The 144179-nt window shown below is 39.2% G+C and overlaps 5 protein-coding genes across 48 annotated transcripts in view; 3 read left to right on the top strand and 2 right to left on the bottom strand.

Annotated features, from left to right (window-relative positions):
* Nucleotides 1-14544, top strand: part of LOC5573626 (Down syndrome cell adhesion molecule-like protein Dscam2) — a 302956-nt gene extending 288412 nt beyond the window's left edge. For all 44 annotated transcript variants that reach the window (XM_021849888.1, XM_021849886.1, XM_021849890.1 and 41 more), the window contains one exon: nt 12548-14544. In XM_021849888.1, coding sequence (XP_021705580.1) covers nt 12548-12632 — 85 coding nt within the window. In that variant the 3' untranslated portion in view covers nt 12633-14544. The remainder of the gene's footprint in view (nt 1-12547) is intronic.
* A 28992-nt stretch (nt 14545-43536) lies between these two features.
* Nucleotides 43537-77849, bottom strand: LOC5575220 (luc7-like protein 3). The gene is made up of 7 exons (XM_001655571.2): nt 77477-77849; nt 76948-77310; nt 76681-76886; nt 76484-76615; nt 58281-58405; nt 58010-58211; nt 43537-44503 (listed from the first exon to the last, which is right to left on the bottom strand). Exons 1-6 carry the CDS (start codon nt 77573-77575, stop codon nt 58177-58179), a joined length of 960 nt encoding a protein of 319 aa, XP_001655621.1. The 5' UTR covers nt 77576-77849; the 3' UTR covers nt 43537-44503; nt 58010-58176.
* Nucleotides 77850-82730: 4881 nt separating this feature from the next.
* Nucleotides 82731-84858, top strand: LOC5575222 (CXXC-type zinc finger protein 1). The gene is made up of 4 exons (XM_021855054.1): nt 82731-82883; nt 82950-83071; nt 83132-84187; nt 84516-84858. Exons 1-4 carry the CDS (start codon nt 82851-82853, stop codon nt 84739-84741), a joined length of 1437 nt encoding a protein of 478 aa, XP_021710746.1. The 5' UTR covers nt 82731-82850; the 3' UTR covers nt 84742-84858.
* On the bottom strand, nt 84767-122238 carry LOC5573621 (DNA-directed RNA polymerase III subunit RPC1). Its single transcript, XM_021855053.1, has 9 exons — nt 122068-122238; nt 121044-122004; nt 120668-120874; nt 120242-120607; nt 111929-112826; nt 99390-99825; nt 98804-99331; nt 85299-85806; nt 84767-85088 (listed from the first exon to the last, which is right to left on the bottom strand). The coding sequence occupies exons 1-9, from the start codon at nt 122109-122111 to the stop codon at nt 84900-84902; spliced, it is 4137 nt and encodes a 1378-aa protein (XP_021710745.1). The 5' UTR covers nt 122112-122238; the 3' UTR covers nt 84767-84899.
* An 11196-nt stretch (nt 122239-133434) lies between these two features.
* LOC5575218 (WD repeat-containing protein 74) lies at nt 133435-135922 on the top strand. Its single transcript, XM_001655574.2, has 4 exons — nt 133435-133641; nt 133722-133950; nt 134959-135738; nt 135801-135922. The coding sequence occupies exons 1-4, from the start codon at nt 133554-133556 to the stop codon at nt 135895-135897; spliced, it is 1194 nt and encodes a 397-aa protein (XP_001655624.2). The 5' UTR covers nt 133435-133553; the 3' UTR covers nt 135898-135922.
* The last annotated feature ends 8257 nt before the right edge of the window (nt 135923-144179 follow it).

Raw genomic sequence — 144179 nt, 5'->3', positions numbered from 1 at the left:
CAGCTCCTCTATAGTTTCATACCTCTATTAAAAAATTAGATTTGCAATGAGCCGCTACTTACGACCAGTAACCACCAAGACCTTTTTATGCATTAGCGGGCAAACAGAATGAGCCAACGTCCAAACATATTGATTTCCATCGACTATTCCATACTGTTTGTAAATATATGTTTTGGTGCAAGCGTCGCCCAAACGATCACTTTTCGGTCATAGAATGTCGTGTTATGGATATCGAGTAGATTTTCTGTTCCTCAATTGTGACATTTTTGATTATTTATGCCACGATATTTTCAAGGATATGAACGTTGAGTTAGCACAACTGTAATACTATTTATAATGTAAAGCTTCGCTATTTTGTCTCGTTATTTCAGTGTAAAATTATTCATAGTTAAAATGGTACTAAATTGACTGAATTGAATGCAACATAAAAGATGGCGCACCCTTGTACTAATCGCGGGACACAACATTGTTGCTAGCTTTTCAACTCGCGATTAATAAGTTATTTTAATGCGAACCCTAGAAAATCGCTACGCACGTAGTGATCGATCATTGCCATATTCTGTTCAAGTGGTGATAAACTGATGTTGCGGCATAAAATTGTTGCAACAAGAATAGGAGATGACAATGACTTTGTTGCTGCGTGTTGGGTGATTCACTGTACATAACAAGTCCTCAACATTAAAAAATGAAAAAAAAACCTTTATGATAGATACTGTTAAGACTATGAGTCATGTTCAGAATTTGAGACAAAATAGAATTTGCACAGGAAAAATGTGAAAGTTGAATTGTCCTGATTTTTAATCTCCAGGATATGGTCACCGTAGTCAACGCTGCGCGCTGGATAAGTGTGGAATGTTCCACTGCTGTGAAATAGCGTTGTCCTTCTCTGCACACACGCTTGAATTCAGTGGTAAACAGCGACGACGCGTCTGAGTTGAGCGCGAGCACTAGAGTTTGAATGATTTTTCCAATCACGAGTTTGAAAGTAATAACGATTTTACTATAGCTTGAGCTTGAGCTTGATTGGCCGCCCGTGGATGCACTCCAGTATCGCCAGATCAGCTGCACTTACACAAGGAACCAACCGAATGACTGCTTGGGACTAACAGGCATCCTCAGTGTATAAGTGCTGGTGATCTTCTATTTTTAGGCAACAATGGCACCTGCCACGTCAGAATGCAGACCAATGAGGGGAAGGGGGAGGAATTGATGATGCATTGAACTGACTCCCACGTAGACCGTATATTCCACTGCATCCACGTCAGTTCATGCGGGAGTGTATGGGTTGGGGGAAAGGCATGGCAGAGAGGTTTGCTTTTGTGGTTAGCAGACTGCCTATGTATCAGGCGTAAGAAAGGCGTGCGCGTAGAACGCTTCCTACCGTTAGGGAAACGGTTTCTTGTCCGTCTCTGGTTCTAGCGTTTGCTATAAACGAATAGTTTGAGTGTGATATATTTAGAATGGAAGATAGAAGCAAGTGAGAGATATACAACTACAAAGTACGAGGAAAGGGACGGGCCTGGGATTGAATCCATGACCTTCTGCATATGAAGCAGAAGCGGTAGCCATCAGACCACCAACCCCTTCGTAATAACGATTTTACTATAGCGTAATTTTAGTCGAAAAATTCAAAACTTCTATCTGAAAATCTAATAGCCCTACAGAAAAACTGATATCATTAAGCTATTTCTTCAATTTATACAGTTATGTCCATTATGAAAAATCTTCATATAAAAAAAAATCACTTTAGATAAACCATTATTACTCTTAAACTCGTGGTTAGAAAAACCACTCAAAAACACATGTTAAGATTCAAGTTATTTCTGAAGTACTGTAAACATTTCATTCAAATCGGATGAATCAGATCGAATCCTCTGAAATTGACCATTTTGTATGGAAAATCAAAAAAAAAGTTGCAAATATTTTGTCCAATACTGTAACACTTTTCTACGAAACATGCTTCTCACAATTTTTAGTTTGTAACTTCAAGTTTACCTTCTTTAAAATGGATGTGTCAGTTACGAATGTTTGACTGTTTGAGTTGATACACACGAATGATGTAACTACCAAGTACTGCGATGATGAATGAGTTTTGTACAAAACCATTCGTTCTGATTCCTATTGTTATATGATTGATATGTAGAAGGTTCTCATCAATTCCTGTAACTAAAATTATTTTTTATTTAATGTGCCATCCATAAAGTATGTATGAAATGTTGCGTATTTTACATGCATTTTGGTTCTCAATAGTTTTAAGATGGCGTGAGAATAGTTTATTTGTAGCAGATGAAGTATTCAATTACTTTGAACTGCTCATTCATGTAAAATATGACCAAACATTTTTGTTTTAAGATTATGTTGTGAGTTTACTGTTTATATGTATTGAAGTATTTATGTTTTATAGTTATTCACTTTTCTGAATCCTTAATTTAATTTTGTTTGTGTTGTCAAATATACAAACCAACACTTAAAACTAAAACAAAGGTCGTCAAATTAAGACCTTTTATCAATTATTTTCATAAAACAACAATTTTCAACTTTAAACTATCGAAAGTTTCTTTGACACATGACTATTCGATAGTTTCGTGATGCTCCCAACAACTTTGCACGGATTGTGCTACTTTTCCCCGAATACCCCATTTCCCCGAAAAATGTTTGGTACATTGATCGCAATGGCCCTTCTCGTAAAAAGTTCAATTCAACATTTATCGGTGAAATATTGTCAATGCATGTATGGTGATTCCCTTGCTCCTATTCATGAACTAATGAACAATAAGGTTTTTGCAGAAATTGAGTTGTGTTCATGCGTAAATTTTAAAAAATTTTGGAAACAATGATTTTCATGATTATTCATAACACGCTCAAAGATTCATGTCTCGCATGAGTTCTGAAAACGATATGAGCAGAAGAAATGCGGTTAGCACTAAAAATGACATCGCTTAAAATGATTTCGTTGTCAAAACTTTCATAAATTTATTCAGTTAAGCATAATTCACAAATTAGTATAAAGAATGCAGACATTCCTTAAGAAATTGCCTACATTTAGGTGTATTTCACAACTCAAGTTGTTTTTAATTTTGAAATAACTTGAAAACTAAATGACTTGTAAGAGTTTAGCATTCATATTCGGCTTCAGGGACCATCATTTTAGCAATCAATGATATTTTCAATATTACCGAACGTTGTTTTCATGGGAGATCAATGTTACCCCATATCAGCTACATAATAAAATCACTTAGAACATTTTTTCAAACATGCTTTAAACTTTCAGAAAACAAAATACATTATATAGACACGAGCATTGGGTGTCCGTACTTGTTTTAAAAATATAAAACTTGCTACATATGCAGTTGCAAATGAAATTTTTAAGAAATATCTAAAAAAAAAATGATCAATGTTACCCCGGCGGTTTGGTGATTGGCGGTTCATTGAAGTTGCACCAACTGCGTCATCTTTGACAATATGTGTTTAGTTGAGGCTGACCATATACCACCTTCTTTTGATTGATTGCCATTCTTTCGAGTACACCACTTTGTCACTGAAGACTATTTTTGCCCTCTTTTGAACTGCATCACTTTTCGGGGAAACGGGTCGTTCGGGGAAATGGTTTTCAGGGAACATGCGTACGGGAAAATGGCACTCGGGGAAAAGTAGCACAATCCTTTGCACGATATGTGAAAAATTCCAACAAGGTTTACATAGCAAATGTTTTGTACCTTGCGAATATTTGTTCGGAATTTTTTGATACATTTTCTTGATTATCCTGTTATTGTTGATGTTGCTCCAAAGAACGCTCATGGCTGGTTGCAGAGCATCTATTGGTTAACAGAAGTACTGAAAACACCAAATGGCTCGCCGGCTTTGCATACTACTTTCGTTTCTAAGGGCTGTGTTAAAAAAAATCAAATTCTCGAAAACTTATTCAAATAGTCTCAAGTCAGAAAAGCAAATAAACACGGTGAAAATATGTTAAAAAAGTGATTCATTTTAATACAGTTTTAGAAGACAAGTTGTGATCCTTCCTTATTAATTTTCTCAAAACCGTATGAAAGTTACTTACGTCGATTTGAAAAAGTAATCGCGAATTCTCGTATCTCATGCTTGAGATTATTTACACATGAGTGGTTGCGCATGCAACCAAACGCATCCCAACCCAACATCATAGATGAATTAAATTATCCATTTGACTCCTTGTCTAGTTTTATCGTACAGAGCAGAGATGAGCAAATAATTCTGTTGTGACTCAGATTTGAGTGTGAGTCTACCAAACCTGCCTAGAGATATCCATTTGACATTCCAGACATGCTTCCGGCTGCTTTCCTGGCAGATTTCGTCAGCTTTATGGTCAGATCCTCGAAAAATATCTGAGATGCTTCTTGTTGACAAGGTTGTTGGAGAATTCCTGACGAGTTTTTTACAATTATTCCAAAGGTTGTTAGATGACTCATAAGAAGCCAGTTAGCAAGTTTTAAAAAATATCCAAAGGGGCATGCAGTTATGATGCTTGGTGGATACCTTACATATCTATGGAAAATTTATCGACGAAAAATATGCGGATTCCGTTGGAACTCTTGAAAATACCTGAAGAAATTTTTCGAATCTTCTAAAAACAACTTTTGGGGAGATTCTCGAAAAAAAACTTCGTTGTGTGTAGTCCTAGAAATACATTCGAAAACTCACTGGCTTCATAACTAACAAATGTTGTGTTATATTTTGGCAAGATTTTTTTTTAAAGTTTCTCATCAAACTCTCACTAATATAACGCTACACAAAATCGGGCTTTTCTGGACCAACAATATGTGTTATTTGTGTAGATTTCTGCTTAATTTTCTTAAACTTTACGACGCACAGAGATGCTTAGTATTGCTTCTTTATGAATCATATACTTTGTAAAAAAAAAGAAGAAATCAGGAGCAGAGCATGTTTCAAAATTGCACCGAATGTGTTGGTCCAGAAAAGCTCAATTTTGTTCGAATTGTACTCAGTATTGTTTAATTTCGTTTGACCGTACTTTTAGAAAGATGTTTGGTAGACTCATGGCAGGATTCTTATGGCTAAATAGCCCGTCATTCGTTTTGGTAACCATACTGACATTGCATCTCACAATTTCAAAGCGATAAAACTCAGTCCTCATAGTTGATATTGATACGGAAAAGTATCACTATACACTACCCGTCATAAATACGAACTCACTAAAATAAGTATTGCAGCACCCAGTTGAATGTTGAATCACCTCCCAACAAGTTCAGCATCAGTTCAAAATAAGTAAATTTACATTGCTATACATTGTCTATATGATATAAGACTGGCCCTTAAACAAAAGAGTTGTAAAACTCAACGGGGCACCCCCTAGATATAAGCTTTAGGGTAAGAAAAACGCTCTCTCAAAATTTCAACTCAATTGATTGCTCCACCAGCTGGCGCATTCGATTTGAAGTTTGTATGGAATATTCGTCTCATATATATTGAAAATTGACCATATGTCACTGTTTCGTTCCGTTTACTAATTGATCGCGTTCAATTAAGCCCAGAATGACAAATACACTAGTTGATACCCTAATGAACATAATTGCAGAAGGTTGTATCTGGATTTAATCTCGTTTTCATTACTCTTTCAGTTGTTGAAAGTTAGGCTTAGATCAGCACTCCCGTACAGTCACTTATATGCATGCGACATGTGCCTCAGCTCGCCAAGCGTCATAGGTGGCTATGATGCGCTTAGTGGCTACCTCTAAGCTACAGTATTGGACAAAACATTTGCAACTTTTTCGATTTTCCATACAAAATGACCAACTTTGATAAACTATGTCTCAGTTATGAATGGTCCGATTTGAATGAAATTTTCACAGAATATCAGACATAACTTGAACTTTAATATATATTTTTGAGTGATTTTTCCAATCAAAAGTTGAAAAGCAGTAACGGTTATACTAAAGTGAATTTTTTGACGATTTTTCATAATTGACATAGCTTAACATATTGAAGGAATAGCTTCATCGTATGTTCAGCAAAGTTGTAGATTTTGACGAGATGAATAAGTTTGCTGAAGACAATTTTTGTGTAAGGCTATCAGATTTTGAGATAAAAAGTTTTGAATTTTTCGTCGAAAATTATACTTTAGTCAAATCGTTATTACTTATAAACTCGTTATTGGAAAAATTATTCAAAAATATATGTTAAAATTCAAGTTACATCTGATGTTCTGTAAAAGTTTCATTCGAATCGGTCCATAAATAACTGAGATATAACTTACCAAAGTTGGTTATTTTGTATGGAAAATCGAAAAAGTTGCAAATGTTTTGTCCAATACTGTATGTTGAAGAAATACAAGCAGTATTGCATGATATACTTCAGATGGTTAAAACACCAACTTTATTATTTTGATCATGGTACAATCTTCTACAATATTCTTCGCTATTACATCAAGTAGTGTTTTTGACATTCTGGGTCCAATTGAACGCGATCACCAATTTTCCTGTACCAAACAGTAGATGATGTGCTGTTGCTCATATGATTGAGCTGAAAATCCCATATTAAAATCAATTCAAATGCGCCAGCTAATGGAACGACCAAATGAGCTGAATTTTTCAGAAAGGCTTCCTCTAACCCCAAGGAATAATCCTGGGGGGTGCCCCGTGGAATCATACAACTTTATTTTTCTCCCATACTGAGCTGGGCCAGTCTAATATGATATGCCAAGAATCTACCTTCATCAAAGTTGTTCAGCGTATCAAGGACATCCAGGAGGCAAACAATTTGGTTTGCAATTTTGCCGATAGGTGGTGCTAGAGAGCATATAAAATTGAGCGTGCCAAACTAGTTCTCTCTTGTGATCCACAAGAGATAGAAAGCTCTAGTCTTCGCGAAAGTTGTCCAGAGTGTCATAAACATCCGGAAAGCATACCTTTTAATTAAAAAAAAAATGCAGTTAGTGCCACTAGTAAGCGAATAAATTAAAGCATTTCAAGCGAGTTATATCTTCTGATCCAGATAAGATTGAATATCCAATGATTTGAACCCGAATCACTAGGAAATAAGATGAATCAGGATTGAATCACTGGAATATGAAGTGAATCAGACCTGAAACTATTAAATATGATACTTGAATATCTTTCATATGAGGTGATCTAACATTATTTGTTTAAAATAAAGTAGACCAATCCAGGATCTCTTGAAAATGAATTGAAACTGTCTTAAATTATTTTAACATGAAGTGATTCAGACCTGAATCATTAGAAAATGAAGTGAATTAGTCCTAAACTGTTTGGAAGACATGAATCACTGGAAAATGCAGTTGAACAAAAATGAATAACATAAACTCGAAATGAATCAGACCTGAAATACTTCAATATGAAGTAATTCAGACCTGTGTTACGTGAATATGAAGTAATTTAGACCTATAAAATGAATCAGACCTGATGCACTTGAATACGCAATGAATTCGACACGAATCACTTAGATGTGGAGCGAATTTAAAATGTATTACTTGACTTGTCTATGAATCAGAATGACAGAATCAGTGACGTGCGGATTTATTTGGCTGTCTGAACAACTTTGTCGAAGACTCGAACTTGCTTTTTCATCACGATCGCAACACAGAACTAGCTTAAAATTCTTCATTCAACATGTTCACTACCGCCACCTAGCGACAAAATTACGAACTAATCTGTTTGCCTTTCGGATTACCTTGACTTGATTGTCAAAAGCTTGAACATTTTTCCTTATCAAAGTTATAAACTTGTATGAAGTTAAAAATATATAAATCAATCTGTATTCCGAATGCCCTTGACTTTCTGAACAACTTTGCCGAAGTCTCGTAATTTCAATTTCAAGTTGAGTACAACTTAACGGCAAAATTAAAACCCAAACGGTTTGCATTTCAGGTGTCCTTGACCTTCTGAACAACTTTTCCGAAGACTCGATCTTTTTATCTTATTTGGTTCAAAATATGGAACTAGTTAAGAATGGTCAATTTTACATGCTCACTAGCGCCACCTAGAAGCAAAACTTAGAACCAAACTGTTTACAGTTTGGATGTTCTTGAACTTATAATCAACTTTGTCGAAGACTCGAACTTTCTATCTTTTCTGGATGATGAGATAGATGCTCATTTTTATCTGCACACTAGCGCTTCCTAGCGGCTGAATTTTGAATCAAATTACCTGTTTTCCGGATGTCCTTGACATTCTGAATAACTTTGCCGAAGACTTGAACTTCCTATCTCATGTGGATTACAAGATAGAACATGCTTAAAATGATCAGTTTTACATGCTCACTAGTGGCACCTAGCGGCAAAATTGCAAACCAAACTATCATCTTTCTGAATGTCCTTGGTCTGCTAAACAACTTTGCTGAAGACCGCACCATTATAGATCATCAACATCTCGAGATATAGCATCATGAATGTTCCTGTTTTGAGTGATGCTAAACTTTTCAGGGTGATTCAATATTCAGTTGAGTGTTGCAATTCTTTTTCATGCGAGTCCGTATTTATGACGGATAGTAACATATGATATGTATTTATGACGGATAGTAACATATGATTCAGCAACAATCATTAACGACGTGTACAAATTTCAATGACGGCCTACTTCGCCTTATAAGGCTCGGTACACGCAAACAAATTTTGTTGTATAATCTACCGAATCCATGGTAGAATTAAGAACTGCACCAACGATTTTCAACCGACTACAAAAATCTGTTAAGTTTACTATAATCTGGTGAAAATCACTGAGCAGTGCAGTAAATTTGACTATGTCCATAGTAGCATCCACTACAAAGCATTGTATTTCAATCCGTGACACCCACCGTACAACACAGTGTGGTCAAAAGTATGATGCTAAACTTCTCAAATCAAGAATGTTTCTAGTCAAAAATACTACAACTCTGGTTAAATCAACAGAAGAAATTTTCTTGTGTAGTGATGTTGACTATGTTTTGGTAGAGTTAACAGATTAATATAGTCGGTTGAAAATCGTTGGTGCAGTTATTAATTTTACCATGGATTCAGTAGTTTCTACAATAAAATTCATTTCAGTGTAGTTCCAGATGGTCTTAGCCCAAGACAAGACGTGTCAGGTCAAAGTACAAAAATGAAACCAATTGCCTGTCAAAAAAGACCACTTCTCATTGGTCGTTTTGGCAAAGGCCTACTTTGACATCGTTGAGTTGGATTGCAACAGGGCACTTTGTTGTTAGCCTGGCCGTGTTGCTAGTTTATAAAAAAGAGTTTTTATTAAAAGTTAGGAAATTTTTCATGAAATATTTTTGTTTCAATTCCATTTGTATTCAATCTTAAGTTTCTCGCATGTGCTCTTACAATGCTAAAACAATTTAAAATAATGACTGAAAGCAATATAATGAAAATTTGTGTCAATTTTCTCTAAAAAATATCGCTCGTTTTGTATATAAACCTGATCTTTGATTAAGCAAACATCCTTTGTTGCATAATATGAATGAAGCGTGCAAGAACCGACAAAATTGTGAGTCTTGATATTTGAATTTGTTCCCAAGGTTTGTTTAAAATGATACTGGAAGCACTGGCTAGTGTATCGTCAAGGTTATCGACTGGAAAACAACGGGGCAGTCTTAGTTGCGCTGTCACTTCCTGTCCTAGGTCTTAGCAGATTCGAGCAGGCGAAAAAAGCTTACTAACAGCGAATTTTGATATGGACATATAAAAGTGATATGACCTTAACGTTCAACGCTCCGTCATCGTAATCATCGTCATCATCGAACTTTCAACAGCAGTTTTTCTGTTCAAAACTGAAATATTTTCGACGAAAATGTGTTCACTGTGTTGGAGAATAGAATACATTGAACACATTTTCACGTGAATATTCATGATTTTGAACGAAAAAACTGCTTTTGAAAAATCCCAAATTGATGACAGATCCTGCCCCCTTAATAGATAAGAGATAAAAGATCTGAAAACGATATCTAGAATTCACTCCTGGAATACCACTAGCATATCATATTTAGCTTTTATAAGATCAAACGAATATCAGCGAGCTATTTATTAGATCCGCAAACATCAAATTTTGCTAAGGCTCAAAATTTCTAGGAATAAAATATTGCCTTCAGATCTTCCGTCTCTTATCTCAATCAAAACAATGTCTCGATTTAACGGTCAGAACTTTGCTTCTGCTCGGGGAATGCTTGAATTATCTGTAATGAATTACAGATTTTGGAAGGCTTCCATATGCTACGTTCAGGCTAGAGCTGATATAACGTAATATAGGCTCTCTTGATATCAATATCATACATACTTACTTGATACTTGATGGGCTACAATCCACTACGTTGAATCTACGCCGAATGGATAATTCTTCTCCACTGGGCTCGGTCCTGAGCCAATCGCTTCCAGTCGCCCTGAACGTTAAGTGCCCTTAAGTCCTCTTCAACTGCAAAAAGCCAACGTGTGCGCGGCCTACCACGAAGCCGACGGCCTCGTCCGGGTTCTCTACTGAATATTATTTTTGCTTGTCGTTCTTCCGGCATTCGTGCCACGTGACCAGCCCAACGCAGCCTGCCGTGTTTTATGAGCTTGATAATATCCACTTCTTTATATACTTTGTACAACTCATGATTCATGCGACGCCGCCAGATGCCATTTTCTTGTTTACCGCCGAGTATTGTTCGCAGCACTTTACGCTCAAAAACTCCAAACGCTTTCCGGTCGACCTCTTTGACCGTCCAGGATTCATGGCCGTATAGAGCAACCGGAAGGATAAGTGTCCTATATAGCGCGAATTTTGTTTTCGTCTGCAGGCTACGGGACTCAAGCTGGTTACGGAGCCCGTAAAAAGCCCTATTCGCAGCTGCAAGATGCCTTTTCACCTCGCGGGTAACATCATTATCGCACGTCACTAAAGTACCAAGATACACAAATTCTTCCACTCCTTTAAATTTTTCACCACCCAGCACCATTTCACTACCAACGTCACGATTAGAACCACGCTGTCTGCCAGCGATCATGTACTTAGTTTTGCTGGTGTTGACGGTAAGTCCAATCCTTGCTGTCTCCCTTTGAAAAGACACCAATGCCTCTTCTACGGCTCGACGATCAATTCCGATTATATCGATATCGTCCGCAAAACCCAGGAGCATATGCGACCGGGAGACGATGGTACCGCTTCTTTGCACGCCCGCTCTCCTAATAGCTTCTTCGAGAGCAATGTTGAACAAAAGGTTCGAAAGCGCATCTCCTTGCTTCAATCCATCTAAGATTACGAAGGAGGTTGAAGTCTCATCCGCAACCCGCACACTTGATTTCGATCCATCCAACGTTGCACGAATCAGTCTAATCAGTTTCGCCGGAAAACCGTGTTCTACCATTATCTGCCATAACTCATTTCTCTTTACTGAATCGTACGCTGCCTCGAAATCAATGAACAGATGGTGAGACTGCAAGTTTTATTCCCGGAACTTATCAAGGATTTGTCGCAAGGTAAACATTTGATCCGTCGTTGATCGGCCCTCACGAAAACCAGCTTGGTATTCGCCGACGAAGGACTCCTCCAGCGGTCTCAATCTGTTGAACAGAACACGCGACATTATTTTGTACTCCGAATTGAGAAGCGTTATTCCTCGGTAATTAGCGCACTCCAATCTGTGGCCCTTCTTGTTCAGAGGGCAGATGAGGCCCTCCAGCCAGCTAGCAAGCAATTCATCTTCCTCCCATATACTTAACAGAGTACGGTGCAGTATTTCGTACAGCTGCTCACTACCGTGCTTGAAAAGTTCGACCGGAAGCTCGTCTTTTCCAGCAGCCTTACAGTTCTTCAACTCCTTAATCGCTCTTCTAACCTCATCTAGCGTCGGGGGCTCCACAGCTTATCCATCGTTGCTGATGATTAATCTGTTCTCAGACGGGTCGTCGCCTACGTTGTATATCATACATATCTTCATAGTTTTCACAGGACAAGTATGACATTTGATATCAAGTTAGCCTAAATTACGTAATATCAGTTCTAGTTTGCACGTAGCAATAAACATTAGTTTCGAGAACATTCAGGGGTCCAAGGGATGGTTGTAGAGTTTAGAAGGGGATCGAAGCTTCAAAAAGGTTGGGATGCACTGTACTAAATGCATCTTTCCTCGGAATCTTATTTGTGCAATTATCTATGTCGATTTAGACGGTCCAACTAACGTTGTCGCTCCTGTATTTCTTAGCGATAGACTGAAGAACCTGCATAAATCTGCAAACCTATGAACATACAACTCACCAAATGCCCTTGAAAAGCGTCTAGTTTTAAATGTGCCTACATTTTTGCATCTTCTACCTGCCCAGTAATCTTTGATACTGCAATTCCGCACAGCAAATGCAAAAATAACCTCGACAAATAACCCTCCTAACGATCACCAATCACATTCCTAGATCCTTCTGAATTACGCACCCTAAGAGCAACCTCTCGTACTAATCCTGAAAGGGAAAGCCTAACCCTCCGTAGATCCTTAGCTAGATAGATCACCTAATAACATGTTTCTTTTTTCCCACGTGCTCCCGCTTGGGCTTCCTATCTTTTTTCTGTGCGTTCCATTGTAGAAACGAAGTCAAACCCAAGTACGCCAAACAAACAGCAGCCCCCGCCAGTGCAGGACTCACAGCCTACGATACTATGGCAGTGTAATCTGTAAACGACTGACGAAGACGATGACGATGATGATGACCTCAACCTTAAGAGGTCCACTGTGGGAGCAATCTGAAGTCAGCAGAAATCCCACCCGTAGAATCCAACCAATTTTTGAACCATTTCTCAAACTAATCCCGGTAAGCAGCTAATGTGCTAAACTCCCAGTACCGATCCGAACATGCTCCAAAGCCATCAATCACTTGAAAGAAATCTAATCATAATCACAACATACCCCATCCATACCGTATACTCGCGTGACTTTGATGCAACAACATCTACCAACCAACAAAACAACGTGCTGCGGGGTACAGCCACATCAGCAGCAGCAGCAGTTCGGGCGCGGCTTATCGACGCAGCAAGCCATGCTCGTCCTACTCCTCATCGCTAGCGCTATGGCGCCAACGAACGAAGCCGAGCTACTTGTAAGCTGAATCCGCGAATCCGAATTTTATATTCCCTCTGAATGACCCGGTTACACTTAGGGTGGTGCCTAATTCGCGGAAATAAGCCCCACCCTAACAGACGTGCTCGTGTAACGGTTTTCTATGTTCAGTGTCTGTTTTATATTATAGTATGTGTATGTAATTGACAAGTGTACGTTGTAAGGATATTTCAGTCTTCGCTATCGATTGTGTATTGATATTAACTATTAAGTGCTGATTTGTGATCGATTTTTTAATTTGTAAATTATGTCGCTTTTAATCTAACGATTCGGGTCGTAAAAAGTCACGCCAAAGCACTATTGAACATTATTACTCCATTTCTCCACACAGACATCACACATTTTCATACTCCATTCTCCAATTAACAGTAGTAATATATCGGGACAAATGTTTTTCGACAACTAAGAATTAAACTAGACTTGAAACCTAACCCAGATTTGCTAACAAAAAAACTATCGACTAACCCTCTAACCTTTCGATAACATACACCGATACGATCCACTACTACTACTACTACTGAAAACGCCCTCGACAAGTAAAATTGGTGAGGAAAAATAAGAACAAAATCAATCAAACATTAAACGGAGAATTATTACGATGTAATGATGTACTAACTAGACGGAAGGAAGAAGTGGTGTAAGCATAAATTATATAAATTTAAGAAGAACGAGAGAAAAAAACACGCGTATGGGCCCATACGCGGAAACGTAAGCGAAGAAATCGTAGAAATGGCAGAAGCGACGAGTCAGATTTTCTGTTTTATTCAGCCGAAGCTTGGCGATCAGCGCGGGGAATTCGTCTCTCAAAGTAATACAATTATTATACAAGAACGAGAAACCATTGTAATTATATGATTGGCTATAGAGTAAATCGCAGTGAATGTTGTTTGCAACGTCCCTTGAAATCTGCGCGCAGACGAACTGGGCGGTTGACGCAGCAAATTGATGCGTCGCTTTGGGGGTCAAATCAACTCCAATGCACGGTTGGGCGATATTTTTTTGTAGGTTACGTTCGATCATACAGGGTTTAATTTGATTTAGATTTAAGTTCTGATCGTTTTTTTTTATTGTCTATAGTCTAACAAAAGAGCTTTAATTTTGCTTCCAAACGAGCATATCCCTTTGTAGCGTTTAAGTGTTTGTGTCCCCTTACTGTAGAATTATTTGATAAGCGCTAAATTTCGAACGAATAACTAACGGATATTTTTAGGGTAGTAATTAGTGAAGTTTGCGTGTATATTGCCACGACGATACCAAAAAAATCGAAACGATGAAAGAAAACGAAACGTCTGAGAAACTGATCGACAAATTGCTCAATTTTTTGACTGGTTGAAAGTTTTTTGTCCCTTCCTCGGGTTTTTGGGAGGAAGTGTTCGATGGAAAAATACGAGATAGACATTGAGGAACAAACGCCGTAGCAGAGCACCGATCGTAGATATGGATGATTTTCAAAGGTTAGGTTTTATAGCATGTCATTTGAAATTAATACAATGTCACGCGATTTACTCAGATACACAAATAGGCATTTCGGAGCACCCTTTACATTCCCACCTGTTTTTCAATGTATATACGATTTCTCGCAGAAGCATTGCCCTGTATACTACTTTTGGGATGACAATTATTTTGTTTTGTGATTGGGTAAATATGAAATCGATGATTATCCGGGTTGTATATGGATCAACGATATAATCCATTTGGTAATGATATTTCACCAAATTGCACGTTCCATGGTGCAATGTAGATTTCAGCCCACGTTTTTTCAAAGTCTATTAAGACCTGATCAGAGCAGAAAGGATTTGAAGCGAACACCTATTTTTCAAGGTTTTTGTTAGGTATACTTACAACATGCGCTGCCCAACGTATCCTTCCAACTATCGCCACCTTCTGGATTCGCCATAGGGTCAGGAGAGCTCATCGTTCATTGTCCGCCGCCATACACTGTTCTACTACACACTACAGCTTCTTATGGAGTCCATAGTTGGCTCTATTCCCACTGATGATGCGCCTTCGTATTACTCGACTCACTTGTTGTTAGGCATTAGCAATAATCCAAGGTGGATGAACTCATCCACCACTTTGAAAGTTTCCCCGTCTTTCCGTGACACTGCTTTTGAACCCGTATAGGCCTGAGTGAAAGCAAAAATTCTAAAACCCTCACCGCTCAGCGAATTCCTCATGGATTCAAATGATTTTTTGTCAGTATACTGGCACACATATCTAGTTTCTAGAAGTGGACAGAGGAACGCGGAAATATTCATGTGGTCGGAGTTATTCCGGTGGATCACTGGGTCAGGTCTAATGAGAAGGGTACTGTGCGTTTTTGCTCCTGGAGGTAGGCAAATTTCAAGTCACAGATAATTTCCGGAATCGGCTATAATGTGGCCACTACATGACGGAATTTTAAGAAAATTGCATCAGTGTAAACCTTTTGAGAAACGATTGAATTGGATAACTATGAGTTTTGCATTTGATTAACCCTACAAATGACCTTTTTCGGGTCCCAGGACGCCTCAAACTTACGATAAAGTGGCCAATTTGTATCTGAATATCTGTGCCAAGCTTATGGGAACGCATTCTAGTGCACAATTATGTTTCATTTCTACTTTTCGATAATTGAAGCTGTTTAGTATCCAACAAATCTATAGCCGGTTCTTCCGGGTATTACGTCCGAATGGCCACATCCGGTATATTTTAAATGGTGCCAAACTATTCATTTATAATGTTAAATATCAGATCTTAATGGTTTATGCAAATTAAAATGATTGTCATTGCAAATAAATAAAGGTAACTTGGCATGTCCCAAAAAATAGCCGTTTTTTACCCGACTTGACCCAGTGACTCACCAGAATAACTCCGGCCACAGGAATATTTCCGAGTTCCTCTGGCCACTTCTAGAAACAAGATGTGTGGGCCAGTAAACTGACAAAAAATCATTTGAATCTGTTTAGAATTCTCTGAGCGGTGAGGGTTTCAGTATTTTTGCTTTCACTCAGGCCTATACGGGTTAAGCGGGACCTGTAGCGCTCAGTTCCACCTACCAGTATGTACTTTGCTTGAGACAGTATTCACCGTCAATCCGATTTTTGCCGCTTTACGCTTCAGACAAGTCTTCCACCGTTCCAAATGTTCGGTCAACAATGTCCATATCATCCGCAAAGCAGACAAATTGGCTGGATCTTGTGAAATGCGTGCCTCTGTTATTGAACCGTTGTTGCTCTCTGCATGACACCTTCTAGCGTGATGTAGATCAGGAGGCAATAAAGTCCATCAGTCCTCAGCGGAATTCGAACGAACTGGAACGAACGTCTTTTTGAAATCGTTGAACAGGTTGGGACCTGATATTCAAGGCAATTCAGGAGGATGTGCCGATAATTTAGTCAGTCACTAAGTTTCTGTTGATGAAACCAGCTTGATAACTTCGCACAAACTAATTTGCCATTGGTGATAGACGACGGAAGATACTCTGGCTATCATTTTGTAGGCGACTTTGTGTAATATGGTGATCGCACGATAGTTTTCACATTCATGTTTGTCGCCTTTTTTGTAAATGGGGCATATAACTAGAGTAAAGTGGGGCAAAAGAGGAAACTCTCTTCCGGCAGCTGTTTTGTCTCACAGCTTTTGACTTGCGGAGAGATGACTAACATCTCCAGGCCTCAATACGGGTTGGTTTCAATCAACTGCCATGCTAACGTAGTCATTTCCTTCACTGTCATGATCAACTGTCCCTTCGTCATCCATGCCATTTAGGTGTTCTTCGTAGTGCTTCCGCCATCTTTCGATACTTATAGATTATGCGTTCCTGTTTAGGCACAGAACACTTGATTTTTAAGCTGCGCATCATGTTAGCGTTGCATTCTTCGTCTAGACTGAAGGCAGATTGCTCGAAGATTTGCAATTGATTCGCACCACCAGTAACCGGCGGTCTGTTCTCTCTAGGAGGGGCTTTTCTCGGCATGGAAGCATCAAACGCTCGTGATATCACAGCAGCTAGCTCTTCACCGTTTGGGTCCAGAGTGTTCCGTTCGCGCCTCAGGGCTTCAGTGAATACTTCGCCGTCGAAGCGCGCTGTTTTCCATCCTCTGACTTGGGTCGAGTTACATCGCGCTGCCTTCCGCCCGCCTGGTATTATCCTATATCGAATCGATTAATGATCGCTATGAGTATAACCGTCATCAACGCGCCAGTTCATGGTACCTAAAAGGTTAGGACTACAAAACGTCACGTCGACAATCGATTCTGCACCATTTCTGCGGAAGGTACTCATTGTACCCACATTTGTCAGCTCTACATTTAATGCGGAAAGGGTTTCCAACAATAGCTGGCCATTTTGGTTGGTGCAGCGGCTACCCCACTCCACTGCCCATGCATTAAAGTCGCCAGCTATCACTACTGGCTGCCGATTAGCTAGTTCGGCTTCATCCTGTCGACCATGTGGAGAAATTCCCCAATCGACCACCTTGGGCGCGTAACAACTGCAATAGAACACGCCGTTGATTTTTGCTATCGCAAAACCGTCATTTGAGATAGAGGCTACTTCTTGGATTGGATATCGTCCTGTCGTCTCTATGGCTGCTAGCTGTTGAGACCTATCCGCTACCCAGTTCCCGTTGTTGGCTGGTATGCGGTATGGGTCCCATAGTAACACCACGTCAGTCTTGATTTCCGACACTGATACTCCGCTTGTGCCCGGACATTTGGGTCCGCTCGTTAAGTGTCCGTTGTCTGCTCTGTCGACACATGTTAGGCACTTAGCAATTTGCTTACAATCGCTTGCGCTATGGCCATCGGTGCCGCATTTTCTGCACATCTTACTTCTGTCGAGACCATTGCAATTCCACGACGTATGGCCCTTCCCGAAACACTTGAAGCAAACTTCAGGAGGCTGTTGTATGCTCAGCCGGCAAACCGACCAGCCCAAGTTTTTCGCTTTGTTGGCCTCTGCGACCGGCAGCCTGATCGTCGCTACCTGGGTGCCCTGCGAGCCCTTTCTAAGGTGGATGGCTTTACTGGTTACGTCGATGTCACACTGCTCTTTGAGGGCAGCCGAGACCTCCGCTGCGTCGGTGACCTCATCCAGATTTTTACACTGGAGAGTCGCTTCAGCATCTTACATCAACCTCGTCGCCAAATACTTCTTGTGCCAGTTGCTTATAGACTGCACCCTTTTCTTTGGCGTCCTTCTTTAAGACTAGGATTATTTCACCAATCCTAGTTCGCCTTATGCTCCGCACGTCTGCGCCCAATGGCGATAGCTTCTCCGTGCTTCGCATCGCCTTCAGAACCTCGGCGTATTTCGCTTCCTCTGTTTTGATAACGAGGGCTTCGCCTAAAATCCTACGTTTCGCTGTTTTCGGTTTAGCGCTCTCCTTGGGCTCCGTTTTCAGTTTCCTCTGTTTTTTCTTATTTCCAACTCGTATCCACGGGTTGCTGTTGCCTTACGCCCGTGGTTCCTGTGGATGCACTACCTGGTTCGCGTTATCCCGTGGCTCCTTTTTCTTGGTCTTCTTGACCTTGGGCTTGGTGTTGGCCTCCTCTTTTGTTGCCATGTCCTCTTGATCGCGAGGCTTGGCTCGTGCCAGCTTTTCCGCTCTGGAGGACGGTCGCGTAGGTCACTTTTCCCTTAGCAACCATACGTCTTTTCGCGTATCGAATAATATCATCAGATATATTCGCGTTGCCTGGGTGTACCATGGCCCAGGTGCGGTTTCTTGCCTATCCATGCTTCCTCATGGGTAATAGGAAAATAAGCATCCTCAATGTGTAAGAACTAGTGCTTTCATTATTATAACAAACATTAACGGCACCGGCTGCGTCCGAATGCAGAACAATTTGAGAATACCATCAAATCATCCTCGTTTGAGATCTGCGACCATTATGTTCATAAGCTGTTGAAATGCTTTCAGTATCATATGGGCGTGATCAGCGCACAATGATCTTCAAGGTAATATCACTACGATGAAAAACGGTAAAGGTTTCCTACTGAACAGCTATTTTTTTTCTATAATTTCCGGTCGTACCTTCACGTATCTTTGAAAGGTTAGTGTCGCAGTCTCCTTATTGGTATAAGGGCTTCCTACTAGACTGGCTTTTCGGGAATAATTTCAACAATCTCTATGATTCCCAAATTCGTGTCTTGGAGTCAAGAAAAACCTTAGTGCTTCTTCCATAAATAGTTCTCACAATAGCTACTTCAAGAGCAATATTGAACATCTGATTCAACTGCAGTAGAGTGTGACTTCGTAGCTTCATATTCCCAAGTCAGATCTTCGTTAGCTACCTGTTCGTAACGTCTTTCAGCATCTCTATGAGAATGGGATGCATGACAGCTGCTTTTACGGAGCCATCTGGAAATTTACGCATTGTGCAAAGCTCTTGTTCCTGATCTTCGATTCGCGATTCGAGTTTGCATTATTCCATTCGAGTAGTGTTCGAATATTCACGTCCTTTGAAGAACTAAGTCCCCAAATTAAGATCAAAGTCTTAAGCTGGTCTGCGTTCATCACAGAATTTGTTGACAGTCCTCGGTTAAGTAACAACATCGTCCATATCGTTGTTCTTCGTGTTAAAGTGTTAGTTTTACACTACAATCACTACTTATGCTGAAAAAAAAAACTCTGGATGTTGAACCGTTCTGTTGACTAGCTTCTGTCATGATTGATAACCATGATTGAGAATTACTCACTTAGGTACTTGATACTTGATGATGAATTCCTTGCTGTTGCGTTGAATCTACGCCGAATGAAGAAGCCTTCTCCATTGGACCAGGTCCTGGGCTAATCGCTTCCAGTCGCCCTGAACGTTAAGTGACCTTAAATCCTCCTCAACTGCAAAAAGCCATCTGGTGCGCAGTCTGCCACGGAGGCGAAGGCCTCTCCCTGGTTCTCTGCTAAATATTAGTTCAGCTTGACATTCCTCCGACATGTGGCCATTGTCCAATTTACCGTCGAGTATTGTTGAGCTCTTTCAACGCCCAAAATGTGTGATCGTAAAGAGCATCTGGAAGAATTAGAGTCCTGTACAACGCGAGTTTGCTCTTCGTGTGTAATTGCAATTCGCGTTGTCTCTCTTGGCGATCAATCCCGATTATGTCGATATCGTCCACAAAACCAAAGAGCATATACGAACTATGATGATAGTGCCGTTCAAATGCAGGCAAGCTCTCCTAATTGCGCCTTTCAACGCTATGTTGAACAATAGGTTTGAAAGTACATCACCCTGCTCATCCGCAACTCGTATACTTGATTTCGATCCTTCCAACGTTGCATGAATCAGTCTAATCAGCTTCGCCGGAAAACCATATTCCATCTTTTTTTTTTTCACTGAATCGTATGCCGCCTTGAAATCAATGAACAGCTGATGAGTTTGCAAGTTGTACTCCCGGAATTCATCCAAGATCTGTCGCAGGACAAACATTTGATCCGACGTCGATCGGCGGTCACCAAAATCAGATTGGTATTCGCTGACGAAGGCCGGTAATTGCCCTTTTTTTGAAGAGAGGGCAAATGAGGGCATCCATCCAGTTAGCAGGCAATTCTTCTTCCTCCCATATCCTTAGTAGTATATGGTGAATTGTTCCATACAGTAGCTCATTAACGTGCTTGAGAAGTTCGTTGATAGTTCGACTGTAGTTCCGATGTTGATGATAGATTGGCTTTTCAGTATTGACAAAATAACAGTCTTAAATGTTGTCAAGACTGAAAAGCCAATCTATCATCAACTTGAGAAGTTCGGCCGGGAGCTCATCCTTCTGGCCAGCCTTATTGTTTTTCAGCTCCTTAATCGCCTTAATTTTTAACCTCATCTAGTGATGGAGGCTCAACAACTTGACCATCGTTGTCGATGTTTGTTCTGTTCTCCGATGCCCTTTCGTTTCCACCATTCAGTAACGTTTCGAAGTGCTCTCTCCACCTGGCAGCAACCATAGTTTTATATGTCAGCAAATTACCTTCACGGTCGTTGCATATAACGGAAAATTTTCTCCACACGCCATATACATATCGTTCCGTTCCATATAGATTGAGACTTACCGACTGTCATATTTATAATGTTCAGCGGCAAATATTTGAGACTACGAAGATCCTTTCAGCCAGCTTCTTCTCCGATATGAGCATCCGTCACGAATTGGACACCTTTCATAGATGTTTATATTTCATAAGTCATGCTAAAGAACCTTACCTGAAAATCATAAACGTTAGCTTAAGTAGAACACGCACGCGACTTTTAGAAGATAGGACGAATCGAAAAAAAAAGTGTAGAAATCGTGTCTTTATGTACATTGGCCACATGCTTGAAGTTTGATTTGCCCCTGAAACGACCACCATCCGTCAACCGCCATCGTCTAGAGAAAGCAGAGAAAAGAACGCAGAACAAAAAAGCATTTATATATTATTGAATAATGGTATCCTTTTTGCTAGGTATTATATATAATGAATGAAGAAGGAAAGAAAAAAAACTAATAACTAATACACTGTAAACGATTATAAATACTTCCTACTCAAAGTAATCACTAATTAAACAAGAAGAAGAAAACGCGCATACACACAAACAAAACGATAGCAAAGAGAGCAAAAGAAAGCGAAGAGCAGAAGAAATAGTAAACAGACTCGGACTCAGTTTATTACGAAAATATTAAGGCAAACCCAAACGCGATATGTAATCACTTTTGTAATTTATTGAATATAGCCATGTAAGTGAATAGGAACAAATTTTTGATACTGTGTGATGAAACTTTTCGGTCCTACGACAACCTAACTCGATTCGACGATTTTCTTTTTCGATAGAAGCACTGAGTTTGATTCCTTGAATGATATTTAATTGAAGTTATGAACGGACTAAATCTTTTCGGTCAAATTTTGATTCAAAAGAAATGTGAAGAATGATATCGGAACGTGATCGAGGGAAACTTTATTCGATGAATACAAAAAAAAATAATGAAAATGAAAACTAAAGACTATCGCAATTAAGGAACAAAATTAAACTTTAAAACACAACTCTAGTACTCACTCAATATAAGCATACGAGAAGGAGGATCAAGTGAAATTTAATGAACAAATTAATCCAGTGTTTTGCCACCTATAGCCAAGTTACAGACATTAAGAACAAATTAAAAAAAATAAAAAACCAGAAAGGCAACAATGTTGAATAAGACTAAAGCAAAATTATAAAGAAAGTTATTAAAAACATACAATGTTCGAACAAACAAATGAATGCAAAAATCAAATGTTGGAAATTTTTTCGGTATCAAATTAAGAATTAGAACGAGAAACAAACAGACAGAGCTTATTATTTACACGTACAAAATAGGTACACATTTTTCTTATCGCTCTTTTGTCCCGAACTTTCCTGTACACTTTTTCTAACGTTCAAAAGTTGGCAATCATCGAAGCGTTGTTGTTCTAGTCAAAATTGCACCTCCCTCCCCTTTGCCAACCAGTCAGCTTTTGTGTCCTCCCTTGTCCAAAGTGCCATATTTATAATACTTCTTCTCTCACTATTTGTTCAGTTCAATTGGAAGCAAAGCAATCAGATACACATCACATTACATTACACAGATCAGGACAAAGGCTCATATATTCTACAGAGCTCTAACAAACATTGAATCGCTTCGATTGAAATAAAAACGAATCAAAAAAACACATTGCAATTGTGTACAAAGTCAACTGTGTAGCTATTTCCTTCCCAAATATTAACCTACTTTCAAGCCGCACTACCGTTATGAACTGGAATGGTTCTCCATATAGTTCAATTTTTGAAAATGAGTAGAATTGTAGTATTTTACTGATACATTGTAATATTTTCGGTCTTTAATTTCGAACTATTACCATATCCTGTTCCGAACGGTTGGCGGTGGTTTGCCCGTTCCGAATCCAATCTCATCGCAGAGATTTCAGTTACTGATTAACGTCCGAATTGTATCGGGCAAAGCGATGCTCGGTTTTACTGTATCTCTCTTTGCAAGGAAGAAACTCAAAAAACAACAAAAACCGTTTAACAAAATCATCACTCGACTATTCTCTATAATGATAATGTGAAATTCTGTGACGATGAACGAGATGGAGCGAAACAAGTGAAAACGATAATGTAAGAAAACCCACAAAATAATAATCCATCAATTGAATGTAGTTGTATTTGCTCGCTTTTACTAATGAAAATCAACCAAAATAATGAAACAAAAGCATGAAGAAAATAACACAAAACAAATTTCTCTCTGGACAGCCAACTGCAGTAACTAAAAAATATAGTAAAACCCATTACCAAAACGTATGAATATTATCCTCCAGCAACAGCAACCACAACAACTGAAGAAAAAAAAATCCAAAATATGCGTATTCAAACAAGCATACACAAGCGAAACTGAACCATTATAATATAAACTCAAAAATTATCAATAAAAAAATAGTAAAATTAACATCATGCGAAAAATCTTTGAAAGAAATCCATGTGGAGTGTGGAACTTGGGATTTGTTACTTAAAGCAATGTCTGAAGCTGAAAGTATTAGATGATAAATTTTCGGATTCGATTTTCCTTTCAAAAGTGCATGATGTCTTAAATAAGAGGATGTAGTATGCGGATCCACTAAAATACTCACTTTCCGTCGATGGCGGAATCGACTGAATGTGAGCGTTTTAGTGGATCCGGATACTACAGAGAAGCACATAATAATTTTCTTTGAAATCAATGCATTACGTTCATCATTGATACAATGTACGATTTAGAAGAAAAATCGAATGGCACTAACAGATTTTCGTAGTTTTCAGCTTTGAATAAAATAGAATATGCTTCCCAAATTGTGGATTTGCGGCGCACTTGATGCTGGCTCACTTGTTTGTGGAAAAAACATTCAAGTGAGCTTGCAACAAGCAGAGGTGCCTTGAATCCGTATTTTGGGGAGCAAGGGTTCTTCTTCTTCTTGGCATTAACGTCCTCAATGGGACAGAGCCTGCTTCTAAGCTTAGTGTTCTTATGAGCACTTCCACAGTTATTAACTGAGAGCTTTCTTTGGCAAAGTTGCCATTTTCGCATTCGTATATCGTGTGGCAGGTACGATTATACTCTTTGCCCAGGGAAGTCAAGGAAATTTCCATTACGAAAAGATCCTGGACCGACCGGGAATCGAATCCAGACACCTTCAGCATGGCTTTGCTTTGTAGCCGCGGACTTTAACCACTCGGCTAAGGAAGGCCTTTTAACAAGCAAGGGAGCAAGGGTTGAACACCGCTGACGCTATGACGGATCCCTGTATAACTTGTCCGTATGAACATGAAACTATTGAGAACCAGAGCTACCGGTCCAAAGCCCGGATAAAGTGTGGATGGTTGTGATGGTTGTTATCCATGGCCATCATGTAAAGAAAATGGATACAGTGGGGGACCGAAATCCGTTTAGTCTCGAAATCGTAGACGTACGAATCTCGGCCCCCCACAATGAACCCCAACGCCAAGGTGTGATGCGACCCGTGCCGATGGAAGAATGGTTGAGGGGGTTTCATAAATGCTCAATCACACACGGAGCCTGAAGAGCACCAGGGCGAACTCTTCAGTATGCAGCTCTTGCTGCATTATGGCAGGGTAATGATGCAGTTGACCTTTATTTCCCTAGCGACTCGTGGGACCAACAAAATGAATACCAGTGTTAGCAAACCAATCAAAGGTGACGACTGCCTCACACAGTCGGAAAAGATGGAAGTGGAGAACTCACTAAGCCAGCTTGGGCTTACAGAAGACCAGCTACTGTGCAGTTCACAAGAGGAGATGGAATCTACTCCGTCCCAGAAACCCAACGCACCGGGCAAGTCCAGCGCGGGACATTCAGAAGATCCTGGTATCCCCTCGTCGATTGAATCGGTGAACACGGACGACGACAAGGATGATGGAATCAAGGTCGTTATCAACAAAAAAGGACCCAAAATGGACGATCCTATGGATGGTGAGGAAGCTGAAGGCAATGTAACTCCCAGAAAAAACCTATCGCGCTCACAAAGGAAGCAGCTCAAAGCTCTCCGGGAAAGCGGACTAAGCCGAAACGAGGCTTTATCCAAAATCCTGGCAAAAGAGGGTACGTGCTTGCTTCTTCTAAGCGAACGAGAAACGACCTTGATAAATCTGCTACGGTTGAAGAGGATTCAAAGCCGAAGAAGATGAAACACCAGTTAGATCCCCGAGAGCGCGCTGAAAAATGCTCAAGCTCAGTGCCACAAAAAGGTGGGTCCAAACGACATGCCACTGGTCAGAGCTACAGCGATATGACCAAGCGTGTGAATGTCGGGATAATACCCAAAGACTTTCCAACCGCCCAGCTCACGACGGCTCAACTAGACGTTCTACAGGATGCTCTGTTGCTTAAAGTGGAACAACAGCGTGATGAGCCACTGAAACCCAAATTCTGTAACCTTGTCTACAAATCTGGCTACATGGTTCTAATTTGCAAGGATCAAGAGACAGCTGAGTGGGTGAAAGAAATAACACCTTCAATAAATACCTGGGAAGGTGCTGAGTTGGTTGCACTGAACGAGGAAGACATTTCCCGCCAAGAGCTTCTTCGAGCATTCTTCCCTCAAAGCTCAACCTTCGCGGACGAACGCACTAAGGCTCTCATAGAGAGCCAGAACGGGTTGGATGGACATGCTGTCGAAATCCAAGTTCATCCTCAACTACCGATTTGGAGAAATCCAGTTGAGGAAAATTAAGAGGACACCCTCCGTTTCCAACCACAAGCCGAATAAGGAGCTGGCCCAAGAAAATTCTGAGGGAAGCCCCTGATTCAAACAGTGGGAAAAGGAACGCAATTTCTCGCCCAAAGACCACCATGAAGGCTAGCGTGTCCGCTCCTAAAGGAAAAGTTCCGAGCTCAGCTTCAATTCCCTGCTCAAGTGGTACCAACCCAAAGGTATCTAAAACTAGCAGTGGAAAAGAAATGAGTGAAGTCTTGACCACATGGGCGAAACTCGCAGGCCTGGATGTGATGGGTGGGAAAAACAAAGTGCTGAAACCTAACCCGAAACAAAACCGTGATGATCCGCAACATCCAAAGAAGGGCGATGCTCGCCTGGATAAAAGCGGAACTCCTAAATATGGCGCTTAAGGCAGTTCAAGTGAATCTCCATCACGCACAGAGTGCAACAGATGTACTCTGTCGGAGATTCACAAAAGAAAAATTGACGGTGGCGCTTATTCAGGAGCCGTGGGTCAATAAAACCAGGATACTAGGTATTCAACTAAACTCATGTAAGTTGGTATATGATGATAGCCAGCTATCTCCAAGAGCGGCTATCTTAATACGCAATAACACTAAATGTTTTCCTATTACAGAATTCATTAAAAAGGACATCGTGGCAGTCAGGATGGAGGTGCCCACCGCTAGGGGAAAATCTGAGATCCTCATGGTTTCAGCGTATTTTCCTGGCGATGCGGAGAATATTCCTCCACCAGAGATAGCTGCGATTGTCCATTACAGCCGTATCCACAACATCCCGTTCGTCATTGGTTGCGACGCGAACGCTCATCACACCGTATGGGGAAGTACAGATATCAACACCAGAGGTGAGTATCTTTTACAGTTTCTTTCCTCCAAAAACATCAATATATGCAATGTTGGCGACAAGCCTACATTTTCACACTCCATTCGACAGGAAGTGTTGGATTTAACTTATGTAGTCCATCTATTTCTGACAAAATAAAAAATTGGCATGTTTCTGATGAAACATCAATGTCAGACCATAAACACATAATATTCGACTGGGAAGGGGGTCTAACGATAGAAAGAACGTTTAAAGATCCTAAGAAAACTGATTGGGAAACCTATTCAGCAATTCTCCAATCTGAATCATACATAATTGAAAATAATATTAAATCCATAATGCAGTTGGAATCGGCGTCCGCCTGCATTAAAAAAAAATTCTTAATGCTTATCAAGAGAGTTGCCCGACTAGAACAACTAGTTCGAGTAGAGATGTTCCATGGTGGAACAAAACTCTAGATAAGCTCAGAAAAACAGCGCGTAGAGAATTTAACCGCGCTAAGCGTACTTCCGATTGGAGCCTATACAAAAAAGCTCTAACAGACTATAATAAGGAGCTAGGGCGCTCAAAACGGAAATCATGGGTTAGTATGTGCGAGAACATAGAGATGACCCCCGTGGTAGCCAGGCTTCAAAAAACACTCTCAAAAGAACACTCCAGTGGTCTGGGTAGTATCCGTAGAGTCGACGGTTCATTCACTGTAGAGCCAAGCGATACAGTGAGTGAAATGTTAAGAATTCACTTCCCTGACTCAATTCCTCAATCAAGAATAAGTGACGAAGGTACTGAGATTGCTGTTTCAGTTCCACAAGAGACCATATCTTTGGTTTCTGGGACAAAAAGAGACGCAATTAAGGTTGCCAAAGAAGCTTTTACTTGTGCCAGAGTTGAAAGGGCTGTGAGATCTTTTGAGCCATTCAAATCTGCTGGCATGGATGGGATTTTCCCAGCGTTAATCTAAAAAGCGGAGAAAACGCTAATCCCACACATGGTAGAGATTTTTAGGGCGAGCTTGATTTTAGGGCGTATTTCAGATGATTGGCGTCAAGTTCGAGTTGTCTTCATTCCTAAAACAGGTAAAAAAGACAAAACAAATCCCAAAGCATTTAGGCTGATCAGTTTGTCATCCGTGATGCTTAAAATTATGAAAAAGGTATTGTGCGAATACATAAATTCTAAATTTATGAAAGCAATGTCTCTTTCACAACACCAATTTGCGTATCAGAGTGGCAAATCCACGATCTCAGCACTACATTCGTTAGTCAATAAGATCGAAAAAACTCTACAAGCTAAAGAAATCGCTCTTGTAGCATTTCTTGACATTGAGGGTGCATTCGATAATGCTTCTTATTCGTCTATAGGATCGGCAATGTTGAGGAGGAATTTCGACCCATGCATTGCTACCTGGGTACATGCTATGCTAGCCAATCGACAGATCTCTGAGCTAAGTGGTTCGTGCGGCACTGTAAAGGCTACAAGGGGGTGCCCACAAGGTGGGGTACTTTCACCGTTGCTTTGGTCACTGGTGGTGGACGAGCTTCTAGATAGCTTAGAAAGGAGAGGCTTCGAAGTGGTAGGATATGCAGATGACGTGGTCATTATTGTACGAGGCAAATTTGAAGACGTTATATTCGAAAGGATGCAGCTAGCTCTTGATCATACCTTTTCCTGGTGTCAACGAGAGCAACTAGGAAGTAGGAAGGTACAATTGAGAACCCTTCTCCTAAACGAAACACAACTGACTTGCTCAAAGGAAGCCAAATATCTTGGTGTCATACTTGACTCCAAGCTAAATTGGAATTCACATCTTCAAACAGTGGTGCAAAAAGGCCTCAATTCACTCTGGGTATGCTCCAGAGCACTTGGTAAGAAATGGGGCCTGAAACCAAGCATGATTATGTGGATCTATAAAACCATTGTTCGTCCTAGAACAACTTATGCTTCTCTTATCTGGTGGCCTAAAACAAAAGAGACTACGGCAAGGGCAAAGTTAAACAAAATCCAACGTATTGCCTGTATAGCAATTACTGGTGCAGCACGCAGTACACCCACCTCTGCCTTAGACGCGATGCTTAATCTGCCCCGGCTGGATCAATTCATAAAGCTGGACGCTGAGAAAAGTGCGTTGAGGCTGAAACGAACAAAAACCCTACTATCAGGTGATCTTACGGGTCACCTCAGTGTATTAAATGAATTTTCTATAAATCCAATTGTAGAAAAGTGTAGTGACAGGATGGAAATGGTAGTCAACTATGACATACCCTATAAGGTGATCATGTCTTCTCGTCAAGAATGGGAAGAAGGTGGACCCAACATCCCTCCAGGGTCTATTAAATTCTACACAGATGGTTCCAAAATGAATAATCTGGCAGGTTCTGGAGTCTACGGACCCCGAACAAAAACCTCAATTCACTTAGGACTGTGGTCTACAGTATTTCAGGCAGAAATATATGCTATCCTAGAATGTGCGTTACTATGCCTGAAGAGGAAATACAGACACGCAAGTATATGTATTCTCTCCGACAGCCAAGCGGCTCTTCAGGCGCTTAACACTTACACGTGTAACTCAAAACTAGTGTGGGAATGCATTCTAGCTTTGAAAAAACTAGCTCTCTGCAATCGAGTTAACCTATATTGGATCCCAGGGCATGCGGGTCTAGAGGGAAACGAAATTGCTGATGAGCTGGCCAGAAACGGATCTGCTAATAGGTTCACTGGCCCCGAGCCATTCTTCGGAATATCAGACAGTTTCTTGAAAATGGAACTGAACAACTGGCTGGTTAGCCAGACCTCATCAAACTGGGATGCATCTCCTAATACGAGTCAGTCAAAAAGGCTTGTAAATATAAACCCAAAGAAAACCCAACAACTATTAGGTCTCAGCAAAAGGGATCTCAGTTTATACACTGGTCTAGTAACAGGACACTGCCCCAGCAGATACCATTTACAAAAGATCGGTGTTGTTCAAAAATCCAACTGTCGCTTCTGTGACGATGAGCGAGAAACATCAGAACACCTCATCTGCTATTGCAGTGCACAAATCCATCGTAGGTCCAGGGTATTTGGTAAGCCCTTCTTAGAGCCTGCCGATATAAGGATCGCAACCCCCAGCAATTGCACCAGACTGGGGGAATTCTCACACTGCAGCTTAGGACCATTATTTCTCAATAATAAGGTGTTCATGAGCTCAGAAGTACATAGATCATTTAGTGACATACATGTCACTGGATGATGTATGTACTATACATACAGTAAAAGGGGATATCACAATAGTTCAAGTTAATTGGACGCAGTGATTCAACACCCGACAAAGAAGGAGGATGGGTTCTACTAAGGTACAGTGGGGGAAGTGTATCAGTGGGGTAAGTGGATCATTTGTCAATATAAAGCATAAATACTTGAATATGTTGAATGTTTTCGCACCATTGCTTCGTTCTAGGTTATATTCTTACGCCCACACTGATACTATTGCAAAACTGGCACTACACGTACACTAACACAAACAAACTTGTTAGCTGCAAAAAGGATTAATTTGAAAATTGTTTTCCATCAATCAAAAATCCATTGTATCTCTGTCTAAAATCGAATTCTATTATTTTTTTCGACACATGGTGAGCATATCAGTTCTAATTGAATGAATCACAATGAAAAATATGTCATTTTTATAAATAAATACAAATATATTGGACATGGTACACTTACCCCTACTTTTTAATGGGGTGGGGTAAGTGGATCAAGCATAATTATCATTTATTGGCAGACTGCTTACGAGAATTTTAAAAAGCTTTAATATCCGCAAATGTTGTTTTTCTTTATTTTGTTCTATTCCCAGCTTGAATTTGTCAAATTGACCATAGAAAATTTGAATTAATCCACCTGAAAGTTTTTTTAACCTTTCGGGAATAAAAAAATATAAAAAAAATAATAATTTCAAAATTCACACGAAACTTTTCGTGGTTTATCTAAGCTGAGTTGTAAAAGAGCAAAATATACTAACTTTCCAATCGAACGCATAGTATCGTACCTTATTTGACCATATAAATTGCTCTAGACAGATGATAAACATATATTCATAAATAAAATAGAAGGATTTCAGTTTGTTATTAAAAAGTAAATGTAACTAATATTTTTAAATCAAAAGTGTTTTTCGAAAACATCGTTAGGAATAATCCTACAATACTTCTGTATTGCTTATGCCTATAAACGGATGTATTTTCTCCAAATTTTACTAGTTGCAATGTTTTTTTTTGTTCAAATTAGTATGAACTAATATATACATATTTTTTATTATATTTCGATTAAATAAAGATACTTTTTTAATTTTAAAGTATTAAAATGTAACATTACTAGCACTAATAACTTGAACGAGAGTAATACCATTCTTATTAAACATAATCACACTACATTTGTTTCGAGAACAGATTTTTTTTAATGGTGATCCACTTACCCCACCATGGTGGTGCAAGTGGATCATTTGGCGCAAATTTTTAAGTCTCTCATTCTCAATACATAACAATCAGAAAATTCGAAATAAATGACGATTTGAAATATAATAGTCCCTTATTTGTTATCCACAGAAAAAAGTTTGAGTTACATTATTCACGTTAGCTGTACATAACAATGAATTTAACTATTGATTTTGCTGTATCCACTTACCCCACGGTACCTTACCAAATTTCTTCTTTCAATCTCACAATATTCATATTCTGTCGCACATGGCTCTATTAAACCACTACATTCGTATTCAATAATTAAAGCAGTCGGTTTAAATAATAACTTTAGTATATTCCATTGGCTGGAATATGTGTGGTGCTTTCTTTGCTACAGGATTTCGTTTTTACTACCACTTTAAAAGAGTCATCTGCCACAGAAAAAAAAGACGTCACACTCTCTTCGTTGTACAAAAAGGTGGTCTTTTAACGATCGATTGGAATATATTGTAGCTGGTCAATCGACCACCTGCAGCGGTCGCATAATTTTTGTTCGTGTTTGACGTTTACACACTACCGCCACTTGTTGGCCCATAGTCCATTTTATAAAACGATAACACTGATGATATTGCTGTTACTTTCACACGATGCGACACCGCTTACTGTCAAAATTTCATTCATAAAATAAGCGATCAGCTGTTCAAAAACGGCTCGTAAAATGGACTATTGGCCAAACAAATTCAGTTTAGCATTGGGCGCACATGTTCTCGCGACAATGATTTTGATCGCGATTTGTTCTAAATGTTACATGTGTTTGTCTGTGCATCTACCATCAGAGCACCAGAATCCGCTCATTATATGTTCAAATGTTTAGTATGAAATAACTATTGAGTCTTCTTTAGCCGAGTGGTTAGAGTGGACATAGAATATCATCGTACTTGCCAAACGATATACGATTACGAATAATAGCAATTTTGCGCTCAGTTAATAACTGTGGAAGTGCTCAAAAGAACAGCTGAGAACCAGGCTCTGTCCCAGTGAGGACGTAATGCCAAAAAGAAGAAGAAGAAGAACTATTGAGTCGATCAATACTATTTTTATGTCACAATGTAGCTCGAAGTATAGCTAATAAATAAATAAAATGAAATACAAAAACTTAAATAAAAAAATATTTTCTTGCATTTGTTACTGCATCTAAGTGTTCCTATTTCCGCTCACGGTTTATAGATTTCATGGCGAACATACTAAAAATGTATTTGGAAGTTGTTGATGTTGCTAGACTTTAGGGAGCAGAGCTACTTGAGCACTTTCATGATTCACTTTGGCATGGAGGTTTTTTCTCGGCCGAATTGGATAAAATTTTGCAATAAGAAGCACTTCAATGTGACGCATAATGTGGTCAAACATATGCTCAGTAGCTTTAAAAAAACTGCCGAAGTGAATCAAAAGTGCCAATAATAGGATCCAGCTCCCTATTCATTCGAAAAGATTGCACTTTGACACGAAAAATCCGTTTATTATAATAGTAAGCTATTAGGGCAGGTCCGTCCCACTCGGGCTCAGATTGGGTACCACTTCTAGTGCTGCATTTGGTCCCTCGGTAGTGCAAAAGGTACCCAAGTTTGACAGATCGCAGTACACTTTTCACGGCATTCTAGATTACCTTATGAGCCATAAAATTTCGAGCAACTGCAAGGGACATGGAGGTCTATAATTTGTCTTTGGTTAGGGGCATGAGCGGCACTGGTGCACTCATGGTATTCCCTTTCAGCTTTAAATATCTCCTTATGACACATTCCAGCGTAACGCGACACCACGAGGAACCGACTTTCATTATCAAATTAGGCCTGTTCTCGGAAATATGCCTTGTGACCATGTGATTAAACAGGTTTTATATCTTGCATATTAAATGTACTTGATGTTGTGACATCCATTTTAAAACACAACACTGTATATATGGTAACTAAAAGCAGTTGCATAACGCGACACCATCGCTGAAATGCACTTTTTCAAACATCACTCCATAATCGCCTATATCTGCTCTACTATAATTTTTACAATCCGGGTTTGTTCCAGGCAATCCTTCTATGTATTGATAAGAATCAGAGTGTGACTTCAAACTGGAAGGAAATATTGAATAATTGCAGAAATCATTGATTTTATTTTATGAGCGCCGCGTTACGTTTATCTTCCAACAGGGTTCTGCAAATGGTGTCGCGTTACGCAAAAAGCATTTTTTATTTTTATCGATCAAATCAGTGATGTTGCTTTCAGGTTTCGGAAAAAATGTATAGCTAGTATTGTTATTTGTTTAATACATTCGACATTCTGCCTCACAGTGGAGTAATTTGATCCGAAAATGGTTAACATTAACTTAATGATAATAAATCTTCGAGCTGTTTAGTAGAATACCTATAAGTAGATGAAAAAACCAAATTTAGTACTATACCATTTAATTCCACTAGAGTTTGTATCCTTTGACAGATACGCGTATTTCGACCTCAACTGTAAGACCATCTTCAGTGTCGTGTACTACTAAAGTCGAGTCTAGTACACGACACTGAAGACGGCCTTACAGTTTAGGTCGAAATACACGTATCTGTCAAAGGATACAAACTCTAGTGGCGTAGATGGCGCCAAGCATGGGAAACATTCACTCGAATATTGCATTTCTCTCGCTCACATCCACAAGCAGTCAAGAGCGAGATTGCCGTTACTCCGACCAAGCTGAGTGTTTCAATTCGCCGAGCGACAAGTTAGACAAAAACGGCAACAGAATGATTCCCTACCGACTCCTTGTGCCGAAGGCATCCGATTGCTGTAGCGAATGATTCTTTACATTCCGATTCCGCACGAGTGGCATTCGTATTTGAGAGCTGAAGAGCGTTCACTGACTGGTAATACACAAGGCGAAATGTTTCAGTGAACGCAAAATCTGTACATTTCGCAGGAAGCTTTCAGTGATCGAATGGCGAACGCGTTCTTTCGTGTCTCCAATTTAAGAGAGGATAGGTGCTCTCTCCGCTCCGTATTTCTTTTCATTTTCGGTTTATCTCAATCGTTTACGATTCGTTGGGATTGCGCTCACCTTAATAGCGTTTGGCAGTCATTGAACATTCGGTGGCAGCAGATACTTTGCAGATATTTTATCGGTAGCGTTCGGGTGAGTGAGTGAATTTTCCCATGCTTGGATGGCGCACACTGGGGCAGAATCGAAAAAACGGGGAAACAACCTGCAATTCTTCGGAATGAAGAGATAGACGTTTGGTATCTTCAGCGAAAATGGTGCTGTCCATGAGACCGATTTTTTGAGATAAAGTCATATATTTTTGTACTATTCGCATAAATGGCTCATATGCCATTTCGGTCAAATGGAATTTTAGGTGTAAGGTTTCTTCGGCAAAGTTGTTCATTGTTTTATGCTGTAAATTATTGCTGAAGACGTCAAATTTCCAAGGCCTACTATTTTTAAAATATAGACATTTTTTCTGAAAATGGTGATAAAAACCGTAATATTTGAGTTTTGTTTGTATTTTTTCAATTAAAATGCCATATATTGCCTATGACTATGAAATGTATTGTCATATAGCAGGTCTTGTACAAATTTGATGGTAAAAATAAAATTTTGTTTGATTTTTCATAGAATATTTCCAAAAAAAACAGAGATATTGTGTATAGGCCATTCTTGCGATCGTGCAATTTCGGGCAGGTGTTTTCGTCGCCATCCACCTACGAAAGGTCAGAGCATTATTGTCTATTATTTTCTAGGATATGATATTCGATATATTTTTTCTAAGAGATCTGGAAATATGCTAAGCTTATAAAAAGTTTCAAAATTATTATAGCAGTTTTCCAATGAAAACAAAAGTTCATAAAAATAATTAACATCTTTGCGGTTTACTGGTGGTTACATTTACTTAAATATTTATTACACCCGATTCTGTTTTTGCACGGATTTTTTTTACACGGCCGTGCAAAAAAAAAAGTTTCCATACAAAATTTTCCGACAAAACCTTATTCTTGCATGAAACGTCGAGAAATAGTGTTGCTTTTTTTACAAGGTTTTTGAAATTTTGAACTGAAAACTTTTTTGCGCGGTACGCATCCCCCGTGCAAAAACAGAATCGGGTGTACATACATTGATTATGTATTTTCTGTTCGCAAAAATGCCATAAGCACCAGATTCATTATGTCAAACAATATCGTTCGATTCGATATATAGGTAGCTATATGATTTCTTCTGAAAAGTTGATCGTTATTTTATCCTGAAAATAATTGCTAAAGATGTCAAATTTCCGAAGCCTACTACTTTTGACAAACAGACAAAATTTTAAGAAATTTTGTACAAAATATTTATTGTTTTGCTTGTAATTTTTCAGTTTTAATACCAGTTTCAATACCTAGGCCTATGTCATTTCTTGGCATGAAATAGAGCTGTTTGTTTGTTTCATTATTTTACGAAAGTTTCAATAAAAAAACAGGGTCATTGTGTGTCGGGCCGGTGTTTTTATCGCTATCCACTTATCCATTTTTGCCAAGGGCATAATGTTTAATAAATTTTTTCAATGCTATCTGGAAGTTGACTAAGCTGTAAACATGCTTGAAGTAGAAGTTTTCCAATTAAAAAAGCTCCAAATACTGATGAATATTCTTGCGGTTAACTATGTCTAACCTTGCACAGCTTTCCTATGTTGGACAGTTATTCATACCGCGTGCATGAAGTACTCGTAGCATATTGGTTTTCTGCCAATGATTCCAAAACGAAAACTTATCGCAATGCACAAATGCACTCACTCTAATCAAAGATAAAACAAAGACGATCATTTCGCTTCCATTTGCCTAAAATTTGATGGCAGGTTAGGTAATATACAAACATATAAAATACTGAGAGTGTAACAAACAAAAGATTGCAAGTGTAACACAAGTTTGCCAAACATCGGTACTGAGCGTAGTACGGAGAAACAAAATACAGTACTCAAAACAATTTTATCAGTTTTTCAAAAATAGTGGGCTTTGGAAGTTTTACATCTTTAGCAATTAATGTCATAAAATAACGATCAAATTTGCCGAAGAAATCATATACATACCTAAATTGTCATTCGACCGAAATGGTTTGATATGAGTCTGGCGCTTACGTCATTTTTGCGAATAGAGCAATGTAAAGGCAATGTATATAACACATATTTGAGTAAATTTAGCTACCAGTAAACCGCAAGAATTTTAATTATTATTTTGAACTTTTGTTTTGATTGGAAAACTGCTTCATTGTGATATAGAATAATGTTTAACCTTTTTACAAGCTTAGCAAACTTTCAGATCGCATAGAAAAAATATATTAAATATCATATCCTAGAAATTAAAAGAAAATAATGCTCTGACCTTTCGTAAGTGGATGACGATAAAAACAGCTGCCCGAACTTGGCCTAAACGCAATATCCCTGTTTTTTTGGAAATATTCTTTGAAAAATCAAACAAAATTTTATTTTTAACATCCAATTTTTACGAGACCTGCTTTATGCCAATAAATGACATAGTCATAGGCGATATATGGCATTTTAATTGAAAAAATACCTGCAAAACTCAAATATTACATTTTTGAGCACCATTTTCTCAAAAATTGTCTATATTTTAAAAATAGTAGGCCTTGGAAATTTGCCGTCTTCAGCAATAATTTTCAGCATAAAACAATGAACAACTTTGCCGAAAAAACCATACACCTAAAATGTCATTTGGCCGAAATGGCATATGAGCCATTTATGCGAATAATACAAAAATAAATGACTTTATGTCGAAAAATCGGTCTCATTGAAAGGACCATTTTCGCTGAAGACACCAAACGTCTATCTCTTCATTCCGAAGAACTACAGGTTGTTTCCGCGTTTTTTCGATTCTGCCCCAGTGTGTGGCGCTTGTGATGGTGACTTGACTAAATTCTTTGCAATAATATTTAGATGTTTCTGTGATTTTTTAAAGAATGTTTCCGGTACAGTGCATTCGGATGGCGGCGCGAATAATCTTGAGTTTTGACACATGTAAGAATGATTGAATTTGATTGAAAAATAAAATTATGTTAATCTTTCAACGATGTACTTTCAAAAGTTTGTTTTCGGCAAAGTCGACAATCAGACGTTTATGGTTGTCGGAACTAGCCAAAATACAATAACACAGTGGAGTTAATGGATCTGATAAATGGGTAAAATTTTTAAAACAGATTCAATAAATTATTTTAAGAATATTGTTTCAGAAATTTGTAGAAGACCATAAAAGCTTCCTAATGATGGGACGAAAAATATGTAGAGCTGCTGTACAGTGGGGTAATAGCACTTTTTTTTTGACCGTCCCTTTGATCTTTCTTGAAGATGATGAAAATATCCGATATACATTCTATTTTTATAATCTGCTGGTTCAGACATAGCGTGTGCAGGTGTTTATGATTTACTAATGGTGGTCTGCAGGATACAGAATTTCGCGGCACAGAGGTGTAATTGAACGAGATATTGGGCCAATAATATTTCAACGTAGCCATGTAGTATTTTGAGATTCATGTTTTATCAAAATTGTTAAGGACGTTTATGGTCTCAAAATAGTGATCTGAATATCATGGAATTCTGCCGCACAGAAGAGATATTAAATCAGATTATTAGGCGAAACTGTAAATACATTTTAACTCATAAAATTCAACTCCTCAATTATTCAACCGATTATTTGAGCTTTCATTGAAAGGAAATAGTGGTACCAGATTTAAGCGTTGGTGCAATTCTTCTGAAACCTTCCACGTTTTTTGTGAGAGGTAAATATGTTTCTTTTTTTCTTTTTTGCTCAAAGCTAATCAAATAGCTCTGATTTTAGGTCTGATTTTAAGAAGCAACCTAAATCTTATCAGAAAGGTGCTAAATCCGCAATATTCATAAAAATTATCAATTTATAAAATCATCCTATCGGGATTGCCCATGGACCACTACAACTCTCTTTGGATTATCCGCAAAATTGATCGTAAAAATCATCTTAGACCACTGTGCGTTTTTTAACACGTAAAAAACCTTAATTATAGAATATATAAATTGTGTAATACACGTATAATTAGGGACCTTCCTTAGCCGAGTGGTTAGAGTCCGCGGGTACATAGCAAAGCCATGCTGAAAGTGTCTGGGTTCGATTCCCGGTCGGTCCAGGATCTTTCCGTAAAGGAAATTTCTTTGACTTCCCTGGGCATAGAGTATAATCGCGGCTGCCACACGATAAACGAATGTGAAAATGTCAACTTTGGCAACGAAAGCTCTCAGTTAAGGTGAAGATAAATCGAAGCCAAACCTCAAATTTTCAAGAGCACTAATCTGGAGAACCAAACACCCGTTTGAGCTGAAACCTCAATCGATTGTTCACCACCAGCTAGTGACCAATCGATTAAGTTTTCAGCGTGAACGGATGTTTGGTTCTCCAGATTTGTGCTCTTGAAAATTTGAAGTTTGGCTTCGATTCATTGTCACCTTAATAATTGTGGAAGTGCTCATAAGAACACTAAGCTGAAAAGCAGGCTCTGTCCCAGTCAGGACGTAACGCCAGTAAGAAGAAGAAGTATAACTAAAAACCACCTTGATCACCGAAGTTTCATGCAAAATTAATCAAATTCATTATTATACAACGTAAAGGATGAATGTCAACATAGACAAATGTCATTATAAGACATCCAAAAGAATTAAAAAAAAAAACACGTGATTTTTACGAGATAATGGTCATTTTACGGTTGCTCCAGATCCTCTTAAGAGCTTTATAGTGGCCACCTATATCCAAGAACAATCCCAATCATCCGTTATGTTTAGTAATTGATTTCTGATGTTTTGAAAAAAAGCGCAGTGATCTAGGATGATTTTCACGAATGACCATTTTTACGGATGTTCTGGATCTTCCAGAGGCCATTATTGTGACCACCTGGGTCCAATAAATCTATTGCGTTTTATAATAAGAAGTTCTGATGAGTTCGCAAGAAACACTGTCCTGCATTATTTTCATGAATTGACCATTTTTACGGATATTCCGGATTATCCGCTGGAGAACCACGTTGTTTACCATCAAAGTCAAGTATTCCACAACATGTAAGAAACTATTCCTGCACTAAGCGGCACCTGTCTGGTAAGATTTGGGTCACTAGCCAACGAGTTCATTAAAAACCAGAGCTACTTGATCAGATTTGAGTGAAAAACAAGAGAAAACGGATAGGGTGCCGGTACCAATGGTTGTAATGTACCAGTAGATTGGACTATGGAATAAATCGCACATTTTCCGATAAAAACGACATGTGCTATTTTTGGTGGATAGATCGCCTCTAGTTTAGTTGATTTGCCAAATTTCAGCTTTTTATTGTATCAATAAGTCATATAAATAATTGAGTTTACGCAAAAAATTGCTCCCTTGCACCAATAGTTGCCTACGTTGCTCCAGGATCAACGGATGGAAGCAGTTTTTAAAATGGATGTATAAAAATGAAGAAAAGTCTCAGAGATGCTCTTTATGCTTCATTCGAAAGACATTAGTTGCTGTTCCAAGGGAAAAATGTTAAACCTTTGTAAAATTTTACCATTTTGTTTAAAATGCCTTGTATCATTCCCGAACGTCTACTACTGGAGCACTAGCGCAACTACTGGAACAAGTGTACCAATGTGGCTCAAGCGATTTTATGTTAAAAAATAGTTTTATCACTCTTTTTATATTTTTCCCATATAATAGAGGTTGAAATCTTTCTGTTGACCCTAAAAGATCTCTGTTAAGACTTTTCGTTATATTGTTATGATTTTGTATAGCTTAGGTAGTCCACTAATGGCACCGGCACCCTATACCCACATTTTACAAAAACGGGGAGGCTTTTAGTGGGGTGGCGCCAACGCTGAAAGCTAGTATCAATATTTCCATCTACTAAAAATTAAAAATTTTGAAAATCGGTTGTAGCATTGCTTAGAACGAGCATTTTGAAATTTGTAGTTTCATCCTGAAAATTTACGGTTAAAATTAACGTAACGCGACACCAAAACTTTGCACCTAGTGTAACTTTTAGAAGAATGGTCCGATTTTAAATCTTTTTTTATGGAAAAACCTATCTTGACGAGTAGGAAGTATAAGAAGTATTTATTTTACAATGTCAAAAATAAGGCAATTTTCGTAACGCGACACCATAATAATGTGACTATTTGAAAAAATACGTTTTCAAAGAACCAATAATTCGTTTGAAAAAAATAAACCCACACATAACAATGTCATCTTATACTCATCTAGTTAACGGATAAAACAATCATATTACACTTGATAAACTATGATACAGGGCTTTTATAAAAAAATGTTGTTGAATGTCTCAATTTCTAACCAATAAATTATATAAACTTTGTATAACTTTTCAGGTATGTTTCTTACTGTATTTTCAATCAAATTTATGTTTTTTATACAATTCAACATATTGTCTTTCATGTTCTGCATAGCTTTTGAAATATTTCAGAGTTTGAATTTTTGATATCTTGGCGTAGATGTGCGTGGAATGTGTCCTATTACTGCAAGGATTGATTCAACAACTCCTGAGGAAATACCTTGTGAAATCCCTGAAAAAACTGCTGGTAAAAATTCTGAAGGTATCCTTGAAGTTGTTGTTGTACGAATCTCTGGAGAACTTCTTGAAAAAAATCTTAATGGAAATCGTAGGGCAGTTTTGGGTGGAATTGGAATGTTTGGAAAACTCCCTGACGGAATGTTGAATGAGAATTCATTAGAGAAGCCCTTGAAAAAACCTAAAAGATTTACTGTTAGAATCCTAAAAGAAATCCCTGAGTGCGATCTTGGGAATGTTGTGGAAAAATTTCTAGTATAATACCTACCTGATCATGTCCCTAGAAAATCCCCTCGAGTTGTAGGAAAATTTGGAAGAATAGCTTTAAAAATCCTGTAGAATTCCTGGAGGAATTAACGAAGAAAAATCTGGAGAACTACTCCTAAAAACGACTCAAGGAATGTTAGAAGTTTCTGAATAAATCTTTAAAATAACCGATTGACGAATCATGGAGGAATTCTTAGAAGAATATACGGAGTGTTTCCAGAAAGTATTGGGTATCAGTAGTTTTTAAAAGGAATTCATAGAAAATATCTTAAAGGAATTTGAGCCACAATATTCTTCTGGATTTTATTTAAAATTTAATGAACGTTCGCTGGACACGCCTCCATGAATTCTAGAAGTTTATCCAAAAGTTTCACTACAATTTTCACTGCATGCAAAAAGTTCGATCAGAAAATTCTGTTCGAATTCTTCTTTTTGTGATGGATTTTGAAAAGAAACTCAGATGTTTATTTATTATCAAAATTTGACAAAAATTTGTACTATGTTGAGTATAACGTTGGGCATTGCCGAGCTTAAAAATGTTGAAAGGTGAATATATAATATCAGCATTTTTTCTTTTAATAGTTCATAACTACAAATTAAGATTATATCTCAAACATAAGTAAAATGTTTCTGATACCGAAATTTAGAAGAGAATCCTTTACGGAATTGTTGAAGTGAATTCCTGAAATAATTTGCCCAAAATTCTAGGAACCCTTCAATAAATTGAGAAAAAGATAAAATAAAGAAATGTCTGTAGATATTCCTTTTGAGGTCTTTGGTGTATATTAGACAGCATTTTTAGTAAAATATTCGGCAGTGTTGTGGGAAGTCAAAAGACCGCCGTGGGGGTGAGATTGGGCCATCCGTATGTTATGATCGATTTTCACAATATTATCGACATGTTGTTCTGAATATGATTTGCAAATGCTGAACAAAAAATATTTTAAATTCGCTTGTTTACCATAAAATGGGAAACATATGAAAATTGATCCATTCTCACCCCTTCGAGGGGGTGATCTTGGGTCAAACACACTAGAATTGAGCCAAATCAAGAGAATCGTTTTTTGTCAGTTTTGACAGACATTGTTTAAAACCAAGTATTCTCATAAATCAATTATCACTAGAAATGTTTTTGGAAGATCCTTACAAAATTCCTAAATGAGTATCCCCAGAATTGCTTCAGAAATTTCTCTAGTTTTTTTGGTAGAATTCTGTCAAATATTCCCATACGTATTTCGTAATCGAGAATCTTGCGCAATGTCCAATGTTTCCTGTCATTTCATACGCTAGACGCTATTTTGTACGATTCCACCGGGCGACTGTGCTGGCTGAGGTTTCTATTATGTGGGCTTCCAATGGGTCGCGGCGTTCTCAAACGTGTGTTATTTCAATACATAAAAAATAATACGCTCTCGGGCTAGGCATTGGATATATATAGAAAGCGTTGTGTTTGCATGGGCATCCAATTCTTCCGAAAGAGGTGCACTTTGCAAAAAAGGACCTCGTGATTATTGAGCTGAAATCGAATTCAGGTTAACTTCTGCGTCCATGAGTCCTCTCGTGGCGTAGGGGTAACGCGCCCTAACTAGAGATCAGGGAGTCGTGAGTTCGATTCACACCGAGAAGACGTGTAACTTTTTCGCAAAACTTCACATCAATTTGTCCATTTGATTCAATTGCAAAGTATACAGTATCGGACATATAAAATGCACCAAAGTCGTTTTCCCATACAAAATGGTCAAGTTCAGATAGCTATATCTCCGCCATTTCTAAACCGATTCTTTTCATTTTTTCTGTGATGAACTACAAATTTTCTCAATTTTCAAAAACTAATGTAAAAATTGTGTGAAAACTCTTGATTTAAAAGTTACAGATAGGTTGAATTTTGACATAAAAAATGCACCAAGACGCAAAGTGATGTAGCAGAAAAACTGCGTGTCGTAGCATCTTGGTGTCTTCAGCGCATTTGTTCCTTGAGTGATAAGGATCAAATGAGCTGAAGACACCGAAAGGATACGACGCATCGTTTGTCTGATACCTCATTTTTCGTCCTGGTTCATTTTTTATGTCAAAATTCAACCTATCTGTAAATTTTAATCCAATAATTTTTACACAACTTTATCAATAGGTATCGAAAAATGAGGTAATTTGTAGTTCGTCACAGAAAAATGAGGAGAATCGGTTGAGAAACGGCGGAGATATAGCTCCCTGAAGTTGACCATTTTGTATGGGAAAACGGCTTTGGTGCATTTTATATGTCCGATACTGTATGTAATGTTTAGCTTTTCGGTAGTTGTCAAACTTCCACTCGGCTGGTTAGCCATAAACCATGATTAAAACAAGTAAAAATCGATGTTTTGACAACTTTTGAACCATGGAAAAATTGATCATCCTGTGAAGAAATCTGAGTGGTTTTCATTATTGCAAAAAGTCGAGTGTTTGGAATATGAGTCAAAACGGTAAATTGACGAAATATCGTCAGCGAAGTTTTATCAAGTCAATTGATATAATACCATGTAAATAAAAAATGGGTTGGATGAAGCACAAAACAGGCACGAAAGTTAATTCTTGAAACTTTATGTTGAAATCCCGGAGAAAGTGTCATCATGTTCCATACAAGGGAATTTCTCTATAGAACAATACACTATTCATCTTACTTTTAATTCCAATCGCAAATTGTACTTTATTGAAACAGAAGAACTTATGTCCATATGCACTGCGCAACATATTCGAGTAGCAGCCCAAGAAGTATTGCAGTTCACGTGCTGTGGTGTTTGATAAATTGTTAGTGAGATTGTGTCTGTATAGGCATGTATTTTGTAGAATTCTGATCTCTCAAGAAGGTTTGCACTCGTTTCGTATGTTTCGTAGCTGCAGTTAACCATTTATGCCATTTTATATTTGTGATTTTATAATTGATTCCTATCAAATCCAACTTGGTGAAACCTAAAACTAAACGTGCTACACACTGCTGCAAAGTTAAGCATATCGTAGGGGAGTTTAAGATTGAAACAGACAACAATTGAAAAGGGCGCGTCGACTGAATTAGGGAAATTTACACATACACTTATGAGTGAGAAAATCGTTTAAAAGAACACTGGAAAGAAAAGTTGGGCTGTTTCAGCTTAGTTGCGATAGAGATTAGGAGTGATCTTAACATTAAAAACTACGATTGCATTTGTTTTTTTTACAGACAGCAGTATTGTGCTTATTGGATACCAATAGAGCCTCACATTTCCATACACGATCTTAAAATGTTATTCACTTCTGGTTTACTTTTTTTTTTGCGATAATCTTAAATTAAAATAAGGAGGATGATAAAAACGCACGATACCTGCGGTTCTGTTCATAGTTGATGTCAGAGCTATGTCCTTGGGAACAGGTTGCAGCAGCTGCGGCGTTGAAATTCGTTGATACTTGATGGCGTGTCGTCTGAGTTTGCACTATTGTCACAATTATGATATATTTTTTCATTCAAATTGACTACGTAAGCATACGATACGTAGTTACTGTTGATTATAATGTTTTTTGGAGTACAACTAAACTAATGATATTGCTCAACTCTACGTGATTAAGTAAACGGTTTTGTTGGGACCACAATGGATGAAACTGGGACGTTCCTGGAAAAAAGCAGAAGCGAAAAGAAGAAAAGCTACGTGATAGAGGTGATGCAATTCGTACGTTGCTTGTATTCACAGAACTATTCTGCTGTTGCTGATGATACCTTTCATTTGATGGAGAAGTGAACTATATCGTCCATGAATGACCTTTCCATAGGTACACTCATCGAATGACATTCTCTCTTATCTATCCAATGACTTGCTTTCCTAGAAGGTATAATCTCTGCCGAAAATATTACACAAACTATGTTTTTACGTTTTATTAGTGCGCTTATAAATACCTTTTGTCAGGAGTGAATGTGTCTTGCAATGGTTTCATTCGAAATGTCGGTTTTGCGATGGTTTTTTGCCATGTTCTGTTCATGGGCGACGTTGTGAAATCTCGCGTTCTAATGTGTTTCAAATACCTTACATATTGATAACGTTTTTTTTTAATTATGCTATATACGTATGTCAAATACCTTTTGGCGTGGTTACAATCAACGGGAAGACATTGAGCGCCTTTGACGAGTGTGTACGCGAGAACGAATTCTGCTGAGACCCTGGATTTGTTCGTTAGATGCTGCTTAACAACAATGACGGGACTTGACGATTCAAAATAAGAAAAATATTTGGACACAACTTGCACAATTACCTCATAGTTCAATTTTTCAGTCAGAATCAGCATCAATTCTTGTACAAAGTAGAGCTCATTGGTAGCTTCTAAAGGCCATTCCATATCCTGGATGAAATGAACACAACATTGTTTGGTTTAAGGTATACGTATGGTTCGGACAATTACCTTCATAGTATTGCACAATTGCGGAAAACCGGTGTGTGCGGCGTTGGTTTGTCTTTTCAGGCAATAGCTTTCGTAGCCGGGCTGTTTTTACTTTGTAAAAGGCAGTAGGATAGCACAACGAATATACCAAAAACATCCCAAAACCATGACGCTACTTGGAGAAATAGAATGATGCTCAGGTCAAATTGATTGGAAAACGTTTTACTAGAGTTGCCATACTTATCACGTCTCTAAATTTAATTTTTAAAAGCTTATCGTTCTGTATTATATTATTTGTAACCGCATTCTGTAAATTTTATCTTTTTTCTGATGCAAACCAGACTGGTATCATGGATGCCGGTTTGGGTCATTCGTTATGTTACGACTCGAACGGATATCAGTAGAAGATTATCTTCAATGATGTATTTATGGGTATTCTGAAGCTGTATGACTTAATGCGGAGGCTTCGTAACTGCAGTTGCCACCTGAGTTGCCACTGCAGTTGCATCTACGATCTTATATGGCTTGCAGACTCACCATATGTTTAACGATTTAAAGGGAGCATACGGTTCAGTGGAATCGATCGCAAGGAAATGGAGACGATATGAGAGGGGGTTTTCGAACGCCGAGTGCGAAGGACGATTTTCGGCGGCGTGCAGGGGAACGGCGTGTGGCGGCGAAGGATGAACCACGGGGTAATTTTGATAGTTTTTTCGAAGAAAACTTGAATATTTATGCATCCTGTTTCAAAGAATTACAATTTATATTCTTAAAACAAGTACTGGCATCCTAGCTATTGATTGCAGTTGATAGATTGCCAAAAGATTTAGATTACAAAAATGGACCCAGTTTGTGAAAATTCTTTTCGCTAAGGGATTTTTTACCATATTGAAGTTTTATGATAACTAAGCTGTCGAAGATAAGTGACCAACTATTCAAAACTACATCAAATAGTGATCGTAGAACAGATTGGTTGTAAGCGTTTCGAAAATTCTTAATTCGTATCAATTTTTAATATTCGTATATAAAGCCCTAAATGTTCTCGATTCAAAGCAACAGCTCTTACATGACGTGTCATACTAATATTCTTTAGTTTTGTATTCGTTTTGCTTAACCAATTAACAGAAATGATGATATTTCGCTTAGTATGTGATGGGTAACGCACTATCAAAGTTACCCGCATTATCAAAGATACCCCGTTTTACGATACTTGATTGCAGGTTGAGATAGAGTGGCCTACGAGTGTTGTTGCTGAGGTAATGTTTGATGGGGAGGTGTTTTTAGCTGTTGGAAAATGAGTTTGTTTTGGAACTTCTGACGTGCGGCTACGTAATCAGCTTCTTCTTCTTCTTTCTGGCATTACGTCCCAACTGGGACAAAGCCTGCTTCTCAGATCAGTGTTCTTATGAGCACTTCCACAGTTATTAACTGAGAACTTTTTATGCCGATAGACCATTTTTGCATGTGTATATCGTGTGGCAGGTACGAAGATACTCTATGCCCTGGGAATCGAGAAAATTTCCTTTACGAAAAGATCCTCGACCAGCGGGATTCGAACCCACGACCCTCAGTATGGTCATGCTGAATAGCTGCGCGTTTACCGCTATGGCTATCTGGGCCCCGTAACCAGCTCTGCAGAGGATTAGCCCTGCCGATGCTGGTCCCCTGTAATACTATTTAAGAGGGCTAGGAAAAGCAGTTTGCCCGCTGTTTCTGCTACATGTGTTAAGCACCGGCCCCTTCACGGAAAAAATACCGTAAAGTGGTTTCGGGAGAAAATGGTCTGAGGCCTAGGATGATGTATATGCATTATGTACACCACTCACAGTGCATGGGTCGGTTTTAGTGGGTCATCGGCATCCCCACACTCCTTTCTTCACAGTTACTTTCTCAGGGGGCTGATTGAAGATTTCCCCTTATTCGCCCTTATTCCCCTTTTTTAATGTTTTTAATACACAGTTTTCCAAAAATGTTCGCCATCATACTAATGAAGCACACGTAATTTTAGGTCTCACAATAGCCATGATCCAGTAACTTTTTTGTACAAGCACAATTGACTCTGAACAGCTCCGAACACATTCACGAATAACTTTAGCTTCATTTACTCGCGAGCACGACATATGCGAGTAAATCAAGACTCTGATGCTCGTGAGCATTTTGTTTTGTTTTTGTTCCAGTTCAGCAGACATGTTCGTCACTTTCCATCACTTTTTTTACGAGTATTCACTACATTATGTGACGGCTTTTCAGAACTCGGCGGCTGACACGGAATTCGAACGAGGCGATATGCTGGGAACCCTAATCTATTCAGTATTTGTCGTCAATCAATAAATATACCATGCATAGTTCATTCTATGATTTGTTGGTCATTCGAGGCAACTGGAGAAATGTTGTCCAAGATCGACAAAGATTAGCTCACTGATACACCTGGTAATTTCGTGACGCTTCGATGTAGTCAACAAGGTATCAAGGTAGGTATTTCAAAGGTTAATTCTGGGCTCGGTATTATGAGGCTACCCCTTCCGACGGGTGTTAAGATTGTATAAGCTTAGCATAATCCTAGCGGTCTATGGCGAATCGATGGAAGAAATACAGTTGACCGCAGCGCACTCTTTCTCCATAATTGAGGAATAGATTTAGGTCTAGGAAAGACTGGGTTCGGGGTGGTCAACAACCTGAAGCTTCACCCAGCACGAAATTGGAATAGCTGGCTCAGGGCCAATGAAGTCATGCGATGCTCCACTGCGAGCTAGCTCATCAGCCAATGGATTACATGCTTGAGCTGATTCACTACTCACCACATAGAAACGCACTTGCGCTAGTGTCTATGCACGAAAAATCACTAAAATGTAACGCGAAAAATATTTGTATGCCGAAATGCATCTAACGAATTATTTCTCAAAAATGGGAACTATTTTCGAAAAAATATTTGGTGCCGGTTGTACGTAATGATAATGACTATCACTATCAAATATTGTTTCGATTAATCCTTTAATTTACGAGAAATTTGAAGTTTCCTTTCCCCATACAAAATTAAACGAGAAAACTTCTGCTGATCAACTGTGGACAAAAGCAAATCAGGTAATCCATTCATTTCCAGCGATGGAAGAATGGCCAGGTATCCATACAAGGTTTACAGAGTTGACTGAATACAGTTCCTCAATTTGAGTTTGACATGTGATAACAAGCTTCGACCTTAAGTTGGCCGAAGCAAGAACTTTTATAGCAGCCTGACTATCTGAACAGAAGTATATGACTTTACCTATTACGCGCTGTTGAAGTGCTGATTGCATTCCACACATAAAGAGCTTATATTTCCGCCTGAAAAACGGTGCAGTGTCTACCAAGTGAGTAAAACTGATTCAGCCTTAGCTCACAAGAGTCATCAATGTAACATACTATATTGTTTGATATACTTCTTTCCAAATTGCCAGACGTCCACTCTTCCCGTGAAGGGAATTGTGTGCTGAATGTCCTGTAAGGAAAGTGACAAGCAATTGTGAGATCACTTGGAGCAAGGGCAATTTTGTTCCAATTCACCAAAAGTGAGCGCTGCCGTGGGATTTGTAGAGAACGCACTAGACATCGCCATCAAGCACATCCTTTGGAAATTGCCCAATTTTGATTGGATTGTTCTCACTTCACCCTTTCGCCACCACACATCCATACGCCAATATTGGTCAAACAACATTTGTGTAAATTAATTTTTATACTTGGGGTTGAGGCTTCAATTTTTACCAAAGGTTCGCCGACATTGAACGAAGGCCATGTAAGCTAGTTTAACTCCGAATTTGACGCGAGGTGTCCAGGAAAGTTTGGAATCTAGAATGACTCCGACATACTTTACCTAATCAGTCACATTGAGCTCAGTGCCAAAAATACGTAAAGGTTGAATTCCACCGCGGGTTTGTCTTTCCGTAAACAGAACATTAGATGTTTTATTCGGGTTCCCCAAAAGGCCATATTGGTGACCAACTCTCGACTACCTGAAAAGCACTTGGCATCAGGTCGGACAGGGTGCTTATGCACATACCAACTATCAAAGCTAGATAGTCGTCGGCAAATCTATAAGTTGGAAAACCGCTAGTACTGAGTTGCCTCAATCTGCTACGAGCTTCAACAGAAGTGGTTATAAGACTTTCCCTTGAAGGCACACTCAAATATTCAATTTCCGAATCGCAGCTTGACGCAATGGCATCGAAAAACATGTTACCAAGAGCACCCTCAATATCCAAGAAGACATCCTAGCATGAATGCTTCTGAGCGAATGCTTCCTCGATATCGTATACAATTTTGTGTAAAAGAATTGCAGAATTGTCGTCTCTTGGCCAGAGCGTTGGCTGGCCAATGGCCATGCCGACTCATTTATCCCATGACAAATATTCAGCGTGCTAACTCATTTGTCTGTGATAGTTGTGATTCCGATTATGGAACTTCTTATCACCTGATACGTAACTGTCCAGTTTTCTCGCAACTTTTCAGGGTTGTTTGAATCCATTGTAATATGCAGCTACAATAGAAACCACGGAGAAGTGAACTTCCACTTCACGCAGTTCCTGTCCGGACATGGTTGCTGTAGTCAGCTCTTACGTAGCTCCTATATGTAAGATAACGAGCTACGAAAGAAAACAAGACAAACACACATTACCCACTGTTTGGTGCCGGTTACTGTGTGTCACCACTTCGCGAGGGATTCGCGATAAGGGCCTATCTGAAAAATCAATAACAATGAGAAAATAACCAATGAAGTTTTCATGTGCAATTTTTAATCCCAATCGGAGAAAATATACTTCAACCACAGACAAAAAGACGTAACACTTAGAACAAATGTCGATCAAAATCATAGTCACAAGGACATTTACGCCCAATGCTAAAATCGGTGTGTTTGGCCGATAGGCCAACAGATGGCGGTAGTGTGCAAACGTCAAACACGAACAAAAACGATGCGAGCGCTGCGGGTGGTGAATTGACCACCTACCATATTTTTAAACCGACCGTTAAAAAGGTGGTCGATAGCCAATGATGAGAGTGTGACGTCTGTTTGTCTGTGCTCCAACTTCAACTTTTTCACTTTAATACACATTTCATAAACCTAGTTCCAAAATCCCCATCAATACCACACACATCTCCTTCAATTTTCCTAGTTATTTCGTAATAAAAAATATTATAAAGTTTCGCCTTAAACGCACTCAAGAATGCTTATGTTATGAGCCTGTAATCGATATTATTTTCAGTGTCGCCTATTACTTTTGCGCCGTGTTTTCATTCTGGTTTCAATTAAGCCCGCCATGTACGCCTTGTTTATGTTTTGTTTGCAGTGTCGCCGTTTACTCTCGCCGTGTTTTGATTTCGATTTCAGATGCACCCATCACTTTGATAAACAAAAACACAGGCGTAATCAATACAGTGTGTGGTTTTGCATGAGGTGAAGTTTCGTCTTCTACAAATTTGCGTTTTTTGAATAGTTAAATTATCGAAAGGGGAAAAGTTCAAGTGCAGTGAATAGACAATCAAGCTACAATTTCACCGCTATAGTTTCCTAAATTGTGTACATTTTGTCAGTTTCGCCTAATTCGCGAATCTTTCTAGACTTGTATCTACCATTCTGGTCAAAAAACAGAGACAGAGGCGAACATTTTCATGTTTTGGTACTACAGTCGCCTTTCCACATCTCGATATCGAAGGGACCATCGAGGTAGGGAGAGATCGAGACAGAATATTTTTTAATGCATACTAGATTGAAAATCGTTCCGTTGCCAGGAAAATTGAAAACAAACAAACGTAATTTCGTCTTCGCAAATTGTTTTGAATCCCTAAAATTTAGTCTTCTTCTTCTTTTTGGCATTAACGTCCCCACTGGGACAGCGCCTGCTTCTCAGCTTAGTGTTCTTATGAGCACTTCCACAGTTATTAACTGAGAGCTTTCTTTGCCAAAGTTGCCATTTTCGCATTCGTATCAGAGTTGGGAATGGTAATACCTAGTAGTTCAAAATTGTGAATCTCATCAAGTAGCCTATGTTGGGTACATGAATTTTCTACAGTCTTCTCTCCACATCTCGATGTTCTACATCTCGATATCTCTCCCTATGTCGATGATTGCTTCGGTCCCTTCATTCTGCATACGATTCTCTCTCTATATCTCGATATCCTCCTTATCTCGATATCTCCATATCTCGATGTGTTCCTGTTGATTTTTTGTTCCCAATTTTCTCTCCATATGTCGATATGACCATTAGGCCGGAACAAATTTGAAATTTTACTTTTGTCACCCCCCCCCTCAAAAATTTTCAAAATGTCAGAGGGGGGAAAAAAATGAAATGTTTTATTTTCAATGTTGGTTTTCATTAATTTTCGTGTTGTTTGCTAGTTTTAAATCTGTTTGTTAATGCTAATAAGTTTGGGATTTTTCTTGGACGTTTTTCTTTTGAAATAATGGATTTCTCATCGTACTAAGCTGTTTTTCTGCACGACAATCTGTCATGTAATGGCCTACTTTCCTGCACTAAATTAGGCAGTACCATTATAGTCATTATGCATCTTGAAACAGTTGTGTAATAAATACTATGCAACGCATTTCGATTACGCAATTTTTTGAGTTGTGTAATGAATCAATACATAATCATTTTCAGACATTTTAAAATGATGGCAAATGCATTTCGATAAGGTTTTAATGTCCCCAAGTGGTTCTCTACGAAATTGCAAAAAAAAATGTTGTACGCAACACGATTTTTACAGCACTCATCGCATTTATGCAACTCGGCAAGCCACGTTGGATGAAGGTACGACTTGTGCTGTTAAAATGTAAATCATTCTGAAACTTGTTGCGTAAACTACTATTACGTCATTCTTACTGCAACAGTGTAGCCTTACAGAATAGGATATTTTAGTGATTTCCATGAATTATCATTTTCACAAACCTTCATAGAACATCATGTCAAATCAATGAATACATTTTTTTCCTAGTGGTTTCTTCTTCTTCTGGGTGTATAAATATTGGTAGCATAATCATCATTCACAAGCTGCGTATCAAATGTATTACTATACATTGTCTTTATTGTATTGTATAAACATTATGAATTTATATTTCGTTAAAGACTAAAACCATATTTATGGAGAAAATTGCGCCATAAATGTAAAAACTGAACGTTGAATAATATTGCCATCAAAGCTGCTTTTCAGAACACATTATCTCACATTCGCTAATGTTTGCAAAGAACATGGCACTAGTGGGCGTAGAAGGGCAATATATTTCTCAGAGCCAGTTTTCTTCAAATCTAATGAAATATTTTAGCAACCAGAAGGATACATATACGTTGTTGGCTCGAGAAATTCCCATCGAAATACAACCCTGATTTACGACCAGCAACCAGCAATCGCCACAATAGGTATTGTACAAGGCAGACGGTCCTAATGTTTACGTCTGGGTCATTGTTTGCTGGACTTTGGTGATCACCACTGGTAGCAAGAGAGACTTGATTAGCATTGAGAAGAGTATGAAATCACATGTCGGACTAATGACGTCATTGTTCTCTCAAATTATTAGATATTAAGGATTTCTCGAATAACGAGGGAGTTGTTAGTTGCGAACTGATCGTCGGGGATATAACACCGCTTTGGTAGAGCCATGTTGTTTATTTTCTGTTAAGTTATAAAAATACATGTAGTGTAGTCTAAGATGAAGTTTTACTCAAGTCCAGAATAAACGTCGTGTGTATAGTGCGATATTGTGTTTGCCATCAATCGTCCAGTTAGAATTTCTAAATATACTGCCGAAAGAAGCCTCAAGAAGCCACTGTGTCGATACGAATATGAAGAATTCCCATGATGCTGATCCAATGATGGTGCGGTGATTTAGCAGTTGTAGTTTATTATACGTTCGATGTTGGTGCGCTGTATGCTTAATCCATTGGAGTCGAAGGTGAACGGTTCAGACCCAACATATGTTATATAAAATTAAAACAATCTAAGTTTAATTTCAAGTTCTAAGTGCAACATTTTAGATGTCTTTAAAATTATAACAATTTGAAACACAAATTGAAAGTTGTTCTTGTTAGTACTTTCTCTCACCAAAACTCAAGATTATGGGTAAAATCCCTGGAGATTGCTGTTATGAAAATTTAATTATGAAAAATGCAATGTCATGAAAAATTGAAAAAAAATATGTGATTATAGTTCAAAACATTTTGATCGGCGGGTATACGCTGCTAAAACATGGTTTTGCAGCATATTAGAATAAAAAATGATTAATTTACCTGAATTTCCATTTTATTATTTATTGTCCCCCCCCTCGGCACATTTTGATGGAAAGTGACAAAAGAAGATTTTAAGATTTGTTCTGGCCTTATCTAAGGTTACTAGACCAGATTTAGGCGATTCAGAACAATTTGGAAACTCGAAATGAAGTTTGTTTGTTTATTATTTAATTTTCATAGTAACGGAGTGATTGTCAATCTAGTGTTCATTAAATTAACGTTGTTTGTCTCGATCTCTCCCTATCTCGATGATCGCTTCGATATCGAGATGTGGAGAGGCGACTGTACATCAGTAGTATCATTGAAGGCTGTAAATACGGGAAATGCAGCGGGAAATAGAACCTTTTTTTACAAAAGTTTAGGTTGCCCTTAGCAACGGGTGTTTTGCTATTTTCAAGGCATTTTGCCTACAGCAGCAATAAGCGTGAGTTTCACTGGCTTCGCTGACTGAGATTTGCTGCGCTTACCTACTGTAGTGTGAATTTCAGAACTTTTTCCAGCTCTGATTCGTATATCGTGTGGCAGGTACGATGATACTCTATGCCCAGGGAAGTCAAGGAAATTTCCATTACGAAAAGATCCTGGACCGACTGGGAATCGAACCCAGACACCTCCAGCATGGCTTTGCTTTGTAGCCGCGGACTCTAACCACTCGGCTAAGGAAGGCCTAGTCTAGTAACCTTTGATAATGGGCATATCGACATACGGAGAGAAAATCGTGAATGTAAATCACATCGAGATAGAGAGATATCGAGATATGGAGAGTGAAAATGTATGCAGATGTAAAACATCGAGAAGTAGAGAGTCGACTGTATGTTTTTAACCAAAGGGGCGTTGGATGATCTAATAGATTATAATTAAGTTGCTTAAGGTTGCATTACCAGAAAATAAGAAAGTAATTACCAATTGTATGCAAACCATACATCACCTGAATGGCTCGTTACCGTTGTAGTCTGTGATAGTTGCTGCTATTGACCGCTCCTTCGTCACGTACCAAACGAGAGCGTCAATATTAGCATTGATAGGGCTCTCCGATTACGATGTGCTACGAACTGTTATGATTCACGAATTGTTACATTGTCTGAATATGGTTCGATCGGCTTATTCGGATCAAAATCCAAACACTTGCCTCAACTATTCTGGGATGAATGAAACAGCGGAGCATGTCGTATTTGCCGCCTTTGAAAATCAAAATGCGTAAAAATGGAGCAGTAGCGAAAAAACCCAAAAGCTTAGCATTTTGAAAAGGCGTAGAACAGCGTCGTGAACCCAAAATGTAGGGTAATTTGCCCATTATTGTGGTATTCCCTATTATTGCGGTATAAGAATTAAACGCTTATTGTTAATCGAAAACTCTAATTACTAATGATGAAAGCTTATAATATTCCCAAGCTGTATCAGATAAATGCTTTGAAAATTAAACGATTTTGATCGCTGGAAGAACAGTTTAAAATGATGCATCAAGAAAAGCCTTTATTTTTAACCAGTCCCTCTATCTACGGACGGGTTTTCATAAGCGTGATTTTTTAAGTTTAGAACCAAACCAATTATATGCAGCGGGTATATCAGTTCAGTATGGATGTAGTTACATGATAGATATTGAATTTTGAATAAAAGTTCTATATTTTTGAGAAAAAGCATATACCGTTTTGATTCGTATTACGGACACTTAATGCCTCAGTGAAGTATAACCCAGCTTGGACCATACAAAATAAATCATTCTGTATGATTTTTCAGCGTTATCGAGCGTCGGAAGCCCTTAACTTTCGAATGGTGGGTAAAGAATACGCGTCCGCAACTTGAATAATTTTAAATAAATCAAAACGTGTGGCCTTTTCATGATTCTTATTCCGGACGCTCCCTCACTTTTGCCTCATATTCCGGACGTTTTGATTCGAATTACGGACAGCTCATGATAATCATTAATGGAACAGTCAAATCATCAATTGAAATCGTTCAACCACTTAAGAGACGTCTAAGGTAGTTGGGTATTATAAATTTGCAATGATATTTATGGAAAAAACCTAATAAAACGAGCCTCGAAAATGAGAACTTTTGGACGGTGAAAATTGAAACATTTCGTGTGAAATGTTTCCCATACAAACGAGAGTGCCCGGAATTTGAAGCTGTCCGTAATATGAATCAAAACGGTACCGCAATAATAGGACAATGAAAAAAGCTTTTTGCCTAGTGTTGCGGTATCTGTAAATCACATTAAAATTCGATATTTCTATCAATTTTTAATGTAATTTCTGGAAACATTAATTATAATATTAGAATACTATTTTGTGACATAATTTTGTGTCAATCATACATTTATTTAGTCAAACAAAATATTTATGTTTATCTTTACCCTGTAGTTGCTGTTATTTACAAATATATTTCAAATAAACACAATGTTTTACCGAAAAATCACGTAAACTGATTGAAAATCGGAACACATGCCTAAAATGCGTTGAAAAACTAAGTTACAAGATAATCGCAAGGAAGCAATCTGTTAAAGTTGCATTGGATTGATGAAAACTAGTCAAAAATATGTTTAAAAGCATCAAATTTGTGGTTATACTTAAGACAAAAAAATAATTTCTTATATAGCAACTAGTGGTCTCAGATGAAAGAACTTTTTCTATTTACAATAACATTGTCCAGCTACGATGGAAAAATAGACAAAACCGACAGAAAATTATTCGATTCTGTTGATTTGTTTTCGAATCGTGACATTAGCATGGAGGGAGCATATTTCCAATGCTAGAACATTGTGTAGCATTGAATGTATACTGAATGTAATAAAATCTATGATTTTTGGTTTACCGCAATAATAGGACAGTAGAAGAGCTTCAGGTTTATGTAAAAAAAATGTATGTTTGATTCTAAAATTTACTTTTTTACTTCACTATACTCCAGATAAAGGATAGTTTTTTGCTTAAGTCCTCCATAAAAGGACGGATAAATTCGAGCTGATTCCATCAATGACAATCAATGACGGTCCAGTTTTTAACCGTCCAGTAACGGTATGCAAAATTGTGTAACAATTTCGGGAGAACACTCTAGTTCCATCGAATCCCACCGAGGACTTTCAAAGATGTCTGGCAGTGAGCCGGATTCAACAACCAAGTCACGTTTTCGCAAGATCCAGTCGATTTGTTTGCTTCGTGGACTATGATGTGCAGGTCTAACATGTAAAGCGGCAATATAATGTTAATCGTGAAACAAAAACAACGTTAATCATGGACGAGAACAGCCATCCCACGAAGCTCAAAGGACTAAAAAGAGCAAATGTGGAAGGTGTGCAAAATTGTGTGAGAATTTCAGACGATCATTCCAGTCCAGTACAACAAGGTGATGAACTATCCTGCCTGTTGTTCAATACCGCACTTGAAGTTGTTATGCGGAGAGCCGGGCTTAACAGCCAGGATACGATTTTCAACAGATCTAGTCAATTTGTTTGCTTCGCGGATGATATTTGATGATTTGTAAAGCTTGCAGACTTGTACACCCGCAGCAAAAGCCGAACTGGTGGTGAATGCGTCAAAGGCAAAGTTGGTACATGCTAGGAAGCAATGTTACGATAAACGGGAATACGTGTTTGTTATAGTTATAGTTTGGACCCTTGCTGACGGCTAATAATAACTCTTCGTTGAACAAATAAAACTATGAAGTACACAGCAACATATAGTGTGAACGCATATCCATTTGACCTGAAATCATTCTATTGGTAGCATCTAAAACACCAGCAAGATTTAGACATATCACAAAAATAATAGCAAATACCTGATATCATGGATTGGTGCTGCTATTACCATCAAATGATTGATACATTCGATGACGACAGTAGGAAACGGTTCTGCTTCACGCCTACGGTACCGAAAAAATTCTTCACAGGCCATCCTGGGCATTATTTTAGAGAAAAATCATTTTGTTTCAACTTAATGTACCTCTCAATCCTCGTTATTCGCGTGCACGGGATCCCTGATCATCCGGAACCAAGAGAAAATTTTAAGCGGACCCGAACGTTCTAGGTAAAAGCTATAAGTTCAGTGGGAAATGTTTACTGTGAAACATGCTGTGAATTAGGAAGATACCTTTTCGCGACTTCTACGCTCTTTACGGAGGACTGTAACCCCGAAGGAAACATAACTGGAAGGATAATGGAATCGAAGTTAGGGTTTTTTGCTGATCGTGATTGTATACCTGTTTCGCGATTAAAATTTCCACAAGTTCGCCAACACGATTCACCTGCAAGGGATTTTCATTTTTTTTTTCTCTATCTGACAACACTAACCTGTTCAGAGAAATGTAACGACCCTCAACAAGACACACCTTAGCACGTTAAACATGCCGTCGAACCGAGTGTAACTGTTATAATATTTTCGTTTCGCTTCGTCTGATATCTTACTCTTTAGGAAAAAATATGACATAGAAAGTACACAATCGACGATGAAAGAAACGCAAAAAAGATCGATTAGAGTTTTGATATTGTACAAACCGACTTACCTGGTGGAAAGCTGATAGATTATTAATTGGCTATAATTTTATTTCTGTAGCTTGGGATACCTCTTAATCCGATTGTATGTCGGGTTGAACGCAGAACTGTTAAAAGTACTTCTAGTAAACATAAACACCATCGTTACGACACAAGGATTGTTATGCGGTCAGCTGATTTAGTGGCTGCGACTCCTGCTGCGGTGACGATCAGCTGGAATAGAAAACCCCGATTTGTATCGCATAATGAACTATTTCATTCTATATTAGGAGTAAAGCGTACTTCTCTTATACTGTCGTTCGTAATCGCGATCACGATCACGTCTCTCGTGACGCTCGTAGTCCCGTTCTCTATAATCCCGTCGATCTCGGCGCCTGTCGTCCCGCTTGAAGCGATCATCGCGATCTCTGTAATGGACGAGAATGCATTAATGCTCAGTGCGTATCGTACTCATGGGCTTTGAGAACACAAATTCTTTCTGCAGGGCTGGTAGCAGGTCAGTGTCTTGAAAAAGAGACATCTGGCCTGAAAAACAAACTAAACATGATCCAAAACAAGCCGAAACATTGATCCGGATAAAAACAAACCCAACAGAAACCTGATGATAAGAGTTTGATTCCTTGCTTCAGGAATCTGAGCAGACACTTCTCTATAAATATTACTATAACTTTTTTGGAACTCCCCGTGACATTACGACAAGTATTACTGCTAATCTGCTAATATCAATGCAATTGCGACACGTTTTACTGTACGTATTTTTTTAATGATTTTTCCAGGAATTTGATCAGCATTTGATTTTATTCAGCATTTGATTAACTGATTTGGTACGGACTTATTAAGTAATTCATCCGAGAATTTCACTTTAGATATCTTTAAGGTAAAACAGTTTGGAATCAACTTCTAAGATTGCACTGAATCTTCAAAGGCACAAACCTCGCGAAGAAAGCATCCCACAACAGTGCACCTTTTATTTTGGCTTTGTGCACTAGCAGAAAGTTTAAAATAAGAAGATCAGGAACATTTGCCAACTATTTCTCCAATTTTGTGCCATTGAAAATGTAAGTAGGAGGAGAAATCGACCATTGTGCCGGCCATCTTTGTATTTCGAGAAGATGATTTTTTATCAAAAAGATTCCTTCATTTTTTTTATCCTGTTTTTTCCCATAGCTCTATAACAATCCGTCGCAGAGATACAGCAGATAGGCAGAATTTTTGCGAGAAATTTTAAATTTTACCCAATAGAATCATATTTAATGTTTCGGTTTAAAATCAATGATTTAAACTTTCGATGATTTAAAGTAATTCGTAAAACTATAATTGTTACTTGGGAGGGAGTTTCTGGTGACATCATAAATATCCTAAATACAGACGAATCTCGTTAGTTGCACTATATTAAGGTGGACTTCGTTTTAATTGGGCTCCCATTAGATTGGCTGTAGCCCACTTAAAACGAAGACAAACGTCACTTTTAAACATATTCGCGTTTTATCTATGTTGGTAGCCCTGAATTTCTATTGTATTCGATATTTCAACAGCTGCAGGGCTGTTATAACAGTCGCGAATTCCGCAATTCTCGCGGACTTCGCAATTTTCGCGGATTTGGTACGCCAGACGCGAAAATCGCGAGTGCATAAAATACTGTCGCGAAAATCGCGGATTTACCAAATCATACAAAAACTAAATTGTTTAGATATCAACAATCGTGCAGTTCATCATTAGGCAATTTTCATTATAAAAGTAAAACTACGTCTTCTTATTGAAAACTTTTAAATTCGAAGAGATAGCCTCCTTATAGCCACCCCCTTGTCACTAATTTTTTATTTCTAGGTATCCTCTTTGGATGTTAAAGTGCTTACTTATCAATTTTCTCAGATACCTTTTGGTTTTGTACGAATAATTTGAAATATTTCGAGTATTAAACATGTTTATATTAAATATAAAAATTAGTGAGATTTTAACTGTAATTCGATAACGTAGCTAGTGGTGTTTAAGGCACTCACAGAATAATAATAGTGAAAGCCGGTTTTCATACAAAATGCTCAACTTTGTGGTGCTGTAACTTTGTTAGCAATCGCTCAAGAAAATATGCTCAACTTTATTACCATAAAATTTAAAAGTTTTCGAAGCACCAATTAAAAGGTAAAAACGCTCAAAATAATAGTAGTTTAATATTTCAAATATCTGCTATTTCTGAATTTTGAAAATTTTCTTTACTCGTCGTTTAAACAATCTCCTCCCTTTTTATACACCAGTTAATATTTTACAAAATTGTTGGTGAACAAACTGCTACTATTTTGAGCGATTTCACGTGGTGCTTAACTTTTCAACCAGTGTTTTGAAAAAAAATGTTGTGATAATGAATTTGAGCAGTAGGGGGGTCTGTAGCCTTGAGGTTACGCTTTCGCTTCATAAGCGGAAGGTCATGGTTCGATTCCCAGCCCCTCCACAAAAAACCCGTCCAGCCACCGGAAGACGCCTCACGGAGGACCGTGCTTTTGGGAGCACATCCATTCTCTTCTCTCCGAACTAACAAAGTTGAAAGACAGCAACCAGGGGTGTATCATCCCCATAAGTTCTTTTATACAAAATAGTCCAGCACTGTAAAATTGAACTGAGTCGTTTATGAACTAATTTCCATAAACTTGTGCTGCATTTCTGATTGAATCTAAGTTTTATGTATGATACATCAAAGATTGATCATACATAAAACTTAGAAAATAGTTTGATTAGAGTGGGATTTTAGACAGAATAATTTCGTCTCAAAATCCTTTGTTATTGAGAACAGTGAAACAATGTCAATAAAACACAGTATAAGTGTTATACGAAATAATAATAATATTTTTCGTATAATGAATTATTGTTTTTTCTCATCCTATGATGGTGTTTGCTAAGTATTTCTAAAACGAAAAGTATTTATTTCAAAAAAAAAAAAAATCAGCGTCATTGAAAAATAAGTTGCTTTTTCATATAAAAGGTACCTTCAGACGATTAAATATTAATAATGACTTTTCTTGCGTAAAATTAAATAAGAGAAAATTCCGAAATTTAAATTGATCTTTAAGGTTCTATACAAGGAGCCGGATCCTATTCGTGGCACTTTTGATTCACTTCGGCAGTGAGGTTTTTTGAAAGCTACAGAGCTTATATTTGGCCACAATGTGCGTCATACTGAAAAATGCTTCTTATTGCAAAGTTTCAGACAATTCAGCCGAGAAAAAAGCCCCCAAAGTGAATCATAGAAGTGCACAAGTGGTTCGCACTCTGTATTTTTGTTTTAATTTTTTTTTTTTTGCTAAAATTATTAATAATAACTTTGATATGTATGACCAACTAACACCGCTAGCGCATGACGGCTCACCATAGTAGCATGTCCGAAAGAACTTGAAACTATTGGGAACCAGAGCTACAGGTCCAAAGCCCTGATAAAGGTGGATGGTTGTGATGGTTATGACCCAGGTCATCATGTAAAGAACAAACGGACAATGCTGTATCGTGTCAACACCAAGAGGCAGCTCCTGTAGCACGATGTAGGTAGCGCAACCCTGGTTAGGTGGTCTATCGAAGACTCTTCACCAACCAAGAAAGGCAAAAGTAAAGCAAAAGGATTGATTTTACGGCAACAGATCCGGCAACGAATAAAGGACAACGATTGGAAAGTTGGATCTTGAAACGTGAGAACTTTGAATGAACCCGCGCGTGTTGGGCTCCTGGCTCGTGAACTGCGGAATGTCGGCGTGAACGTGGCAGCTATCCAGGAAATACGTTGGCCGAGAACCGGAGAACGTGCATTCCGAGCGGTGGACCCCATCGCCAACACTTCATTCAAGTACCACATCTACTACAGCGGTAGCGACAGAGCAGAACGTGGAGTTGGCTTCATAGTGATTGGGAAGCAGATGAAGCGAATTATTCGGTGGAAACCGGTAAGCGACCGAATCTGTGTGTTGAGAATGAAGGGCAAGATCTTCAACTACAGCCTGATCAGCATATATGCGCCAACGAATGATAAGCCCGATGATATGAAGGATGAGTTCTATGAGAGCCTGGACAAGGATAAGGAGAGTGCCCCAAACAAGATGTCAAGACAGTCATCGGCGACGTAAATGCGCAGATCGGGAAAGATTTCTTCCGACCCGTCATTGAAACGGAAGGCCTCCATTCCGTTAACAATGATAATGGCCTGCGGCTAGTAACCTTCGCTGCTGCTAGAGGGATGGCAATCAGCAGTACCTTCGCACGAAAGAATATCCGCAAACACACCTGGCACGAGTGGCGATGCCGGCTCTCAAATAGACCACGTGCTGGTTGATGGGCGACTTTTCTCAGATGTCATGGATATCAGGACTTTCCGAGGCTCTAATATCGACTCGGATCATTATCTCGTTGTAGCTGAAATTCGGGCGCGGTTTGTAGCGTCACGAGTTCCACAAAAAAAAAGAACGCTGCGCTTCAACATACAACGCTTGTCGACCGATGGAGTAGCTGCAGAGAACCGTCAGCAACTAGACGAGCAGTTGAAAAGAATCAACGTTGCTGGAGACGTCGACAGCCCGTGGGACCCTAACCACGAAGCTGTGACAACGGGGGAAGTGATTGGTACTGGTCAACGACAAAGACGAAACGACTGATTAGATGAAGAGTGCCAGAGAGTGACAGACATGAAGAATGTCGCCAGAAGCCGTATGCTTGTGGCCGGTACCCGACAGAACAGAGAGCGATACAGGGCAGCGAGAGCCGAAGAAAAGTGAAACCACCGCAGACAGAAAAGGCAGCACGAAGAAAGTGTGGGAGCTGACGTTCAAGAAAGCATGAACCGGAATGATATGTGGAGATTTTATGCAACGGTCAATGATACGCGGCACAATACCGTACCAGTGCCCGCCATGTGCAATGATCGAGTAAAGAATTTGCTAACCGATAAAACGGCAGTGGTTGCCAGGTGGAAGGAGCACTTTCAGCAATTGGAGAACGGTGAAAATGGAAATGTAGCGAGGAACAGGATAAACATAGATGATGACGATCAAGCTGTGGACCCACCTGTGGAGAGGTTAAAAAAGCTATTAGCGAGCTGAAGAACTGTAAGGCTTCTGGGAAGGACGAGATCCCGGTCGAACTTCTCAAGCACGGAACGGAAGTGAACAGCTTCATCAGTCGATCCACCGAGTACTTCTGAAGGTATGGGAGGACGAAGAATTGCCATCCGGCTTGTTGGATGGCCTCATACGCCCAATCTTCAAGAAAGGGCACAGACTGGAGTGTGCCAATTACAGAGGAATTACCCTGCTGAATTCGGCGTGCAAAATTCTGTCGCGCATCCTGTTTAACAGACTGAGACCGCTCGAGGAGTCCTTCGTCGGCGAATACCAAACTGGTTTCCGTGAGGGTTGTTCGACAACAGACCAGATGTTTAGCTTGCGAATAATCCTAGATGAATTCCGGGAGTATAACTTGCAGACTCACCATCTGTTTATTGATTTCAAGGCGGCGTACGACTCAGTAGAAATAAATGAGCTGTGGTAGATAATGTCTGAACATGGTTTTCCGGCGAAACTAATTAGGCCGATGTGTTCGGATCGCAGACGAGGTGTCAACCTCGTTCGTGACGTTAGACGGGTTGAAGCAGGAAGATGCACTTTCGAATTCACTGTTCAACATTGCACTTGAGGGTGCTATTAGGAGATCTGGCGTGCAGAGAAATAGCACTATTTTACAAGGTCGCACATGCTCCTTGGCTTTGCGGACGATATACCGTGCACCCCCGCTAATTTGAACGGTACCTCATGCAAACCATCGGGGTTCATTTTTAGTTTGAACATCTAGTCACCATAGAAACGTGTTTCTGGTTACCTCTCTCACTGTTTTGTTTTGATTCTGCGTTCCGTTCCACAGAGTTCCATCTCACTTCACTCCGTTCCATGAGTTAAATGACGTTTGAACCATTTTTAATCTGAACGATGTGCAAATTAGCGGGGTACAGATTAAAAATTGTTCAGATTAAATGTGGTCAAACCAACGGGGGTACCCGGTAGACCTAATTGGAATCGATCGCTGGTCAGTGGAAGAGGCCTTCGTGCCTCTGACGAGGGAAACAGCGAGGATAGGCCTGACCATTAATTCTACCGAAACTAGGTGCATGGTTGCAGGTAGAGATAGAGTCAGGCTTGGTGGTGTAGGTGCTAAGATAGTGTTTGATGGGGATGTGTTTGAAGTTGTTGAAGAATTTGTTTACCTTGGAACACTTGTAACATGTGACAACGTCGTTTCCCGCGAAGTGGAAAGACATGTTGCGGCTGCAAATAGGGCCTTTTACTGACTACGTAACCAGCTTAGGTCCCGCAGCTTGCCAACGGAAACAAAATTCGCCATGTATAAAACATTGATTCTTCCGGTTGCTCTCTACGGGCACGAAGCGTGGACGTTGAAAGAGGCAGACCGGAAAGCTTTCGGTGTTTTCGAGCGTAAAGTGCTGCGGACAATACTTGGTGGAAAACTCGAAAATGGTATGTGGCGCAGACGCATGAATCACGAGTTGTATCAAGTGTACAAAGATGCGAGTATTGTCAAGCGTGTAAAATATGGCAGACATCAGTGGGCTTGTCACTTAGTGCGAATGTCGGACGAAAGAATTGCGAAAATAATAATCAACAGGGAACCAGGTAGAGGTCAGCGCCTTCGGGGAAGATCACGAATATGCCGGCTGTACACAGTGGAAGAGGGCCTGAAGACCTTAAACGTTCGAGGCAACTGGAGAAGTTTCGTCCAAGACCGACAAAGATGGAGATATGTCTAAAGAAAAACTTAAAATAACCTCAGATGAAACTTTGTTACGTTCTAAAATTAGGCTTGGTAAACTCCTACAATGAACTCTGAAACAATTCTTAAGCTTTCTTAAGAAATTTGAATAGAAATGATTACCTGACAACTTACTCGAAAAAATGTTTGGAAGAACTGCAGGACTATCCAGGCAACTACTAACTAGCAAGCACGTAAAGTTTCATATTTCACCAAATCAGGCATGCAGTGCTAATATATAACTTTTGAACGACTTATAAGCCCAGCACTGGCACTATACCACCGATTTAGAGCGTTAAGTGCTTTAATTAATTAAATTCATATTTACTTTACTTATTTTGTTTTACATGGAAAATGGTTTACAATTTAAGAGGTTGACCAAAGTAGTCCTTCAGCTTTGATTCTGTCGTTTGTTTTGTTGCCTAGTTTCTAGTTTGGTTTTACCCTGGTAATAAATTTGGCCTTATAGGCTCTGGTAGTTAAAAAGAAAAATTTGATAACCTAACTACTATTTACAAGACTAAACGAAAAAAATTGATAACCTAGGGTGTGGGAAACAGGTCCCTAATGACCTGCTGGTCAGATGACTGGCAACGTGCCCTATACCTATCTTTGAACTCACTAAAGCGATCTTCGAGTGTGCTCATGTCGGCCAGACGATGGACCTCAGTGGTGCGCATCCGCGGGGGAGCATTCAGGATTAATTTGTTCTGAACTCCGTATTCAATGACAGAAAGGACAATTTGCTTGTAGACAGCAAGTTTGTTCTTCAGAGACAGGGTCGACTTTCGGTTGATCAAAGGATAAAGCGATTTTAGCAGGATGTTGCACTTGGTGACCGTCTTGTCGACCTGTGCTCTGAAGTTCGTTTTGTTGTCTAGGGTCAAGCCAAGATAATCAGCAGTGTCAGACCACTCCACCGCTGTACCGTCCATGATGATTTTACAAACCTCAGGCGGATCAAGTCTCGGGGATTTGGAATGGAATGGAATTGGTACAAATTTTCCAGCTGTGAAGGTACTCTGCTAGGACGTCTAGGCTTTTCTGCAGTTTAGAGGCGAGCGCTCGTATGACCCTACCTTTGTGGACGACTGCAGTATCATCGGCGAACAACGACAGAGCTCCGTTATCAGGGAGCGGGGCATTGGCGTAGGAACAGGGGGGGCCAGGGGGCCTGGCCCCCTCCAGAATCATCCAGGCCCCCCCCAGAAAAATATTTAGCATGCAACATTTTTTTCTGAATCAATGTACATAACTCTTGTTATTGACAAAAATCTCTTCAGTAGTTACGTTATTTTATGTTGTACAACTATAGCGAGAAAACCTCGATTGTCTTATGCAGTATCAGCGTGGCGGTTCTGGCTTCGGTGAATCGCGCGACAACCGAAAACTTAACCGTCCGGCTGTCGAACGACTGATTACTGTTAGAACTAGCTTCTTGTTGCATGCGATAAGCGAAATTTTTCGACATCTCTGTTGCAAAATATACCGTGGTACAAAAAACCATAAATATCCTGGAAGTTCGATTTCCTTAAATTCTTTTTTTCTAAATAATCCAAATGATGCTGTTTCAGCATAGAGCAGCATATTCACTGCATTCTGATTTCTCATGTTTTTCGAGGATACCCTGTTCGAGGTGTCCGATGATGATGATATCTCTTATGAGAATTCACTAAAGATATCCATACATTAATTTCAACTGTTATACTGGGAAAAAAATAATTGAAAAAATAGATAAAATTAATAAAGGAATTTTTCAGACAATACATAGCGGGAATTATTGTCAAAAAATAAGGCCTAATTTTCAAAAAAATCGGTATGGCCAAGTTTTCTTCAGATGAATGACAGAAATTTGACCTGGTGTGAAAAAGTGTAACAAAATCGACCATAGTGTATTATTCCAGCAATAAATTACCTCTTTGATTTTGATTTTTTAAAGTATTTTTGCATTAATAAATCTATTGCATAAATTTTATTTTTCCAACAGACTTTTAGCATTTTTTTTCAAAAAAACTTTTCAATACTCTTTATAGAATTTAAGTTTAATCAAATTCTTCAAGAAATACTTAAGGGTGGCTTCAGAACTTTTGCAAACCCTTTTGAAAATTTGTCAAATAATATTGTAGTACTTGTTCATACTTTCAAATGTTACTTAATCATTCAAAAGTTCAGTTTTCCCTCAAAATTCCTCCAAAATATCATCGATTCCGTCAAATCATAGATGTTTCGCTGAGAATTAGAAGTTCCTCTGTGATTTTTTAAAAATATTTTTTCGCGAACATTGTATCACGAATTCTTTCGCGAAGTTCATCAAAATTCCTTACGAAAAAAAAATCCAAAATACTTTACAAATTGCGTCAAAAATTCTTCCATGTTACTTGCCTTCGAATCTTCAGAGCAAATTTGTTGAAACCCCCAAGCTTTTGCTCACGAAATAAGCATAGCAGTAAGTGAATCTGTAGAGAAACATGTAGCAAAATAACTGGGAAGGGGGAAAAGATTTATTGAAATGCTCTTAAAGAAATTTTTATCGATCTTCCCTTAAACACTTCTTTAGAAATAGTTTTACCTATTATTGGCAAAACTTATATTCTTATGAATTTTTGTACGATATGAGGGTGGAATTTCTAAAGAATTTCGCAGAATTCTAGAAAATCAGAAAGTCCACCAGAAATTCCTCAACAAATTTTCAAAGTAATGCAAAATTTTCACCTTAAATTTAAATTCATTTAAATCTTTTATTAAAAATTTACGATAATGTTCTTAAAAAATACCAGCAATATTTTCGCGTTAAACTTTTCCTGCACCACAAAATAGTCGATAATAGATCCTACAAAAAAGTTTGATTGGAATTTCTAAATGTAGTAAAAAATGGGTTCACTTTAATGTGTTCAACATCTTCGGAGTTCATACATAATATAAGCTAAGATTTTAGTTACAAATACTTTTAGTAAGAATTCCATCTGTTATAACACCAATCATTTTGTATTACAAAAAATCAAGAAAAAAGAACAAGCATTTTTGTTGTACATAAATCCCACAAGGACCACTTAAGCTTTCCAGTGAGGTACATTGTCAACGAGTTTCAGAAATTGTATTCTTGAATTTTACGACAGGAATTTAGTATTTCTTTCAATTATTCAAAAATATGCCAACAAAGTTCTTTCAAACCTTTTTTATCCGTAAAACGGGTTATCTTTAATAATGTTGGCAACTTAGTAGTGAACCCTCCACATACTGAACAAAATGACACATTTTCTGTTAATCAGTAAAGCGAATTGAATGCAATGGAAAGGAGTATAAGTATGACTCTTCATGTTAGAGCTATTTTGATTGGAATCGATAACATTTAAAGCTTTATTTTCAAGTTTTGAAAATCGTTGAATTATATGCATTTTTGAAACCCTTAAAAACAATCTGTTCTACGATCATTATTGGATTTAGGTTTAAGACTTCGTCATTTATCCAAAATGAAATTAATCCCGTCTCATTGGGGCAATTTTTGTATCGAAATCAGAAATTTCCATATAATGTTATACGCCTATGCAACACTCGATTTGCTCTTAGTAATTAATTCGGTTTCGCTTGAAATATACTTCTTTATATTTCAAAAACATTTGATTTATGTTGAATTCAATGTCGAAAGGTGGATATCAAACGAAATCTTTTCAGAAATATTAATTTATTAAAATTCATACAGACTTATAATGGCGCTTGTCATGTATGTTTAAACTTGAAACACTTTTGTGTTTGTGAAGTTTTCTATTAATAATGATATTTTATGAACAAAATCTGATCTACGTTCTCAATTAACACTCTCCTATTAAGCTCCAACTGCAATGATGCCAAACAGTATTTTGGTTGTCGACATTATTAAAGTTACCTCAAAACCGAATACTGACTTTCAATAGTATGAAAAATTATTGGACAATTAAAAATCAATCGTTATGCAATATTTCAACTGAAATCGACAACTGAGATACCAGTACTTGTTTTAAAAATATAAAATAAAAACCTTTTGAATTGAATTGATCAATATTTTCCAATATTTTTTTCCAATAAACTATAAATGTTACCCCGTTTTACGGTACCATAATCCGGGGGCAAACTGATCACTATTATATAACTTTTTGTTGTGTTTTCCTATGGAATTCAAATATTGTCAAATAAATTTCGACAAAATCAGTACTTCATTGATCTTTATTAGTTTATGTAATCGACTTCTCATCAAATAATATTGAACATATCATAAAAATAGCTTCAATAACGAAAAAAAAACTCTCACTGGGGTATTGATAAACTAGAAATGAGATGTCTGTGGTGCCAACGAAACCTTCAGCTATATTGGAACAAAATGTTTTTAGGTACCGACCTGATCAAATTCGTCCCAGTGATTATTTTCCCCCGGATTACGGTATGTGTTTTTCTAGAAATCTGATATGGAGTGATTTGTAGATGAATTTGTAAAACAATCCCTAAAAAATATTGAATCCTGAGATTAACATTCGCAAAAAATAAATCAAGAATAAATTGCAATATCTTAGTAAATCCGGTGGAAAACTTCTTAGAAAAATCCCAAAAGAATCGTTAGTACGGTTCGAAGAAAAAAAAATCTGGAAAATTCTTCGATGAATCTCTAGTAAATTTTTGGTAAGAATCGTAAGGAAACAATAATACAATTTTCTAAGAAATCCCCGAACAAATTACTCGGGATTTTTTGAGTATTTTCGCGGAAGAGTTTTTGAAAGAACAGTTGAACCTATTGCGTTAGAAACTTTATAGGAATGTTGGATTTCTTTAAATATTTCTTAGTTAGGCATTTTTTGAAAAAAATCGAAAGAGTTTTGAAGGAATGCGAGATGTTGCTCCTAGATTTTAGACAGATCTAAAGAAACTAAATTATTTACATAAATATTCTGGTGAGATCAAAAAGTCTGGGAATGATTTTCCGTGCGAATTCCAGGACGAACTCAGTGAAAATTGGTAAAGAGAATGCACTGAAAAGTAGAGGAGGAGGAATCTCTTCAAAGCACATGGTTGAATACCTGAAAATTTCTAGTGAAAGAATCACAAAGGACATTCCTTGTGAATTTGTTTGCTAGAATTCTTGAAAGATTTCTGACTAGATCACAAATAGAATGAAAAACTAGAAGGGTACATCCCTATGGGGTTGTACGAACTGGTGACGTAGGACCACGTAACAATGTAAAATATATTACATCCCAACGGCACAGCAGCAGCGTCCTCGGAAACGGATTTGGTCGATTTTCTTCAGCCATCTCGAACAAATTAGGGAATATTACACAATCAACTCTTTAAAACACATTTGTTGGCTCTGAAAAGGGCCGATTGAATTGTTGAATTTGCGTAACACGGACACATTTTGACGGCGCACTGGTTGCAATCCTCCTCGCCCGATGAGATTTGCGGTGCTGACAAGCGGTGCGCTTCAACAAGCGGCTTTGGCCGATTTTCTTCAGCAATCTCGAACAAATTTGGGAATATTACAAAATCAACTCTTTAAAACACATTTGTTGGCTCTGAAAAGGGCCGATTGAATTGTTGAATTTGCGTAACACGGACACACTATGACGGCGCACTGGTTGCAATCCTACTAGCCCGATGAGATTTGCGGTGCGGATGACGATGTGTGCTTCAACAAGCGGCTTTGGTCGATTTTCTTCAGCCATCTCGTACAAACAGCTTGCCTCTGGTAGCGAGGAGCTGAGCAGGTTTGGAAGAGCTCTTACCAGCTCGAAAGCGAAAACAGAATGAAACCGAATTCAACGAAGGAGGGATGCTTTATACCCTTAGAATAGCAGGTGATGCTCCTCCTTTCAAATTCTTCGTTTTCTTATCTGGGAAATAGGCTATATGAAACTGATGTCTGGGTAAGGGATGTACAAGATTAGCATTATGTTGTTATTGCATCCCGACGGCACTGCAGCAGCGTCCTCGGAAATATCCTCAAATTGCCGTATTGTCAATTATTCGTAATAAATCAATTATTGTATGATGCTATGAGATGAATTAAGAGATTACAGCAAGTATGTGGTAAACACATTAGGGAATATTACACAAACAACTCTTTAATTTCTTTTCTAAAGCATTCTAAACATGTCGCAATTTTGTTACATGTGATCATTTTCGTAATCGAAGTGTTCTCATAAAATATGGCAAATCAAAGACACAGTCGGAAATTCCACTCTAGTTTACAATCGTTGTGAAATGTTGAGCACTCACCCCGACGGCACTGCAGCAGCGTCCACGAATAGTCAATTATTCATAACAAATTAAATTTTGTATGAAGCTGCGAGATTGATTGAGAAATATAAGATCTAATAAGATCGGAAATATTATTCCTTCAACTCTTTTCCACAAATTTGATCAGGGTGGCCACCAAATTTCGATTTTGAAATTCCCGCTTTTTTCCCGGTTTTCCCGGTATACTTTACATAATTTTCCCGGTTTTTAATCTATTCTTTCCAACGACTTCAAAGGACTTTTTCTATATCAAAAATCGTTTTTTTATGAAAAGCACTGCAACATTTGTTTGTTGAAATCGGTTTAGAGGTTTTTAGATGTTTTTCTATAGTAAATTGAATGTTTATCAATAGTTTTACTGTTGAAACAATAAGTTGACTATTAGATTGTTCTAATCTATACAAAATCTTATTCTGAAAACAATGTCATAGTATATCGATTTGTCTCGCGTTCGTCAATGGAGGATTGAAGCTATCTATCATGGGACAGAGTTGGTTAATTGTGCAAATAAAACCCATTCTATACTTCACACGACAGGGGTTTAATTTGAATGCTATTTGAACCATATTTACCAACAATATGCCCTTTAAGCCAAAGTTCAAATTTTAAGATCTAGAGAACCTGACAACCATTCGCGTTGAAAGTTTGATTGGTTGCATTCTGGTGATGATAAAACTATCAAAATTTTAGCTTGGTTCTCTGTTTGCTTCTCTATACTCGTGCTCTTGAAATTTCGAGGTTTGGCTTTGATTTATCTTAAGTGTATCCCAATGCTGAATTCCAGATAATTTGACCGACAAAAGCCCCAGGTGGCTAAGCAAATCATCAAGATACCCCAGCAGTTCTTTACTGTAATTGAAATTATTTAAATTCTTAATCCTTTGAATTTTCTTCTCTAAAGCTTGTTTGCTCAAGGTACGGATGAAATAAGGCTGTACATGTAGAAGCACTTATTTAGAGCTCACTCACAATTTTAATAACACAGAAAATTATCATTTTTGACATTCACCCACCCTCTCGTTATGCTTTTTGTATGGATATCCTATACATTTTATGTGAGCTGAAACAGCGTCATTAAAATCGTAAAAATCTTCTATAAATAAAGCCTTGTTTTCAAGATTAGTTGTGGTATTCAGCAATTACAGATAGCACTCTTCTGCAATTACAGATAGCAATCTGCAATAAGTAGTTAAAATTTGATTCAAAACGTCGAGTAAAACAGTTAGAGAAAAGTTCAAAAATGTTAACCCTGACAGAGCGAGAACAAAAATTCAAAATAATATTTCGAAACATTGCTAAGAAAAAAGTGAAACATTTTTAAGAAATATGGTGTAGCATAGTAGAAATTAAATCATTAATGTTTGAAAGATATTTGTTCAAAATTGCGGATACCTCATGGCAATACATTAAACATAACTACTTTCTATAACTTATTTTGGAGGTAGGTTTGTAGATTACAACGATTTTCCCGGTAATCTTCTCGAATTCCCGCTTTTTCCCGTCTTTTTCCCGGTGGATTCAAATTCCCGTCTTTTTCCCGCTTTTCCCGTTTTTCCCGGTTCGGTGGCCACCCTGTTGATGGTCCTGACAAGGTCCGATGGCAGATAAATAGCACTGCGGGAAGTTATCACTTGATTGAAATGGTCAAACGGGAAATTCTCAACGCAAACAGCAACAGCAACGGGTAGTGGATCCAACTCTGGGGACTTCTGGTAATTGGCTCCTAACGGGCTTGCTTCTTAACCGCCGATGCTGATTTTATCACGGGTCGAAATCTGGGAGCGCGGATAAATTTGCGGCGGCGACGACGATGGCTTGGACGCTTCTCCGAGCAGCAGTAGTTTGCCGCTCGGAGAAGCGCCCAAGCCATCGTCATCGCCGCCGCAAATCAACCTTGCATCTTCCTCTTCCTACGACACAAATTGGACTGTGACGCGGGTGCAAAAGCAAAGCGAGAATGACTCGCACGACCGTGTTCACAGTCCGACCGCAAAAAGAAGACTGAGGGAAGAAGCAGGGACCCGTTTGCTTTTATAGTGGGAAGCGACACCGTCGAAAAGGGCTCCAACGTGATTGGTTGGATAAGAAAGGGGTCAACTTTTATCAAATTTTCAATAGTTTAACAACAAAATTCACTTATCGGATATATTACTAACGATGCGTAGATACATTTCTGATCGAATGATACTAAAATCGTAATAATTGGTTCATAAACAACTGAGTTACTAACGTTCAAAATCTCCCCTAATTTCGTTACATGACTCATTTTCCGTACTTTTAAAGTGCACCCCAATATAGAAAACAAAGACGTAGTCCTACGTCAAAATAAATGAAATTTGCAAATATCACTGATTTTCCACGATATGAGACAATACAACAAATAAATAAAAACGAAACATGTCTGTTGAAACAACGAAATTTATAAAAATCGTGATTATTGCGACCAACATTACTTCTGTAAAACAAGTATTCGCTAGGCCCCCCCTGGGACCCCTCCAGAAAAAAATCCTAGCTTCGCCAATGGAGCGGGGGCATGTCCGAGGTGAAGATGTTGAACAGAAGTGGACCTAATATACTTCCCTGGGAAACGCCAGCGGAGATCCTTTGCGTCTCAAGCCGTACCGCACCGTTCAGATACACGCTAAACGCCCTTGACGAGAGATAATCTTTGATGATCTTCACGAGGTAGCTGGGAAAATTAAATCGGTGTAGCTTGTACACCAGGCCATCGTGCCAGACATTGTCAAAGGCTTTTTCAATGTCTAGCAGTGCCATGGCAGATGTTTTGGAGACAGACTTGTTCCGCTTGAGGATGTTGGTAACTCGAGTCAGTTGGTTCACGGTGGACCGACCGCGTCGGAATGCAAACTGTTCCTCGAGCAAGATATTGTTTTGGTCGGTAAAAGATATGAGTCGACTGTGAATCGTTTTCTCAAACAACTTTGATAACTTCAGGGTCCATATTTGTCCATGAAGCTTTGGACCGTGTCACACACGGCGCTGATTTGTTCGCGCTTGGAACGGCACGAAAGAAGCCGACCGATGAGGCTGACGGCGAAGTCCGACTTTATCTTCGTCGGGAAGAGGGTCACGCCGTCCAGCGGGTCGGTGGGTGGAGGGCGGCGCTCGTAGTTGGCCCACCCTGGGGCAACCTGCGGGGCTGCGGCGGTGGTCGCAAATCGGTTTTGGACCGAAGGGCGTTGTCCAGTGGAAGCTGGCTGGCGCGGTGGTTGTCGGCGCGGTTGGAGCGGCGGGAGGTTCGGCACCTGGTACCACAGCGGTGGGAATTGCTCTTCGTTGTTCTGTGGTAGCTGGGAGGGACGCTGTTTACGTCCGCGCTGGTTCTTGGAGGACGCCTTCCTGCGGATCTCTATGAATTCCGCACGCTTGGGGCAGCTTCGATTGTTGGCCTCGTGATTGGCGCCGCAGTTGCCACACTTTGGCTCTGCCTCCTCCATGGGCTGGCACATCGACGTCAGATGGGGACCGGTGCACTTCCCGCAGCGTGGGGCCATGTGGCAAGTTCTTGCCCCGTGGCCGAACATCAAGCAGCTTGCGCACTGCGTGACGTCCTTCTTTTTGGGCCGATAGCGTTCCCACTCCACTATCGTCTGGAACAGGGCCCTTTTCTTCTGAAGGTTAGCCATGGTGATGGAGCCTTTCTCCAGGTGTACCAGGTAGAGGAGGTCCCGGTACTGTTTTCCCTCCGCACGATTGATGGGAAACACCTGGACCTGCTTCAGGTTCGCCGCCTTGAGCTCCTCCATTATTTCAGCGGGGGTGTACTTGGAGAGGCCATAAATGATGACCTTCAACGGTTTCGTTCCGGGGACGTTGTGCGTGTAGAAGGGGAGGTTCTTCAAACCCAGGTTCTGTTTGACCCCGTTGTAGTCGGCGAACGAGGAGCAGATGATTTTCGTGCCCGTCAAGCAATGCTTGAATAGCGGGTGGATCTTATCGCCGGCCAGGTCCTTCTTCATGCTGTCGACCATCTTCGATGTCGTGAACAGCGGCGGAGCTCTCTCCTTGGTGGGGATCGGCGGCTGTTTTGCTTGTTGCTGGGGGAGGTTGCGGTGATTGCCTTGACGCTGGGAGGCAGGGCGGATTTGTTGTTGCTGGGCAGCCGGAGGGTGGCCATCGTTCGCACTCAGCGTGACGATAGGTTGGTCGTCAGCAGGTGATTGTTGAAGCCGGATGGGGTGGCTTCTTTATGCCGCAGGCGTTTAACGCCTTTGGTGTCGTCGTTCGTCGCGTCCTGAGACACTGACTTCTTCTTTTTGTTGCCCATCTCTTCAGCAATGGGCAACGATGCACTCGCGGCGAGCTTAGTCAACTTTGACTTTACTCTTGCCACCTGGAGGAGGTGGGAGAGCGAGGGGGAAAGTACGCGGCGCGTACTCGGAATCTCGAGCGAAAACTGTCGATTGTACTTGCAGGATCAGAAGAAGTAGTGTTCAATAGAATTGTTTGTAAAACGCTTCTTCTGGATTACAAGACAGAGCATCGTGTCCGCACAGCTCTAATATAGAAGCAAGAATCGCGTTAAGTGCTTGGTGGTTACTTGGGTGATCCTTGGATTAAATGCTGGAGGAATTATTAGAAATCTTAAAGGAATTCAATGAGAAATGCCATTTGAATTTATTGAAGAATTTCTGAAAGAATCTTTACAGAAAGATTTCCTCCAAAAATCAGTGGAGAAATTTTTGTAGCAGTTCCTGAAAGTAGCCGTTGGAGAATTTTGGAATACATATTTATTTGTGTACATCAAATCAACATATGAAAATGTGAGGAAGAATAATTGGAAAAATTGACGTCAAAATTTTATGTAGGGTCTATCGCAATAATGCCCAAACTAATTTCTTTATAAACTCTGGAATAAACCTTTGTGGATTTTCTTAGAGAAACTTCTGTAAAAAAATCACAAGATTGCCTAAAATATGTAACAACTGTAAAAATAATGAAAAATATGTGGATAAAAACATGAAAACTCTTATATGTTTTGTGGAAATTACTGAAGTAGTATCGCTGAAGTGCTGAATGATTTCCTGTAACAAATTCAGAAGGAAATCCACTAAACATCCCGTAAAAATCACTGGAAGATTTGCTGGGGAAACTGTCGGAGGAATGCTTAAGTATTTTTCCCCTAAAGGATTTGTTTAAAATTTTCTGGAGAAACCTCCAGAATTCCTAAAACTTTTCCTCGACGATTTTGAGTAAAGAATCTGTTAAATATTTAGAGACATAGCAAGCAAAATAAAAAAATGGAAAAAACGTGACTTTCGCGATCATTTTGGTTGAAATAGAGACACTAGAGACTTTCCATCAAAAATAGGGAATTTCAGAGACTTGCATTAAAATAGTGATCATCTGTAAAAAGACACCTGCTACCAGCCATACATGTATATTGATATATGTACAAAGATTCTTACCTTGATCGGCGATCATCCCGACGGCGATCGCGTCTGCGATCATCGCCGTCTCGTCGACGCTCTTCAACTCGCGGAGCCGGCTTCTTTCTAGCTTCCATCATCTCCTCAACAGCTGTCCTCAATTTTGAATAACTAAAATTATCGTCAAAATAACTAAGCTTCATATTCATATTCAACCATTAAATCTGCTTTCGTACCCTAAATGTTGCTTTCCCGTAAGATGATCGTCGATACGCTGCTGGGCATCGCCCACTATGAGAAAAGCACCGCAAACCTGACAAACTTCCATTTGCTTCTCCTGTGCCGCTGCGTATTCCGCAGTGACCGCCCATCCGTTCGACTCATGCTGTTTGATCAGCTCATCTTTTTCCTCCTTGAGCTGGTCGCTCATTTGCATCAAGCTCTGCAATGTTCAACCTCCAATAAATACCCATTCACAAAGCAACCGTTTTCTTCAGCCTTACCTGTGCCTGATCCACATCACCTCGGATCCCCGCTTCCTCGGCCTCCCGCAGCAGCTTCTCAATCTTCTCGTTCATGGTGTTGATCTGCTCCTGCTGCTTGGAAACCGGACGGCCCTCCAGTTTGCTGTTCATCAAAAGTAGTCTTTGCTTACCTTTCACAATCTTCCGGTCGACCTCGTTGATCATGTTGGTGCAGAAGCGCAGGAAATCCTCCTCGTACTGGATCTTCTTGCGGCACGGTTTGGCCGCGTCGAACAACTTCTTCGCCTCTTCGTCGTGCAGTTTGCCGCACTGTCCCAGATCTGCTCGCGTATTGACGAATAAATCGTGCGGACAAAATTTGACCATGAAGTATGTGCAGAACTGGAAAAAAAAAATCATTTTGTATTCATGTAACGATTCTATGATGTTCCCCAGAATCTCATTTCCCCGAAAACCGTTCCCAAAATTCAGTTACCAGTGGTAATTTACCACAATATTTTCTTTGATTCTGGTCCTCTAGGTTCCCCAATTTTTACCTCACACATACCTCTTCATCTTCCCAGTTGAGTTCTTTGGTTTTGACGGAAGGATCCAAATTCCGATTCCGGCCCATCAGCTCGTCCAGCAGTTGCCTTGCGACGTCCATGGCTATCGCTTTGTTTATAGATTTATCTAATTTTTCTTCTTCTTTCTCCGCCCCCGATAGTGCCAAATGAAATCGAACTTTTTGCTCTGTTTTCAGCCAATTTCCGAACGAAAATATGCACAAAATGCGATTGGCCGCACAAAGCACAAACTAACAGTATATTAAAGCAAGATTAGGCACGATTTCTTACGAAAAATTGAAATTTCCAATGGCAAGAAACTCCCGTCCAACAACGCGATGAAAATTTTTCTTGCTTTTTTTCGTTTTCAGAACTGTCATTTGCGGATTGTAGAGACGATTGTGCTGGAAAGACTGGCAAATTTCAATACCACAGTAGATATTTCTGAGCACTTTTTTCAAATGGGCGGAACCTGAAACGAGACTCGTGAAGACGGCCTTCTTTTTCTGTGAATGCCGAGTTTTTTCTTATTCCTCTCACATGAACATCTTAGCAAAAATATATTGCGTTTGAATCACATCGAAGTAAGAATATTTAGTAGACATTGCACCCAAATGAGAAAATCAACGAAGAGAAATCGATCACTGCAGATACGCCTGTATTATACACTGAAATCAAAACTCCAATAGGTTCTATGTGCAGAAACCACATAGACGCATTTTTTCATTCAGCCTCCAACTTTAGTGTATGTGCCGCAATTAAATTTTATTTGAGAACAATACAATTAAATGTCGATGCATATATATGTGTATATTGTCTATCCAGGTTAAATTTAGAAAATCAAGTTCGGCCAACTAGACGTTCATTAATATTTTTTTTAACCGAAATCAACTGTGATTTATTTTTTGGGTTTAATCTGGTTTAAGCACCGTTGATTGATATCTATCGATTTTATTGATGTTTTTCGGTGAACAAATAAGGGCTTGTTCATTTATTTTATAACGCTAAAACTGGCCAATTTGGACACCCACCCACCCCCTCGTGACGCTTTTTGTATTGATACTCTACAATTTGTGTATGAGCCGTAACAACGTTCGGACACCCACCCACCCCCTAAAGCGTTATGAAATTTGTGAATGGGCCCTAAAACATTGTATGGGGCTCTTTTGATTTTGCATGGGATTTTCACGTTTACTGGCCTTGTTGTTTACAAATTTTGTGAAGGGGTGAAAGAGAAAGATTTTTGTGCAGAGCCCCATTATCGTTTGCGTGACGTTTCGGCCTACTGTACTGTTTCGACCATCTTCAGACGCCTACATTTTTTTATTACAAAAAACACAAATTAGCATAACTGCGTGGTCTTAGCGGACTACACACTTAAACAGACTCTATGAGTTCGGTAATTGAAATTACCGAATAAGATCGGTGATCAAAAAAGTTACAGACTTGTCGGTATATTGCGGCTGGATTACTGAAATCTGCGAAAAAAATCACTGTACTTCGGTGATTTGATTCTAGATTAACGGTATCGGTGAAAATATTTACCGATAAATCGTTAAACAAGCTCAAGTGCTGACTTCGGTGAAATATTCAGCTGAACTGTCGGTAATGAGTACCGTAGTCGGTAACTTGGAACAAGAAACGTCAAATCCGCCATAATGCTCATTTCAATCGACTCTTGTAAGTAAACCGCGAACCGTTCTACTTCGTTAGATTTTGAGAAAAGAAGTGATCGGATACGTTACAGGTTTGTAATTTTTGTTTTGGTTATCATCTGAGCAAGATCTGTAGTAGGTATATTTACTTTTTTATTATAGGATGTAAAGGAGCAAACAAGACAAAATTGGACCCTCCACAACAGCATGAACAGCATTTCGCGATGGTGCAGAACCAGGACGTATTAGTGATTTTTAAGACAATTCTGCATCTCCAGCTCGAATTTGGTTATCGAACTAACCACCCGGCTGGTTAGATTCCTCAATCTGAGGTGATTATTTATGGCATGTGAATAAATTTTGTTTAAAAAATATGAGTACGCATTAACTTTTTGCCTTGCAACAAAATCCGCAATTTCGCTTCCTCCATCAAAATAACCGATGATTCGGTAAATACCATTACAGAATAGACGCGGAAACTCGGTAAGCACTACCGATCTACCGGTAGTTTTGACAGCTCATCCGTCGGGTTCAAATTACAGTCCTTTCGGTAAATTTTTCGTTTACCGAATGGATTACCGACCGTTCAGCTGTTGAGATTTCGGTAAACGAACTACCGACGTCGGTGATTTTTTCTAACTGTGTAGCACTTCAACAGAACACCGTCCGAAAGCAATCTTCGCAGCAAGAAGTATGTTGAAATGTAACAACTACCCCGTTCTGAAACAAAGGGTACACAAGCATTACAACGGGTTACAGAGCATTGACGAACCGGAGGAAACTAAATATGTTTTTATACCATATGTACCATGCTTGAGTGAAAAATTACAAAAAATCCCCAATGGAAATTGTATTATTGCTGTTTGCATTTGACATGCAAATCCAGTCTAAAGGCCCAAACGCAATGATAGCGGAACGGCAACGGAAAGCGGAACCGGTTCGCCAGCATGAATTACACCATCTCGACTGAGCTGTCAACGAACTAAAGTGAATCAACACTGAGTCGACATACATGTCATAGTTCGTGCTGGCGAACCGGTTCCGCTTTCCGTTGCCGTTCCGCTATCATTGCGTTTGGGCCTTAACTGAGCTTCAATTGCGGTAACACAAAGTAACCAAAGGATACGTAGCAACCATGATGCATATCACCGCCAACCTAGCATAGAAAATCAAATTTTGACATCGCCTTCCTTGTAGAAAATCTTACCGCATTTGGTGTTCCCGCATTTGATATTTGCATTTCAAACGCACACAGCAATACTTTGGCGGTAAAACCCAAATGTAAGCTGAAAAATGTTTTTTTTTACCAAGCTGAAGGATCCCATTCCAATGGATCATTGAAGGTAGTTTTTGCAAGTGCTCACCGCATCAAAACAAAGGCGCCACTGTATATGGTATTTAACATTGTGACAGCATTGCTGTTCTGTCAAACACACAAGGCTACGGTGACGCTATCTATGCTTTCGATAGCGGCCGTTTTGGTTATTTTAATGATCCATAGGACAACAGAAGAATGTTGTGTACTCTGTACCGTGTGGCACTGGAGACGGAAAGATGTATCTATATAGGACAGACTGGATGAAAACTTGACACGAGAATAAGAGAATATAAGAATGACGTTAAACCAGGTCCGTCACACTCGGGCTCAGATTGGGTACCACTTCTAGTACTGCATTTGGTCCCTCGGTAGTGCAAAAGGTACCCAAGTTTGACAGATCGCAGTAAACTTTTCACGGCATTCTAGAGTACCTTATGAGCCATAAAATATTGTGCAACTGCAAGGGACATGGAGGTCTTTAATTTGTCTTTGGTTAAACGAAAAGACAACAGGACAGGACTAACACACCACACATTATTTGACGGACATGTATTTCATTTTGACGAGACAAAAATTGTTGAACGCATCGCTGACTAGGAAAGCAGGATCGTAGCGGAGACTTTCCATATCAAATTGGCAGGAGAAAGCAATACAGTCAACCTACAGCGTGAGTGTGGATCGTTCAACACTAACTACAATGCGTTAGTGGTTAAACTACGACAAGTGACGAACAACTAAAGGCTGAGCTACAATGATGTTAGCGGCAACGCGGCGCGGCAGGTTTTGACAGAAAATGTATGGGATAACTGTCAAATCCTGCCGCGCCGCGTTGCCGCTCACATCATTGTAGCTCAGCCTTAAAGAAGACGAAGCGAGAATGATAGAGGACGTACACCACTACAGCAAAGTACCTCTCTGAACAGTTGTACGTGATCTCCCCGCTGGATTGGAAGGAGGTAGTTTCAGCTGCGGCAGGGCTGCCACATATACAGAATTATCTGTATTGTGCTCTGCAAGATAAATCCACGTAATGCGATTATCTGAAAATGTCTATATACCGTCGCAGTGATACAGCGGGGATTCGCTGGTTGGAACACGACTGCCTTCCATCTAGCGAATCGGACCCGTTAGTTGGAACGACTGACAGCTGGTGAAAATGCTCCACACTAATGCATCTGGAGAGCAAATCGTCACGAAACGCACATATACATACGCATGTGTTCTATATATGGAGACTTCAATGCGACGGTACTCAGACGTCAAAGTCCGTTTGACATTTTCTGGTGACATTTGAGTGCTTTTTAGTTGGAATATTTTCCAACCAGCGAACATCCAACAATCGAGTCATTCCATGTAGCGGACCCCCAACGAGCGAATCCCCACTGTAATGAAAATCATCAAATGTTTTAGATTTAGCCAATTTGAAACATTTGCGTCCTTGAAGAACGAAAAAAACCAAGCCTACTTGAATTTTGACGTTGCGTTTGAATTGCGCGCATATCTTCTGCGCGTTACCGCCGCCGCTGGATGTGGATTTAATATAAGCGCCGCAATATTACACAGATTTATTTATTCTGACACAGATTCAATTTGTATGGAACACAGATTTTCTTTCAACAATTTTTGTATTGACACAGATTTTTTTGTATGGGACACAGATTTTCTAACCTGGTGGATACAGATTTTCTATAAAATCATCTGGCAGCTCTGAGCTGTGGTGATTGATATGTGAGTTGTGGTGGAAAAAAAAAATGAATGTTAAATGTTATGCTAATTTGTGTTTTTTGTAATAAAAAATTTTAGGCGTCTGAAGATGGTCGAAATAGTAGTAGGCCGAACCGTCACGCAAACGATAATGGACCGATGCACGAGTTCATTATCTGACGTTTGAGCGGTGCCGTGTTATTTACGTGACCATGGCAACGAGTGAATTCGGCACCGCTCAAACGTCAAATAATGAACCCGTGGATTGGTCCATGGACCGATGCACGAGTTCACATGACGTTCCAAAACAGCTAATCGGGAAGCTCTTTGACAGTTCTTCTATGAAAATGACAGCGTCGTGTATGCACCGGTCTTCCACCGATGTAAACGAATGCATAGACAGATCTGTCACATGAAAAGGCCCATACAATGTTTTTATTTGTTCACCGAAAAACATCAATAAAACCGATAGATATGAAAATCAACTGTGATATTGTGAAAGTATCGGTGCGTAAAGTGAGCCCTTGTCCTAGAACTCTCTCTCTCTCTCCTCGCGGAGAGAGAGGAAAAGCGATCCGCGAGAAAAACGTCACTTTTCGGCTTTCGGTCGCGGATCCGCATTATTTCTGACGTCGTGAATTGTAAACAATCAACACGGAAAATTTCTGAAAGTTTTTCACGATTTTCGCACGGTTCGCGATGTCGGAACCGAAGAAAAAGAGCAAAAAATCGGTAAGCTGCTGGTGACGATTGGGCACCCGCTGAATTTTTCTCAATTTTCCCATTTTCGTTTTGCAGAAAGAGGAAATTGCCAAGGAGTTCGATCTTCCGGAGCGCAAGAGCAAGATCGCCACAATCCTCAAGCAAGATGGCCAGGCGTATTGCATTTGTAGATCATCGGACTCCTCTCGGTTTATGATGTAAGGGTTACGCTTGATGTCGTTTATAGAATACCATTACTAATAAACATTTTTCAACAGCGGATGCGATGCCTGCGAGGAATGGTACCACGGAGATTGCATCAACGTGACGGAGAAGGAAGCCAAGCACATCAAGCAGTATTACTGCCAGCGGTGCAAAGAGGAAGATCCCTCGCTGCAAACGGTGTTCCGATTAGTACCGGTGCAAGCTCCCGGGCTCAACGCGGAGGAAAAGAAGAAGAAAACTAAAGAGAAGGGCGCTGGTAAATCGGACAAACGATGCGGCCAATGCGAAGGCTGCAAAGCACCTAACTGTGGAAGCTGTGATGCTTGTCTGGGGTACCAGGATGGTGGCCGGAAGCAAAGATGCGAGATGAGAATCTGTACCAACACGGTCAGTAGGAAGAAGGATCGAGAGCTGAAAGCCGCTTCGAGGCCCAAGAAAAGGAAGCGATCGCTCACACCGGAAGTGCTGGTTAATCCCGCTCTGGAAGGTGATAGGCAATGCTACGGACCCGGATGCATTATGACGGCGCGGCCACAGTCCAAATACTGTTCGGACACCTGTGGAATGAAGTTGGCAACCACCCGAATCTACCAAGTGCTTCCTCAGAGAATTCGAGAATGGTCACTAAGCCCGGCAATATGCGAGGAGCAGAACAAAAAAGCGTTGGAAGCAATCCGCACCAAACAGACCATCGTGAGAGCTACCCTGGCCGAGCTGGACAAAAGGCACGCCGAATTGGACCTGCTGGTTGATCGCGCCAAAAGATGTACCCTGGATCCGAACGCCCTCGATAGCAACGACGTGGAAGACGAAATGTCCATGTACTGTATCACCTGCGGGCACGAAATCCACTCCAAAACGGCCATCCGCCACATGGAGAAGTGCTTCAACAAGTACGAGAGTCAGGCGAGCTTTGGAAGCATTTTCAAAACGAGGATCGAGGGCAATTCGATGTTTTGCGATTTCTACAACCCCGCCAGTAAGACTTACTGCAAACGGCTTAGAGTGTTGTGTCCGGAGCACTGTAAAGATCCGAAGGTGAACGACACGGACGTGTGCGGTTGTCCTCTGGTGAAGGACGTTTTCCAACTGACTGGAGAGTTTTGTCGGTAAGTAGAACGACACCTTTTCCAATTATCAGGGCTGGCAACAACAGGTTGAATATTAACTTTGCTCATTGAAGAATGCATGCTTGAAAATAGAGGCCGGAAAGGACCCGAACTGAGACTGATAGAAACCAAGAAAACAAAAATAATCTAAACAGCAAAGCTGATAGGTATCAGGTATTTTTTAGAGACTTGATCTTTTTTTTAATTCAAGTCTTTAAAAAGTCGCTTTTTGTTTAATTTCTTCATTTTTATTTAAATTATATGGTAGAATATGACCCAGAATTATAATACGAATTCATTCTCACATAGCATTTCACTCTCTTCACAGAGCTCCGAAGAAATCCTGCTTCAAGCACTACGTCTGGGAGAAGATTCGGCGGGCGGAAATAGACCTGGAACGCGTACGCCAGTGGCTGAAAATGGACGAACTGGTCGAGCAGGAACGGCAGGTGCGCCAAGCCATGGCCTCACGAGCCGGCGTTTTGAGTTTGATGCTTCACTCCACCTACAACCACGAGATCATGGAGAAACTCTACAGCGGAAAGCTTCAATGATTCGATATAGCATACTTTCATCTCATTTAATAACTATACATATATTTCCAATATTTTTTTTCATAGTGCTCGTTCATTTCTACATTGTAGGAATAGGAATATCAATATTACAATAAATACCTTCTTTACTCTAAAAACTAAAACAATGAAGGCCAATGTCACGTAGCGTTGAAAATCGGTTCCACTACTTCCTCCAGCTTGGTGTCCGTGTGGTTGTGGATCAGCTTGAACAGCCCCGTCCCAATGGCGGCCGGCATTCCGAGAATGATCCGTTCCGAAACTCCGTCAATCGAATCCGTTTGACCGTAGTAAGCCGCGTCGAAAAGGTGGTCTGCCGTTTTCTCGAACTGAAAAGCAATTCAAAGTTAGTTCTCTACCTAATCGGAAAAATCCCAATCCGAACGATTCTGGATCATATGGCATAGTTGTTATTTTGTATAACATTTTATTTTCCCGTTGACCATCTGGAATTCCAGGGTTTTATGTATTTTTCCTGGTTCGGTGGCCATCCTGCAAATAGCTTTATGCCAAACGACCCACTCCCAGCCCCAACTTACCGAAGCCAAATTGAACACTGATTCCCGCATCTTGGCCAAACCATGACGGGTGATGCCCAGCACCTCACCGCGCGAAGTCATCTGACTGGCCAGCAGCATAATGTGCCGATGGTCCACACTCATGCCGTGACCTTCCATAACATCTGTTATTTCGTTCATGATCGTCGTCCGGGCGGCTTCGATTCCGAGCGTTACGTACACCTCCAGGATGTTGTTACTCTTGGTCCGGGCGCCCACGACCCCATAGGTTGCCATCACGTCACGGAGGCCGTATCCTTCGACGCACAGTTTGTACGTTGGAGGGCCTCGTGAGTCGTCAACGGCTATGACGGCACGGGACACTTGCGGAAGCCCAGCAACCACCACGTTCGGGATCGCTGTCAGCAATCGTTGCAGCTCGGCATTCAGGGCGTGACTGTGCTTCGAGGGATCCGGCCGGATGATGATCAGCGATGGACCGTACACTTCGACGTTCTCCTGTTTGAGCTTCAGCTTGGATGTGCAAATTCTGGAAAGGGAGTTATTGATCAATCACTTATATAGCGGAATAACACAAAAATTGATTTCTGGCCGGAAGTCAGATCTCATAGAGCTAGTTGATTATGAATTTATTCTAGGTATTTTTTTAATTTACAAAGAGCTTTGAACATTTGATTTTAAAGTTTTGAATATATCTAATCTAAATATGAAGACACGATCATTACAATCTACAGAATTGCCATTATAGAATATAACAAGTCCCATTGAGGTAAGAATACGTCACGGTGTCTTTGTGGAGCAACTTTATTAGGGGGAGATCCCCCAGTACCGGACACTTAAGCCACTAAATTCATAATTCGAGAAATATTATTTTTTTTTAAGGCACTCCGTGCTCGTGGCAACTACTGTGCCGGAATCAGTTTATCTGTACACTCAAAAAAATCCAAACGTCATTGCTACGTGAAAAATCACGTAGATAATTCCAAACTCATTTTGCCTCCACTTTACCTGACTAAGATAAAGATCACTAAGCCATTCATAACCATCAAATAGTGAATCGGTAATTGTTACTGAGGTTACCTATCGCACTTACGTGAAATTCACGTAGGTGCCTATGTTCATTTTGACATCTGCATGTTGTACGTACATTCGATGTTGAGCGCAAATCCTAAGATGGCGCCCACTTGATTTTTGAGGAACTTCAGAAGCTGCTGAACTTTAAACCCTGTGTTAGATTGATTTCAAGGTAAATATGCTTTGAATACCGAAAAATCCCTGCATTACACCATATTTTATACCTGATTTATAATCTCTATCAATTATAGCACGCGAAGGCGAAGGCTACAACAAGACAACTCACAACATTTGGGAAACAGTATTCACAATGCTCTGATTGAATATAAAAATATCACAATCTTTTAGGTCTGTTTACATTTTCCGATTGGAAATTAGTTTTCTTCCAAAGCCTATTAGAGATAAGGTTGGTCTTTATTCCAGTTAAATTTAATGCAAAACCATCTAGGTCCTATTGAAGCGCTTCGTAAAGGCTACCGGAAATTCCACGTAGCTCTTACGTGTAGCGCCGGTGGAATGGACGAAGTTCAAAAGTTCATGCGTTCATTCTGGGCTACCTATGATTAACGTAAGAGCTACGTGAAAAGTGCGATGGAAAAAAACCACGTATGTTTTCACGTAACAATGACGTTTGGATTATTTTGAGTGTATCTTCCTTACCGATACAGTTCTATTTTTAACTAATCTATATTTACATCTGCTTTCACTCTCTTCTGCTCTTTTGCTCTCACACCGAGCAGGTAGGAGAGTGCTCTGCTGTTAGTCCAATCGATTTCCATAAGCCATAGTCCATTGCTCTTGCGGTGGTTCGTTTTGCCGTGTTCCTGAGTCGTTTGAGGCTAGCTGCCTGCGAAGTGGGTCAGTTTGTCTCAGTCACCATCTGATACTGCCGGAGGATGGATGTGTTCCCCTAATCACGGTCCCTCCGTGCGGCGTCTTCTGGTGGCTGGACGGGTTATTTTTTTGGAGGGGCTGGGAATTGAATCCATGACCTTCCGCTTATGAAGCGAAAGCGTAACCTCAAGGCTACGGACCCCCCTAAATATTGATTTTATGGGCTCGTGTTACCCATTTATGATAAATATTATCGTTTTTATAGTGTACAAAAATAAATTTGAAAATATAAATATGAATTTTGACAATGCATTTTGATGATATATTTTAGTACCAAATTGATCGATCTTGAAAGGTGGCACCCAATACCGGACACGATCTGGAAATGCCTAAAATTCTGTAAATTTGAACATCATTGAATGTGTACACTATAGGAATAGTTTATAATTACCAATTCAATGCATTTGCAACATTTACAAGAATAATTTGAGTTTTTCTTAGTTTGCAAGATGCCTATCAAAGCCTCTTTCATATATGATGAAAAGTAGCACATTTTACGATGTTGTTCTGAATGTTCATTCTTGTTAATCCATAGGAGAAGGTATCGACCGTGATTGTTTTATTTTATTGTTTTATGGCTATAGCGGTCATGCGACTCAAAGCTAAAGGGAGTCTATAGAAGCAAATGATGGAAACGAATAGATGCATAGGCGTCGCAAGGGAGCGACAAGATTGGAAATTTATAATTAGGTGGTGAAAATTGAGCAAGCCATTTTAAAGTCAGTAAGCATCGAAGCGTCCTGTATTTTGCCTAGCTTCTCTACTGGAAAAGGGTTGGCTCAAAGCTTTGAGCTTTGCTACCAACACAGGCAAAATACAGGAGGCTTCAATGTGCTCATATACTGACGGCAATCAACCGAACGGTTCTATCGATCGATGACTGATATTGGGAATTAACACGCAGTCAGAGATGGTTTGTCTCTATCATGTGTGCTCTTCCCGCCAGTCACCACATGATCTTGTTAGAACTGCATTTCTTATTAGCCAAATTTTTCATACATAGGAGAAGGTATCGACCGTGATTGTTTTATTTTATTGTTTTATGGCTATAGCGGTCATGCGACTCAAAGCTAAAGGGAGTCTATAGAAGCAAATGATGGAAACGAATAGATGCATAGGCGTCGCAAGGGAGCGACAAGATTGGAAATTTATAATTAGGTGGTGAAAATTGAGCAAGCCATTTTAAAGTCAGTAAGCATCGAAGCGTCCTGTATTTTGCCTAGCTTCTCTACTGGAAAAGGGTTGGCTCAAAGCTTTGAGCTTTGCTACCAACACAGGCAAAATACAGGAGGCTTCAATGTGCTCATATACTGACGGCAATCAACCGAACGGTTCTATCGATCGATGACTGATATTGGGAATTAACACGCAGTCAGAGATGGTTTGTCTCTATCATGTGTGCTCTTCCCGCCAGTCACCACATGATCTTGTTAGAACTGCATTTCTTATTAGCCAAATTTTTCATACATAGGAGAAGGTATCGACCGTGATTGTTTTATTTTATTGTTTTATGGCTATAGCGGTCATGCGACTCAAAGCTAAAGGGAGTCTATAGAAGCAAATGATGGAAACGAATAGAAGCCTCCATTGAAGCCTCCTGTATTTTGCCTGTGTTGGTAGCAAAGCTCAAAGCTTTGAGCCAACCCTTTTCCAGTAGAGAAGCTAGGCAAAATACAGGACGCTTCGATGCTTACTGACTTTAAAATGGCTTGCTCAATTTTCACCACCTAATTATAAATTTCCAATCTTGTCGCTCCCTTGCGACGCCTATGCATCTATTCGTTTCCATCATTTGCTTCTATAGACTCCCTTTAGCTTTGAGTCGCATGACCGCTATAGCCATAAAACAATAAAATAAAACAATCACGGTCGATACCTTCTCCTATGTATGAAAAATTTGGCTAATAAGAAATGCAGTTCTAACAAGATCATGTGGTGACTGGCGGGAAGAGCACACATGATAGAGACAAACCATCTCTGACTGCGTGTTAATTCCCAATATCAGTCATCGATCGATAGAACCGTTCGGTTGATTGCCGTCAGTATATGAGCACATTGAAGCCTCCTGTATTTTGCCTGTGTTGGTAGCAAAGCTCAAAGCTTTGAGCCAACCCTTTTCCAGTAGAGAAGCTAGGCAAAATACAGGACGCTTCGATGCTTACTGACTTTAAAATGGCTTGCTCAATTTTCACCACCTAATTATAAATTTCCAATCTTGTCGCTCCCTTGCGACGCCTATGCATCTATTCGTTTCCATCATTTGCTTCTATAGACTCCCTTTAGCTTTGAGTCGCATGACCGCTATAGCCATAAAACAATAAAATAAAACAATCACGGTCGATACCTTCTCCTATGTATGAAAAATTTGGCTAATAAGAAATGCAGTTCTAACAAGATCATGTGGTGACTGGCGGGAAGAGCACACATGATAGAGACAAACCATCTCTGACTGCGTGTTAATTCCCAATATCAGTCATCGATCGATAGAACCGTTCGGTTGATTGCCGTCAGTATATGAGCACATTGAAGCCTCCTGTATTTTGCCTGTGTTGGTAGCAAAGCTCAAAGCTTTGAGCCAACCCTTTTCCAGTAGAGAAGCTAGGCAAAATACAGGACGCTTCGATGCTTACTGACTTTAAAATGGCTTGCTCAATTTTCACCACCTAATTATAAATTTCCAATCTTGTCGCTCCCTTGCGACGCCTATGCATCTATTCGTTTCCATCATTTGCTTCTATAGACTCCCTTTAGCTTTGAGTCGCATGACCGCTATAGCCATAAAACAATAAAATAAAACAATCACGGTCGATACCTTCTCCTATGTATGAAAAATTTGGCTAATAAGAAATGCAGTTCTAACAAGATCATGTGGTGACTGGCGGGAAGAGCACACATGATAGAGACAAACCATCTCTGACTGCGTGTTAATTCCCAATATCAGTCATCGATCGATAGAACCGTTCGGTTGATTGCCGTCAGTATATGAGCACATTGAAGCCTCCTGTATTTTGCCTGTGTTGGTAGCAAAGCTCAAAGCTTTGAGCCAACCCTTTTCCAGTAGAGAAGCTAGGCAAAATACAGGACGCTTCGATGCTTACTGACTTTAAAATGGCTTGCTCAATTTTCACCACCTAATTATAAATTTCCAATCTTGTCGCTCCCTTGCGACGCCTATGCATCTATTCGTTTCCATCATTTGCTTCTATAGACTCCCTTTAGCTTTGAGTCGCATGACCGCTATAGCCATAAAACAATAAAATAAAACAATCACGGTCGATACCTTCTCCTATGTATGAAAAATTTGGCTAATAAGAAATGCAGTTCTAACAAGATCATGTGGTGACTGGCGGGAAGAGCACACATGATAGAGACAAACCATCTCTGACTGCGTGTTAATTCCCAATATCAGTCATCGATCGATAGAACCGTTCGGTTGATTGCCGTCAGTATATGAGCACATTGAAGCCTCCTGTATTTTGCCTGTGTTGGTAGCAAAGCTCAAAGCTTTGAGCCAACCCTTTTCCAGTAGAGAAGCTAGGCAAAATACAGGACGCTTCGATGCTTACTGACTTTAAAATGGCTTGCTCAATTTTCACCACCTAATTATAAATTTCCAATCTTGTCGCTCCCTTGCGACGCCTATGCATCTATTCGTTTCCATCATTTGCTTCTATAGACTCCCTTTAGCTTTGAGTCGCATGACCGCTATAGCCATAAAACAATAAAATTCTTGTTAATTTTATTGCATGTTTGATACCATGATCGACGAAACCCATGAAAAATGAAAGTATTTTGAGACACTGGTGCAATTACAATGATATCATGTAACAAATCAAGCTGTCCGAAACTGAGGGACAGGAGGTGCTTAACCAAAATTGTAATTTGTCAATATTTAGTTCAATTATGGTACAAAATACATTCATACTATCAAATAAGGATTATGTTCGATCATGCTTGCGGGATCCAAAGTATTTTTTCATATTCAAAATAATTACTAAATAGGCTCAAAATTAAGAGCATACGTCAATTTTTTAAAGATTTTCAAACTTTTCTACTTTTTTTTAAAAGGCATGCATATTTCAAGGATGTGTTATTCTACGCAAACATTAGTCTACATAATAGCTTTCTTTTCTACTAATACACCATCTTGATTGGACCATGATTTCTCAATGTTTCGACTTTGTCCGGTATTGGGTGCTGTCCGGCACTGGGGGATCTCCCCCTACAAAAAATAGGTAAGTCTGAAATTTCAAACTAAAAACAATTAGACTCTTTCATTTGCGACCAAAATAAAAAAAAAACGGTCGGGGGGTCCAGAATATTTTTTTTTTATTTTGTGTAAAGTATTTATGGATATGTGTTGTTATACCGACGCACATTGCGTTGAACGTATGGATATACGGGACAAACTGCAAGATCAAACCATTTGAATACCTTGGCATAGAAATTAAAGTTGTTCTTGGTCAAAAGAGCTGTAATAAGCATAAATGACATATGATATACGCATAATCGCAAAACTGTCTCAAGCGTCATTTTAATTATTTTCCACGAAAACACATGAAAATCGTACTTAAATTGGTCATAATGATGTAAGAAGTTATTAACGGGTGTCCACTAAAAAATGAAAATAATTTCAATACTTTTCTATCAGAACAAAAACGGCCGCATAGAAATGTCACTTTAGATGAATGAATCGTTGCACTCTCCAGAAAATTTTCATACACTGTATTGACTGTTTAACGATAAACTTGCGACGATCGACGCGCCACCATATTTCATATAACGGAGGTTATTAGAACTAACTTGGAGGTGATGTTTTGGAGGTTATTTGGCAATTTGGAGGTTAAAATCACCTCCAAACACTAGCGATTTTACGGTGGGATGTTGACGTTTGATCACGAATTTCACTCTAACATGTTCAGTCGTGTTCAGCACGCCGTCGAAACAGGAAGAACTGCGCACGCGTTGTACAATTCTTTCAAGCGAACGAAGATCGTGGAAAAAAATACACAGTGGACCATTTTTGTCGTGAAAATGTTCCGGTATCCACCGTATACCGTATCCTGGCATGCATGAGAGTAACCCGGAAGAAAGGTTGCGGCCGTCCAGCGAAAATAATGAATGAGAAGACGCTCCACTCGCTGCGCAACATGTTCAACAACAAGGATTCGGTAAGTCAACGGGAAGAAGCCCGAAAGTTCCATTGTTCGAAGTCACTCGTCTGCAAGACGCTAAAGAAAGAAGGAATAGTGTGTAGAAAGAAAACCAGATCCCCAGAGTACACAGATGAGCAGATTCAAACCGTGAAATCCCAATGCCGCTGGATGACTCGGAATTACGGCGGAAAATCTTTCGTTCTGGACGACGAAAGCTACTTTCCTCTTTCGAAGTCCCAGATACCGGGAAACGACCGATTCTACACTAAGGACAAATCTACTACTCCTCCAAAAGTAATGTATAAGTTCAAGCACAAATTTGAATCGAAGGTTATGTTATACATCGTAATATCCGATAAGGGAATTTCGAAGCCGTGGTTCAAACCAAGCGGTTTGGCCAACAACCAGGAGGTGTACCAAAGAGAGTGTTTGCAGAAAAAACTCATCCCATTTCTTAAACAACATCACTCGGATGGCAAATACGTGTTTTGGCCGGACAAGGCATCATCGCACTACGCAAAAGAGGAGAACCAAAATATACCGTATGTCCCAAAAGACCGGAATCCGACCAATTTGCCACAGTGCCGTCCTATCGAGGATTTCTTCGGTCTTTTGAGGTCCATGGTATACAAGGATAATTGGAAGGCCAAGAACACCAAGCAACTTACCAACAGGATCCAAGGGACCATCGAGTTAGCCATGAAAACCAACTTTTACTACAGTCGACTCTCCACATCTCGATGTTCTACATCTCGATATCTCTCCCTATGTCGATGATTTCATAAGTCCCTTCAGTCTGCATACATTATCTCTCTCCATATCTCGATATCCTCCTTATCTCGATATCTCCATATCTCGATGTGTTTCTGGTGTTTGTTTGTTCTCAATTTTCTCTCCGTATGTCGATATGACCAATAACGAAGGTTACTAGACCAAAGTTTTGGGACTCAAAACAAATTAGGAGCGCAAAATGACGTCTGTTTTTGTTTTACTTTCTTGGAAACGGAGTGTTTTTCAATCTAGTATTCTTCAAAAATGTGTTCCTTGTCTCGATCTCTCCCTATCTCGATGGTCCCTTCGATTCGAGATGTGGAGAGGCGACTGTATAATGGTTCTCTCACGGTAAAAAGAAGCAAGGTACTATAGTGGTTATCACGCCCAATGGTATGGGTGCCCTAGTGTAGAAGTAGTTGTGAACCTTAGAGGAAAACAATATGCACTCTTTCTCGAAAAACACCCAGAATCCAAGTATAAATTTTTCAAATTGGGTAATATTTCCATATGCATTTTAATGAGTCTGGAAAGGGTGTGCAAGTTTCTTTGAGGAAAACAAAAACAAACTGTGTATGACGAGCGTATGCTAGTCTACGTGTATTCAAATGTCACTAAGCTCTATACTCTGAAAAATGACATTTGGCAGTGACGTCATTCCTATCACAAACTCGAACGAGTGCAAAAGAAAGCAAGGCTTGCTCTCTTTTACTATCCTGTAAGCCTCATGCTTGACGATAGGAATGACGACACGTGTTTTGATTGAAAACCGTTGTTTACACGTGGAAATAGTCTACCTTGTTGTGTCTACCGTGGGTTCTCTAACTTGATATCGAGATACGGAATATCGAGTAAGGAGAGTTAACTGTAAATATTGTTCAAATCTTAAATCAGTAGTGAACTTGATCTATCCGATGATCTTGGAGCTTTCTCAATCTTGTGTTAATGATCAGCGTGAAACATTCACTTTCAATTTGCTGTATAGGATTCCAAAAATTTTAAAATTGCTCTGGATTTCCGTTGACATAGAGATTTTGTCCTACCCATGGTTTTGAATGTGGACGCGCCTCTGTAGAAGAGCTTCCCAGCTCTGAAGTAATTTCTATATTTGTAAGCATATTAGCAATCCAATTGATAATATTAAGAATAAAAATCGTTGTCAAAACTCATTCAATGTCCACGAATGTGCAAAGTTCAGTTTTACAAGCGAAATTAACTGGACAGTTCTGCATGTATGTTGAATTGATAAAATCATAAAACACTTTTTCCATAGTCTTCAACAAAATTGAAGAAAGACTGATGGGCCTATATAATTTGGGATACATATTATTTCGCTTTCCAATTTTTGAAATGAAGTTAAAATGGTCCTATGATAGTAGAGAGAATCAATAAAGTAGATTTGAGTATTGTATCTTTTAATTCCTCCCTGATTGCTTATGTTTTGACAGATACGCGTATTTCGACTTGCACTTGCACTTTGTTACTCGAATCCACTCTAAGTTTCTGAGTGGATGCGAGTAACAGACACTGAAGAAGACTGCACTGCCCATAAATGCATAAAAGTCCCAAAAGTCTGATTGCTCTGTTCGATCAGTAGAAGCATTAACCTAAGAATGCTAATGTCGCTACTGTTCGTGTTACCAACATCTACAGGGCTGGTAGCGAAAAATGGTACCGAAAAAAGTTATTTAAGTGACCAGATTTTAGAAATAATTAGTCACTTAGTGACTTCCGATTCTTGAAAAAGTGACTAAAAGTGGCTTGGAAACCAAAACGTAATTACCCGGGTAGAGGAGAATAGCAAAAGAATAACAAAATTTACCATTAAAATAGAATGTTTGAATAGCAAAATTTGTTCTTCGTTTGTTTGAAATAAGAGATAAAATAACAAAAATAATAACTAAGTTTGTATGGCATAATAACTAAATAATAGCATATTTTGCCATTGTAATAACAAAATAATAGCAAAAATGTAAGCAACCGTAAATAACAAAATATGTTATTATTTTGATATTGATAACAAAATAATAACTAAATAAGCTATTCACGAGTAGATCAAAATAACGATACTTTTAGTTATTTGACTTTAATATCTAAATTTAGCATGATTAAAAAATAAACTTTTAGCTCTTTTGCTAAAAAACTTTTGCTTTTTGAATCTTTAATGAATATCATATAAACAGTAAAACGAGCTATTATGGCAAAATTTGATATTGGTTTGTTCTCATAAATTATTTAAATAAAGTTTTCAAATATCAAAATAATGACATATTTTACTATGATGGCGATTTTTGTTATTCTTTAGATATTTAATGTTTTTTAGTATTTTTGTACAAATAACAAATTTTACCACGATAGTATATTTTGTTATTGATTAGTTATTGCATGAATTTCAAGTATAACATATCAATAACAAATTTTGCTATGATAGTATGTTTTGCTATTGATGAGATATTTAATGTCATATATTAATAACATAATAATGGTTAAACTAGATATGATAGCAAAATTTGTTCTTATTTTACCATTATTTTGTTATTCACCTCTACCCGGGTAGTTTTATTTCAGTTCTAATACACGATTTTTGTTTAATTTAATTTTAAATATTATTAAATTTAGGTTTTAAATTTTAATATGAAATTTTGTTAAATATAATTTAGTTTTACAATGAAGAAGGAAATATCCAATATGATCTAATGCAGGTAGTATGTCTAGTTGAGTACCAAATTTGGAATTTTTTATTGTACTTCCAAAATTTCATGATAATGCCAATAAACAGAAAAGTTAGCATTTACGCAAATAATCATTTTTTTAGCAAATTTTCAACCTTTTCAAAATTTTAGAAAGATTCTTTGAAGAAGATCAGAATTTGGCATATTTGTGAATTCATTTTTTTTTTCATTTCACATTTCCATTCAAACTCCCAAAAAATGGCATCTTAATAACCCGAGTAGAGGTGAATAACAAAATAATGGTAAAACAAGAACAAATTTTGCAATCATATCTAGTTTAACCATTATTATGTTATTAATATATGACATAAAATATCTCATCAATAGAAAAACATACTATCATAGCAAAATTTGTCATTGATATGTTATACTTAAAATTAATGTAATAGCTAACCAATAACAAAATATACTATCATGGTAAAACATGTTATTTGTACAAAAATACTAAAAAACGTTAAATATCTAAAGAAAAACAAACATCGCCATCATAGTAAAATATGTCATTATTTTGATATTTGAAAAAAATAGTCAAATAATTCATGAGAACAAACCAATATCAAATTTTGCCATAATAGCTCATTTTACTATTTCTATGATATTTATGAAAGATTCAAAAAGCAAAAGGTTTGTTAGCAGGAAAGCTAAAAGTTTATATTTTATTCATGCTAAATTTCGATATTAAAGTTAAAGAACTAAAATTACCGTTATTTTGATCTACTCGTGAATAGCTTATTTAGTTATTATTTTGTTATCAATATCCAAATAATAATATATTTTGTTATTTACCGTTGCCTATATTTTTGCTATTATTTTGTTATTACAATAGCAAAATATCTTATAATTTATTTTTTATGCCGTACAAACTCAGTTATTATTTTTGTTATTTTATCTCTTTTTTCAGACAAACAACGAACAAGTTTTGCTATTCAAACATTCTATTTTAATAGTAAATTTTGTTATTCTTTTGCTATTCTCCTCTACCCGGGAACCGCTAAAATTGAATTCACTGTAAACTGTATATATCTCAAAAAATTTTCATTACTTCAAGTCGATAAGAATTTAACATTTATTCTAGAAAAAAAACAATTAGCGTATTATATTAAGTTGGATCAAATGTAATATTCACAGCAGGATACTTTCTATTGGCTTTATTTTGTGTAACTAGATTACAAAAATGTAATATTTGGTCATCAATCAATATTTAAAATTAAAAATGAAGGTAGAAGATCGAATATGATTCTCAAGATCAATGTATCACAGACGCGTCCTTCGAATGCCGACTAAGGGAGAACAAATAGTTGAATCAAGCCTGATTGAAATTGAAATTTTCCATTAGCAAGTTAAACAGGAGGTACGTTTGGCCGAATGGAAATTTAGCATAAAGACAATATGCTTAATATAGGCCTATAGGCCGTTTATCATAGTTATGCTTTTAAAATAGTTCTTCTTCTTTGGGGCGTTACGTCCCAACTGGGACAAAGCCTACTTCTCAGATTAGTGTTCTTATGAACACTTCCACAGTTATTAACTGAGAGCTTTCTTTGCCGATTGACCATTTTTGCATGTGTATATCGTGTGGCAGGTACGAAGATACTCTATGCCCTGGGAATCGAGAAAATTTCTTTTACGAAAAGATCCTCGACCAGCGGGATTCGAACCCACGACCCTCAGCATGGTCATGCTGAATAGCTGCGCGTTTACCGCTACGGCTATCTGGGCCCGTAGTTATTAGTACTAATTAGCACAGCTTCTAATATTCTAATCGAAATTACTAGGATCCTTCATGATTCACTTGGTATTGGGGGTTCTAGTCGGTCGAACTGTCATAAACTAGGGAGCCGGGTCCTATTCTGGGCACTTTTGATTCTCTTCGGCAGTGGGGTTTTTAAAAAGCTACTGAGCTACTATTTGGCCACAATATGCGTCGCATTGAAGCACTTCTCATTGCAAAGTTTCAGATGATTCGGTCGAGAAAAACCCCCCATGCCAAAGTGATTCATGGAAGTGCCCAAGCAGCTCTGCACCCTATGTAATTAAAAATACTTCAATATCGCGCATATTTTTGTCAAATATAAACTCCGTGGATTTCTAAAAACCTCCTGCCGAAGTGAATCAAAAGTGCCAATAAGAGGATCCGACTCCCCACATTTCTTTGAAGTTAAATTAAAGAAACTGAAAGAAGGCCGATTCGTAATTTTCTCTTGAAAATTTAGCTGAAAATAATTGAAAAAAGTGACTTTTTGACGAAAAAAGTGACATTAGTTGAAATGGCTTCAAAAAAGAGACTTTAAAGTGACTGGCTTAAAAAAGTGACCAAGTCACTAAAAAGTGACTCGCTACTAGCCTTGCATCTAGTTTGCTACGCGTTGACAGCTTGAGTACCGGTCCTCAAAGTGTCAAATAAATTTTAAAATCATCCACTACAACATGGCATCGAAAAAACAATAAAAAGATACTGTTAAAGGTAGTAATAAACTAATTCAGTTTTGTGAGAACAGCGCCATTAGCGTTCTACTACTAATATTTCTATTGTTCTATCAGGGAGTAGCAATTCTTCTTTTTCTTCTTTCTGGCGTTACATCCCCACTGGGTCAGAGCCTGCTTCTCAGCTTATTAACTGAGAGAGCTTACTATGCCAATGACCATTTTTGCATGTGTACATCGTGTGGCAGGTACGAAGATACTCTATGCCCTGGGAAGTCGAGAAAATTTCCAACCCGAAAAGATCTTCGACCGGTGGGATTCGAACCCACGACCCTCAGCTTGGTCATGCTGAATAGCTGCGCGTTTACCGCTACGGCTATCGGGGCCTCTTGAGGGAGCAGCATTTACGAATTGGTTATCTACCATTTCAGGCGTTTCCGTGAAATTAACGTAAATCTAATTGTAAGTTACTTACGAGTATCGAATGGTCTCCGCGTTGACCTCCAGCCCGAGCACCCGAATTCGGTCCAAATCAAGCTTGATCAGCAAGAAACAGTCATCGGATTTGTACGCCTCCTCAATATATGACGATATCTCCCCTAGCGTGGTCTTCTCGATGCGAGCCTTCACCTTCCGAGCGAACTCCATACTGGTGTTGTCTTCGATCTCCGCCGTTATGATCGGGGTGGAAATCGCTTTGGTGGCGTTGATAATTTCCACAATACGCGGCACACCCTGGGTGATGTTCATCGATGCGACACCGGCAAAATGGAACGTCTTGAGCGTCATCTGCGTACCGGGTTCACCGATACTCTGAGCGGCCAGCGCTCCGACGGCCGTTCCCGGCTCGGTGATGGCTTTGTTGTACTTGTTCCGCACCTGGGTGAGGAACGCTTCCAACTGACCACGTGTGGTACGCTCCACTTCAAGCGACACCTTTGAACAGTGGCGGTAGCGCTTCTGGATCTGGTCCAGCCGTTGGCCGAACTTGGAGAGGAATTCGCTGAAATTAAAATGAGTGTTGGAAAGAGGATTTTGTTGAAGATAAGGCTTGCACTTACAGACACTCCTTCCGGAAATCCGCTCGACTGCCATCGAAATCGGACTTCTTGAGGATCTCTTCGGCCACCGGCACTATTTCGTTGCCATTCAACGGAGCTTCGTTCCGACATGGATACACGCTGCGAACGTGCATAAACTGTCGATCGATGTCCACCGGTTTGTTCTTGATTTCCATGTAGACGGGATCCAGTCCGTCGGCACCGTAGGTGAACTCGACGACCTCACCGATTGCGTTCCGGACGGTACCGTCGTACTGGACTACCAGATCTTCCAGACACTTGACCAACCGACGCTGCAGGTAACCAGTTTCAGCGGTTTTGACGGCCGTGTCGACCAGACCTTCACGACCGGCCATGGTGTGGAAGAAGAATTCGGTCGGCGTAAGGCCCGAGTAGAAGCTGTTTTGTACGAAACCGCGGGCCGCTGGGATTTTCGCTGCAAGGGTTTATTTTAGAGATGGATTAGAAATTCTGAGGATAGGGTACCGGTACCAATGGTTGTAATGTACTGGGACTATGGGATAAAACACATATTTTAGCATAGCATAGCATAGCATAGACTGACTGTACATGTCAATGGTTGCTACTCCGTGATTGATCGGAACTGGTAAGAATTGCACTACGATCCAAATGAATAAGGGATGGGAGTTTCCGCTTACTCTCGAAGTGCAATTTTAGCAGATCTAATATTATTGATCAATAACGGCGCCGGCCAAGTCCTTACAGTCAGTTGGGATGGAGAAGGAATGTTAGGGTGTAATGATTGTTGCTTCTAGAGACCGAGAATACCTCTGCATCTCCACAATCACCACGGGAAGGGTGTTTATTAGTGAGGGAGGAAAAGATCTGGGAGTCACCTCTGGTCGGTGATGCGATCCATGGACAAGGGGGAAATATACGACTTATATTTAAAGCTAGTTTTGTATTTTTGTCTCGAGAAGTTTTTGGTAGAAGCTTTAAAAAATACGTCAACATCTATAATGTCGAACAATTCAAAAGACGTTTTTATTAATGACGAAAATTGAAAATTAAATGTACATATTTTAAATTCTATGAAACAGGAATAATGCCGACACTTGTAGTGACGAACCATACATAGTTTGTTTGAAAATGACATATGAGTATTACTGTGCATTTTGTCTCGATATGGTAGAAGTTTTAAAAAATACGTTAACATTCACAATGTCGAACAATTCAAAAGATAATTTTTAATGTCAAAAAAAAAATATGTATATTGAAATTGTATAAGAAAATAGCATAATGCCGACACTTATAGTGACGAACCATACAAAGTTTGTTTTAATATCACATAAAAGTTACGCTTTCAAGAAAAAATGTGTTATCATAAGCATGAAACGAACTCACCAGTTGGTAATCCATTCTCTACTGAACACAAAACTGACACTGACAGCAAAACTTCTTGGCGTTCCGAAAACAAACCGTCTTGCTTGGGCCTTCCCAAATACCTACCCAGTAAGACGCTCCACAAGGAAAAAAAAATTCCGGCGACGAAAACGCGCGGAACCGTGAGCAAAATCTATCGGACGACGCAAAACCGAACTGTCCTGCTTGAGCTTCACGAAGCACTACCCAGCAAGACGCTCCAAACAGGGAAAAAAAATTCTCCCCGGCGACGAAAACGCGCGAAATCGTGAGCAAAATCGATCGGACGACGCAAAACCGAACTGTCCTGCTTGGGCCTCACGAAGCACACTACCCAGCAAGACGCTCCAAATCAGGGAAAAAAAAATTCTCCGGCGACGAAAACGCGCGAAATCGTGAGCAAAATCGATCGGCGACGCAAAACCGAACTCTCGCGAAACATTACTAAAGGACCTATGTACATATGAGAGATTCTCTCCTCTCTCGTTCTCTTTCGATTATAAAGGCCGGAGCACAATGGATACGTTGCGTTTTGCGTTTGAGTTTGCGTTTATCAATCCGTTTGATCCGGTTTGTACTAAAACAGAAAACGTACGCAAAACGGATAATCAACGCACAATCAATACGTTTAGTTGCAGTTAACCAGTTGAGAACAATCTTTTTTTTTTACATTTTAACGATTTGCATCAAGTAGATGCTGAACCGAGTCGAATTAAGAATTTTATAGGAAATTTTTCATTTATAGGAAATTTATCATCAAGAAAAATCATAGAACAGTTTTGATTGATGCATTGGAAGGTGTTAGGTGGGATTATTTGATAACTCCTCAATACTTCTTGATGCAAATCCCTGAGACAATGCGCAAAAAAACATAGACGAAATTTTATTTTATTTTATTTTATTGATGTACAAGGGGGTCAGGGGCCAAGTCTCCAGCATAAGTTTGAAAACTCACACCGTCCATAATACACCAAGGGGGTTTTGGAGTTTGGGAAGTAGGCAACGCAACATCTTTGACCAGAAGGTTCTTTAAGTTTTCTCTTAAGTCTACTCTTGACTTCCAATACACGTATGAATGATGCAAGGCCAAAAGCACATGAATCAGTCATACATATAGCGGTAGTGAAGTGTTTTGCCTAAGGATATGGAAAAGGAGGGATTTTGTGTGGTTTTTTGTAAATTGCTCTGAGGAACAACTTTGTTATTAGTTAAAAATTTAGTTGATCTTATTCACCTTGCAATCAAGAAAGTTTGCAAGAATATTTACAGAAACAAAAATCCACGTGCTCGGCTGGAGGACAAAAGATTTCTAGAACCGATCCGTAAACAGGTCCTTGGCCAACAGGTTAGATACCATCTTTCGGGGTGATATTGACCCACTCGGGGTGACTTTGGGCCACTATTTGTCAAATTGAAGCTTCGGCGTTCCATGAAGTGGCGATGCAGATGAATGGAAAGTCAAAATGCGTGAATTTATGCAGCGTCGACGCCATGGTGATCTAACAAATGTGCGCTCTTGAGTTGTTTCTATATATTCCACTAGCGTTTTCCCACAATCTTTAGCTTATTTCTTTACCAAATCCACCAGCAGTTCTATCTGTGATTCCAACATAAGTTCAATAAGGAATTCCACCATGGATTGTAACATGAATTCATACAAGGTATTTCACCAGGAATTCCTCCAGGTAACGCTGCAAGAATTTCTTTAGCAATTCTACCAAAATTTCTTCATGAATTTTATTGGTAATTCCTTCATGATTCCACCTAGTGTTCAATCATGATTTTTACCAGTGATTTAATTAGGAATTCCTGTAAAGATTTCTTTTAGAAATTTTTTCCGAAAGTTCACATGGAATTTTTCACGGAATTCCATCAGGAACTACATCAAAATTTCCTCCTGGGACTTTATCAGGAGTACCTATTGAGATTCCATCAGTAGTTCTTCTAGGGGTCAGGAGATTTTGTGGGTATTTAAACACGAGTTCGTCCACAATTCCATCAGGAGTACTTCTCATCATTCTATCATGAATTCCGCGAAGGATTTCATCAGGAGACCCTATAGGGGTTTCATTGGAAGTTTCTCTAGGGATTAAACCGGAAATCCCTCTAAGAATTCCATCGTAAATTTCTCTAGGAATTCCATCAAGAGTTTTTCTAGGGATGTCATAAACAGTCCTTCGAGGGATTCCAACAGGAGTTTCTTCAGGGTTTCCATATGAAATTCTTCCAGATATTCCATCAGAAGTTCCTTAAGGGATTTTACCTGGAACTCCTCTAGGGACTCCATCAGATGTTTCTCCAGGGATTCCACCAGGAGTACCTTCCAGGACACCTTAAGGAATTCCTCCAAGGATTCCAACAAAAGTTCCTATAGGGATTCTATCAAGAGTACCTCTAGGATCTCCATCAGAGTTCTTATTGGGATTTCATCAGGAGTTCCTCCAGAGATTCCGTCAAGAGTTTCATCGGCGATTCAACTTGGAATTCGTCCTGACATTCTTTCAGAAGTTCTTTCATAGATTATATCAGGAGTTCTTCGAAGAACTCAATCAGGATTACTTCTAAAGGTAACATAAAGAGCTCTTTAATGGGTTTCATCAGGAGTTCCCATCAGGAATCATATCAGGAATTCCTCCAGGAATTTCATCAGGAGTTCTACTAGGGATTTCATCAGAAGTTCCTCCAGAGATTTCATCAGGAGTTTTTCAAGAATATCTTTAGTAATTTTTCCAAAAATTTTCTTTTGGAGTTTCTCCAGGGATTCCATCAGGAGTTCCTATAGAGCTTCAATCAGAAATGCCCTTAGGGTTTCCATCAGGAGTTCTTCCAGGGGTTCCATCAAGAGTTCCTTCAGAGATTACACCTAAAATTCCTCCAGAGATTCAGTCAGGAGTTCCTCAGAAACTTTATCAGGAGTTCGTCGAGGAATTTCGTCAGGATGTCTTCTAGGGATATCATAAGTAGTTCCTCTAGGAATTCTATTAGATTCCACCTGGAATCTTCCATCAAAAATTCTTTCTGGAACCTTATCAGTAATTCCTTCAGAAAGTTCAACAGAAGTTCCTACAGAGATTCCATCAGGAGTTCTTCTAGAGATTACATTGAACGTTAGTTCAGAGATTTCAGCAGGAACTCCTCCAGAGATTCATCAGGAGTTCTTTTGAAGATTTCATCAGGAGTTCCTCCAGGGATTTCATAAGCAGTTTCTTTAGATAATCCACCAGGAATTGCTCCTGAGATTCTATCAGAAGCTTCTGTAGTTCCCTTGAATCTTTTAACATGATTTCTTCCAGAGATTCCATCAGGAGTTCCTCCAGGGATTCCATCAGGAGTGACTATAGGCATTTCATAAAGAATTACTTCATGGATTCCATCAGGAGTTCCTCCAGGGATTTCATTAGGAATTCTCCTGGGATTCCATTAGGGGTTCTTGAATAGATAATATCAGAGGTTCTTCTAGGGATTATATTAATAGATCCTCCAGCGATTCCAACAGGATTTTCTTCTGAGATTCCACCTGGAATTCCTACAGGAGTTCTTCCAGAAGTTTCTATAGGGATTCCATCAGGAGTTTCTTTGCAGATTATATCAGGGGTTCTTCAAGAAATTCTATCAGGATATAATCTTGGGATTTCATAAGGAGATCCGCTGACATTATATCAGGAATCCCATCAGGGATTTCATCAAGAGTTCCTGTAGGGATCCCCTCTGGAGTTCCTTCAGAGATTCTATTAGAAGTTACTCCAGAAATTACATCAGAAGTTCTTCTAGGGATTACAGCAGGAGTTTTTCCAGGATTTCCGTTAGAAGTTTCTTCAGAGATTCTACCTGTAATTCTATTAGGAGTTTTTCTTTTGGATTTCATCATAAATTCCTCCAGGGATTTCATCAGAAGTTCTTTAATAGATTTCATTAGGAGTTTCTGCAAGGATTCCATCAGAAGTTCTTCCATGGATTCCATTTGAAATATTTATAAGATTTCATTATAAAATCTTCCTGGGATTCCTTTATGGATACTTTCTGAGATTCCATCAAAAATTCTGTCAAGGATTCTATCAGATTTTTTTCTAAACGTTCGTTCAAGAATTCCTCTAAGGTTATTTTGGGCCCATCAGGTCATTTAGCACGGATTCCTCCCGGAATTTATTCAGGAATTCTATCAGAGTTTTCTTCCATTGGTTTCTCTAGGGAATTCCTCAAGAGATTACTCCAGGAATTTTTCAATGGAGTCCTCACATAATACCTGAAAGGATTCCTCTTGAAAGGGATTTCTCCTAGAATTAATCAAGGGATGTCTCCCGAAATTCCCCAAGGAATTAATCTCGGAAGGCCTTAAGGAATTCCCCCAGAATATTTCCAAGGATTCTCGAAGGTTATCTGGAATTCCTCCAGAGAGTTTACCAGAACTTTCTTCTAAGGGTTTCATCAAGAGATTCCTCCCGGAATCCCTTATAGAATTAATCCCGGAAATCCTCAAGAGGTTCCTTCCGGATTTTTTAAAGGAATTTTCCGTGGAATATCTCCAGACATTCTTGCGGGTATTCAGGAGATCCTCTAGCGATTTTACTGAAGAATATAAGGATTTAACTAGTGATTTGGGAATCCACCAGTATATCCTCCAGTAACAGTCATATCGGGGATTTGACATCGTTTTCTTTAAAGATTCCACTAGTAATTCCTTCAGAGACTTCACCAGTCTTCTTCTTCTTTCTGGCATTACGTCCTCACGGGGACAGAGCCTGCTTCTCAGCTTAGTGTTCATATGAGCACTTCCACGGTTATTAACTGAGAGCTTTCTTTGCCAAACTTGCCATTTTCGCATTCGTATATCGTGTGGCAGGTACGATTATACGCTATGCCCAGGGAAGTCAAGGAAATTTCTATTACGAAAAGATCCTGGACCGACCGGGAATCGAACCCAGACACCTTCAGCATGGCTTTGCTTTGTAGCCGCGGACTCTAACCGCTCGGCTAAGGAAGGCTTCACCAGTATTTCCTTTAATTATTTCATTATTTCCGCCAGAAAAATATACCAGAGTTTCACCAGTAGTTCTATCAGAAAATACTTGAAAGGTTTAACCAGGATTTCTTTTCTTTATTCGGGGGGTTTATCCTCTAAGGAATTCAATAAAAAAATTCCAAAGAGTCCACAAGATTTTTTTCTGAAAAACCATAAATATTTCCAAGAAAAAATCGATCAGGAACTCCACAAAGGATTGAGCTATGAATTCTTCCTTTCTCTACTCTAGGTATTCCTGGAATTTTCTGCAAAGTTCCAAAAGATAATTCCTCCAGGGATACCACTTAATTTATTCAGAGTATTAAACAAAGCATTTTCATTAGGGGTTGAACACCTAGAGTAGCACATGGAAGTATTTTTACGAAAATCTTGGAAAATCCTTGGAGGATTCACCAAAGAAATCACTGGAGAAATTCCCAGGGAATTCCCTGAAGAAATTCCTTAATATAACTTTGGAAGAACTTTAAATCGATCCCTGAAGAAGCTCCTAAAGGATTATTTAAGTCGATTCCTGGTGAATTCCTTGGAAAAAATCCTGCAAAAAATATTGAAAGAAATTGATGGATAAATTCCTTTGGGAATCCTCGGAAACATTTTTGGTAGATCCTTGAAGCAATTTCTGAAGGAATCCCAGGACGAATGTCTCGTAGTGTTTCTTCAGGGGTACAATGAGGAATTTATAAAATAATTCCTGGTGGAATTTCTGAAGCAACTCCTAGTGGAATTTAAGGAGGAATCCTAGGAGGAATGCGTGATAGAATCCTTGGAACTAACTTCTAGAGGAATTCTTGAAGAAATTATTATAGCAATCTCTTAAGAAATTCGTGGAGGCAGCCTTGAAGTAAACCCTGAAGAACTATTGAAGAAATCACTTGAGGATTTTTTAGATTGATTTTTAATGGAATCATTGGAGGAAATACTGAATAGTTTGTAGAGCAATCTTTGAAGGAATCTCTGGAAGAATGCCACCTGAAGGTATGCTTGAAGAATTTTCCTCGGAGGAATTTCTTGTGGAATCTGTGAATAAATGTATAAAGGAATTATTGATAAAACTCCTGGTGCATCTCCAATAGCACCACTAGTGTGCATCTTTCTTTTTAGAGTAAAGATACATTTAAGCCCCAGGTCCTGACAGCAATCATGCTGATCACAAGGTTGTACCTTTACCCAGGGATTGTTTGTTTGTTTTTTATTTTAAATTGTTGCTGAGGATTTAATAATGGATTCCAGAATCTTAAGATAATGTCAAGCAACAAGCGGAGGAATTTTATAATAGTTTATTGAAGAAATTCCAGACTCAAATGTTGGAAGAATCCCAGAAGAAACTCTTGTGAAAACATCAGGAGAAATTCTTGAAGAAATTACAGAAGCAATTCCTGGAAGAGTTTCTAGAAGCAAAATTATTTAAGAATCTCCGTGGCAAATTCCAGAAACTATTAAATTGAATAAATGAATGCAAGTCCCAGATGAATATCAGAGTTCATTAAAACACCAGAAATTATTCATTCAGTATTTCTAGAAGCAACTCCTTGAAGAATTTTACAGGCAACTCCCTGAGGAATTCCAATGGAAACTTTTTAAGGAATTCCAAAAGTATCTTCTTGAGGAATTGCAACAACTTTTGTAGGAATTTCAGAAGCATCTCCTTGAGGAATGCCAGCATCAACTATAAAGTAAATTGAAAAGCAACTTTGCGAGAAATTACAGAAGAAACTCGCGGAGAAATTCCGAATGAAATTCTTAAAAGAATTCCTTAAGCCACTCCTTGAGAAATTCCAGAAACCATTCTCTGAGGATTTCGAGAAGGAACTCTTGAAGGAATTCCAATACAAAAACAACAACTTAATGAGTAATTCCAGAAGCATGGTAGAATTCGAAGAGCGTTAACGTGAGGAAATTGAGAAATTTCAGAAGCAACTCCTGGAGGAATACCAGGAGGATTTTCTAAAAGGATCCAATAAGTAATTCCATAGGGAATTTAAAAAATTCAGAGGGAGCTCTAGAAGAAATTTTTGAAGGAATTCCCGAAACGACTCCTTGAGAAATCCCTGAAGCAACTCCCACAGGTATTCCAAGAGGAACTCCAGACAGAGTTTCAGCAGCAATTTTTGAAGGAAATTTAAGAACAGTTTTATTCAAGAAGGACGGCCAAATGCAACTTCGTGTGAAATTTCAGGAATATCCACTAAATCAATTCCAAAATCTACAACTTTAAGAATTCAGAAGCGGTTTGTAGAGTAAGTGTAGAAGGAGCTTTTGGGAAAATTCCAGATAAAACTGAATTAGAGAAATTTCAACTTTCAAAACAACTCTTCAAGGGTTTCAGATAGACCTCCAGAAAGAATTTCAGAAGCAACATCTGAAACAATTACAAAAGAGTTAAAAGAATCCAAGAGGCAATTTTTACAGAATTTTAGAAGCAGCTCTTGGAGGAATTTGAGGACGAATTTCTAGAACAATTCCAGAAAAACTCTTGAAGAAATTTCTCGAGAAATACCCAAGGACGCCTTAAAGGAATTCCAGGAGACACTATTAAAGGGACTCCAAGAACAACTTTGTAAAATATACTCGATGCAACTTCGTGGGAAGACCTTCTGAAGGACATCCGGGAGCAATTATCAAAGGAACTCTAGGAGAAACTATTTCAGGAATCAAAGAGGCAGCACCTGAAGGATTTTCTGGATCAAATTCGCAAAACATATACTTCAGAAGAAATTTCTAGAGAAATTGAAGCAGTAATTTTTGAAGGAAATGCAAGAGCACTACCGGTAAAAAATTCAGAAGCAACACTTGAAACTCCAGAAGCAATTCTAGATGTAACTCCCGGAGAAATTCCAGTTGGAACTCGTGTAGGAATTCCATAAAAAATCTCGGAATAACTCCAGTAGGAACTCTTGAAATCTTTTTACAAGCAACTCTTTGCAAATTTTCAGGAATTAAGGAGCAACTTCTTGTGAAATCCTAGAAGCAACTCCTGGAGGATTTCCAATGGGAACTCTTAAAAGAGTTCCAGAAGCATTTCCTTAAGGAAATCCATTGCCACTTATTGATAAAATTCCAAGAACATCTCCATGAGAATTCATAGAAGCAATCCTTGGCGGAATTCCAGGGGAAAATTTGGGAGGAATCCCAGAAGCAACACTTTGACCAATTATAGACAATACCTTCTGGGTAATTCAATATAAATTCTTGAAGGAAGTGACTGTCTTGAACGATACTTAAAAGCTACTATCGGAGGATATCCATAATCAAATAAACTCTTAGAGCAACTTTCGGCAGAAATCAAGTAGGAATCAACTCTATGGTAAATTACAGAAGCAACTCTCGGATAAATTCCAGGATGGTTTCTTAAAGTGATTCTAGAAGTAATTCCTTGAGGAGTTTCGACGCAACTTCCGGAGGAGTCCAGGAACCCTGGAACCCTGGAAGGAATTTCAAAATCATCTCCCGAAGCAACTTTTGAAGTAATTTCGATAGAGTTTATGTGAGAATTCCCAGACGCAACTCTTTAGAAATCTCAGAATCAATTCTATGATGAATTCCAGAAATAAATCTTGGAGAAACTCCACTAGGAACTTCTGAAGGATTTCAGAAGCAACCCTAGAATCTATTTCTGAAGGAATTAATGAAGGAATTTCAGAAGCAACTCTTTCAGCAAGCAATTGAAATAATCTAAAAGCGACTCGTGGAAGAATTCCAGAGGTTCTCATGAAGGACACCCAGGATTACCTCTTTGGAGAATTTCTGTAGCAACTCTTGTAAGAATTTCAAACCATTTCTTGATGAAATTTTTGGATATAATTCTTTGAGGAATTCAAGAAGCATCAATCCAAGAAATTGCCTCTGAAAGTTGAACTGCCAGAGAAATTCTAGGAATTACAGAAGAAAATTCTGGCGTAAATTTAAAGAAAAAATCAATGTTGAATTCTAGAAAAAAAACTCCTTAGAAGCATTTTAGAAGAAATACTTGAAGCATTTTCTGAAGCAGCCACAGAAGGAATTCTAGTAGAAACTTCTGGAAGATTTCCATTACAAATAGGAGAAATTCTAGAAGGAGACCCTGAAGGATTTTCTGAAATAAAATCAGAAGTCATTTATTGATGAATTTTCAAAACTACTCCTAAGAAAACTCTTTCACATTTTTTAAATATCCAAAAGCAATCACAGAAGGACTTCCTGGAGAAATTTACTAGCAATTTCAGAGTTAACTTCTCTAGATTAATTTAGAAGTAACTTCAAGAGGAACTTCTAGAGAAATGAGAGAAGCACCTTCTTGATGAAATTCAGGAGCAGCTTTCGAATGAAGAGGCATTCCAGAAGGAACCTCTAATAAAATACAAAAGGAATTCTTAAAAGAAATCAAAAAGATTTTATTGAAAGGAATTAAAAAGAACTCCAGAAAAAAAAACTCCAAGAGGAACTCTAGAAGAAAATCTAGAAGCAATTTTTGGAGTTATTGTAAAAGGAACTCCTAGAGGAATTCCAGAAACAAGCCCTTGTAGAGTTATAGAATACACTTCAGAAAAAATAACATAAGCAACTCCTGGAGGAAATCCAAAAGTTATGCCTATAGGAATTTCAGAAGAATCTCCTGGAAAATGTCCAGAGAAAACTCAAACAGGGATTCCACACATAACTCTTGGAGGAACTTATAAAAATCCTGTAGCACCTTCTGTAAAAATCCCAGAAGAAACTCATGAAATAATTTTAGGAGGAAATCATAGAAAAAATCCTGAAGTATCTCCTGGAAGATTTACGGAACCAATATTATCGTTAATTAAGAAATATGACCCTCGTTGCACTTCGCTACATGGTCGTTTCCTTCATCGACCAACGATGAATAGAACAGAAATAGATTAGAAGACCATAGCTATCCGCAACATCACCAACAGCAGCATCGACCCCATGCAGGAAATGTTATTCAAACTTCACTGTGATGGTAATCACCGCTTCTGTTGCAGCCGAGATTATGCATTGCCCACCAACGAAAATGCTTATCTCACCAGCTCACCACAGATCCGGTTGTATTTTATTTAGTGAAAATTGAACTAATTATGCACAAAAATCACTAAACTTAACAACCGTACACTGTAGAAACCGGTCAAAACAAACAAGCTTTCCGTAAACTCAAACGCAAGATTTGGAAATTTTCTATTCTTCCGGATGACTATGCGGTTGAGTTTGCGTTTAGTACAGTTTAGTACCAAACCGCAAAGTCAATCCGGATGCATTGTGCGTTGGCGCATATGATCCCGTTCATTTAAAATAGCTGTCAAAAAAACGGATTGTCAACCGGATCCATTGTGCTCCGGCCTTAACAGTGGAATACTAATGATTTTGGGAAGTTTTTCCCTATAGATCGAAAGTCAATTCCTTTGACTAGCATTTCATACAAAAAACGCAACAGAAGAGGTTAATGTGACTCAGTTATTAATGAAAGAGAAAGTAAACAAAGAGAGCCTCTCAATGTTAGATAGGTCCTTTAGTAATGTTCCGTACTGTCCTGCTTGAGCTTCACGAAGCACTCTATGGATAAAACCAAGGGTGGTACTGGCGGCTCTTTATTGCTACCCCAACTTGTAGCTGGTTCTAAAATGTAAACAACCATACAAAATTACGACCAAACAATGGTGAAGGCGTAATCAATTTTGTCGAAAACATCCATTTTGGGAATTCAGCAGAATTTTCTGATTAAATTGCTAACAGCGCACTGTAGTAGCATGTAGCTAATAATTGCTTGCTAACAATATCTTCCAAGCGCATTTATTACCTGTAATCTTGCGAATAATATTTTTTACTATTCCGCGTTAAGCCTTAAAACTGGTTCTGGACTTCAGTTGGCGGCTTTTCAATTTTACTCCCATTTGACAGCCGCCCTCCACCCTTGGATAAAACACATATTTTTGGTAAAAACGTCATGCGCTATTTTTTTTGGTAAACAGATCGCCTCTAGTTTAGCCAATTTGACATTTTTTTTTATTTTATCAAAAAGTCATATAAATAATAAGCTAGGTGGGCAGATCAAGCGCACAACGATTTAGCGAGCGAGGAGCGACGAATCAGGTATTATAGAGTAAAATTGTTGATTAAGTGTTATTTGTTTAGATGTTAACATTATATATGATTTTTTACTTACAGAACTTCTCAAAGTGTGGTAGAGCACGATCTTCGAATCCGTTAGGGACCCGCTTGCCGTTGATGGCCTGCTGACCGACACAGGCAATCATCTGCGAGATGTTAATATTGGAACCCTTCGAACCGGACTGGGCCATAATGAGGGCGCTGTTTGTGGGATGTAGCTCACGGAAGCACGCTTTGGCAGCCAACTCTCGAATACTAGAGAGTTCCTTCAGCATAACCGCCTCCAGTGTCTGCTCTGCCGTACAACCCGGTTGACACTGCAGGGTACCTTTCTTCATTTCGGCAATGTACTCATCACATCGACTATAACCATTTTCGAGCAGCTTTTGCTTTTCTTGAAGCAGTTTCCGACTAGGTGTTACATCTCCGATACCGAACGAGAACCCATGGTTCATCATAAAGTACGAAGCCATTCGAGCAAGGCGCCACATCGATCGGATGGCGTATTCTTCACCGAAATCTCTCAGGATGACATAGAAAATGCAGTTCTTGGTACCGGAACCCATCGTACCCTTGTCCATGGCACCGCACATGAGCTGCGAATTGCGAATCACGACCCAGGAATCCTTCACGCACATGTCCTTTCCGGCCGTGTAGTTTCGACCCTTGGTCGAGAGATTCGCATTCACTATGCAGTCCTTGTTGGGTTTGAGGATCAAACTGAAGATCTGCTTTCCTGTCCACATCTTTCGCGGTTTAATGATGGCCGGTTTGGGAAGGTCAATCTCCATGTTGGCATCCGGCCCAGAGAGCATACAAGCGGCCAACTGCATCACTTGTTCACGGGTTAGGAACTGGTCTTTTTGTGTGAGCAGATAACCGCCGGTGATGAAATCCTGGGTGGCAGCAATCAGCAACTCGCCGTTACGAGGAGTTACCAAATTAGATTTGTTCTGAAATGAGAAGGTGTGAGATAGAAGGTCAATTCTATTGTAAAAGAATCGTTACACGATAAGCAGTCATCATAAATATCTCGTACACTCTGGCAAACGAACTATCGATAAACATAAGAACCCCTTATGAAAATTCGCCACAAGGAATCGGGTTGAAATTAATAGTTTTCGCGGCAGCCTGGAATCGAATCAAGGACCTTGCGATCGATATGCTCGTGCATTCACCCCGCGCCTATCGACGCCATGGTGTGGACTGATGCTAAAACGATACATAAAGCATTCGTATTACGATAATCGTTCCATCTTTCATCGCATTAAGTATCGCCGATTATAAACCAGTATTCTACTGTTATCATCAAACCGAATACCCAGACTGACGCACAGAGAACGGACATCCGTCTAATTTCAAAATTCTCTAGTTCCGCCATCATTAGATCGGTTTTGATAAGATTTCCAGGAACAATCATGAATGAATTTTATTTTTGAATTTATGTAAAAAAAAAAATCTGTGATAGTTCTGGATTTAGCTTTAGATTTGTTGTTGTACTAGGGTATATTTCGAAATGAAAATTATGAGAAATCTCATCAAAAGCTTTGTCAGTTTGTACACTAATGCGGTCATTTCTAGAACATGGTCACCAGATATCGGTTCCGGTAGGGATCTTAAAGGGCCACTTCCAGAATATCATGCACTGATGCCTTTCGACGGCTCAAAATTCATGATTTTTTACCCAGGTGTGATTAAATATCAGGTAATGAATTTTAAAGTGGTTCTGACCATTCTTGGACACTCGGCGACAGGTTCCAATAGTGCTGCAAATGCCCAATTTCGAAACCTCTTTTGCCATTGTCCTATCACGGCTTAAGGTGAAGATGAAACGAAGCCAAACCTTAAATTTTCAAGAGCACAAATGTGGATAGCTAGACATCAGTTTGAGAAGAAAACTTGATCGATTGGGCACCACTAGCTAGTTATCAATCGATCAAGCTTTCAGCTTAAACTGATGGTCAGGTTTGTGCCCTAGAGGCTTGGCTTCGATTCATCTTCACCTTAAATTTCATGATTTTTCACTCAGAAGTGAATTGAAATCACCTCATATTCTTCTTCTTCTTCTTCTGTCTGGTGTTAGTGTAGCAATATGATCCCATCCTTCAATGCATCCAACCACCCAGTACGAAACATGTACCAAATTAACCTTCATCCATTACAATTCATTGCCCTCTATAAATTAAATACTCCATGACACTGTAACCCAAATTCCAATCCAACAAAACCTCGTTGAAAAAACGGTCAGCACCAAAAACCTTTTCCGTTTCTATGTTTTAAAGACAATCACATGTTTCCAAATATGTTTCTAAAATATTATAAGCGTGTCGTTTTCCTTTTCCTACATTCTGTTTTTGCCACACATTTTAGTCTATCGTTAGCTTAGCTCTCAAGAAAGCTTAGCTTAGCTTAGCTTAGACTAACTACTTAGACTGGAAGTTTTCTGAGAAGCAGGCTCTGTCTCAGTGGGGACGTAACGCCAGAAAGAAGAAGAAGAATGCGCAGCTCTTTACTGCTACCTTAACGTGTCGCTGGTTCTAAGATGTAAACAATCGTACAAAATTACGACCAAACTCTATCGTTAATTTAGCTCTTAAGTAATCCGAATAACAAAATTCATTCTGAAATTACAAATGAGTGAGTTAAGTTATCCGAAATCCGAGCTTGCTACTCCTCACCAGATCAGAGAATGATTTTCAATCTAGCAATTTCACATTATTGACCTGAGAACCTTCTTTGAAAATTGATATTTTTATTGCATTTGTATGCAATAGTATCCTAACTGAAACAGGTGAAACGTTTTGTCAAACACACGCCTCTCACGCCGAGGACCTAGGATCAGTGCTGGAAAAGTTCGCATCACGAAGCAGCTCACGAGTGTATACCAACGCATAACAAACATCACAGACTCGGGAGCTGGCTAGGTGTGAGTAAGTCCACACCCGTCTGCTCGGGAGAACATGTCAAAAGAAGTAGCAACAAGCTCGGGAGCGTTTACTCGCGAGTAACCGAGCAAGGTGTGATTTATTATGGTTTTGACAGACAAATTAATTGCATAACCATCATATTGACAGTAAACTACTAGTTTGTAGTCAAAAGCCCATGAAAACCATAAATCTCGAAGAGGAAGCAGCTTTTTTCCCAAAAGCACAATATGACTCTGAACAGCTTCGAACACGTTCGCGAATCACTTTTAGCTTCAGTTACTCGGGAGCCGATAGATGCGAGTAAACCACCGCTCTGACGCTCGGGAGCGTTTGGTTTTGTTTTTGTTCCAGTTCAGAAGAAGTGTTCGCAACTTTCCATCACTGCCTAGGATCGAATCCCATCCCCGACATAGTCACTTATGACGTAAAAAGTTATAGTGACGACTTCCTTTGAAGGGAAGTAGAGGCGTAGGTCCCGAGATGAACTAGCCCGAGGCTAAAAATCTCGTTAATAAAGATAGAAAAAAAAAACAACAGGAAGCAGAAGAAATAGAAGTTTTTATGAAGAATGTGGTCAAACATTTCTTTGTGGATATATTTTTAATATTTTTTATTTTGTTTTACTGTAAGTATATTTGTATTACTTTCCCTAGGAATTTCATCAGAAACTGAACAACTTATTTTACCAAAATTTGTTTCAGAAGTTCATTTAGTAATTTTTACGGACTTCTTGTAGAATTTATTCAGAAAAAAATCGTTCAAAATATGTCCAAGAATTCAACTTGATTTTGCTTACGATAAGCCGAGATGTATCCAGAGACTTTTCCATAAATTTCTGGAGAAAGTCATAAGTATACTAGAAAAAATCATTGAATGATTTACTCATCGATTTTCGCAGAATTTCGTGCAATAGAGAGCCGGATTCTATACTTGGCAGTTTTGATTAATTTCGGCAGTAAGGTTTTTTAAAAGCCACAGAGCTCATATTTGACCACAATATGCGTCGTACTGATGCGCTTCTTATTGTAAAGTTTCAGACAATTCGGCCGAGATAAAACCCCCATACCAAAGTGAATCACAGAAGTGCAAAAGTGGTTCTGCACCCTATTTTCGTTTAAGACATCCTAAAGATTACGAGCAGTAATTTCTCAAGAGATGCTTGCACTGGTTTCTTCAAATTTACTTCAAAATTTGCCTTCAGGATTTCTTTACGATTTTACTGAGGATACCTTCAGCAATAAATCCAGACTTCTAATAAGGTTCCTTCAGGAAATACCTCTTAGTGTAATTCCCAGAAGAAGTCCTTAAATAATTCATTCAGTTTTTCCAAGAAATGTCTCCGGAAAATCTTCAAAGAAGTTACTAGGAATTTTCGGAAAAAAATCAGTGGAAATTCCTGATGAACTATTGCAATGATGCCTAAAAGAATTTTTGAATTGAAATTTTGAGAAATACCTAATTGATTGTTAGGAATTAGGAAATTTTTGAAAAGAACTACATGAGTACTCCCTGGATGAAATGCTGGACAAATTTCTAGAGGAACTTCATGAGGAATCCTTGATTGAATTTATTGTTGACTTCCTGGAAAAGTTCCTAATATATTTCCTAAAATAGTCCCTGGAGAAGTTTTCGAAGCAATTTCTGGTAGAATCCTGGAATAAATCCACATGAAAATAACTAGAACTAGACTTTCAAGAAAAAAAAACGAATTCCTTTCAAAACACTAGAATTTACATTCGAATGGTAGTGCTTTAAAGAGCTCAAGCAGTAATCTTTGAAAGATCCGCTAATCTAATAACTGGAGAAATCGGTGGAAGAATTTGTGTAAAATCTAATGAAGAAATCCTGGCCGAATCTCTGGGAAAATGTTCATCTCTGTGGAAATTGTTGGAGGTAATTGCTTAGATTTTCTGGAATCAATTTTGTAGAATTTCTTCTATGCATTTCTTTAAGAATCGTTGAAATATTGTTTAGGTAAATTCCCGGGAGAATTAGTAGAAGATTTTAACACAAATTTCGAAATGGACACCCCCTAAATATCTGGGAATATGCATACTTCATCAAAAGTTCATAGAGTGCATGAAATCAGTAATGCATTTGATATGTTTGACGGTATAAAAGTTTATTTTTTGCTCCAATTGTCCTTCAAAATTTGACTTGAAGTTTTTCTCAGTTTCAAATTGTCACATAAGCAAGGCCGTGGAAAAATCTAATTTTTGAGCAAAATAACGAACCCAGAAAGGTTCTTTTTAGCTGTTATGGTTGATGGAGAGCCCTTTTACATGTCGGAACGATTGATAGTCATTAAATATATTGGAATCACTAAATTTCATGCAAGTGTTCATTTCGCCCCAATGCCTTTTTATCAGCCTTGTTTTTGACCCAATTTTCTATCTTGCTTTTCTGACATATGATATGATTTTTATCATCATGAATGAATGTAGCACGTCGTACTAACATCAAACTTGAAAACTAGCCGGGGGTGAAATAAAAATATTGCCATTTTATAGTCTTTAACCGAACAATTGCTTAACGTGTCCATAATGCCCCTAATTCCCCTCTATCTGTCAAAAGATAAGCAATAAGGACGGAATGGAAAGGTACAAAATGCCCAATTCTACTACTGATTCTCTGTACCCAAATACTAGCTGGAACTTATGTCGTTTTTCTTTATTTGCACCGCCTGCACCGTTTTCCCACCGGTGTAGCAAAACTTGCACCCAAACCGTTCTTTTATTCCGCAGGTAGCACACCGTTTTTACACTCGATCGCCACCGGTGCAGAAAATCCTACACCCTGATCGAACTGGGTGTAGCAGGTAATGCACTCTTTTTACCAATACATATGTATGGTTCTTAGCTGTCAGTGGCGTTCTTGTTTTGGTCGTTTAGGTAGATTTTGTTGTTTTCGGTTACGAAGAAGCAAGATTCGCTCATATCTGCGTAGATAGAATGGATTTATTTTAGATTTGAATCTTTTTAGTCAGTTAAAGGAGAAATGTTTTTAATGAACAAAACTACAAGATATAAATATGATTTATATAAGAATAATTGAAGATACTTTGACATATGAGTAAATATGTTTCAACGATAAGAAGGGGAACTTTTTCGGCTTATGACAGAAAATTGAACTCTTCTTTCAGATATTTGGATTACATGTATAACAGTAGATACTACTTTACAAAACATTTTATGAACAAGTTTATGAAAATTTGACTTTAAAAACGGGGGTGCCTGAGTCATCAACGACTCAAGCTGTATGTTCCCACATTTTGAACTAGGATTACAAAATCTCTAGTGTTATATTTTTGCTAAAACTAACGACAAATCGACATTGATATTTTTACGGGTTTGATGCAATGATCGATTTCATTTCATTGATACTTGCTTTGCGTTGTTACAATTAGATAATTCACTTCTCGAAACACTTTGGTGTTGTACGATGAAAGATCGCAGTATTTTGCATCTGAACTTGAAAAATTGCGGAAATATGATTTTTGGTGAAGTTTTTGGTAAAAGAAAGGATTGATGAAGTCAGATAAGCCCTTACAGTGTTGAAATGTTAAATTTATGAATATTAAATATATTTTATTGGAATACAAAACATGTCATGGTATTAATTTCCAGGAAAAAATATTTTTGTATACAAAACTTTTATTTCCATCCACGTCCACGGCATAGTAATGAACACATTGCCAGTGTTGTAAACATCGTTAACGAAATATAAAAAAAACACAAACAAATCTAATGTTTTCGAATCCCTTACAGCAAATCATGAATAACAGAAACAGCTGTTTTATCTGGTTGAAGAATGACATTTTGTTTTGATTGACGCCTTCACTAACACCATCGTAGGCTGTCAAAATATTGCACCGAAACCGTTCTATTTTCCGGTGTCAATTGTTACACTTGCGCGGTGCACCGTCGGGAATAATCGAAAACGACATTAGGTAATTTGCTAAGGCGAATGATTTAATCATGTAATACCCAACCCTGCCTTCATTAAACGGGGTACACATTGTGTTTTTTTTTTGTATTTTTTTTTTAGCTCGGGAATCAAAATTGTTCTATTTTTGGCTTAAACCTTGGGCCATAATACGCGTATTAGGACAAGCAATGGGCGATTTTGAATCGATGTTCCAAACATCGATTTTTTCGTTTCGATTAATCGATTTTTTGAATCAATGTTAGGATGACTCAAAATCGAGTGAATCGATTTTCTTCATTCGATTTTTTGTTACGATTCAAAAGTGTGAAATTGATTAGAATTTCAAAATGAGCTGATGAATCTTAAACCTAGTTTTGAAGCATTGAATTTATAATCTTTAATTTCAGATGTTATTTGATTGAATTAATTTAATAATTAAGCATTAGAGCATTTGATCTTATTTTAAGAGTTTTTTTTTGTAAATTTTCATATGAGCTTGAAAATTGAATCGATTCAAAAACATCCATTAAACTGATTCGATTAAATCGGCGAATCGATTCGACTTTTCGAATTCGAATCGATTCAGTTACATCGATGTTCTGGTTAAATTTGCCCAACGCAATTAGGACAGTTTTTATGACTTTTCACAGTTTTGCATGTGTTCAAAATGTTTGAAAAGTTGAATTATTTAATGTGTAATACGGGGCTACCCCGTTTAGCATAAAGTCATTTGGCATAAAGCCATTTGGCATAAAGTCGTTTGGCATAATGGTCATTTCGCATAATGGACGTTTGGCATAAAAGAAAAGAAATTAGAAATTTAAATAGTGCTACTTAAAAGAAGATCTGGTGATCAAAAAAAGGGAAAATCGTCTATGAAAATGTTAGTAGTTATAATGCCAACGTAGAAAAGAAGGCAAAATTGTCAATGAAAATCTTAGAAGTCACAATGCAAACCACTAGTTTAACAACGTAATGAGAAAGAACAGCCTATGACCAAAAGAAGGGAAAAACACATATGAGAATGTTAGCAATGGTCCATTATGCCAAATGACTATTATGCCAAACGACCGTTATGCCAAATTATTTTATGCCAAACGGCTTTATGCCAAATGACTTTGTGTCAAATGACGTTCCCCCGTGTAATACAAACAAATTGTTCATTTTATATTTTTCTACAACCAGCCTGTTACTAGAGCCTGGTGGTATTAAAATGATGTCAAACCTGTTTTCCGTTAGTTACACGGGAAATAAAATATGTTCCAGAAAACTAAAATATTCGTATTTTTTAAAGCACCGTTAAAACTCAAATTTTAATTATTGTGAGAAATCGACTTCAAGAAAATATAAAGAAGGATAGAGAAGTTCAAAAATCAATTTTGGAAAAAATCAAAAACCGATTTTTTTAAATTTAGTTAACAAAAAAATGATGTTTAGATCAAAAATTATAATTTGGGTATTAGATGGTTAAGTGAAAACTTCTATAAATAGATATATGATTACAAAATAATTACCCCCATCAGCACCAACGCTTCCGCTCGAGCCTCCTCCGTTTGCGGCAGATGCAGATTCATTTCATCGCCGTCGAAATCGGCATTGTATGGCGTACAGGCACACTCGTTGAAACGGAACGTCCGCTGGGGTTGCACCTTGGCCACGTGACACATGATACTGAGCTTGTGCAAGCTGGGCTGACGGTTGAAAAGCACCACGTCGCCATCCATCAAGTGCCGCTCTACGATGTCGCCGCATTTCAGATCCTGAGCCACTTTGTCCCGATTGCCGTAGGCTAGGTACTTCTTGAAGGCACTGCCCTTCTGCTGGACGTAGTTCGCTCCCGGGTGCTTCTCCGTGCCGTTTTTGATCAGCTGACGCATTTTCTAAAATTAAAGACCAGTTAGTGACTCTCAGTCAGTTATAATACCATAGAAAATCCTCACATTAATATTGGCCGTGTTGACTCGCTCTGGGAAGGTGAGGATTTTTGCCACTCGATCCGGAACTCCCACCTGATGAATCATCAGATTGGGATCCGGTGAAATGACGGTACGTGCAGAGAAATCCACTCGCTTGCCGGACAAGTTTCCTCGGAATCGACCCTGCTTGCCCTTCAAACGCTGCACAATTCCGCGAGTCGGCTTTTTGGGCTGAAATGAAAAAAGCCTCGTCTATAACTATCACAGATAAGAAACGCTTTCCCCGTGGATCAATGGGGTGGTAGGAACTTAGGAAGTGAAGACATGGAACTTGTTTATAGGTTGCACAACACGTCTATCATTACGGTTCATTGCTACTGAGATTTGTAGGTCAACTTACCATCAGCGACAGCGGAATTCCGGACAGCTCACTATTGAAGTACAGCGCACAGTGCAGCTGCAAATAGTCCCAATCCTCCTGGATGAGTTCGATCTTTCCGCCGGACATCATATGCTTGGCGATGACATCACTGATCAGCAGAATCTCGCTTTGCTTCATGGTCAAATCGTCCTCCGTGGTGCCGGCCTTCACCTCGGAAACCACCGATGGCCGAATGCAAACCGGAGGAACAAAAACCCGCGTCACAATCAGATCTGCCGGGTTCGATTCTGGGGAGGTCATTCCCAGCAGGGGAATGTCGCTTTTGGGGATATTCTTGAATAAGTCGAGCACCTCGACCGGATTCAATTCCTTCATTAGCGAAGACGGTCCAATTGTCTGTGAGAGTTCCCGATTTCCTTCAATAGCCGACATCATCACCTCCAGGGCATTGGTCACCAAAGGATCCGTTGCCTTCTTGCCGCGGAACGGCTCGTGCACGATCTTCATCAATCCAGCTCCTTTCTTAACCGGTCCATTAAGGCTTCCACAATACGGACATTTGGTGTTCTTCTTGGCCTTCTTCAGCACCTGACTATGGATGGACTTCTTTGCCAAATACGACAGATTCGGATTCATCAACCGGGCGCTGAACTGCTTCTTCTCGTCCTCTTTCAGCATTACCCGCGAGCAAACCTTACAGATCGATTGCAGAATCGTAATGGTGGCCCGAAAGTGCCCAACATGAAACACCGGCAGGGCCAAATCGATATAACCAAAATGGCCCACGCAATCGTTCAGGCCCTTCTTGCAGGTGTCGCACGTTGCGTCCTTCTGGCTGACGCCCATTCGACGGTCCAGCACCCCGTAAGTGACCGGCGTCCGGTTGGCATCCTGATTGTACAGATTCTTCGCCACGACATGGAGATGGGCTTCCTGCTGAATCAACTCCGCACTGTCGATGCCGAAAGAAACGTGGGATCTGCAAGCAACCATGAAAACAGTGTAAAATAAACGCGTTTATTTCACTCTCCATGTCACCTACATCTTTTTGATGACATCCGCTTCGCGGAATTGCTCTTTCGGCATGATTCTACGAAGTTTTCAACAGAATTAGCATACAAAAAACCGATTAAATTTTAGTAAAAATTCCGGTAGACTGAAAATCACAACACTTTTCGGTAATCTGGTTGCCGTGCTTATGACGTTTTTCTTTGCATTCTTGTTCCTCTTGCGCGTGATGGTGTTCGTTCAGAGACTAGGAACGGTTCGAATGTTTACCAACACGTGTGAGTGTACTTAGCCCCCTGGCAGTAGGGACTCGAACCATGTGGGCAGTGGACAATGGTTAACTGTGGTAATACGTGCACGCTAAAAAGCTGTCTTAAGCCTGGTATCCACATCCTAAGTAGAGCGGTCAAGTACAATTTGTTGCTAATTACCAAAGTAATTTTGACAGCTGATTCAGAATGAGCAAAGTGTCACTTTTACTTTCGGAATAATTGAGCGGCACATTTTTCCGTACGGAATAGTGACAGCTCCATTTGATTTGTACGGCAGGCGTTACTAATGTTACGAAATGTTACGATGTCAACTGGATACAGCTCAAGTAATTTGGGCAGCTGAAGTATTTCTTGGCCATTACTTGTCCTATCCTTTTGCACAGTACTTACAAAGTGGATACTAGGGCTCATTCATTTATTTCATAACGCTGAAATTGGCCATTTTGGACACCCACCCACCCCCTTGTAACGCTTTTTGTGTGAATATTATTAAATTTTTGTGTGGGCTGTAACATTGTTAGTATACCCACCCACCCCCTTCAGCGTTATGAAATTTATGAATGGGCCCCTACCCATAAAGATTTATAAATATTAATATATATATTAATATTGGGTGATATGAATAAAAAACTTTGAACTTTACTACATGTAGCATCTACTCAAAAACAAAATCCACAAAGTTTACTACACTTTTGGAATGAATAAAAAACTTTTCGAACCTGTAGTACTTACTACTTTCGAACATGAGCAGTGACTGAAGCTGCACGTTAAGAAATTTCCATTCAGAGGGCAGAGTGATTCTGCACGTAAAGAATAATCTATTCAGAGTGACGCTTAAAATTAATACAATCATGCATATGAAGAAAATGCATGGAATCTAATCGATTACGCGACAATTTGCACAAATCATGAAGGTGCTGTTATTTGACAAGATTTGTAGTGTAATTTTGTGATTAGTCTGGTATTCTCTCTATGTCTATGATTTTATGATGATGGTACATCAAAGAATTTTCTGGGTGGTTTTCGGCCTTCGCCAACGCCGATGATTTTTTAAATACCAGCTTAACATTTATGAAGAGATCTTGAGATTACAGCTATCAAATTAGGAACCACATATTTTCTAGCACCAGTACTGAGATTCTGGTGAAATTGCGGTAGAATTTTGATGCTCCCCGTGTGTTTTCTTAACAGCATGTTGAATTCCGATGTTCTAAGTGTTTCTGTGATATTCTCGTTATTTTGGTGGGGTTTCTGATAGTATCCTTGGAATGTCTAGAACTTAGAATGTAGAGATTTTTATGAGAATTGTAGTGATTCCATTGGTAGTCGTTAGAATTCAATGAGGATCTCCCCTAAAACACCAGGGTTCCCTTTGAAATTATTAAAATTCTTAACGATTCCACAAAAAATCCCATTGAAATCTATAAAATATTTACCGACATTCAAAACGTTTATATTAAAGCTTTACTTTGCAATTCCAACGGAACTGGAGATCAACGGAATCTTAAAGGTTTTTACAATAATTACAAAGATTGATTTTTGGAATTACAAATATTCACACAATAATTCGCAGGAATCCCACCGCAATCTCATAGATTCTTACAGAAATATCGTCTCAAAGATACCCACAGAATTCCAAGAGATTAATATTCGGAATCCCATTCCCACCCCAATTCTAGAGTTTTTACCAGATTCCTAATATTTCCGCAATATTCCTAGAATGGTATTTAAATTTTCAGAATTATCATAAAAAATCCGACATCCCTATCGGAATCTCAAAGTTCCTACAGGAATTCTGGAATTCAAAAGGAAATCTGAGATGTCAGAATTTACACGTAAAATTCAGAATTACTTTATCAATATCTGAATTCCTACCGACATCCTTAAATTCCTAGAAAATAACATAATTATCGTAATGCCAGAAATCACACGGATATTACAAATTACTACTGCCGGTAATCTTACCGGAATCTCAGAATTGGCGGAGCGAAAGTTTTCGTAACCTCAGAATTCCTTTGCAAAACTCAAAATACCTTCCGATATATCAAAACTCATATCGTTTTCCCATGATTTTTACTCAAAAGTAAATTATTCCATTCAATTCCGCAAACTCAAAGCATGTGTAGCAACCTCTGAAGCTAACTACCAGTAGCTTTGTAGTAAATGCTACCTTTATTCATGTAGCATCCACCCTAGCTACACCACTGGCTGTCTGGCACAGCAGTGGATTCGTATCAATAAAAGAAACAGTTTATCTTCTGACTGCACACCCGAACAGACGCGCGTTTCATTACTGTGTTTTACCGTATCACAAGTCTCGGTCATAAACAGTTAATTATCGTTTAGAACCCAATCTCCCACGTTATATTACAGTGGCGACGAGGTGGAGATTTGTTTTCGCGTCCCGGGAAGTGCAGATTAGTGCAAGTTGTCCGGTTTACCAGTGATTTCTGGGCGTTTTTCATCTGGGAGAAACAGTTTGCGAACGAGCCATTCATCCCGTTGGGCTGTGTTTTTGCCGACGGAGGAGAGCAACAGTTTGCGCTACACTGCAGGAGTTGGTTTGTTTTGATCGCTTAACACAGGTTTGCTGCAAAAACCGTAAGTTTTTCTCGTAAAGTGGAAATAAACAGAGAAAAAGTGTTTTATTTGCATGCCGTTTGTGTGTTAAAAGTGAGTTTAATGAGCCATTTTCTTCTGCCTAGCAAGCAAAGAATTTGCGTTTCATTTTGTTTTCCCGTACTGTGATCCGGCTTTGTGTAACCATAATAAAAAGTAAATCAATCACAGCCGAAGTGTTTGTCACGTACGAGGAGTTTGTTTCGCCAACATTGTAGTGTGTTGCGCCAAAGTTTGTTTGCAACAAAGTTTGTATCGCGAGAAATTGGTTTGTAGCGAGAGATTGTTGCACTTGTTTATGCTCATGTTTGATAGCAACTGAAGTTTATGCTAGTGTTGAGCAACAAAATTGTTTGGTTTGTTTGTGTGTTTCACGTTTCGTTGATAAAGTTTGTCGTTGCATGTTGCATACGATCGTTTCGAAAAAGTTGAAAAGTGTTTAGTTTGACACAGTACCAGTTTATGTTTTGCACTGTGGGACAAATTGTTTCAAAATTGGACAAAAAAAGTTTTGCAAAAAAGTTTTTAATTTTTGCGTTTGTTTAGTCAACTGTTTCTTTTGATCAAGTTTATTCGATTGTTACACTGAAAGAAATTTGTAGTTGAATTTCGTGTAATAGTTTGTCGAATCGTTTTCAGTTTTTCGTCGTTTTTCATCGCTGTCAGTATGCCGTTGGTGAATCATATCGAGCCGTATGTACCCGGCACGATTCCGTTTAGCCAGTACTTGGAGCAGATGGAATGGGTGTTCATCGACAACAAGATGGCGGATGCGAATGAACAGAAAGCATCGTTTCTGGCGGCATGCGGAAAGGAGGTGTACAGCGAGTTGAAGCTTCTGTTTCCTGGGAAGGATTTAAAGACGGTGTCGTTCAAGGAGATCACCGATTCGTTGAAGAAGCGATACGACAAGACTGAAAGCGACATGATCCAACGTTTTAAGTTTTATCAACGAGTTCAAGGCCCTACTGAAAGTGCGGAGGATTTCATTCTAGCTGTGAAGCTGCAAGCGGAGTTGTGTGAGTTTGGCGAGTTTAAGGACATCGCAATCCGCGACAAGCTTGTGTGTGGCATTCGCGATCCGGATGTGCAACAGCGTTTGTTTGATGAGGAAGCTTTGACACTTGCGAAAGCGGAGAAGATCATCATCAACAGGGAGCTAGCTGGAGCGAACCGAAAGCTAGTTTCTCGTGAATCCGGTCGAGTGAGTGTGTTAAATAGGCTTGGAAAGAGGCAAGAGCCAACAGTTTCACGTGCGAGATCCCGTGGTAGGAGTCGTGGACCAAGTAATCGGTACAGGAGCCGTAGCCGATCAGTTTCGTTTGACCGTAGAAATCGTTCTTCATCACGATCACGGAAGTTTCGCTGCAATTTCTGTGGCAGAGATGGTCACACGCGTCGCTTCTGCTACGACTTGAAGAGCAAAGAGAAGAAATCTGTGAAGTTTGTCGATTCTCCAGCAGCAAAGCCGAAGATGACGGAGTATCAAAAAAGTTTGCGTCGTCGGTTGAACAGATCTGTCTCGGATGACGAGGATATGGAGTGTTTGTTGATCTCTTCCATCGGGAAAATCAACGAACCGTGTTTCCGATCCGTTTTGATCGAGGGTATCCGTGTCGAAATGGAGATAGACTGTGGAGCTGCAGTTTCTGTCGTCAGCAAGGAGACTTACGAGGGAGAATTCGGCGATATACCATTGCAGAAGTGTACGAGAAAGTTAGCGGTGATCAACGGAAGTCGTTTGGTGGTTGAAGGACAGATTCCAGTGCAAGTTGAGTTGAACGGAAGACGGAAATCCGTTAAACTGGTTGTTTTGCGCTGCGGAAGTTCGTTTACACCGTTGCTTGGACGTGATTGGCTGGATATATTTTTCCCTGAATGGAGGAATGCGTTTGGCAGTGGTACAAACCTGAACCAGTTGTCGTTGCCGACTTCAGAGGAACGTGTCGTGAATGATATTCAAAGTAAGTTTGCCAATGTTTTTGATAAGTCTTTGTTTACTCCGATAAAAGGTTTTGAGGCAGATCTAGTGTTGAAAAAAGGAGCAGCACCGGTTTTCAAGCGTGCGTATGACGTTCCATTGCGTTTAAAGGACAAAGTTGTTGAACATTTGGAAAGTTTGGAAAAAGATGGCGTCATAACACCGATAGATGCGAGTGAGTGGGCATCGCCGGTGATCGTTGTAGTGAAGAAAGACGGCGGAATCAGGATGGTGATCGACTGCAAGGTTTCGATCAACAAGGTGATCATCCCGAATACCTATCCATTGCCGTTAGCACAAGATATGTTTGCTTCACTAGCTGGTGCTAAAGTGTTTTGTTCCTTAGATCTGACCGGAGCGTATACACAGTTGTTGTTGTCAAAAAAGTCAAGAAAAATCATGACCATTAATACGATCAAAGGTTTGTTTTCGTATAATCGTTTGCCACAAGGTGCTTCTTCAAGTGCTGCTATTTTTCAACGTGTAATGGATCAAGTTTTAAAAGGCATTGATGGTGTTTATTGCTACTTAGACGATGTTTTAATAGCGGGTGAGGATTATGAGGACTGTTTAAGAAAGCTTTATTTGGTTTTAGAGCGACTTTCTAATGCCAACATTAAAGTTAGTTTGCAAAAATGCAAGTGGTTTGTGACAAGTTTGCCATTTCTGGGTCATGTGTTGACTGATAAAGGTTTGTTGCCGTGTCCAGAGAAGGTCGAGACGATTCGTAGAGCCAAGGTTCCGAACAACGTCACCGAGCTCAAGGCATTTTTGGGTTTGATAAATTACTACGGTAAGTTTATCCCTAATTTATCCTCACGTTTAAGCTGTTTGTATCGTTTACTCAAAAAAGACGTTAAGCTTGTCTGGACCGATGAGTGTCGTCGTGTGTTTGATCAAAGTAAGCAATCGTTGTTGTCTTCAAAACTTTTAGTGTTTTTCGATCCAAAAAAGCCTGTCGTTGTTGTGACAGATGCTAGTAGTTATGGGTTAGGTGGCGTGATAGCTCATGAAATCAATGGAGAAGAGAGGCCCATTAGTTTTACCTCCTTCAGTTTAACGAAAGCACAAAAATCCTACCCAATTTTACACTTGGAAGCGTTGGCCGTTGTGAGCACTATCAAAAAGTTTCATAAGTTTTTGTTTGGACAAAAGTTTACTGTGTATACCGACCATAAGCCGTTGATAGGCATATTTGGCAAAGAAGGCAAAAATTCGTTGTTTGTGACGCGTCTGCAGAGATATGTAATGGAACTGAACATCTACGATTTCGACATTGTTTACAGACCGTCATCAAAAATGGGCAATGCAGATTTTTGCTCAAGGTTTCCTTTACCAGTTGAAGTGCCAGTTTCGTTGCAACAGGAGTTTATCAAAAGTTTGAATGTTTACGATGAGTTTCCTTTGGACCATGTTTTAATTGCAAAAGAGTCAGAACAAGACGAGTTTATCCAAAGAGTTGTTTCATACATGAGGCATGGTTGGCCAAAAAAGTTGGAACGTTGTTTGTTGGACGTTTATGCACAACATCAAGATCTCGAACTGGTCGATGGTTGTTTATTGTACCAGGATCGTGTGTTTATTCCTGCTAGTTTGCAAAAGCAGTTGATGAAGTTGTTGCATCGGAATCACTCAGGAATTACCAAAATCAAGCAGATGGCAAGAAGGACAGTTTACTGGTATGGCATGAACAGTGACATTGAAAGTTTCGTCAAATCATGTAGTGTGTGTTGCCAGATGAATGCAGTTTCAAAGCCAGTTTCGAATTCCAGTTGGATTCCTACAACAAAACCGTTTACACGTATTCATGCAGACTTCTTCTACTTCGACAAGAAGGTTTTCCTGGTCATTGTGGACAGTTTTTCAAAATGGATTGAAGTTGAGTATATGAAGTTTGGAACAGATGCCAGGAAAGTCATTTCAAAGTTTATGAGCGTTTTCGCTAGGTTTGGGTTACCTGACGTAGTTGTTACTGATGGCGGACCACCGTTTAGCTCGAAAGAGTTCATCGTTTTCTTCGAGAAACATGGAGTGAAGGTGATGAAGAGTCCACCGTACAACCCATCGAGCAACGGTCAAGCGGAGCGCATGGTCAGAGTAGTGAAGGAAGGTTTAAAGAAGTTTCTGTTGGATCCGGATATGATTGGTTTGAGTACTGGAGACATGGTTTCGTACTTCTTGTTTGGTTACCGGAATACTTGTTTGGAAGATGGACATTCGTTTCCGTCCGAAAGATTGTTTAGTTTTAAGCCTAAGACGCTGTTGGATTTAATCCATCCAAAGAATAGTTTTAAACATCATTCGACGAAGCCCAAGGAAGTGGATAAGCGTGTTGTATATAGTCCTAGTCGTAAGAAACATGACTGGATCGACAAGCTGCGTCCTGGAGATACTGTTTATTATAAAAATTTCAGACCTACGGATATTAGACGATGGTTAGAAGCCAAATTTCTCAGACGTATCTCATCAAATGTTTTTCAGGTTTCCGTTGGAGGGAGAATCTACTCCGCTCACCGAAACCAGCTCAAGCTGGTTGGCACCCCAAAGCGCCGAGGTTTGTTCTTGGGGAGGAGCGAGAGGAACCAACGCAGAAAACGTACTAGAGAGGACGATGACGATGACGATAGGTTTAGCGACGACGACGAAGAGGACTTTTACGGTTTTCCTTCGGATTCATTCATCTACAGTGACGGGGGCGGTCGAAACGGGGTTGCAAGTCGTAGTCCTGAGGCGGAGGTTGGTGTTCCGCGCCGTCGAAGTGCGTCACACGTGGAGGAGGATCTACGAAGATCGTCGAGTTTGCCGGCTGAGCAGGTCGAGCCGCAGACTGGTCCGTCGCATCGAGCTGTGTGCCAGTCGTCACCATCGAAGAATCGACAGGAGAGTGTCAGGCGTTCTAAGCGACCTAAGCGTCTGAAGAAGGATTTCGATTACGAGTACTATTGAACTGTTGTGTTTGTTTATATGCCATGGAGGCATTCAAAAGTGAATTAGTTTATCGGCAGTCATGTTTTGCCGTGTTCTGTAGTTTTGGTAGTTTTTACCGATCAAATTGTTTAGACGGCAGTGAAGTTTCGCCGTAGTTTTGTTTGAAGTTTTCGGCAGTCGAGTTTTGCCGACAGTCAGTAGAGCGGCAGTCAGGTTTTGCTGCGTATTCATTGTAAATATGTTTAAAAACTAAAAGGGGGAGAACTGTAGCATCCACCCTAGCTACACCACTGGCTGTCTGGTACAGCAGTGGATTCGTATCAATAAAAGAAACAGTTTATCTTCTGACTGCACACCCGAACAGACGCGCGTTTCATTACTGTGTTTTACCGTATCACAAGTCTCGGTCATAAACAGTTAATTATCGTTTAGAACCCAATCTCCCACAAGATATTACAATTCATAGCAATGCGTTGGTTGTAGTATGTTCGAAAGATGTAGAAAGGAAAATGACACAAACATGTTCCACTCGTGTTCCACATATAGCGTTTACTACCGAGAATGTAGTAAACTCAACTTTACTACATTTTATTCATACGGCCCATTGTCGCACCGCCACCAAACCGGATCGCGCCAGCGAGACTCGCGACGCGCCTCAACTCGCCGCATTTTGAAATCAGTTTTTTAGGCTGTGAACCGTTTCACCAGTTCGTTTAACGTTTAGTTAAAATTTGACAGCTCGATAGTTATTTCCCCTCCGGTTAGAAATAACCCTGCTCTGGAGCATGGTTAAACTTGACAGTTCGAAAGTTATTTTTTGCTCCCGTGAATTTGAGAATAACTAACCATCTGTCAACTTTGTTCTGAAATAACTACTCGACTGTCAAAGCTCAAATGGGTCGACTGCGATGTTCAATTTAACCATTTGAGGGGAAAATAACTATCGAAATGTCAAATTTTAACTAATAGTTAAACGAACTGGTGAAACGGTTCACAGCCTTAGTGTGACGCTGCATTCTTAAGATTTTTATGAACACAGCACACTATTCACATATAAGCTGCGACGCACGGGGCCCGAGAAAACAATACTCGAAAACTTATTCATACAGACTCAAGTAAAAAAAGTATGCAAACTTGCTTTATCGATCCTACGTGTTTTGCAGACAAAATTCTACACGTTTCGCTCTGTACCAACTCGATTTTTCACTTTTAGAACGTTTAATTTCTGAATTTACAAAACGACGAAAGTAAGATTTTCAACTTTCGCAACCTAACCACTACATTCGCCGCCCGCTGTATGGAGGGACAAAGTGACTTAACCACGAATCAAAACAAAACACTACTTGAGTCGATTTTGCACTGGTAGAAAAACGTCGCAAGTAACTGAATAAAACGGCTTACAATTTTGTCATAACAATTCTTGTGTGAAACAATAGGAACTCCACAGTTTTTGAACGCGAGCTCATTGTATGCAAAATTTAAGCAATGTACACATCGAAAAAAATGTTAAAAACGCGGTTCATTTTAAACCAGTTTTAGATGACAGGTTGTGATTCTTCTGAATTAATTTTCTCAAAATCTTTTGGAAGTTACTTACGTCGATTTGAAAAAGTAATCGAGAATAATTATAAATAAATCGAGAGGGATTCGCGATAAGGGCCTATCTGACAAATCAATAACAGTGAGAAAATAACCAATGAAATTTTCATGTGCAATTTTTAATCCCAATTGGAGAAAATATACTCCAACTTTAACTATTTCACTTTAATACACATTTCATAAACCTAGTTTCAAAGTCATCATCAATACCACACACATCTCCTTCAATATTCCTAGCTATTTCGTAATAAAAAAATATTATAAGGTTTCGCCTTAAACGCACTCAAGAATGCCACTATCGCCCAATGTTATGAGCCTGTAATCGATATTATTTTCAGTGTCGCCTATTATTTTGCGCCGTGTTTTCATTCTGGTTTCAATTAAGCCCGCCATGTACGCCGAGTTTATTTTTTGTTTGCAGTGTCGCCGTTTACTCTCGCCGTGTTTTGATTTCGATTTCAGATGCGCCCATCACTTTGATCAACAAAAACACAGGCGTAATCAATACAGTGTGTGGTTTTGCATGAGGTGAAGTTTCGTCTTCTACAAATATGCGTTTTTTGAATAGTTAAATTATCGGAAGGGGAAAAGTTCAAGTGCAGTGAATAGACAATCAAGTTACAATTTCATCGCTATAGTTTCTTAAATTGTGTACATTTTGTCAGTTTCGCCTGATTCACGTATCTTTCTAGAAATGTTGGTCTTGATTTCTACCGGATACATAATAATAAATAAAGAATTCAAGACTAACAATTCAAAAGGCCTCATCTCCAAAAAGTAAACAATGAGAAAAATGCAATCTCGTTTTGTCAAACAATAAATCAAATTTAAATTATGAATTTAAGCTTTTTATGTTATTTTATCGTCCAGAAAGTCGATGGATAAACTGATTTATAGCTATGACTATTCATAACTATCATTTTAGCAAAAAATCCTACTAAAAAACGAGTCAAAGGAAATGAGGCTTTTATTTCACCAAAGGCTGTGCAGCCCTTTTCATTTGTGCCCATAGACGCCGGCCGACGCTGATGAGGCCTGTGAGTTGACGCCTTTGTTTACTCTAAAATGTGTTGAGGCCTTCTAGTTGTGGCTTGTTTTTTCATCATCTTCAGATGTGGCCTTTTGAAAATCATTCAAAATTCATGATAAAATACGATAATTGAAGTGTAGAAGAGTTTACGTGGTAAAGCAAGGTACATGGGATCTCTGCAGCAAGAGGAGATTCGTGCGGTCGATTAAATATGTGATTTATTCAATCATCGTCATCGATAAACATAATGGATGTGCTGAGCGAGAGTGTCGTCGAGCAATTATATGGAAATATTTGTTCAATTGAAGTAATATTTCAATTGAACGTTATGTTTCATGCAATTGTAACGAAATCGTGTTGTTATTAATAAGTCGTGATGTACAGACATGCTGACACAGGTATTATTAGGTAGTATGATACAAAATACATCACTCCACAGGAACCCGACGGAAAATTTGATTATGTTCGCCGTTGAGACTATCGCTGTGTAAAATAATACATGGAGCGGAGCGGCTGAAGTATAACTTGTATCTTCTAAGTAAATTTGAAACATTTTTTTCGTAATTTTAGTTGCAATTTTGATGTTTGTTTAATAGGCTTCAACTCGGTTTCAAGTAAATATAGAAATGGGGCCTTTTTGGAAAAAGGCCGCATTTGCGATTAATATCCTAATTATCGGGAAATGAGATGGGGCCTTTTAGAAAAATGATATTTTTTCAACTTTCATGCATATTTTTGCATGACTATTGTATGTTACAGTAAGAATAGGCTCTTATACACTTAAATCAGCAGAAACCTGATTTGTTTACATTTTGGACTTGAGGCCTTTTCAATTGTTGGTCTTGAATTATGAAGACTGGTTGGTCGGGAAGGGATAACATTACGTACCAACACCACAGTAGATTTTCGTTTTAAAAAACACTAGCCACCACTCCCTTGGCTTTGAGTCCACTTTTTGACGTTTCCTCTTCCCACTTGTCCTGTTTACAAATACGCCTGTTGTAACATGCGATCGTTGGTTTCGCGTCGTGCGGCCATAATTTCGCGACCAATTTTTAGTGTTTTTCGTGCGTAATAAAGTGCTAGAAATCATGAAGTTTTCAACATCCAACGCCAAATGTGCGTCCTACGTGGGCAAGCACACGTTATTCGTCGGAACGCACACGGGATCGTTCAAAAGTAGGTAGCAAAAGTTTGCGCTCCGGCGCGAACACGTGCACACTGATGTATTGACACTGTTTTGATTCTCCGACCGGCAGAGCTGGAACCATTTCAGGATCATCCGTACCGACAGACGAACCTGCAGCAAATTACCGTTCTGGATAAAACGTCCAAGGTGACGTGCTTGGCTTTTGGGAACAAGGAGCAGACGGAAATCCTGCTCGGGAGGGCGAACCACTTCGTGAAGGTGTTCGATTGCAACAGCGAGGACAACAGTTCCAGCTTCGAGGTCGGCGGAGAAGTCGTCGGACTGGGACGATCCAATGGGTAAGATTAGTTGGTCATCCTTTACTCCTGACAGGGAGGCCGCTCAGCCGGGAAATTAGGAAAAACCTTGGGAATTTGAAATCCAGGGCTGGTAGCGAATCACTTTTAGTGATTTGCTCACTATATTCGACCTGGTCACCAAAAGTCACTATTTGTAACGAAGTTACTAAACTCACATTTTTTTTCGGAAAATTGGTCACAAAAGTCCTGGTAACAAAGATATAATATTCTGTAATACAGTAAGGACGCCATTCACCGCTCATTTAACAGCATTTCAACATTTTAAATTCTGTCATAAATCAGTCGTTTGATATTTTTCATAACTTTTTGCGCTAGACGCAAGACAAACCATTTGTTTTTGTAGGAAAAAAGTTGAAATGTGAAAAATGTATAATGGTACCGAATGACATGTATGCTAATAATACAGGTTTAGGGCGCCATTCACCATTCATCCTAAGTATGAGGCCCTATACACAGCACTAGTTGGAATCAATTTACTTTCATTAGCTGGTTGTTATCTTTGTACTGTAGTACGACAACATATTTAACATTATCAGCTAAGAAGCATTTTTTGATCTGCCATAGTAAAATTATTGTTGAACTCATATTTATTGCCTTAAACAGCCTAAAATTATTTTTTAGAAAAAATGTATAAGATAAAATCATATAAATTTCATTCTGATACAATCCTTCTTGGTTTACCAATACATGCTAATAACTTTTATAGCAAAGATTTGTTCATATTTTTCAAAATAATTTAATGAGCGGTGAATGGAGCATGAGCGGTGAATGACGTCCTTACGGTACATTAACAACAATTATTGTAATAATAGTAATTGGTTTCTTTTGTTTCAAGCAATTGGTTTCCTGGAGAGATCTTTGGCAGATTTTTCTTACCATTTTTACCGGTTTCTTACTAAACCGACTACAGTTTTTTACATGCTTTTAAACACACCCTGTCCTGGATAATTAATAATATCTTCTAACTTCTATCGTCCTCTCGAATAGCTGTATCGTGGCAGGAACGTCCAACGGAACGGTTAAAATTGTCAAATCGGAATCGATCGAATTTTCAGCCGGAGACAACTTGTGCAAGCTCCGGGTTTCCCTGGAAGATCCAAACATGATGGTAACCGGCGGAAAAGGTCTCAAGAACATCATTAAAGTTTGGGACTTGGAACACCAGAAGGTTAGCTTCGCCGCGAAGAACGTCAAAAAGGACATGCTCGAACTGGAGCAACCCGTCTGGGAGAACGATGTTGTATTCGTGGATAAAAACACCGTGGCGTCGTGTTCACGGCATGGTTACGTCCGGGTGTACGACTTGCGTGGCCAGCAGCGGCGCCCCGTTCAAGCCTATGCCCCACCAGAAGGAAACGACGATCAGCTTTCGTTCAGCTGTTTGACCAACCATGGCGAGTATCTGTACGCCGGAACTACCACCGTTGGAACCCGTGCCTTTGACATCCGTCGCATGAAAAATCACATTCACGTGTACAAGGGTTTCACCGGGACGGTTACGAGCATTGATGTGGACTCGACCGGAAGCTACATTTTCACGTCCTGTCTGGATAGATATGTCCGCGTTCACAATACCCAGAAAACGGCCATGGTTTATCAGTGTTACGTCAAGTCCAAACCAACTCAGATTCTCTGTACGGATTACAAGGAAAAGGTTCTCGCCGGTCAAGAAGAGGACGACGACGATTTAGTGCTGGTCGAGGATGCCAACGAAGAGGACGTCGATTCGGAGTACGAGGATATGTTTGCGAAAATGCAAACCGTGAGGTAAAATCAATCATATTATATTGTTTGAAATAATTGTATTGAAGATCTTTATTAATTTTCAGTGAAAAGGTTGCTTCCAAAAAGAGGAAGCTGGATAACGATCAGGGTGAAGGGACGAAAAAGAAACCGCTGAAGAAGAAAGGTAAAAAGGTTAAATAAAACATTGTTAAGGTAAGTCATTAAATCGTATTTATTATTAATAGAACAAAAGGAAAGCATTTTGTATGTTGAACCAAGTGTTAAACATAATCTTTATTCGTGATCTAATCCAAAGCCAAGCTGCGAAGGTGGTGCTGTTCTAGAATGGTATACACGTTCAGAATAAGTCGAATCAACCCGTAGCAGCTATCAAACCAACTTTGTTATCATGAATTACGTCGCATAAGATTACAGATTAATTACAGATTTTCGTTATGCAAATTTCCTTGACTTCTCTGGGCATAAAGTATCATCGTACCTGCCACACGATATCTAATCTAATCTTCTTGGCATTAACGTCCCCACTGGGACAGAGCCTGCTTCTCAGCTTAGTGTTCTTATGAGCACTTCCACAGTTATTAACTGAGAGCTTTCTATGCCAATGTTGCCATTTTCGCATTTGTATATCGTGTGGCAGGTACGATGATACTCTATGCCCTGGGAAGTCAAGGAAATTTCCATTACGAAAAGTTCCTGGACCGACCGGGATTCGAACCCAGACACCTTCATCATGGCTTTGCTTTGTAGCCGCGGACTCTAACCACTCGACTAAGGAAGACCCTGCCACACGATATACGAATGCGAAAATGCCAATTTTGGCAAAGAAAGCTCTCAGTTAATAACTGTGGAAGCGCTCATAAGAACATTAAGCTGAGAAGCAGGCTTTGCACACTTAGATTCTATCACAGATTTCTGTGAAATTTCACCGAAATCTCAACAGCAGATTTTTCGGTGATCCGTTCGGTGATTTATTATTTCACAGAACGATCTGTAAAACTGATCTGTCAAAAGAACCAAAGTGTTCGGTGATTTTGTACAAACGTTCTGTGAATTTAATGTTTGTTTTTGAATATTTCACCGAACAGTTCGGTACTGTTTTACAAATTTACGGTGGTTTATTGGCTATTCAATTTGCATTTCACCGGACGATTCGGTATATGTTTACAGAATTCCTGTTAAAAGAAAAAGTATTTTTACTTCGTATATTCGGAGATCTGATTTTATTCAAATCATTTCGAAGGGGTGCTGCTTTCGAAATGATAAATGACGCAGATGTAGTTAGACCTTCAAACGCGATAAATGGAATTAACGGTGTTTGAAAATGAAAAAACTTAATCTCTATTTTCCACTCTTCATGTTGATTCAAATTTAAAACAATGAAACTGATAACTACAGGACTATCAACCACTTCAGACTATTTTTAGAAGTTCTCTCATAGGTTCTAAATACCTTACATTTAAAACTGCAACACTATTTTTTCACTTTGTTTATCGTTAGATGAAACAAGTCTAGAAAGATTCGCGAATCAGGCGAAACTGACAAAATGTACACAATTTAAGAAAATATAACGTTGAAATTGTAGCTCGATTTTCTATTCACTGCACTTGAACTTTTCCCCTATCGATAATTTAACTATTCAAAAAACGAAAATTTGTAGAAGACGAAACCACACACTTTATTGATTACGCCTGTGTTTTTGTTTATCAAAGTGATGGGCGCATCTGAAATCGAAATCAAAACACGGCGAGAGTAAACGGCGACACTGCAAACAAAATATAAACGGGCTTAATTGAAACCAGAATGTAAACACGGCGCAAAAGTAATAGGCGACACTGAAAATAATATCGATTACAGGCTCATAACATTGGGCGATACTAGCATCCTTGAGTGCGTTTAAGGCGAAAGTTTATAATATTTTTTTAGTACGAAATAGCTAGGGAAATTGTAGGAGATATGTGTGGTATTGATGAGGATTTTAAAACTAGGTTTATGAAATGTATATTAAAGTGGAAAGGTTAAAGTTTGAGTATATTTTCTCCAATTGGGATTAAAGATTGCACATGAGAATTCCATTGGTTATTTTCTCATTGTAATGGAGTTGAATGAAATACACGCTTACACGAGGAGGTAACTTTTTATTCTGCTCTCTAAGGTAACAGACTGGCATAACTGTGTTGCCAGTTCTAATGATTAACTACATATCTCTCTTATTTCAATTTAATAAAGTTGAGAAACACCGAATAACCTTTAGCTTAATCAAGATGATAATCGTCGTAGCGTTTAGGACGCGTTGACTGCCGGCTGGGTCTGAACATTTCAGCAGGCTCCTTATTGGTGTCCTCTTCCGTGATTAAGGGTTCTTCACGATTCACTGATGTCGATAGTGTCAAATCCAGTTGTGTATCTTTCTCTGTGATAGAAGGACGTATCAATGGTTTCACATGTGATGTGTTACGCTTGTACGTCTGTCCATCTTGAGTTTCGAGTGTCACGCTGTTACCATGTCGTTCGATTACTTTCGCTGGAGTTGGTAAAAACTTAGAAGCCAGCTTGTTTTGTGGTAGCATGTTCTTCATTAGCACTTCGTCCCCAACTGAAACTGCTGACTCCTTCGCACCAACTTTTTCGTCCCTGTAGATTTTCGCTTGGTACTTCATCATTCGATCCCGATCACGTATCTCGCTGTCGTCCAGAAATGGCATCTCAAAGTGGGGAATCAAATCGCGAAATCTCCTTCCGAACATTAATTCCGCCGGTGGTACTCCCGTCACGGAATGTGGGGTGAGAGAGTACATGTACAGATATTCTTGAAGAGCCACTTTCCAATCCGTGTTATGTTGCTTGCTTATTCTCAATATTTTCAGGATCGACCGATTTTGGCGTTCAACCTCGCCATTTGCACTAGGATAGTATGGCGTGGTGTGGGTCATCTTGATACCGTTGTCGATGCAGTAGTCTCTCATCTCCTGGCTTGAAAAATTCCTAGCGTTGTCGAATGTCAACACTAGCGGAAGTCCCATCCTAGTGAAAGTTTCCATTAAAAACCGAATTACATCACGACAGGTTGTTCTGGTCATCGGTTCTGCCAAAACATATCGACTGTAGAGGTCAATCAACACGAATACATAGCTGTTATCTGGCAGTGGGCCGAGAAAATCACCCGCTAGGTGAACCCATGGAGCAGCTGGCAAGTCCCGGATACACAAAGGCTCCGGCTTTTCGAAAGGAGCAACAAGTTGGCAATCAAAACATTCTCGACAACTTTTGTCTGCATCTGCGTCCATTCCAGGCCACCAGATCGCTATCCTCATTCTTCGTTTCATCTTTTCACGACCTGGATGACCACTGTGCGCTAACTTAAGAACCGTTTCCCGCAGTTTCAGTGGGATAACAATTCGAGATCCTCTCAGCAATACACCGTTCTCAAAGCATAACTCGTTCTTGAACGCTGCATACCTCTTCAAAACGCATTGCCATTGATCATTGTATAGTGCCTTCTTTACTTTTTGTATCTCCGAGTCCTCTTTAGAGCACTGAATGATCTCATCCATCGTCACTGCTGTCGGCTTGCTGACTTCGGCGATAGCGCAAAGTACTGCTTCAGCTCCTTTGTCGAAAGTTTTACTCTTCAAATTATCTGGTAGCCGGGATAGTGGGTCGGCAATATTCGTTTTTCCAGGAACATGTATCACTCGATATCGAAAACATTGCATCCTTAAGACCCATCTTTCTTGCCGCTTATTAGGTGATGACTTTTCGTTAAAGATGTTAACTAACGGCTTATGATCCGTTACTACCGTGAATTCCAAACCCGTTAGGCATTAGCGTACCTTGAACTCTAATCTAGAGGGGGCTTGACCCTTTTGATCAATCGAATTCCTTCAGTAAGGTGCATACTTAGCATGAGATTTTAAATTTTCTAGGGGGGGCTTGAACATTTCTAGGGAGGTCTAAGCCCCCCCTAGCCCCCCCGTATTTCCGCCAATGCCGTTAGGTACATCTGGAATCGCTCGGCTGCCCAAGCGATCGCCAATGCTTCTTTGTCCAGCGTTGAATGCTTCCGTTCCGTTTTGCTGAGACTCTTGCTTGCATAGCTGATTACGCGGGTTTCGTTGTGAATGACCTGCACCAACACAGCACCCACTCCATTGTCACTAGCGTCAGTGATAAGCAACGTACGGTTTCGTGGGCTATAGTACCCGAGATGCTTCGGATTGGCCAGAGCAGACTTGATTTTCTTGAAGCTTCGTAGCCGTTCATTCGTCCATTGGAATTTGGCATCCTTTACTGCCATTTGTCGTAGAGTGGCTGACATTTCCGAGAGGTTTGGAATAAATTTACCAACGTAGTTTACTAGCCCAAGGAAACTACGCATCTCGGCAGCGTTTTGTGGAGGCCGGAAGGATTGTACAGCGCTGATCTTGTCATTCATCGGTAGTATGCCTTGCTCCGACAGTGTATGCCCCATGAAATCTACCGATTTCTTTCCAAACTCGCATTTTTTTTTAAATTAATCGTCAGTCTATTTTCTTCAAGTCGCTTTAAAACTAGTTGACCTCTAGTGTCGTGCTCTGCTTTCGTTCTTGCATACACGAGGATGTCGTCAATGAATACTCGAACGCCTTTTATTCCCTTTAAAATTCGCTCGATTTCTCGTTGGAATATTTCTGCGGAGCAATTCATACCGAACATCAGTCTTTTGTAGCGGTAATATGCGGTCGGACTTGCAAAGGAATCGGCAGACGCCGACAGGGTTGCTGGACTGGAACTACGTCTTTGTTGATGTTGATTTTTACCTGCAAGTTTTTTACCTTTCCTACTTTCAGCTCTTCCTTGCCAGGCACACAGAACAGCTCCCCGCGAATCTCCAGAATTCCCAATTCCAACGATGTGTTCTTGCTCAGCAAATTAGCGCCAGTTTCGTTGTCGACCACATACACCTCGTGGAACACTGTCGTTGAACGTGTTGCAATATCCGTACTGAATATTTTATGAACTTTCAGTTTGCCGTCGCCGTATACGCTGAGGAATTTTCTGGATTTTTGTAGTTCCTTGTATTTACACCCGCTTTCATTCAAGTATCGCCAAGTTTTGCGGCTGATCACGTTCACATGAGCTCCGGTATCGATAATCCAATCTAGTTTCACGCCACCTGTATAGCATGTCACCAGATCATGTTTGTTTCCCGTTGCATAAATTTGCTGCACATCGTCGTCACTATCATCGCTGCTGGAATCGCTACGCGCTCGAACACCACCTTCATCGCTTGAATCTTGAACTTGGCCACACTTTCTTCCCTCTTTTGTTCTTCATTTTTCGGTCATCCGGGTTGGTTTTGCACATTTTACGAAAGTGTCCAACCAGCTTGCAACTATCACACACTTTGTTCTTCGCTGGGCAACGCTTATCACTCGCAAAGTGTCCGATATTTCCACACCGAAAACATCTTTCCTTGTTCGCTCCTTTTTGTACTAGGTTCAAATTGCTTTGATCCACTGGCACTGTGTTCTTCTTCATCTCTTCTTTATTGCGATGCACTGTTTCAAGGATGCGTGCTTCTTGTACGATATCCTCAACGCTGATCAACTTCTTTTTGATGATAACCTCTCGCAACTCATCTGATACGCTGTTATCGAAGACCTGCTCTGCAACACGCATGTCGAGTACAGCCCCATAATCGCACAAACGTCCTTGCTCTCGTAGACGACCGACAAATTTCTCGACGGACTCGTCTTCCGATTGTTTCATTTGCCGAAACACATAAGGGGCCGTCCATAAATGACGTAGCATTTTTTCACTGATTTTTTACACCCCCCTCCCTCCTCGTAGCATTTCGTCACAAATGCTGGTATTCCCCCCTGGAAAATACGTAGCATATCAAGCACCCCCCCCCTTTATTTTTTAAATTTGTTTTCCTTATTCAATACAATGTTTGATATTAATTACTGTAAATGTAAGAATAAGTAGTGGTTAATAAGTAGTGCTCAAAAGTAATTTGGAAAAATTTCATATTAAAATTTTCATTGATTTTGGTTTCCAGGTTCATATAGGCTAAATTATATTTCTTTTGCTGATCTTACCATGAAAAACAAGTTTACTATAAAAAATATGAAAAAATTTTTTTGATTGGGTTGATGAAGCTCGTTACTGTCGAGTTAGGGTCCAATATATGTTATAATATATTTAACAAACATTTTGTTATATTAGAGGATTGTTTTTTAATTATTCGTTGTTAGGAAATAGATTTCAATGAAGATGATAAAGAAAATATATTAATTCGAAATGAATCATCGTTAATATTATCCAATTTCAATTATTATACAAATACAATGATCTCTATTAATATTTCAGTTGAATTTCATTATTGTTTCCATACTGAAATAATCTTACACAACCTATAATGAAAAAGTTGAATAATAAAATTTCTTCAAATTACCGAGTTATTAAGGAAATTGAATGATAGGGCAATTTTGATAACACTCGAATCTATTCCATCAAGAGCATTGAAATATCAAAACAAATGATGAGTTGATTGGGTGGAGATCTCCTGCAACATTGAAGGCATAATTCACGGAATAAATTTTGTTTTAAATGTAATATTTGCCAAGAAGAGCATATTTTATTTTGTTGAAGAAATAAAGCCCCAACAGAAAATATGGATAAAACTAAAACGCCTGAATTTATGTCATGTTAACAAATGGCAAAAAAATGTACTCCAAGTAGTTAGAGCATTGATTTTAAATCAATTTATTTAACTTTTTTGTTTATTTATAAATTTATTAATTTAGACACGAATATAATATAATATTCACATAATTATTCAAAGCTTCAAAACATCTGTTTGATTGCATTTATCAAGAAAATCTAAAGTTTCATAGATATTTTTTCAATCTTGTCATACGAATGTTTTGAAGCTTAATCATAATTTTATAACCCAAGTTTATAAGAAAAAAATTAATTAGATAAAAAAAATCTATGCAATTTTTTTCAGCGCCTTTCTTTTAACGGACTTGATTCAAAATGCTACGTCCACTAGCTAGGACCCCTTCCTCCCCCTCGTCACACTTCGTCACAAATACGTGAAGACCCCCCTCCCCCCTAAAAAGCTACGTCATTTATGGACGACCCCTAACGATCGTACGGGATATTGGAAAAAGGTGCGAAATATGCATCCAGCAATTTGATAGCCTCTTTGTAAACGTCCGAATCTGCTGGAGGTTGAGCATCGTGACCAGGTGTATCGAAAAAGATATCCTGGATTTGTGATCCGCCAAAACGCAATAGGTAAGACTTTTTCCTGGATGCTAGAGCCACACAATTTACTTCAAGGAACAACTCGAGCGAACGTTTCCATTTTTTCTAGCGCGTTCCGATTGATACCGTGTTGGAGGTATCGAAAGGCAACAATGTTGATTTACTGTTTTCCATTTTCTTTTACGCAACTATGGCGAGACACTTTTTCCGTTTTTGTTTTGGATCCTTTGCTCAGCGATTCTTTTTCGATTCTGCGATTCCACTTCACTACGATGTTGGTTATAGGTTATGTTTGACCACAGACACAACGCTTTTCCGAATTATTTTCCTTGTGAATCCTGTATTCTCGGTCTGATTTCGAATTTAATCAACGTACCGACGGATATTCCATGTGTGTTACAATCTTCCTCGACGAAATTAATCCGTTTTTCTCCATTCGTCGCCAAAATGTAATGGAGTTGAATGAAATACACGCTTACACGAGGAGGTAACTTTTTATTCTGCTGCTCTCTAAGGTAACAGACTGGCATAACAGTGTTGCCAGTTCTAATGATTCACTACACACATTGTTATTGATTTGTTAGATAGGCCCTTATCGCGAATCCCTCTCGAAGTATCAATTCTGGATCAGCCCGTGGTTGTCAGTATAACCGACAATTCAAGACTAACAATTCAAAAGGCCTCATCTCCAAAAAGTAAACAATGAGAAAAATGCAATCTTGTTTTGTCAAACAATAAATCAAATTTAAATTATGAATTTAAGCATTTTATGCTATTTTATCGTCCAGAAAGTCGATGGATAAACTGATTTATAGCTATGAATATTCATTACTATCATTTTAGCAAAAAATCCTGCTAAAAAAAACGAGTCAAAGGAAATGAGGCTTTTATTTCACCAAAAGCTGTGCAGCCCTTTTCATTTGTGCCTATAGACGCCGGCCCACGCTGATGAGGCCTGTGAGTTGACGCCTTTGTTTACTCTAAAATGTGTTGAGGCCTTCTAGTTGTGGCTTGTTTTTTCATCATATTCAGATGTGGCCTTTTTAAAAACATTCAAAATTCATGATAAAATACGATAATTGAAGTGTAGAAGAGTGTTACGTGGTAAAGCAAGGTACATGGGATCTCTGCAGCAAGAGGAGATTCTTGCGGTCGATTAAATATGTGATTTATCCAATCATCGTCATCGATAAACATAATGGATGTGC

This window comes from Aedes aegypti, chromosome 3, assembly GCF_002204515.2.
Source record: "Aedes aegypti strain LVP_AGWG chromosome 3, AaegL5.0 Primary Assembly, whole genome shotgun sequence".
NCBI classification, from domain to species: domain Eukaryota; kingdom Metazoa; phylum Arthropoda; class Insecta; order Diptera; family Culicidae; genus Aedes; species Aedes aegypti.
Note: the sequence above shows the minus strand (reverse complement) of the source record. Positions and strands in the feature narration are given on the sequence as shown.

Coding starts and splice junctions, on each gene's coding strand:
- LOC5575220 (XM_001655571.2), bottom strand. CDS start 77,575: ATGGACGTCGCAAGGCAACTGCTGGACGAGCTGATGGGCCGGAATCGG. Junction 76,887..76,947: donor GTGATGTGGATCAGGCACAG/GTAAGGCTGAAG, acceptor TGAACATTGCAG/AGCTTGATGCAAATGAGCGA. Junction 58,212..58,280: donor CGAACGACAGTATAAGAGAA/GTACGCTTTACT, acceptor TTTCTATTCCAG/CTGATCGTCACCGCAGCAGG.
- LOC5575222 (XM_021855054.1), top strand. CDS start 82,851: ATGTCGGAACCGAAGAAAAAGAGCAAAAAATCG. Junction 82,884..82,949: donor AGAAAAAGAGCAAAAAATCG/GTAAGCTGCTGG, acceptor TTCGTTTTGCAG/AAAGAGGAAATTGCCAAGGA. Junction 83,072..83,131: donor GACTCCTCTCGGTTTATGAT/GTAAGGGTTACG, acceptor ATTTTTCAACAG/CGGATGCGATGCCTGCGAGG.
- LOC5573621 (XM_021855053.1), bottom strand. CDS start 122,111: ATGCCGAAAGAGCAATTCCGCGAAGCGGATGTCATCAAAAAGAT. Junction 122,005..122,067: donor GCGGATGTCATCAAAAAGAT/GTAGGTGACATG, acceptor GGTTGCTTGCAG/ATCCCACGTTTCTTTCGGCA. Junction 120,608..120,667: donor TCAACACGGCCAATATTAAT/GTGAGGATTTTC, acceptor CTTTAATTTTAG/AAAATGCGTCAGCTGATCAA.
- LOC5575218 (XM_001655574.2), top strand. CDS start 133,554: ATGAAGTTTTCAACATCCAACGCCAAATGTGCGTCCTACGTGGGCAAG. Junction 133,642..133,721: donor GCACACGGGATCGTTCAAAA/GTAGGTAGCAAA, acceptor TCCGACCGGCAG/AGCTGGAACCATTTCAGGAT. Junction 133,951..134,958: donor GGACTGGGACGATCCAATGG/GTAAGATTAGTT, acceptor CCTCTCGAATAG/CTGTATCGTGGCAGGAACGT.